Source organism: Miscanthus floridulus, chromosome 10 (assembly GCF_019320115.1).
Source record: "Miscanthus floridulus cultivar M001 chromosome 10, ASM1932011v1, whole genome shotgun sequence".
In the NCBI taxonomy this organism is placed as follows: Eukaryota; Viridiplantae; Streptophyta; class Magnoliopsida; order Poales; family Poaceae; genus Miscanthus; species Miscanthus floridulus.
In genome coordinates, this window is record NC_089589.1 from 8,911,743 (window position 1) to 9,028,717 (window position 116,975).

The following is a 116,975-nucleotide window of genomic DNA, read 5'->3' on the forward strand; positions in this document are numbered from 1 at the left end:
TGCCGCCGCCCTCTAGGAGGAACACGGCGTCTCCGATGTCACGCACGCTGCACCATGCTTCCGTCGAGAAGTCCATCTTGTACACATGGATGGCGCCAATGTTATCCGCATCAAAGCCAACAAAGATGACGCACGCGAGGTAGAGCTCGTCGTCGTGCTCCACCAGCCACGAGCAACCTGAGTTCATCCCCTCCGGGAAATCGACCATGCAGGCATCGAAGTATTGGAACTCGGGTTGGTGATCAGTCGAGGAGGAGAAGTTGATGGCGCACATGTCTTCTGCTGAGCTGATGAAGAAGATCTCCCCTTGAACCGCGGCGACGCTGGAGATGAGGTCTTTAGTAGGAGGCTCACCGCCGGGCACCTCGTAGTCACCGATGTCGTACGTGTAGCAGCACCAGCCACCACCGTGGACGCCGCCGCCGACCTTGCAGCACCACATGTTGGGTTCCTTGTACTCGAAGAGCACGACGAGGCATTCCGGATGGGTTGCGTCTCTGTGTGTGAGCAAGCACTTGGAGCCCAGTGGGATGTCATGCTCCTCCTCGAGGTCCGGCAGAGCAATCTTTTCCTTGGTACGAGGGTTCCATAGCCACGCTGTGGTTGCTGAGGAGGGGGAGGGGGAAACTACCAGCATCCAGCCCTGCGGGGTGGTCCAGCACATGTTCTTGTTTGCTACGAGGTCAGGCTCCATGTTGGTGCGCAGGGTCATCTGAGATATGCTGAACATGAGCATCTGGTCGTCGTCGCCATTATTGACGTGGTTGCGATGCTGGAAGACGAGCAAAGGCAAACAGGACGACATCCTCTAGCGTCTTCTGCTTCTTGGGGCCGGGAAGAGCCGAGATCGATCGTGTCGTCGTAGATAGAAATTGACGGATGTTCTCCGCGTTGATCCTTGGATATTTTATAGGAAGGAAGTATACAAATAGAGGAAACCAGAGACGGACAGGACAGCCGGACGTGTTCGTGTCGTGTATATACACGATATCCCATCCATGTCGGTGGTGGCGTACGTGTTCGTGTTGAACTCCCTTTCCGCGGCAAAGGAAATTAACGTAATAACCTTGCGGCTCTTTACTATTGGAGATCAATACTAAACTGGGCTTTCCTTTGATTGGAAAAGGTCCTCTTGGCCCACTAACTTTCCAGATCATCTGATTTTCCTCCCTCGTCTATCACTCAACTTGTGCTAAAAAAAAAGGAAATCTATCACTCAACTTTAAAACTGTCGTTTGCACCATGAATAATGGTTTTAATAGCGATTTTTGATGACACGGCGCCACATCTATCAAGAGAGCACGTAAAACAGACTATGTTGATAATTTAGGAGATAAATAGGACTAGATATATTTTTCGAAAAATGTCCAAATATTTTTGAAATAAACTATATAATTAAAATTCTAGAATCCGGTGTAATATTAAATAATTTTCATACAAAATTTGCTTTAGTCCAAAAATATATATAATTAGTTTCATGTTTTTTTTCTAAAATCATTCTCTATCTTATGGTGCCTGTTTACACCAAAATTTGAAAAGAAGAACGCGGGAACTCGAAGCTTCCAAGATTGTGTCGATCAAGGAATCGATTGCATGATGATCGATATCAGCTGATTCAGATGCGACACTGGAATCGGCTCTCTTTGAATGACGTCAGCAGATAACGATAATGAGCTACGCTTGGCGTCAGGAAATACATATCGGACTCTACAAAAAGGAAAAGATTAGGGTCCAAGTTATCTTAAGTTAGGAATATTTTCTTTTATACCAAAGATTGTAATGAGTCGTACTTGAGTAGGATTCATGTTTAGGCTCCGGGTATAAATATTGGACCCCGGCTATTGTCAAGGACATCCAATCAATCAAATACAAGTTATATTTTTCGGCTCCGTGACAACCCTTAGGAGTAGGAGTAGAGTAGATTTCGGCGAGTTCTTCAACAAGCAGGGCTGCATCGGTCCAGCCGACCTCTGGCTTGTCTGTAAGTCCCGTCATGGCTTATACTTCTGTTTGTACGGCTGCATCAGTTAAGTTCGACCTCCACTGCGAACTCTAGTATAAGCTAGTTATCGACTCTTATCTAGTTCAAGTACGGCTGCATCGATCTGGTCGACCTCCACTGCTCGAATTAGATTAAGGTCAAGTTATTGGCTCTACCTAAGGGTGGCGTCCTTCGAGTAGATTCACTAAGTTACCGATCTTGCTGATGTTCTTATTGTTATTAGTTTGCAGCAACATCAATCTGCCCGATCGAGATCGATTTAGATCGGCCTCATATCATTTTAGTCCGTCGTTTGCTTTGTCACAACACGATGTTTCTTACTCTAAGCGACGGGTTTTGTTTCATCGACTGTTTTTACTTCGATCTTGATCGTGCATAGTACACGGTTAAGGCATGTATGATCTTGCAGAGGTTTGTTGGCTAGTTAAATCTGGTTTATAGTTCGCTATTATGGCTGTAACGATCCGGTCGATCCCCACTGATGGCACTGTAGATTGAAGGATGCGAGTTAGTAGATTTGTTCTTGATTAGGCGTGACCTTAACTGTTTGCTATGTCTACATCGGCTAAATAGTCGATCGCCTATGCGTTAACGCCTACAGTGTGTTTATATGATTCTGTTAAACGTGAATAGATCTGTTTACTTTAAAAGTTTGATTTGTTGTCTTTATCACGGCTACATCGATCTGGTCGAACCCCACTGTTAGAGATAGCAGGTTAGGTCTGATGAGTTCATAGGTTTGTCCACGTGAAATAGTCGATTGTTCACACGCTGTAGTACCTTTTCACCTAAATCGGCTATTTTAGCCGATTCACCAGAGCCTTCATATATAGCATGTCTTTCGGAAAGCCTGTCGAAGTATAGATGGTTTTACGGATTTATCGGTTTTAGTTTGTTATTATCATCATAGCTGCCATCGATCCGGTCGATCCTCACTGTTGACGGTAACAGATTAGATTCAGAGCGTTTGGAGGATTATTTCTACTAGACAGTCGATTTGTTCGCATGCTATATCCTTTCTCATTAGATTCATTGGCTCAATACTTTATACTGATAATATCCACCTAGCTGATGATCTCACTTACATCTACGTGTATTGTACCTATTTGCATAAAATCAATCGCTACCCACGAACTTTACAGTCTGTAACAGCCGATTTCTACACGTATCGGCTATTTAGTCGATTTTCTCGTCTTACTGCTCTCGAAGCAGCACACTTAGAACTGTCTGGACAAAGGCCGGCATGTTTCACCTTAAATTACTGATAAATTTTCTCTCCTTGTCAATTGTAGGTCAAATTGACTGACATGTTTCAGAAGGAATTCGTAGGATCGGTTACCCTTGCGTTGAAGCCAAGCGGATCTTCAGCCTTGCTCCATCAAGCAGATCCTTCCGGCTTGCTGTGTGTCGACATTTTCGTGCCAACCATGCCTAAACTTGAATTAATTAAATCTTATATGGACTACTTTTTGTTCTTATATAATCAGCATGTGTTGACAACCTAGTGACGTTCATGACAACACAAGTGTCATATAATCCTATCATACTTAATATTATTCGGTGTGAACATAAGTGTTACTCAATCAAGTGTGTATCATTTAATTCTATCTATATAAACATTATGTTTCTGTGTGCTACCATCTATATTTTCTTGCCTCTCTATTCCCCTTATTTCATTTTTATTGAAATTTAATTAAATCATTAGTTTATAAAACTTAATTAAATATACTAAATGCAGGTTGCATGCATGCAGGTGTGCGACAGCGTGTATGAAGCCACACAAGCTAACACAGGCACTTTAAAAATTTATCTAGGGGACTAGTGCCCACTATAATCCTAACAACGCTTCACATGTGCTTCTATATATTCTGGACAATCAACGTCGACTAATCTTCTATCTTCTATCTTTTATAACTAAATAGGAGATCCTCACTACAGTATTTCTCTCGCTTCTCGTGCTGCCACCTCATAAAAAATCCAGCGCATGTCTTCATACCTCCTTGCCTTCACTACGTGGCCACTATTGAAAGTGGAGGGATTTGAATTGTCATTCTGTTTCAAGCAGCTCTCTGAAGCATACGAATGATAGATCATGGTGCTGCTCGTGCTCCTCTGAAGCATTATATATCGATGACCCTGGTGGTCTGACGCTGAAAAAGCTCCACATCCGAGACTTGAATGTCCTGCAAAATACATGCTGGCTTTGCATGATGTAAATCATTTCATCAATCTTAGTTTCAAATTTTAATTGTAGCCAAGATGCTTGGGCTGCCCAATCTATACCATAATTAAAATTTTCTTTTGCTTGCCCAAGCCTATTGATTTCATATGATGCTTCCTATGTACGATGAGCACACGAGTGAACAATAGCAAAGCACAAGTGTAGAATGGGGAATCACAAAGATAGAGACACAAAGATTTATCCCTGTGGTACCGAAGCAAAACCAATTAAAATCCCAAAATCTTATTTAATCTTAAAAAATCATTCAAGATTTTTTTATCATGTCATGGCTCATATGAGATGAGCTCCTCTATCAACACTAGATGAGCATTGCAACAACTTCAAGTCACCTCTCCACCATGGCTTCAAGCGTTGCTCACACTAATGTACCTGTAGACTAATCACCTGTGTATCTCAACATAAACATATATTAGTCCACTTAAGTTGTCACTCAATTACTGTAGGGTCGAGATGGTGGACTAGAGAGGGGGTGAATAGTCCTTTCTAAAAATTAATTGTGCCAGCTAATCGAAATAAATGCAGAATTAAAACTATTGGTCTAGCCAAGACTACACCCCTCTATCTAAGTTCTCAAGCACCTTATAAAGATCCTAATTAGGCAACAAAGGTGCTGGGCTAGCTAGAGCTCACCTAATCAATTCTAAAGCAAGGTCACACAAACCTATGCACTAGTACTTCAAACAACACAATCTAGTAAGCAAAATCACAAAGCCACCTAAGCTCACTAGCAATGCTCAATAACAAGGCAACGAATGCCAAATTAGAGAGCACAAAATACTTAGCTACACAAACTAAGCAATATAACTAACAAGATTACTCAAACCAAATTAGTCATGCAAGGGAGCTACTTCTATGCTACACAAGCAAGAAGGTAACTAGCAAACTACACAAGTCAACTAATTACAAGAGCAACTACACAAGCATAATATATGAAATGTAAATACAAGCTTGTGTGTAGGGGATGCAAACCAACGGGAAGACAAGAATGAAATGGTGATTTTATCGCGAGGTTCACGTGCTTGCCAATACGCTAGTCCCCGTTGTGTCGACCGCTCACTTGGTGGTTCAGCGACTAATTGGCATCATCCGCCAAGCCCGCATGTTGGGCACCGCAAGAACCTACCCCAAAAGTGATGGTAGCTCAATGACACGCGCAACTAGAGTTGCTCTTAGCGATCCCCGCGGGGTGAGCATAATCTCCCTCATAAATCCTCCTCCGAAGCACCGCACAATCTTCTCGCATGCTTCAACAGTCACAAGCCACCAAGCCATCTAGGAGGTGGCAACCTCCAAGAGTAACAAGCACCACTGGCTTGCAACCCGATCACCTAGTGCTACTCAATGCAACCTCACAATGCAATCGCACTCACACTCAATCGGATGCTCACTATCAAGCGTATGTGAGTTAGAGGGCTCCCAAGGACACCTACACAAGCCACCAAGGCTTAAGGGTGCTCAGCAACCAGTCCAAGCCTGAGCTCCACCTCTATTTATAGCCCCAAGCCAAATAGAGCCGTTGGAGCAAAGCTACTGGTTTCAACGAGGGCACCGGACATGGCAGTGCTCGCTCAACGGTCGAACTCCAACGGCTATATCAACTAGCCATTGGTCACCAGACAGGTGGCGGTGGCACCACCCTAGGGGTGGTGGTGACCACCCAGCCAGCCACCTGAAACACCAGCCCCTAGAAAAATAGGGCGGTGCACAACCGTCACCATGGCGGTGACCCCCTGCGCACCACACCGAAACAGCCGGCCTTGGGAAAAAAGTGGTGGTGGCACCGGACAACCCTTGGTGGTCCCACCGCCCTCCCCATGGCAGTGCATGCTGAACACGGTGGTGACCAAGTCACCCACGCCCGCGTGAGGTAGCCTGCAGCTGGTCACCAGACACATGGGGGCGGTGCCAATGCCAAGGCAGGGCAGTGCCACCCCCTTCATAGCTGCTCTTGGCCTCGGCCAGCCGGTCACCGTCACAGTGGTGGCTGTGACTGGACAGGTAGGGGCGATGCCCCCAAGGCAGCACTCCGAGCCCAGCTTCACCTCCTTTCTTCACCTTTTGACTTCTCCTTCACAAATAAGCTAACACCACCAAGTGAACACCACCATGTGCATGTGTGTTAGCATTTCACAAATATTTTTCCAAAGGAGTTAGCCACTCAACTTGCCACGCCACTCGATCCTAGCAATGATGCAGAGTTAGATCACTTGAGTGGCACTAGATGACCGATATGCATACAAGTTTACTCCTCTTGATAGTATGGCCATCTATCCTAAACCCGGCCATACACTTCTCTACACAACCTTTGACCGGTGAAATGAAATGCCCTAAGATTATACCTTTGCCTTACGCATCCCATTCCATCTCCTCCAATGTTGATGCAACACATGCACCAACCAATCACAAATGATATGATCCACTTCATATCATCACGTGACCATATTGGTTCATCGATCTTGTACTTCACTTGCTCTTCACCGTTGCCTCGGTCCATCGACGCCAATTCATCAATTAACTTGCCCTTCACACTTGCAACCGGTTCGTCGAGCCAAGTCTTGTCTTGGTCTTCTCCACCTTGATCACATGACTCCATGTCATGTCTCATATGCAATGAGCTCTATCATCACATGTGTAAGCCTTGCAACAAATCCAAGCCATTTCACCTCCATGGCATAGGTTGCTCACACATGATGTACTTGTGGACTAATCACCTGTGTATCTCACTCAAACACATATTAGTACACCTAAGGTTGTCACTCAATTACCAAAACCAAACAAGGACCTTTCAATCTCCCCCTTTTTGGTAATTGATGACAACTCTACAAAGATATGGAAATTAAGCTCTTTTGGATTCATGTTGCTTGCCCAAGCAATTTTACCATGTGTAAATGATTTTGGACAAGTTCCACAAACCCAAATTGGTAGCATTAGCTCCCCCTACATATGTGCTGGAGTGTTTGGTTTGAAGCTCGCACATATGTATAGATTGGAATTGTGGAAGAGTAATTACTACCAATGATGCTAAAGTGTAAAGAATTAACCTTTGAAGCGTGATACCAATCGGAGTTGCACTTTTAACACCACCCTTAGCACCATGAGTAGCTAGACAACAAATATACTAGAAACCCGTGACATCAACATTATAAGCAAGGTTCTAGTAGCAAGTGTAGAAATACAAGTCTAGCTACCATCCTATGCATGCTAGTTATCAAGTCATCATTCAAGTTCTATAACTAGCATACACCACACAACCATGCATATAAAATTTAAAAACTTATGCAATGCAAGCAAGCACATTACTATGCACATATCAAATGCAAACAAACAAGTTCATGAGCTTGCTCCCCCTACTTGTGTGCTTCTCTTGTCCAAGAATTTTGATCCTTCTCAATTCCTCAATGTTGCTCCCTCTTTGTCTATGTCTATGTCCAACTTCTACTTCTTCCTAATGTCTGTGATATCTTTGTCTAATCTCCCCCAAAGCTTTTGATCATTCTCAATTCCTCAATGTTGCTCCATCTTTGTCCATGTCCATGTCCAACTTCTACTTCTTCCCCATGTCTTTGATATCTTTGTCCAATCTCTCCTAAGGCTTTCATATCTTTGTACAATCTCTCTCCCTTTGTCATCAATTTTCATAAAAGGTGTGCTTCTTATTGATGCAAAGGCTTGCATTGGGGTAGATGGTTGAGGCTTGAATCTTGCATTTTTTATGGACACCACTACATATGCTGGAATGACACCATTTGTATAGCTCTTGAGATACCACACATAGGATTTTTGACCTTGATACCAATTGGTGGGACACCTCCTATCGACAAAAGATGCTCGACAGTCCTTCGAGGGGGTATCCCATGAAGGTAGATTGATCGACAGAGATGCGCGTAATCCAGAACAAGAAGGCAATAGAGACACAAGAGTTAGGTAGGTTCGGGCCGTCAGCGCGACGTAATACCCTACTCTTGTGGTCTGTTGGTTTGTATTGGCTATCGTATGATATTGCGTGTGTTTTGAGGGGTCCCTGCCCGCCTTATATAGTCTAGGGGTAGAGTTACAAGTTGGTTCGATCTAGGAGATAACCAGAAAGTAATAACGGATTACATGAATCATGGGGTCGTAACATATCCTAACAGATTATGTTGTATCTTTAGGATATCTTCCTGGTGTCCTATGGGGGCACGCCGAGCAGCGTCGTGCTCCACAAGGATTCATCTTGTGGGTTGGATCGACCCTGGTGGCGTAGCCCATGTAGTCCACCATGGGTATCTAGGGTCATACCCCCGTAGCTAGTCCCTGAGCGCCTTGTATCCACTGTGCAACATCATCTTGAGCTTGTTTGAGCAGGTGTAAACAAAGCCGAGCAGTCAGACTCATAGTCCGACCACTCTAATGAGTCACCGAACAATTGTGAACCGTCGCCGAGCAGAGTATCCCAAGTAAGGCTTCCACAAGGATGTAAGGAGCTCAAGTCCAAAATCAAAAAATTTCTCGCTGTGAACCAAGTGTGCCCACTTAGAGTCCGACCACGAGAAAGGGAGATAATCGTCTTCAACTTCAAGAGGCACAGAGTCTTCCAGATTAAAGAAAACACACTCACCACAAGGTGAAGTGTGCCCACTTAGTCCCCGAGCCTAACAGTAGGTGACGTGGTCATGTGGTGCCAGGGTCTAGAAAGTAGAAGAAAGGTAGAAGACCAGCCGAGCAGGCAACCAGTCCACGGGCGAAGCCCTGAAATGAAAAGCGCACATTCACCGCAAGGTGAAGTGTGCCCACTTAGTCCCCGTGCCTAACATTAGGTGATGTGGTCACGTGGTGCCAGGGTTAGAAACAACAGTAAACAAAAAAAAGTCCCCGGTATAGTGAGAGACCAAATCATGATGATGACGCAGTCCCCGAGCCACAAGTGGAAATCTTGGATAAATCAAGGAGTACCAATTACTGAATAGTGGAGAAAAAATCGGAGTAATGGTTGTACAGTAGAAATTATTGAGCCTTGATGGTATGGCGGAGAAGTTGGTGAATATTCGGTGTGCAGTACCAAGTTGCGTCGAAAAATGGGTGATATGGGTCGTAGTTGCGTGGAAGCCCAGATAACGGCCCAGCACGCCGCTTTGGGGAATTCGGAAAGGCGCAAATCTTGGAGTGGTTTCCCAAAAACCCTTGAATGCAAAAAGTAGAGAGGGTGTCTTTATAACTGCATTGCCGCACTCCATGCTCCCACCTTTGCCACTTCGCCACTTCATCTTCCTCCTCAGCCTCACGCTTCCCGATTCGCATTCACACATACTCCGCCGCTAGGGCTAAAAAGCGTGCGAAATAGGGCCAGTTCCGATCCAGATCTGAGGGATGGCACCAAAGACGGGAGGTGGTAACCCAAAGAAGGCAGCCGCTGGGACAAGCCATGACAAAGAATGGGTGACGTCACTCATGGGGGCGACTGAGCTCAACGAGATGGTGGAGGCGGGCGTTCTTCCCGACCGTGCCACTGTCGGATGGCGTCCAGCCGATGGTGAGCCGTATCCGATGCCACACACCGATGAACTCGTAGTATTTGAGGATTACTTCTAGCGCGGATTAGGACTTCCGGTACATCCTTTCTTGCGGGATCTGTTGGAGGTTTGGGGAGCGAACTTGTGTAATCTTCATCCAAACACCATTTGGCACATTTTCGTGTTTATCCATTTCTACGAGGCCTATCTTGGCATTCTTCCCCACTTCAATCTCTTTCGTCACCTTTTCTAGCACAAGAAGAAGGGAGGGGTGGTTCTAAAGTGGTTGATGGTGTGTATCTGTAGCTCCGCGATGGGATGGCGGGTGAATACATTACTATGTCGCTGAATACCTCATTGAAGGGGTGGAATGCCAGGTTGTTCTACATGAAGCAGAGTCAACCTACCATCCGATGCGACGTCGACCAGGTTTCGGAGAACCAGAGGAGCTGGTCGAAGAAACTGACCAGTGCTGATATGGAGCAGGTGAAGGAACTCCTCGGGCTAATAAAGGGCATGAAGATGAATGGAGTGGTGGTGGCGGTGAGCTTCATAGTGTGTCGCGTCTAGCCCTGCAAGGAGAGGGCTCATCCAAGCTTTGACTTCAGGGGAGACACTGACGGCACCCGAGAGAGGATGGAGAGACTAACAAAGGAGGCTGTGCTACAACGGGCCGCTGAACTATTTACTCCAAATGCGCCGTTCAGCATGCCAGGGTAGCCGAGAGCCTTCAACTGCACGAACCCTCCTCCTAAGGTAAAAATCTCGACTGTTGTTCCTGGTGCTTTTATCCCATACCGGTGCTGAGTAGTGAACTAATTCGCTTGTGCAAAGACCATTTGTAGGATCGGGCGGCGTACTTCTCGGGCGTGCCGAGGAGCAATTGGGCGAAAGCAGTGGACTCAATGCTGACCACTCAGCTAGAGGAAAGTGCTATCAGCACCTCGTCCGAGTCCAGAGGTGCAGGTGCTGGTCAGAGGGAGAGTCCCCTCCTAGTATCAGAGAAGGTTCGGGGGAAAAGGGCGGCGACAGATGAGCTGGCCCGAAAGAAGAGGAGAACAGTGGATGCTGCTCCCCGTAAGCTGGGCGGGATCTCCCTTGATTGCGATCAAACCCCTCGGATGTAGAGTGCGGCGATATCCGAGTGGTCAGATGACGACGAGGCTCCAGTAGCTCCCCCTTCGAGCACTAAAGCGCCATCACGCGACACGTGCGCGGATGTGCAATCGAAGGGAGGGGAAGGAGTCCCCGAGTAGTAGGTGGAGGAGACACCAATGGCAGGGGCCGTAAGACCTCCAGCCTAGGCCATACGGATTGACCCCCAGAACAATGCCTGGGTGCTCAGGAAGGCAGCGCCGGTTCAGAACCGTCTACCAGGAAGCTGATGTGTAAGTATCTTTGCCTTGGGATCAGTAGCTACCCGATTTTTACAATTGTTGTGACCGATGAGCTAATCTGATGCAGAACGGGGCGCATGGAGGACCTGAATCCTTCAAGTCAGACCGATGAGCAGCTGGGGGCTGTTCCTGGTGTGGAGACATTGCGGGCAGACTCTGTCCCAGAGTCCTCGGGCGCTCATTGGTCTACGGAGGAGTCAACCACCGCTGCTGATGGAGTTGGCGGTGGAGAGCGATTGGTGACAACGGCGGGTGAGTCAACGGAGACACCAGGAGCAACGACGGGAGCCGCCGAGTCTTCTAAGGTGGAAGCGGGAGCTGCCAACGTCCTGTCGAGATCGGAGGCACGGAGGCCAGCAGCGTTAGAATCGATAGCGCAGAGGCCGGCAGCATCGGAGGAGCAAGCGGCACACCCTAAGATGTCGTGGGGCGTGGTCAGATCCTCTGTGCGGCCACCGAGCCCCTAGAGAGCACCATCGACTATGGAGGAAGAGGACGAGGTCTAGGAGATTGAGCATGAAGAATCACGACCTCAAGCCGTCCGCATCCTCTGCAAGCAGGGGACAAAGTCGTAGTAGTAGAAGAGGAGAACACCACCAGGGAGGTGAAGAGGCAACGGTTCACCCTTTCCATAGCCATGAAGCAAATTGAGGTTAGTATTTGTGTCAGCGGTGTTCTCTTGGGCGTTGGAGGATATGGTCCCTTATAATCATGGTGCTTTGCAGGGCATAGCGCGAACTGCCGTGCAACAGCAACAGACGCTCAAAAGGATGGAGCCCCTCACCGAGGAGAACGAGAAGCTAAAGGAGGTGATGAAGCTGATGGAGAGGAACATCCAGAGGGCCCAGCGTGAAAGAAATCTTGCTAAATCAAACCATTTATACCAAAATTTGGAAGAAGAGTCACAGGGACTCGAAAGCTCCCAAGATCATGTCACCAAGGAATCAATTGTATGCAGATCGGAACCAGCTGATTCGAATGCAAAACTAGAATCGACTTTCTTCAGATAGCGCCAGCAGATAACGACAAAGGCTATGATCGGCACCAGGACGAGACATGTTGGACTCTACAAAAAGGGAAAGATTAGAGTCCAAGTTATCTTAAATTAGGAATGTTTTCTCTAGGGTCAAAAATTGTGATGAGTCGTGCTTAGACATGAGTCATGCACAGGTCCCGGGTATAAATATCAAACCCTGGCTATTGTAAAAAACACACAATCAATCAAATACCAGTTATTTACTTTTTTAGCTCCGACAACCCCTTAGGAGTAGGAGTAGAGTATATCTCGGCGAGTTCTTCAGCAAGTACAACTGCATCGATCCGGCCGACCTCCACTGCTTGTCTGTAAGTACCGTCATGGCTTATCCCTCTGTTCATATGGCTGCATCAATCCGGTCGACCTCCACTACGACTCTGGTATAAGTTAGTTATCGACTCATGTCTAGTTCAAGTATGGCTGCATCGATCCAGTCGACCTCCACTGCTCGAACTAGACTAAGGTTAAGTTATCGGCTCTATCTAAGGATGACGTTTCTTCAGATAGATACATTAAGTTACTGACATTACTTATTGCTTTCATTATTTATTTAATTACAGCAATATCACTTTGCCCGATTGGGATTGATCTAGATCAGCATTATATCTTTGTTAACCCATCGTTTGTTAATCTAAACTGATTTAATCTGCACTTTAAACGACGAGTTATGTTTTATCGGCTGTTTTACATCAATCTTGATCGTGCATAGCGTGCGGTCAAGGCATGTTTGATCTTGAGTAGATCTATTGGCTAGCAAAAACTGTTCCATTACCCGTTATCACGGCCTGTGTGATTCTACCTCACACCCCACTATTAGCACTGTGGAGTGGGGATTGTTATTTGGTAGATCTATTCCTGAGAGGGTATGACCTTAACTGTGCGCTATGCCTGAATCGACTGTTTTAGCCGATATCGAGCGCTTTCATGAATAGTTCACATCACGAGATCGTTGAAGTAGCGATAGGTTGAAAGATATGTTAGCCCCATTATCTTATTATTATATTATGGCCTACATGATTCTGCCTCATGCCCCACTGATATTAGTAATAAGTTAGGGTCGTCGAGTCTATTGTTGTTTCTACGGCCCGCATGATTCTGCCTTATGCCCCACTGGTCATAGCGATAGATGAGATCTAATATGTTCATTAGATTTATCTCTATTAAATAGTTGAATGATGATGAACTGTTTCTTTCATAAAAGGGGTTCGGTTACTTGCAGTCATTGACTTAGCATGAACTAATTATTGTTGATATTTTTTTGTCAGTGACCAATATTTGTCTAAACAATGATATTCATCCAGAATGATAACTGATTCTTCTTACACAACCCCATGAGCTTTAACCGATTTATTCTTACGAATATGCTGGAATCGACTATTTAGTCGATCTCCTTTCATATCGGCTCTCAGAGCTACACATTCGGGACTGTCTGGCAACACCGGCATGTTTCTCCCTTAATTACTGATAAACTTTCTCTCCTTGTCAATTACAGGGTCAAATTGACTGGCACGTCTTGAGAGGATTGCGTAGGATCGACCATCCCTACGCTGAAGCTAGGCGAATCTACAGCTCCATCGAGCAGACCCTTCCGGCTTGCTCGTGTGTCCTCGGCACGGGACGAAAATTCTATGTCGACACAAACGCGAAGGACCTAGAGTACCAAAAGGGCATCTTGTCCGAGTAGTTGAAAACCGCCTCTGAGCAGCTAGAACGCACCTCTGAGCAGCTGAGAAATGTCTCCGAGCAGCTGGGGCGAGCCTTTGAGCAGCTGAGAAGCATCTCCGAGCAGAAGAAAGGTACTGCGGATCGGTGAATTTGTCCTGCATTGCCGAACAGTCTTGATGTTGCTGACGATCGTCACATTTGTAGAGCAAGATACGGAGCTCGGCCAGTTGCGCCAAGTCATCAAAAGATAATGTAGAATGCATAGTACATGATGTAAAAATAAATATATGAACTCGGCTATGAAGGCAGCAGAGCGGAGTGGATAAACATTATGTTTGTACGAAAGTGTTCATATTTTAAATATGAGTAACTTCCTGCCAGTTGGTTTTGTATTGCATCACCAGCCCCAACTAGCCCAAACTCTATAGGGCGAAGTGGCTGGCACCCGTGTACGCGTAAGAGCACAGGCGTCACCGAAGAGCCACTGCTGACCACCCATAACGCAGAGCGCTCGTGCACGTATAGGAGTAAGATCGAGAACAGCCCTATGTCATAGCATGGGTCATTCACTTGATAATCTTGAGCTCTTGTATGAGGGATGTATTCTTCATTTGATGATCACTTAAAGTTGAGGATCACTTGTGGAATCACCGTCTTGTATGATTGATACCACATGTAGAAATGTGATACCACGGGTATGATTGAATTATCAATAAAACCAATTCTACAACATTTGCTATCTTTATGAGTACCACTTGTAGGATATCACTTGTGGGTTGATCTAGACATGACTTGTGAATTTGTTTGAGTCTAGATACCAGTTGAAACAACCAAACTAGATATCCATTTGCATTGTTGTCTTGTGCTTGTACTCTTGTCACTATCATGAGCTTTTAATGATGACTTGAACTAAATTGAGTTGCCTAAGCTTCCAAGTCTGGTTTGAACCAATGACAAGCTTTTTCACACCTCTTGCAAGGGTTATCTTGCTAATATGGTATTTGTCACTTGTTAGCAATCCAAATTAACTCAAGTACTTTGGTTCACTAGCTCATGAACAAACTCATACACTACCACTCAAGTCCTTGGGTTCGTATAAGCATGTACTATAAGCACTAACCATATACTAGTAAGGAATGAAAATGATCATGCACATTACAATGGTACCTTTGCTATCTTGGAGTAGAGGATAGTCATTAGATTCCAATTAAGCTCCGCAATAGCAATGTGAAGTCCAATTATAAGCTTGTTAAAGACCAATCATCATAGATAGAATCCATTCTTCACCCATATGAATTGAATACCACTTTTGATCAAGTGCACTATCTTTGTTGTGGTTGGCTTCCTTCTTCTTTTAATCAATGCTTGCATGAGAGAACTATGAGTGAGAATACCACTTGAATTGTCATGACTAGCTCTCTTTTGGATGTTGCTTGCTTTTCTTGATCAACCCTTTTGATTGCTTCAACTAAGCATCTTAAATGTTTCTCGGATCACCACTGCCATATTAGCCTTCCAAGTACCATACTTGGTTTACCTACACATAGGCGGCATGCCCCTACACTAGAGAGAAGTGACCTCTCTCCAAAGAACCATTCTTGATACTCAATTGAAATAGCTTGATTGATTGATCCAAGAGATGGACTTAACTTGATGAATGATCTTGAATTCTTCTTTAAGCCCTTTTCTTTCTACCAAATATTCTTCAATTGTCACTAGAACTTAAACTTTATTTTTATCTTGAGTTTGATCTTGATCTTCCAATTTGAGTACTAAATATGTGCCAAATACACTCCACAATCTAATGGCCTTGTACTCATTACATGGCATGCTTCTAGAATATCTCAAAACCAAACTTAGGTACCTCAACCACTTATAATCATGTTTCCAACTTCAAGACCTTTCAATCAAAGTGACTTTTGATCAATCTAATACTTGTCACTTTTATGGCAGATTCTGTACCCTTTAAAGAATAATCCATAACTCCCAATGTACAGATACAAATGCCTCGAAATTTGGTGGAGATGTGCTTCACTAAGTCATCAAGTATCTGTAAAAATTTAGGCTTCATTTGACTTCATATGAACTGACAACAATCAAATCTTCCACCACTGCTCCATGCTAAAAACTGTTGCACCATAGCTGACAAGATCCACTCCAAAACTGAAGCAATTCTTATCCAATTCTCATGAAATTTACATAGCATCTTATACCATAAGTCTAGAGCATGTATACCAAATTTCAAGCCAATCCAAATAGATTTGTTCACTCAAACATGGCTAAGATCACAGCTCACTCAGATTTTCAATATAGGACAGATTTCAATCACTTGAGCTATACTTCACCAAATTGAACCAAACTTGAAATCAACTTGTTTGAATACTTTCACAAGACATATATCCATTCAATCCACTTACTAGTTTAGGTCATCTCAAGTTAGGTGCAACATACTTAGGCAAAGCCTTAGTATGGGTAGCGGGATGTTTTACAATTGCAACCAATGAGGTACCATTGCCATCTTTTCTAAGCAAAGAATCATCGTTAATTGAAATGGGCTTAAAAGTGTTACCTAGTGAACATGAGTGTGCCATGTGTTCCCTTTCCCGGCATGAGTATCACTTACTCTTTGATTGAGCCTTCTCTTCCTTGCTCATGTAGTGCTTCCCATTGCCTTGCCTCTCATGAGTTGCTTGAGCCTTCATCTTAAGCTTGGTAGGACACCTCACGGTAAAATGTCCCATATCTTCACACTTGAAGCACTTGATGTGAGCATACATCTTCTTCTCATCTTGAGTCTTGCTTATCTTCTTGGCATCTTGATCAAGCATTGGATGCCTTGCTTTTCCACCCCTTCTTATTTTCTTCTTCTTCTTCATCAAGTCACCACCATCTTCAAGGTTGATCTTGATTTGCTCTTGGGGTGTCTTTTCTTGCTCAACTTATGGCTTTGGTTGAGGCACTTCTTTTTGCTTCACCAATTGCTTGGTTCGGCACATAGAGGTGAGATGACCCCATGTGCAGCATTTGAAGCACTTGACATGCTTGAGCCTCTCTTCTTCTTTCTTTAATTTGAGCTTCTCAAGGTTGGGGCAACCTTTTTCAAGATGTCTCATTTCATGGCATTTGTAGCACATGAAATGAGAGAGCTTCTTTTGTAGTAACTTCTTCATCCTTCTTTCTCTTTTTCTTTCCCCTTTGGTCATGCTCTTGTTGAATCCAATGCCACTCATATCACCATAGCTTCTTTTGTTGTTCAACATATGCTCGAAGGTGATTTTGATGTTGTAGCACCTCTCTAACTATTGCTCAATTTCTTCAGTTCAATCTTCAGCTCATTGTTCTCCTTCAAAAGTTTTGTTCCAACTTGTATAAGCGTGGATTTTGAGTCCGAGTCACATAAAAAAATACATAGGACACGACCCAATACGTAATGGAATCGGACGTCTCTTCATTATCTAGGTAGTTAGAGGAGGGCCAGACAAAAAAATAGGTGGAGAGAAATTTTGCCTCTTTAATATTAGGTATTAGGTATAGATGAGCTCAGACCCAATATGTTTTGCAATCGGACTCCGTGTCGTGTTAGGCAAGAGCTATTCTAACTCGTATATATGTATATATATATATATATATATGTATATATATATATATATATATATATATATATATATATATATTTCTAGACGGAATGAACTTTCTATTGTCCGATAGTTAGATAGAGACAAACCAAAAAAATGGATGGACCAAAAAAAAATAGCCAGAAATTTTGCTAGCAAACTTGCCCATGCGTTGCAACAGGAGACGTTGTGCGGTTAGCTGAACGATTTTGTGGTTTGAAGATTTATTCAATGATAATCACTTGTTTCAATACGTCTTGAGATTGAACTTTGTACCGTGATGCGTCTTGTAATCAGACTTTATAACGTTGCTAGAAAAAACGGACAGAGGAAGACCAGACGGGACGAATTTTATATATAAACTATATAGCTACTATTAGATGCAAAATTTGCTTGCTTCAAGCACGCACAGTGTATCTTGCACTTGCTGCAAAATATGACTAGTTTGGTGGCACAATCCAGAACGGTTTGCGGAGGAGAAGCAAGCCGTCATGATATATTGTGAACACGGGTAATCTCTTGGCACTCCGACTCCAAGTCAAAAACGCAAAGATCAGCATCATCTTCCACGAAATTCTTCATGAATTCCTTTTCAGTCCGTGAAGGCTCGCCGGGCGGCAAGACGTTGCCAACCCCGTGTCGTCCAGGAAAAACACGGTATCTACAATGTCACGGACCCTGCGCCAACGAGGAGGAGGTGGATGGCGCCAATGTTGTGAGGATCGACGCCGACGCAGGAGACGTCGACAAGGAAGAGCTGGTCGTCACAGTCGAGCAGCCAGGTCGCCCCGAAGTTCATCCCTTTGGGGGAATCAACCTTGCGTGCATCGAAATAGTGGAACGCAGGGTTATGTTTCTTACTCTGAGCGACGGGTTATGTTTCATCGGCTGTTTTTACTTCGATCTTGATCGTGCATAGTACGCGGTTAAGGCATGTAAGATCTTGAAGAGGTTTGTCGACTAGTTAAAACTTATTGGAATTGGAGGCTTATTACCTGGTACGGGCCCTCGATCAGCTATATATATACAGGAGGAATTATACGAAGGACAATAATTAAGATCGATCATAAGAATTGTTTAAACTCTTCTGCTTAATACAATGATACGCAAAGCTTTTGTGTATTCGAGAAAGAAAAAAAAAAGATCGATCATAAGAGTTTGATCAGCGGACGCGCATGATGACAGGATCAGAATCGGAACGGTGTGGTGCAGGACACCGTGTTGGTTTCCGCTTCCCAAAAGTTCCGATCGAGTCTTTACAACAAAAGTTTCAGCCTTTGGGCCTGTGCTTGAACTTTATGAGATCAAGAAGCAAGTTCAATTTAACTACAATGTAGCTACCTCAATGACTGTAATCCACATGTGTGAGTATGGCACGAATAACAATATTTCATCACAGACTGATTTGTATTGTTCTTTTTGAATAAACCGCACAAGAACAATGAAATTAAACAAACACTGCTACTTATTAAGCAATCAAAGAACACTGCTGTTCAAACGAGAGGTATGTGTCTAGCTAGATAGGTGGAAGGATCCAAAAAGGTTTGCGGCATAGATTCAGGTGCTCATGATGGTGGACTCGAGTAATCTCTTGTTGCTCTGATTCTATGTCAAAGACGCACAAATCCGCATCGTCCGCGTTGAAATTCTTCATGAAGTAAATCTGATTCCCTTTAAGCCCTAGGGGGCTCGCTTGGCAGGAGGCACCCATGTTGCCGCCGCCCTCTAGGAGGAACACGGCGTCTCCGATGTCACGCACGCTGCACCATGCTTCCGTCGAGAAGTCCATCTTGTACACATGGATGGCGCCAATGTTATCCGCATCAAAGCCAACAAAGATGACGCACGCGAGGTAGAGCTCGTCGTCGTGCTCCACCAGCCACGAGCAACCCGAGTTCATCCCCTCCGGGAAATCGACCATGCAGGCATCGAAGTATTGGAACTCGGGTTGGTGATCAGTCGAGGAGGAGAAGTTGATGGCGCACATGTCTTCTGCTGAGCTGATGAAGAAGATCTCCCCTTGAACCGCGGCGACGCTGGAGATGAGGTCTTTAGTAGGAGGCTCACCGCCGGGCACCTCGTAGTCACCGATGTCGTACGTGTAGCAGCACCAGCCACCACCGTGGACGCCGCCGCCGACCTTGCAGCACCACATGTTGGGTTCCTTGTACTCGAAGAGCACGACGAGGCATTCCGGATGGGTTGCGTCTCTGTGTGTGAGCAAGCACTTGGAGCCCAGTGGGATGTCATGCTCCTCCTCGAGGTCCGGCAGAGCAATCTTTTCCTTGGTACGAGGGTTCCATAGCCACGCTGTGGTTGCTGAGGAGGGGGAGGGGGAAACTACCAGCATCCAGCCCTGCGGGGTGGTCCAGCACATGTTCTTGTTTGCTACGAGGTCAGGCTCCATGTTGGTGCGCAGGGTCATCTGAGATATGCTGAACATGAGCATCTGGTCGTCGTCGCCATTATTGACGTGGTTGCGATGCTGGAAGACGAGCAAAGGCAAACAGGACGACATCCTCTAGCGTCTTCTGCTTCTTGGGGCCGGGAAGAGCCGAGATCGATCGTGTCGTCGTAGATAGAAATTGACGGATGTTCTCCGCGTTGATCCTTGGATATTTTATAGGAAGGAAGTATACAAATAGAGGAAACCAGAGACGGACAGGACAGCCGGACGTGTTCGTGTCGTGTATATACACGATATCCCATCCATGTCGGTGGTGGCGTACGTGTTCGTGTTGAACTCCCTTTCCGCGGCAAAGGAAATTAACGTAATAACCTTGCGGCTCTTTACTATTGGAGATCAATACTAAACTGGGCTTTCCTTTGATTGGAAAAGGTCCTCTTGGCCCACTAACTTTCCAGATCATCTGATTTTCCTCCCTCGTCTATCACTCAACTTGTGCTAAAAAAAAAGGAAATCTATCACTCAACTTTAAAACTGTCGTTTGCACCATGAATAATGGTTTTAATAGCGATTTTTGATGACACGGCGCCACATCTATCAAGAGAGCACGTAAAACAGACTATGTTGATAATTTAGGAGATAAATAGGACTAGATATATTTTTCGAAAAATGTCCAAATATTTTTGAAATAAACTATATAATTAAAATTCTAGAATCCGGTGTAATATTAAATAATTTTCATACAAAATTTGCTTTAGTCCAAAAATATATATAATTAGTTTCATGTTTTTTTTCTAAAATCATTCTCTATCTTATGGTGCCTGTTTACACCAAAATTTGAAAAGAAGAACGCGGGAACTCGAAGCTTCCAAGATTGTGTCGATCAAGGAATCGATTGCATGATGATCGATATCAGCTGATTCAGATGCGACACTGGAATCAGCTCTCTTTGAATGACGTCAGCAGATAACGATATGAGCTACGCTTGGCGTCAGGAAATACATATCGGACTCTACAAAAAGGAAAAGATTAGGGTCCAAGTTATCTTAAGTTAGGAATATTTTCTTTTATACCAAAGATTGTAATGAGTCGTACTTGAGTAGGATTCATGTTTAGGCTCCGGGTATAAATATTGGACCCCGGCTATTGTCAAGGACATCCAATCAATCAAATACAAGTTATATTTTTCGGCTCCGTGACAACCCTTAGGAGTAGGAGTAGAGTAGATTTCGGCGAGTTCTTCAACAAGCAGGGCTGTATCGGTCCAGCCGACCTCTGGCTTGTCTGTAAGTCCCGTCATGGCTTATACTTCTGTTTGTACGGCTGCATCAGTTAAGTTCGACCTCCACTGCGAACTCTAGTATAAGCTAGTTATCGACTCTTATCTAGTTCAAGTACGGCTGCATCGATCTGGTCGACCTCCACTGCTCGAATTAGATTAAGGTCAAGTTATTGGCTCTACCTAAGGGTGGCGTCCTTCGAGTAGATTCACTAAGTTACCGATCTTGCTGATGTTCTTATTGTTATTAGTTTGCAGCAACATCAATCTGCCCGATCGAGATCGATTTAGATCGGCCTCATATCATTTTAGTCCGTCGTTTGCTTTGTCACAACACGATGTTTCTTACTCTAAGCGACGGGTTTTGTTTCATCGACTGTTTTTACTTCGATCTTGATCGTGCATAGTACACGGTTAAGGCATGTATGATCTTGCAGAGGTTTGTTGGCTAGTTAAATCTGGTTTATAGTTCGCTATTATGGCTGTAACGATCCGGTCGATCCCCACTGATGGCACTGTAGATTGAAGGATGCGAGTTAGTAGATTTGTTCTTGATTAGGCGTGACCTTAACTGTTTGCTATGTCTACATCGGCTAAATAGTCGATCGCCTATGCGTTAACGCCTACAGTGTGTTTATATGATTCTGTTAAACGTGAATAGATCTGTTTACTTTAAAAGTTTGATTTGTTGTCTTTATCACGGCTACATCGATCTGGTCGAACCCCACTGTTAGAGATAGCAGGTTAGGTCTGATGAGTTCATAGGTTTGTCCACGTGAAATAGTCGATTGTTCACACGCTGTAGTACCTTTTCACCTGAATCGGCTATTTTAGCCGATTCACCAGAGCCTTCATATATAGCATGTCTTTCGGAAAGCCTGTCGAAGTATAGATGGTTTTACGGATTTATCGGTTTTAGTTTGTTATTATCATCATAGCTGCCATCGATCCGGTCGATCCTCACTGTTGACGGTAACAGATTAGATTCAGAGCGTTTGGAGGATTATTTCTACTAGACAGTCGATTTGTTCGCATGCTATATCCTTTCTCATTAGATTCATTGGCTCAATACTTTATACTGATAATATCCACCTAGCTGATGATCTCACTTACATCTACGTGTATTGTACCTATTTGCATAAAATCAATCGCTACCCACGAACTTTACAGTCTGTAACAGCCGATTTCTACACGTATCGGCTATTTAGTCGATTTTCTCGTCTTACTGCTCTCGAAGCAGCACACTTAGAACTGTCTGGACAAAGGCCGGCATGTTTCACCTTAAATTACTGATAAATTTTCTCTCCTTGTCAATTGTAGGTCAAATTGACTGACATGTTTCAGAAGGAATTCGTAGGATCGGTTACCCTTGCGTTGAAGCCAAACGGATCTTCAGCCTTGCTCCATCAAGCAGATCCTTCCGGCTTGCTGTGTGTCGACATTTTCGTGCCAACCATGCCTAAACTTGAATTAATTAAATCTTATATGGACTACTTTTTGTTCTTATATAATCAGCATGTGTTGACAACCTAGTGACGTTCATGACAACACAAGTGTCATATAATCCTATCATACTTAATATTATTCGGTGTGAACATAAGTGTTACTCAATCAAGTGTGTATCATTTAATTCTATCTATATAAACATTATGTTTCTGTGTGCTACCATCTATATTTTCTTGCCTCTCTATTCCCCTTATTTCATTTTTATTGAAATTTAATTAAATCATTAGTTTATAAAACTTAATTAAATATACTAAATGCAGGTTGCATGCATGCAGGTGTGCGACAGCGTGTATGAAGCCACACAAGCTAACACAGGCACTTTAAAAATTTATCTAGGGGACTAGTGCCCACTATAATCCTAACAACGCTTCACATGTGCTTCTATATATTCTGGACAATCAACGTCGACTAATCTTCTATCTTCTATCTTTTATAACTAAATAGGAGATCCTCACTACAGTATTTCTCTCGCTTCTCGTGCTGCCACCTCATAAAAAATCCAGCGCATGTCTTCATACCTCCTTGCCTTCACTACGTGGCCACTATTGAAAGTGGAGGGATTTGAATTGTCATTCTGTTTCAAGCAGCTCTCTGAAGCATACGAATGATAGATCATGGTGCTGCTCGTGCTCCTCTGAAGCATTATATATCGATGACCCTGGTGGTCTGACGCTGAAAAAGCTCCACATCCGAGACTTGAATGTCCTGCAAAATACATGCTGGCTTTGCATGATGTAAATCATTTCATCAATCTTAGTTTCAAATTTTAATTGTAGCCAAGATGCTTGGGCTGCCCAATCTATACCATAATTAAAATTTTCTTTTGCTTGCCCAAGCCTATTGATTTCATATGATGCTTCCTATGTACGATAGTTTTCTCCTATATTACACAGCAATATCCCGCAGCAACGGGTGGGGTATTATCTAGTTATAATAGATAACAAGAACTTCTACTAGCAAATAATATAAACACCATAATGAGTCCATCAAGATTCGAATGATTTCAAGCTAGATATCATAAGATAGAGCATGTATCTAGAAACAAAACTTCAACTAGTGTAAGGATCTCTATATAGCTAGAGGGGGTGATGGTGAATAGCCTAACTTAAAATTTCTACAAACAATAACACTAGGTAAAACCGACTAAAAACAAGGAGGCCCTAATACACTCTACCTCTAGGTAGCATGGCAAGCCTAGGGTGAAAAAACTACATAGTCTAGTAATCAAGAGTAAAGCAACTATGGCTATGTCACTAGCAAGATAAACAAGCTAAACAGGAACACTAGCAAAAAACAACTACACAAGATGAGCACACGAGTGAACAATGGCAAAGCACAAGTGTAGAATGGGGAATCACAAAGATAGAGACACAAAGATTTATCCCTGTGGTACCGAAGCAAAACCAATTAAAATCCCAAAATCTTATTTAATCTTAAAAAATCATAGAAGATTTTTTTATCATGTCATGGCTCATATGAGATGAGCTCCTCTATCAACACTAGATGAGCATTGCAACAACTTCAAGTCACCTCTCCACCATGGCTTCAAGCGTTGCTCACACTAATGTACATGTAGACTAATCACCTGTGTATCTCAACATAAACATATATTAGTCCACTTAAGTTGTCACTCAATTACTGTAGGGTCGAGATGGTGGACTAGAGAGGGGGTGAATAGTCCTTTCTAAAAATTAATCATGCCGGCTAATCGAAAAAATGCAGAATTAAAACTATCGGTCTAGCCAAGACTACACCCCTCTATCTAAGTTTTCAAGCACCTTATAAAGATCCTAATTATGCAACAAAGGTGCCGGGCTAGCTAGAGCTCACCTAATCAATTCTAGAGCAAGGTCACACAAACCTATGCACTAGTACTTCAAACAACTGGGGGAGCTCCTACACAATCTAGTAATAAAAAGCACAAAGCCACCTAAGCTCACTAGCAATGCTCAATAACAAGGCAACTAATGCCAAATTAGAGAGCGCAAAATACTTAGCTACACAAACTAAGCAATGTGACTAACAAGGTTACTCAAACCAAATTAGTCATGCAAGGGAGCTACTTCTATGCTACACAAGCAAGAAGTAGCTAGTGTGGCAGAACCGCCCGAAATAGCGTACTTACGGAGGCGCTCGTCTTCCACCAGACACTAAGCACCCCGAAAGCAACTACAGCGAGCGGTGTCCGTCGGGCACACCCCGAGGGAGAACCCGAAAGATCCAATAATGAGAACGAGTTACAACACAAGTCTATCTCATACATTAGAGTTTCTTAAAAAGTACATTATTACAATACCAAATACAGAGTGCGGAATGATAAACAGCGGAATATTAAAAGATAACATCTAGCGATAAGATAACGAGGATTCCGTCTGAGCCCACCAGATGGATCCTCCACACAAGGAACTCCTCAAGCATCACCTGCAACAGGGGTAAAATAAACCCTGAGTACACAATGTACTCGCAAGACTTATCCGGCTAGTGGGAATACTTTCCCGACTCCAAGGAATATGCTAGGCTTTCTGGTTGCTGGTTCTCTTTTAGCAAAAGCAATACTAATAGTGAGTCCTTATTGATACATTATTATCATCAGCCGTATTAAGTTTTCATCTAGTCAATCTATATGAGCACCTGTTCTACTTTCAAGCAAGAGTTGAGCAATCGATACTGTTCCTTCTCCTTTTCCACTTCCAGTTCTTACTACGGTGCTAAACCGTAGACAAGCCGTACCAGATAACTCGGCGATTCGCGAATCAATGTGCCCAGCTGGGTGCCCCGAAGACACACGCCCCGCTTGTACCCCAGGCACAAGCAGGACTAACCCACCACTCTCTTGTCCCGGGTGTCCAGGTCCCCGTCCAAACTTGGCCTCCAAACCCCCGCCTCTGAGTTTCGAACTCAGTGCGGTGCAAGGACCTCCACCACCTCCTCTTCCCATCAGTCGGTCCAGAAAGAGCCGGATCCGCGACAAGAGAGCAGCAAGCCTTCCCTGCGCCCATGCCCAAGTATGTGCTCGGGACAATAATCTATGACTTGCCTAGAGTCATATGCAACGACCGGTCCTTAACCGACACAGACAGGAAAAAAGTGTAACCGAGCTATGCCCTGTTGGCCGCAGGACACAACCCCTCACACCCACCAGTACCAAATCCGCATCCCTGCCCGGTCACCATTTTCCTTTCCATTATCTCATCCTGATATCATAGTTTAATCACCTATTTGCGAGTAACGGTAGGTTACTCACGCTACCGACATCCTGAGCATAGCAGCTACTCGACCTGTACTAGTAGGACTCATGGTGGATATATTTATGCATATAGTTTCCATAAAATGCCTATAACGTAAATGCATATCATATAAATATATTCAGTGATCCTTTAAAAATAGGGGTTATGCACTGGGGCTTGCCTTGGGTAGGTGCCGGGTCAGTAAAGTCAGTACCAACAGGCTCCTGGGCTCCCTCCTATGCGAAGAGCTCCTCCTCGTACTCCTCGATCACCTCGTCGTACTCCGGCTCGTAGACGGGTACGAAGTCTACCTGTTCGTGATCTACATGAAATGATGATGCAATGCTTAATAAGATGACAACAACAACTCTTCGCTTAAAAGTACATCTATTAAACTACTAAGTGAGGTCTACCCACTAAGGCTAAGATACGTACCAGCACCACTAACAAGTACGAACGTGACATAGATTCTTACGGCGACTACGGATATTCCTACTCCTAATGCCAATTTCCGATACATACAATAAAGCAAGGATAATAACAATGCTAGTGTCTGTGTAATGGCAAGGGGTGTGTGTGAGGTTTGGGTCTATGTATGACTCTTTTTTCTTCTATTAATACAATGATACGCAGTTCTCCTGCGTGTTTGAGAAAAAAAATAACTACACTATTAAGCAACTCGATCTACGGCTACCAATTTACAGCAAGCATATAAGGGCCTAAGGAACCTGCTGTAACAATTTTAAAGCTAAAGCTATTGTCGGTTTGCCACAACAATTTCTACAAACATTAATCTACATAATGCTAAGTCTTCTAATTAGAATTTATGAGCCTATAATCATAACAGCTAGCTATGAACTAACTACACTAACCGATAGATGGTATTTTTGCGAACCTAACAAAAGTAGTTTCACCATTTTTGGACAACCACGCAATTTACTACGATTTATCGAAGTTGGATTCATAACAGAAAATAAATAAACATTTCTATCCTCAGGAAAATAAGAAAACCAAATCCTCTTACGTCGGCCCACAATGCGCGGCTCGGCCCAGCACGCCATCCCGCCCGCGCGCGACAGCAGGCCGTCGTGCGGCCCACGCGGAGGCGCGGCCCAGCCGGCCACCGGCCCGCGATGGGGAAAGGCCAGCGCGCGATGGCAAATATGCACGAACACCCCCGACGTACTCGGTATTTGCTACGAGCTCTATGGTACTATTTTGCTAGTCTACAGTTTTACGGTTACGTCCTCCACTTCCTTCTTCTTTACGACGGCAAAGTCCCTCAGCACCAGTGCGCGCACCGGCACGACGGCGCGGGCACTGAGCGGCCACGCCAGCCTCACCCGAACCTCTACTGCCTACCTAAGGGGTCGATAGGTACCTTGACGACAAGTAGAAGCTACTAGAGGCGACACGGCGAGCAGAGGCGCAATCATGAACTCCCTCCCCGGCGGTGGCCCTTGACCTGCAAAGGCGGGCGCGTTCCCGTAAGCAACAACGGAGGCAAAGCCAGCACATGAGCCAGCGAGCACCAGGGAGTGCCCACGGATACCTTCGCGTTGATGGTGCAGTCGGAGGTGGTCTGAGCAGAGCTGGCCACGTGCGCGCGCGGCAGTGCGGCGGTGCCCGACGGTGGCACGACTGCGCCAGAGACTGCTACACGGCGGCATGGCTTAAACTAAGGTGAGCACGGTGACACCTGACTGGAGGAGAGGCTAGAAGCACGAGGGATTGGACTGAGATGCTTTGGTGGTGGTGGTAGCCGACGGCGTAGGCGCTCCTGGTCTTAAGGAGCCGAGGTCGCGGCTTTTCAAAATTTTGGCCTATGGCGGAGCTACAGTCGGCGATGCGGGGTCGGTAGGGCAGCAGGCTATCTGGCGGAGTTGATCACGTGGTCAATTTGATTATGGTACTGCGGTTGCGGCGAATTGGGGGAAATCGTCATGGCGGGCATGGGACAGCGGAGGCAGGGGAGGTCATGGCGCGGCCTGGCTCAGGCCTGCGGTGGTTGTCAATGCAATTACTGGCGTGCACAACCATGGGGGAGCAGCAGGGCGTGGCTCCAGGCGCTAGTCAGCATGGCGTGGCCGCAAGCCGACGAGGCAACGGCACGGCGATGCAGCGGGCAGCGTCCGACAAGGGACACAGCGTGATTATGACGCCGAGGTGACAGCGGGCAGACTGTCATCCAACGCACGAGCAGCCAAAGCGATGTCAACAGGCACAGAACCGGCGTGGCGATAGGCGGCGAGTAGCGCGGGCCCGGCGCACTCCCGACCAAGGCGGCGTAGAGCAGGACGTGTGCGCGTCGTGTCCCGGTGGCAAGGAGACGTGTCCTGCGCCTCGGCGCGTAGGGTGAGCCAGCCATGGCGGTAGGTGAGCAGCAGCGGGGCCGTGGCCGCAGGCGAGCAGCAGCGAGGGTAGACGGCCAGGACGCGCAGGCCGTGCGCGTGCACGGCGTAGTGGGGCGCAGCCGGGCACGGTAGTGGGTGCTGGCAAGCCAGCAGCGGGTGGTGACCGCGCCCAGGGCTAAGCAAGGTGAACTGATTCGCTTGTGCAAAGATCCATTTGCAGGATCGGGCGGCGTACTTCTCGGGCGTGCCGAGGAGTGATTGGCCAAAAGTAGTGGATGCAATGTCGACCACTCAGCTAGAGGAAAGTGCCGTCAGCACCTCGTCCGAGTCCGGAGGCACAGGTGCAGGTCGGAGGGAGAGTCCCCTCCCGGTATCGGAGAAGGTTTGGGGGAAAAGGGCGGTGACAGATGAGCTGGCCTGAAAGAAGAGGAGAACAGCGGATGCAGCTCCCCGCAAGCCTAGCGAGATCTCCCTTGTTGGGGGTCAAACCCCTCGGATGCAGAGTGCGGAGATATCCGAGTCGACGATGAGGCTCCAATAGCTCCCCCTCCGAGCAATAAAGCGTCATTGTGCGACACGCGCGCAGAGGTGCAATCGAAGGGAGGGGAAGGAGTCCCCGAGCAACAGGCGGAGGAGACGCCAATGGCAGGGGCCGCAAGACCTCCAGCCTAGGCCACACGGATTGACCCCAGAATAGTGCCTAGGTGCTCGGGAAGGCAGCGCCGGTTCAGAACCATCTACTGGGAAGCTGATGTGTAAGTATCTTTGCCTTGGGATTGGTAGCCACCTGATTTTTACAGTTGTTGTGACCGATGAGCTAATCTGATGTAGAATGGGGCGCGCGGAGGACCTGAATCCTTCAGGTCAGACCGGCGAGCAGCCGGGGGCTGTTCCCGGCATGGAGACATTGCGAGCAGACTCCGTCCCAGAGTCCCCAGGCACTCGTCGGTCTTCAAAGGAGTCGACCACCGCTGCTGATGGAGTTAGCGGCAGAGAGCGGTTGGCGACAACGGTGGGCAAGTCGACGGAGACGCCAGGAGCAACGGCAGGAGCTACCGAGTCTTTGGAGGCAGAAGCGGGAGTTGCCGACGTCATGCCAGAATCAGAGGCGCAGAGGCCGACAGCGTCAGAATCGGTGGCGTAGAGGCCGACAACATCGGAGGAGCAAGCGACGCGCCCTAAGATGTCGCGGGGCGTGGTCGGACGCTCTGTGCGGCCACCGAGCCCCTAGGGAGCATCATCAGCTGTGGAGGAAGAGGACGAGGTTGAGGAGATTGAGCGTGAAGAATCATGACCTCAAGATGTCCACATCCTCCGCAAGCGGGGGGACAAAGTCGTAGTCGTGGACGAGGAGGACACCACCAGGGAGGTGAAGAGGCTACGGTCCACCCTTTCCACAGCCATGAAGCAAATTGAGGTTAGTATTTGTGTCAGCGGTGTTCTCTTGGGCATTGGAGAATATGGTCCCTTATAATCATGGTGCTTTGCAAGGCATAGCGCGAACTGTCGTGCAACGGCAATAGGTGCTCAAAAGGATGGAACCCCTCGCCGAGGAGAATGAGAAGCTGAAGGAGGCGATGAAGCTGATGGAGAGGAACGTCCAGAGGGCCCAGCGCAAAAGAGATCTTACTAAATCAAACACAAAGGACCTATAGTACCAGAAGGGCATCTTGTCCGAGCAGTTGAAACCGCCTCCGAGTAGCTGGAACGCACCTCCGAGCAGCTGAGAAACATCTCCGAGCAGCTGGGCCGCGCCTCCGAGCAGCTGAGAAGCATCTCCGAGCAGAACAAAGGTACTGCGGATCGGTGAATTTGTCCTGCATTGCCGAACAGTCTTGATGTTGCTGACGAACATCACGTTTGTAGAGCAAGATGCAGAGCTCGGCCAGTTGCGCCAAGTCGTCAAAAGATAATGTAGAATGTGTAGTACATGATGTAAAAATAAATATACAAACTCGGCGATGAAGGCAGCAGAGCGGAGTGGATAAACATTATGTTTGTACGAAGTGTTCATATTTTAAATATGAGTAACTTCCTGTCAGTTGGTTCTATATCGCATCACCAGCCCCAACTAGCCTAAACTCTATAGCGCAGAGTGGCTGGCACCCGTGTACGCGTAAGAGCACAAGCGTCACCGAGGAGCCACTGCCGACCACCCATAACGCAGAGGGCTAGCGCTCATGCATGTGTAGGAGTGAGATTGAGAACAGCCCTATGTCATAGCATGGGTCATTCACTTGATAATCTTGAGCTCTTGTATGAGGGATGTATTCTTCATTTGATGATCACTTAAAGTTGAGGATCACTTGTGGAATCACCGTCTTATATGATTGATACCACGTGTATGATTGAATTGTCAATAAAATCAATTCTTCAGCATTTGCTATCTTTATGAGTACCACTTGTAGAATATCACTTGTAGGTTGATCTAGACATGACTTGTGAATTTGTTTGAGTCTAGATACCACTTGAAACAACCAAACTAGATATCCATTTGCATTATTGTCTTGTGCTTGTACTCTTGTCACTATCATGAGCTTTTAATGATGACTTGAACTAAATTGAGTTGCCTAAGCTTCCAAGTCTGGTTTAAACCAATGACAAGCTTTTTTACACCTCTTGCAAGGGTTATCTTGCCAATGTTATATTTGTCACTTGTTAGCAATCCAAATTAACTCAAGTACTTGGGTTCACTAGCTCATGAATAAACTCATACACTACCACTAGATCAATCAACCATTCAAGCAATAGTGGTAGGCTATGAATTTTAAAATTTTATTTGTCATGCATGATCCTATAAGCATGTATTATATGCACTAACCGTATACTAGTAAGGGATGAAAATGATCATGCATATTATAATGATACCTTTGCTGTCTTGGAGTAGAGGATAGTCATTAGATTCCAATTAAGCTCCGTAATAGCAATGTGAAGTCTAATTATAAGCTTGGTAAAGACCAATCATCATAGATAGAATCCATTCTTCACCCATATGAATTGAATACCACTTTTGATCAAGTGCACTATCTTTGTTGTGGTTGGCTTGCTTCTTCTTTTGATCAATGCTTGCATGAGAGAACTATGAGTGAGAATACCACTGGAATTGTCATGACTAGCTCTCTTTTGGGTGTTGCTTGCTTTTCTTGATCAACCCTTTTGATTGCTTCAACAAAGCATCTTAAATATTCCTCGGATCACCACTTCCATATTAGCCTTTCAAGTACCATACTTGGTTTACCTACATATAGACGGCAAGCCCCTACACTAGAGAGAAGTGACCTCTCTCCAAAGAACCATTCTTGATACTCAATTGAAATAGCTTGATTGATTGATCCAAGAGATGGACTTAACTTGATGAATGATCTTGAATTCTTCTTTAAGCCCTTTTCTTTCTACTTGTTTAAGTCATTTTCTTTCTACCAAATGATCTTCAATTGTCACTAGAACTTAAACTTCATTTTCATCTTGAGTTTGATCTTGATCTTCCAATTTGAGTACTAAATGTGTGCCAAGTACACTCCACAATCTAATAACCTTGTATCATTACTTGTCATGCTTCTAGAACATATCAAGACCAAACTTAGGTACCTCAACCACTTATAATCATGTTTCCAACTTTAAGACCTTTCAATCAAAAAGTGACTTTTGATCAATCCAATACTTGACACTTTTATGGCAGATTCAGTACCCTTCAAAGAATAATCTATAACTCCCAATGTATAGATCCAAATGCCACGAAATTTGGTGGAGATGTGCTTCACTAAGTCATCAAGCATCTGTAAAAATTTGGGCTTCATTTGACTTCATATGAAATGCCAGCAATCAAATCTTCCACCACTGCTCCATGCTGAAAACTATTGCACCATAGCTGATAAGAACCACTCCAAAACTGAAGCAATTCTTATCCAATTCTCATGAAATTTGCACAGCATCTTATACCATAAGTCTAGAGCATGTATACTAAATTTTAAGCCAATCCAAATATATTTGGTCACTCAAACATGGCTAAGATCATAGCTCACTTAGATTTTCAATATATGACAGATTTCAATCACTTGAGCTATACTTCACCAAATTGAACCAAACTTGAAATCAACTTGTTTGAATACTTTCACAAGACATATATCTATTCAATCCACTTACTAAAAGTCATCTTATAAATTTATCCAACTCAAATCAATCCAAATTTGATTACTAATCAATTAATCCATTCAATCATCTCATAGTAAGCAACATATCCATATATATCTAATTCAATCATCTCATATGCACCCAAATGAATTAGATCAACTAGAGATATACATTGGTTAGCTCATGATCATCCAACTAGCAAGATTCAACTCATATCTTTGCAAGCCATCAAATATATCAATAAATCATCACAACTTGAATTATAACACTTGTATGTTGTAGTACTTGGACTTCACTCAATTTTCACTTGGCATTGGGTTTAGATATGCATTAAGCATCATAACTTGACTCAACATATGATGAACAATATGAACCCCATTGAATCAAGCCTCCAATGCCATGGTACCTACAATCAATCATTCACTTTTTGATGATACCCAAACTAGTTTTGGTCCTCTCAAGTTAGGTGCAACATACTTAGGCAAAGCCTTAGTATGAGTAGCAGGATGTTTTGCAATTACAACCAATGAGGTACTATTGCCATCATTTCTAAGCAAAGAATCATCATCAATTGAAATGGGCTTAAAAATGTTACCTAGGGAACATGAGTGTGCCATATGTCCTCTTTCCCGGCATGAGTATTACTTTCTCTTTGATTGAGCCTTCTCTTCCTTGCTCATGTAGTGCTTCCCATTGCCTTGACTCTCATGAGTTGCTTGAGCCTTCTTCTCAAGCTTGGTAGGACACCTCGCGGCAAAGTGTCATATATCTTCACACTTAAAGCACTTGATGTGAGCACACATCTTCTTCTCATCTTAAGTCTTGCTCATCTTCTTGGCATCTTGATCAAGCATTGGATGCCTTGCTTTTCCACCCCTTCTTGTTTTCTTCTTCTTCATCATCTTCTTCTTCATCAAGTCACCATCTTCAAGGTTGATCTTGATTTGCTCTTGGGGTGTCTTTTCTTGCTCAACTTATGGCTTTGGTTGTATCAAGTTAGATAATAAAGAACACGTGTATCAAGTTGTAAGCACATGTTAGATAATAAAGAACACGTGTATCAAGTTGTAAGCAATCATCTTGTGCTTAGGTTAGGTTGTCCTTATCCAAAGAATCACGAGAAAAAAACAAAAATGATGATCCATCATGCCTTGGAACCCAACTCACAGAAATAATCAAGCATATGACGTTTTCACCATGCATAGTGTGTGCCATCAAAAATGTGTGTCACACTCAACATCTAGCCCAAAGTTTGCCATCCTCTCGGGTCGGTGAAGACCACAAATGAGAGACCTAGCTCCGATACCACTTGTAGGGTCAAAATGGTGGACTAGAGGGGGGTGAATAGTCCTTTCTAAAAATTAATCGTGCTAGCTAACTGAAACAAATGCGGAATTAAAAATATCGATCTAACCAAGACTACACCCCTCTTTCTAAGTTCTCAAGCACCTTATAAATATCCTAATTAGACAATAAAGGTGCCGGTCTAGCTAGAGCTCACCTAATCAATTCTAGAGCAAAGTCACACAAACCTATGCACTAGTACTTCAAACAACCGGGGGAGCTCCTACACAATCTAGTAAGCAAAAGCACAAAGCCACCTAAGCTCACTAGCAATGCTCAATAACAAGGCAACTAATGCCAAATTAGAGAGCGCAAAATACTTAGCTACACAAATTAAGTAATGTGACTAACAAGGTTACTCAAACCAAATTAGCATGCAAGGGAGCTACTTCTATGCTACACAAGCAAGAGGGTAACTAGCAAACCACACAAGTCAACTAATTACAAGAGCAACTACACAAGCACAATATATGAAATGTAAATACAAACTTGTGTGTAGGGGATGCAAACCAACGGGAAGACAAGAATGACACGGTGATTTTATCCTGAGGTTCACGTGCTTGCCAACACGCTAGTCCCCATTGTGTCGACTGCTCACTTGGTGGTTCGGCGGCTAATTGACATCATCCGCCAAGCCCGCACGTCGGGCACCGCAAGAACCTATCCCAAAAGTGAGGATAGCTCAATGACACGCTCAACTAGAGTTGCTCTTAGCGATCCCCGCGGGGTGAGCACAATCTCCCTCATAAATCCTCCTCCGGAGCACCACACAATCTTCTCGCGTGCTTCAACAGAGTCACAAGCCACCAAGCCATCTAGGAGGTGGCAACCTCCATGAGTAACAAGCACCACCGGCTTGCAACCCGATCATCTAGTGCCACTCAATGCAACCTCACGATGTAATCGCACTAGAATCGCACTCACTCAATCGGATGCTCACTATCAAGCGTATGTGAGTTAGAGGGCTCCCAAGCACATCTACACAAGCCACCAAGGCTTAAGGGTGCTCAGCAACCAGCTTAAGCCCGAGCTCCACCTCTATTTATTGCCACCAAGCCAAATAGAGCCGTTGGAGCAAAGCTGCTGGTTTCTGTGAGGGCACCGGACACGGCAGTGCCTGGCACCGGACATGGTGGTGTCCGCTCAACGGTCGAATTCCAATGGCTATATCAACTAGCTGTTGTTCACTGGATAGGTGGCGGTGGCACCGCCCTAGGGGTGGCAGTGACCACCCAACCAGCCACCCGAAACACCAGCCTCTGGAAAAATAGGGCGATGCACCGCCGTCACATGGCGATGACCATGGCGGTGGCCCCCCTGCGCACCACACCAAAATAGCCGGCCTCGGGAAAAAAGCAACGGTGGCACTGGACAACCCTTGGCGGTCCCACCGCCCTCCCCACGGTGGTGCACGCCGGATACGGTGGTGACCAAGTCACCCACGCCCGCGTGAGGCAGCCTGTAGCTGGTCACCGGACGCAAGGGCCTGGTGCCACCACCAAGGCAGGGCAGTGCCACCGCCTTCACAGCTGCTCTCAGCGTCGGCCAGCCGATCGCCGCCACAGGGGTGGCGGTGCACCAGAGAGGTAGGGGCGGTGCCCCTAGGGCAGCACTCCGAGCCCAACTTCGCCTCCTTTCTTCACCTTTCAACTTCTCCTTTGCAAATGTGCTAACACCACCAAGTGAACACCACCATGTGCATGTGTGTTAGCTTTTCACAAACATTTTTTCAAAGGAGTTAGCCACTCAACTTGCCACGCCACTCGATCCTAGCAACGATGCAAAGTTAGATCACTCGAGTGGCACTAGATGATCGATATGCAAACAAGTTTGCTCCTCTTGATAGTACGGCCATCTATCCTAAACCCGGTCATGCACTTCTCTACACAACCTTTGACTGGTGAAATAAAATGCCCTAAGGTTATACATTTGCCTTGCACATTCCATTCCATCTCCTCCAATGTTGATACAACATATGCACCAACCAATCACAAATGATATGATCCACTTCATATCATCACATGATAGTATTGGTTAATCGATCTTGACTTCACTTGCTCTTCACCGTTGCTTTAGTCCATCAGCGCCAAGTCATCACTCAACTTGCCCTTCACACTTGCAATCGATCCGTCGAGCCAAGTCTTGTCTTAATCTTCTCCACCTTGATCACGTCACTCCATGTCATGTCTCATATGCAATGAGCTCCATCATCACATGTGTAAGCCTTGCAACAAATCCAAACCATTTCACCTCCATGGCATAGGTTGCTCACACATGATGTACTTGTGGACTAATCAGTTGTGTATCTCACTCAAACACATATTAGTCCATCTAAGGTTGTCACTCAATTACCAAAACCAAACAAGGACCTTTCAATTACCAAAACCAAATTACGGCCTTTCATACACCCCGTTCGGGTTGGGTCTTACATTTGACTGTCTCGGTCCAACCCGCCTATAGTGGGACCTTCTATATGCAATGAGGTACCCTTGGTCCATATATCCGACAACCCCTCAACTTTTAGAACCACTTGTTTTTGCACCTTGGGTGGTTTTGGTGATATGGCGTTACTCAAAGGGAGGTTAATCTACCTAAGTTCAAAGTTCATGGAGGTAAATCAAACTACAAATATTTAAACTCTAAAAATTCATAAAAATAATTTTTCAAAAAATATCGTGACACTTTTACATGGAAAAAATAATGAATCTAGTTTAATCTTAGAAAATTTGTTTACCACAGAAATTATGAAACTAGTTTCAACTTTTTTTCTAATTCATGCTCTATTGTATGGTGCCTAGCTTGAAATTGTTAAAATATTTATGAACTTGTTTTTGTGCTTATTTTCTAGTAGCTCTTGTTATCTATTAAATTAGTCGATGTTGATCGTCCGGACTATGTAGAAGCTCCAGTGGAACGTCATTAGGACCGTAGTGGGCGTTGGTTCCTAGCATGGATAATTTTTCAATGTTGTTTTTGTTTTACATTGTTGCATGCACCCTACCGCACATATGCATGCTCTTATTGTTTATCATATTTGGTCTACGTTAATGACCAAATGACTTTGATGACAACACATATGAATTTTGTGGTCACTTGAGAAGGTGAAATAGACTCCAACCTTTGTGATTGTGGTCTAGACGTCGCCCAGGAGCTTCCAACTTGTGGTTGACCATCGAGAGGTTTGTATTATCTATTCAATTCTAGTGATATTCTTGAGTTGAACTTTGTGGTCACTTGAGAAGGTGAAATAGACTCCAACCTTTGTGGTCAACTTAACAACGAGTACGTAGCCATTCCTTAGTGATTTGGTTGAACCTCGTGATTAATCTCGTGTCTCTTATGCTCATCATTCTATTTGATTTCATATTACATGTGACTTGCTTGTCTCCATCTCTCTTGAGCTCATTTCTAGGGTCAGAACTTCCGGTAGTTTGTGTCGAAAGTTCCGACCTAAACTCGGAACTTCCGGCATTAGACTAATCTGTTGTTTTAAGTTTGTGTAAATATTTTCAGATAGCCTATTCAACCCCCACCTCTCATCTAGGCATTGTTGATTCTGTCACTAACACAACTATTTTAAAAATCTTATCCAGGGTAGGGGACCAGCGCCCAATATGGTCCTGATGTTGCTCCACTAGCGCTTCGACATAGTCCGAACAATCAACATCAATTAATTATAATAGATAATGAGAGCTTCTACTAGCTAATAAGCAACAAAATGAGTTCATAAAGATTCAAACAATTTCAAGTTAGGCACCATAAGATAGAGCATGATTTTAGAAGAAGAAAAAATCTAAAACTTTCATAATTTTCTGAGGTAAAACAAATTTTCTATGAATTTTCTAAGATTAAAACCAGGTTTTAGGATTTTTTTTTTTAATTGCATCACATCAGCAAAACCACCCAAGATATAAAAACAAATGGTTTTAAAAATTGAGGCGGTCAAAAACTGGTTTTGTAGTCTACGGAACAAAATCAGACGCCCGATAATTGAGTGAGATAATTTTTTTTTTTAGAAACATTGAGTGAGATAAATTGGAATTTTTCCTTAAATTGAACATGCTTCTCAAGTTCAAGCCCAAAGGCTGAAACGGGCCAACTTGCTGGCCAAGAAAGCAAGGCAGCAAATTAGACACACAGGCAGAAGCAGGATATGCGGCCGCCCACCCGCTACAAATACACAAATACGCCAGGCAGGCAGCCCAGTTACGCTTCTCGTCTCCTCGTCTCCCACCCTCATACCTCATCTCGCTCACGGCTCACCTGCTTCACCGCGCCCGAGCAAGCCGCTGCGCCCGCCGCCGGGTTCCCGTCCGATCGTACCGGAAGGTGACCACATTTCTAATCCAAACCCGCCCCCTTAAATTCGTCTTACTTTGGCGGTTGATTTCGAATTTGGGAGGGCGTTTTAAACCCGCTTAAAAGCAATTTGGGAGGGATTTGAACCCGATTAAATCAATGTCGTAGGAGGGTTTGGATGAACACGGATAAAATTGGTGCCACATTTCTGCTCATCGTATCGCGTTTTGGGCTCGGATTTAGCTACGGCTGGCTTCGATCTGGGGGAATCGTTTTGGGCTCGGATTTAGCTGCGGCTGGATTCGATCTGGGGGAATAATAAACACACCAATTCGGGTTTTGATTTACCTTTCTATTCATCAAATCTAAGAGCTCACGCCGGCCTTTGATTTGCCGTTCTACCTGATGCGATCCTGAAACATGACGATCCCGAAACATGACGCTTAGATCTAGGCACCAATCTGAACAGTACGTCACCGCTACCAGGGTTAGGTTTTAATGATGAACAATTTCCAACAGGACATCACCTCTGCCAGGGTTGTTTTAATGATGAATGAACGATTTCCAACATATGTATATGTAACAGAGCATTAATTAATTGTACAAATTCATGATACTCAGATGTGCTGTTCCATCTATCATGCATATAGTTAATATTGCTATGACATATTAATATTACTGTTGGTCTTTTCCATCTACCAGATCAAATAGTATTCCATTTATAGCAAATCAAATGCCTGATCCTGTTCATTCAATCAGGTCGTGTTTTGCTATTCCATATTGCTTGTCGTTTTTAAGAGCAAATAAGTTTCTTCAATCTAATGATCCTGCAACTTATCACCCATGGAAATAATGTGCCCCTAATATTTCAGTATCATTAGCAGCTAATATTGTTTACCACATCCAATGCTTTGATTACACCATGACCATAATGCAGTCTGACACTAATACTGATTGGCAAGTTTATTCAATCTAATGATCCTACACCTTATCGCCACAGCATTAATAACCTCAAGCATTATTAAAATAATGTACACCTAATATTTCAGTATCATTAGCAGCTAATATTGTTTACCACATCCAATGCTTTGATTACAACATGACCATAATGCAGTCTGACACTACTACTGATTGGCACATGCTTATACTAATTATAACAGGATGGCCCTCCGGTACACCGAAGTCCCACCTGAACTCAAAGGGAGCAAACAGTGGGTGCGCTGCTGGGTCTGTGGGACCCACAAGCAGGTCTCCCTCGAGGCGATGAACAACCATAGCCTCTGGTGCGGCCTTGCCAAGGAGAAGGCCAAGGCAGCCACCGTCAAAAAAGAGAAGCATGCCAGGGTTCGCCCTACCCGTCGCTGAACACAAAGGTGAAAACCAATGCATTATACAGAAACTATAAATATGTTGTTTCATGCAAATAGATGTTAACAAAATATATGCTCATCTTATGATACTCAATTGCGTTGCAGGTAAGGTCTGTACTGAAAGTTGAAGTTCCAAGAATGGGTGGGAGGGCTTTACCTGAGAAAAGCTTTTCAATTCTAGTACTATCTAGTAATGTTTGTGGTACCTACATAGTAGTGACTTCTCATGATCAGTAATGTGATCAAGTTAGTGCAAGTAACTGTGTTGAGTTTTGATGATGAGGAACAGAGATGCAGTAATCTGTATAAATGTCCTGTGTCTGAATGCTGAGATGCTACCAACATAATTTGGAGTACTGAGGCAAAAGTCATGTTCGCTTTGTTCATAATGCTATTTTTCTAGGTTATTCCTAACAGATCCTTCTTTCAGTATTTGAATTGTGCAAAAAGCTAGATTGTTTTTTCTAGATTCCTCCTAACAGATCCTTCTTTCAGTATTTGCATTGTGTAAAAAGTTGGTGAGATTGATTCGGTATCGGTAACTGAGTGAGATGCAGCTTTAAGTTATCTTTTCCTATGTAGTAATCTTGTATGCTGGAATGATCTGAGTTTGTGTTGCCACACGCAACAAAGTTTAGTTATATTATTAGTCTATCATCTGGTCACCATATATCAGTCAGTTCTTATTACTAACAACAGATGTTTAAACCCAAGTAAAAATCATAAAAATGATAATATAGTAACCACCAAGCAAAACAGATTTCACATAAAATAAGCACTTGAGCTTTCAGATTAGCATATTCCTGTGGTACAGGAAACTACCTGATGCTAGTGGTCAACTAAATTAGCAACTAGACACTTTTTTAATGAGATGCTAGCATTTTGTGACATTTAAAATTGCTTGCACCAGTAAAAGGCAATGTGAAAATTTAATTATGTTATAAGAGATATATCTCTTCTGTATCCTAAGTAAACAACCAAATAATATGATATAATTGGGTATCATCACCTTCTATAATTCCAAGTAAACAGTTAAATGTTATTATATACCCCCTCCATTCTAGATCATAAGTCATTTTAGCCTTTCTAGATACAATGGTTTTTACTATGTACCTAGACATAGCATATATCTAGGTGCATAGTAAAAGCTATGTATATAGCTACAAAAGCCAAAATGACTTAAAATTTGGAATAGAGGGAGTAAATATAAACATATCCATGGCATGAAGATTCCAATTGCAGTAGAGCTATTCATATGTAGTTATGTTCTGTTGCCATATGGCAAAATTATCCATCTGTAGTGATCAGAATCTATAGAGAACAGTATTGTCCCAAGTAGCTTACTTATGATGAAGAGAGGACATATAGATTGTAAGACTATCAGACCAGGTAAAATCAGTTGTTGCTGTAAATTATTTTTTTAATCTTATACAAAGAACCTGGGCTCATGGAAAGTTATGGCCTTGGAGATCCAATTTTTATCGCCCTTATTAGAATTGATCATTTGTGCTAAAAGGGGGATCACCATGTGTACATTGATTTACCTTTAAATTCTTCTTGTTCACTCTTCTTGGAGATAGCAAATTCCTTTTTCTGGAAAAGTTCAAATGAATAGGTAACATTTGATACTTGAGAAAAGTTGGATAAAAGTGTTCACTATTGCACCAAAGGGCTCCAAAGCATGTGGTCATAATTGTTTTGCTCATGGTCACTGGTTGTGGTTAAGGTTTGTTGGTGAATCCTTACTGTAACTTCTTTGCCCCTATAGGGGTTGCACGAGTTGTCTAGAATCCTTTCTTTCTTAATATAATGACGCACAGGTTTGCAACAACAACAACAACAACAAAGCCTTTAAGTCCCAAACAAGTTGGGGTAGGCTAGAGTTGAAACCCAGCAGAAGCAATCAAGGTTCAGGCACGTGAATAGCTGTCTTCCAAGCACTCCTATCTAAGGCTAAGTCTTTGGGTATATTCCATCCTTTCAAGTCTCCTTTTATTGCCTCTACCCAAGTCAACTTTGGTCTTCCTCTGCCTCTCTTCACGTTACTATCCTGGCTTAGGATTCCACTACGCACAGGTTTGCATGTTTGATAAAAAAGTGTTCACTATTGTGCAACTACTCTCAACATCAATACAGAAATGAAGGCAATATCAAGGTCTAAACAGTAATAAATAGAGTAACAACAATAGTAAAAGAAAAAATAGAGGCATTATGCATCCATGTAAAAGGCAGATTAGTATAAATGCATTAAAAAAAAAGGGGCGTACCCAGTGCAAAGAGCTCCCGCTCTGTGCGGGGTCTGGGGAAGGGTATTAGTGGCAAGCCTTACCCTTGCCTGTTCAATGCGAGGAGACCGCGACTCGAACCCGGGACCTTCCGGTCACAGGCGGTAAGACTCTACCGCTTGCACCAGGCCCGCCCTTCAGATTAGTATAAATGCATTGGTCATGCTAATTGCTGACCCTTATACATCCGAATGGATACAGTACAACCATTCAAATACTACTGTTCATCAGTACGACTGTACTTTGAAATGAGGGGGGAAGGATGATTAGCTAGCAAGTAATTGTCCCGGTTTGTATGGATGGGGCATCATTTCATATTAGGATATAGCATAAAAACTGATAAGAGTTCAACATTTATTTTCCATTGGAATCAACCATGGTAGCTGCAGTTCTTTTAAAAGAGAACACAAAGGAAAGGGGGACAGAGAAAAGAACCTGAAGGAACCAGTGTGCACATCTAAAAACTTTGCAACACTCAGCACGAACACACAATGAGCTGTGAGCGGTTAAATAACCTGCAAAAGGCATAGAAAGCTTCAGTATAAACAATTAAACTGGGGCATATATTTCTTGTTTGCATTTTGCATCACGCATAACCAGGGCAACAATGAAACTGCTTCCAAGTATAACAAAACGTCATGCAGATTTTGTTGACTATGTTGTCGAAGTTGAAGTATAGACAAGTAGCTATAGCACAAATAGCACAGCAAATGAAAGTTAGATACGCACAAGATCGTAAATAATCCAGGCAAAACCAATAGTTAAAAGGCATCTAGGACCAAAATTAAAAAAAAAATGAAAATACTATATCTTGCCTAAATTGTTGCAGTAAACAGGTTATGACTGGAAATTCAATTATGGAAAATAATTTATTGACAATAAGAGGTTGTCAAGTCAAATAAATCTTGTTTCGAAGAAAGGGATAGCTGCCCATAGTCAAAGAACGTGTGATCACATACTCCAAGTTCATACCAAATCGCACAATCAAATGGATACAAAACATTATCAATAATGACAAGGTAGCAAATAGATGGTATTTAGAGCCCCTGGGAGCACAGTGCATGTCAATGACACCATGTCAAAAAAAAAATCTAAACAAACATAGCTTTTTTCATGAGCAGATTGCCACATAACAGATATTTACCTTAAATCCTAAGATTCACATATTGCTTTATATTATTTTATAAAATTTGTTGAGGTCTCATGAGCAGATGGCCACATTAACAGATATTAGCCTTATATTCTAAGATGCACAAACTGCTCTATGCATATCCATTCCAAACAAAACTACCCTTGATCATCCTAGCTTATAGTTGTGTGTAGGTCATTCTACCCATTTTGTAATTCAAGGGTAGGCTGAACAATGGAATTTTAGAACAGCAATAGCATGGCTACAAACACAATTAGCAGAGCACTTATATGTCACCTCTCAGGTGCAACCAATTTGAACCTGGACCACTATGAAATCTAACGTTACCATCTATTAGAAAAACTGAGACAAGAAACTCAGGAAGCTATATGAGAGGAAAAAAAATAGCAAGGAGTAACAAAAAAACTCAACTAAACCTTCTATTATCAATACAAGCAAAAGCAAACCAGTTTGATTTGCAAGCTGGTATTATTTGAAACTCATGAAAGCGGCTAAGAGCCTGATTGGTTGATAGCCAAATTTTAGCTGCCAAAACTTGGGCAAGCCAAGGATTTGGCCTCTATTAGTCTATTTGGTTTGTTGCCAAAATTTGCCAATGCCTCCGATTTAACTTTGACAAATCAGTGGCAAATATTTTTGCCCAACTTTTGGCAAATTTTGGTAGCCAAATCTTTGGCTTGGCAAATTTTGGAAGCCAACCAAGTAGGCCCTAAGTAATAGCAGTATAGATCGACCGGTTAAAGCATCCGGGAAATAGACAGACTCATGAAGACATGAACACGAGCTCTTGCAAAAATTGATAGACAGAATGGCTTACTCAGGAAATATTTGCACAAACGAGAACTGGGTTTAGTCACAAATTGAAGATAGCCCAGGCTTTGAAAACACATGAGTTACACAAGAATGTATCATTTTTTATTATGAGAACACTGATTTAGAGATAAGACAAAGTAACAGTTAAATTTTGTTCCAGACCAAACAAAATTATCTTACTCCAGCTCTCTACTTCACTTAAATTTAGAATGTTCCCTGGTACTGCTCCATGCTATAAGTGATCTGGAATGCTCGTTGTTATACCCATTGATTAAAATTGAGAAAAATAAACTACGCAGACATGTGTTGCATTCCATGCCTGAAAGGTAAGTTAAGAAAAGAATCATTGGCATTCTGTAGTATGATTCAACAGCGAGTAAACTATGAGCCGCTTCAAGCAAGCAGATCCCTAAAGTGCTGCTGGCAATCAGAGGCAAAAAAGAAGCAGCAGATGGCTCACATTGTTTGTTACAGAAAGCTGATAAATCGAGAGCATGGAAAGGGAAGATATTTGTTGAACTGGCAATTCGAAGGTTGTAACCCACCACCTGACACTGTGTGAGCTGCCGTCATCCACATCATACTGCACCACGGAGAAAGGGATAAGGGCAGAAGAGGAAACGGGTTAGGCAGTGTGGGCATGGCGGCAGTGTACACATACGGAGATCAGTGGAGCGCAGAGGAGGATCAGGGCCAGCAGACTCAAAGGATGGCGAGCCTCTGCCGGCGACTGATATAATTACTGATTGCCGGAGCATCACATGCCGCCTACCCCAGCCCAAACCAGCGCTGCCTCTGCCAGTTCTGGCTTCGATGGCGCCACCGACCTCCACGGGAGCTGCACAACGTCAAGAGCCGCCCCTGCTCTTGTACTCCTGACGACGGAGCCGGCGCCCCTGCTGCCGCCACCTGAGTGGGCTGTGCGTGGAGAAGACGGCACTGGTGGCGGCATCCGGGGCAGCGGACTAGATGCAGAGATTAAGACAACATGAGAATTAACAATGGCATGATGTATATATGTAACTGAAACACCAAACACGTAAGAACACGAGCCAACAGGAAAAGGGTGGGAAATTCACCTGTTACGGGGTCTCTTCGATTCAGATCCGATGAGAACTGCCAATAAACAGCAGGGGTATGCCATGGATCTGAACAGATGTTGTTTTGAACCTCCTCACGGACCTGGGGCAAGTATCAATGGGGCTGATCATGTCGTCCGAGGGCGTTCATGACATAGGGTAGGAACCGAGAGAGAAAAACTGGAAACTCACCGCATCGCGGCGAAAGGTGCCGCCTTTCGGTCCCAGGACGCCCGAGGAGGCCGTAGACATGAAGATTCGTGAACCTGGTGGGAGAAATTTACAGGCACGGGACAGATCTATGAGAATTCCTCCGACGGTACCACAGAACGAGAAAGAAGGGAGGGAGACAAAGAGCGAGAGGTCAGGGGGGGCATACCATCGTGAGATCCGAGGTGCAGGCATGGCGCGCCCGGGCTCCGGCCCGGCGAGGGATGAGAAACCGCCGCCGCCGTCGCCTTTGCTCGGGTCAGAGGGGAACGCGAGGGGAAGTTCTATCTTGGCCACCTTCCTATCTTGCCTCCTTTCGTATTCCCCTTTCTACGATGACGTAGTAAGACCGAGGACTGAGACGTGGGTCCCACATCATGGACCCACATCTCGTTAAGACGACGTACACCCTACGTAAAGTAGGTGCCTTCGTCAGCGTCTGCCGTACCGTCATTGGCTCCGTAATCCCCTTTAATAACAGGAGTAATAAAATAAAAAAATATAAACAAAAACATAATCCATTAGTCATATACGGAGTACTTGTAACATGCTAGTAGTATATTGCTATATAACAATAATATGTATACTACCACAATAATAATAAAAAATATTATTCCAAGACAATCCCTCTCCTTGACTTTTGCTTTTATTATTTATTATCATCACATATAAATTGAAGTTATATTAGTTTAAAAAGATTTCTTACCTTGCTCGACATGATTTTTGGTGGGGATTTAAAAGACCATACAGTGAAATCGAACTTGCTACAGCGTATAAATAGTAATAGATTGTTTTAATTTATTTACATGACTAGATGAGTGCACGTGCGTTGCAACGGGTGCAACCTAAATTGAATGATATGTTTGTTAGCCAAGTCAAAATCATGAATATATCAATTTAATTTTTCACGTGTATTATACCATGATAATGTCTAGAAATACATTCATTATTGTAATGAATCTGAAATAAAAGCAGGAGCTTGTTGTCTGAAAGTTACGACAAACATCAGTTGCCTCAAAGCCTGAAAATTTATTGCTAGGCATCGAATTGAATTTATCAATGCTCTGCCTTGCCAAAACATGTATACTTGGACTTACAATATCCTAGCCCGCATGAGGCATGACAATAATTCATTTTTTGGGGAAAAAAGTATTTGTTGTCAATACGCAACGCGCATGACGACGAAAGAGATTTGGATCACGATCATGATCATTGCATGGTGATATTCCAATAAATTCATTTCTCTTCCCATAATTCTTTTCCTATTTTATTCTATTTTATTTATTTGCCTTCCAGTGTCTTCATGCGGCGATTATTTGCCTACCGGATATAGATCGCATGAGATGCGGTGATTATTTGTCTGCCGGATATGGATCGCATAAGTGTTTTGGTCCTGCTGGGTAGATATTGACGATCCGTATGTTTTAGTCCTAGAGACAGAGATAGAGATTCAATGGAGGAGTTCAAGAAAATTAATTGAAATATTGGAATCCGATCGAGGGAAAAAGGCAACAAAAACAAATGCACGTACCTTGGATCAGGTCTCACCAGTCGCCATGCCAAACGTAGGAGTGGGACTATACCTTGGATCAGTTGGAATCTCTTTGTCTTACCTTTGACCCGTAGGCATCTCTCTCTATCTAGAGAACAAAACGAAGGCACTGAGACGGGGGCAAAATAGAGACGGACTTAAGGCAAAAGATGAAACATGTGTGCATATATGATGAGAGTTGAGACTTGAGAGACACGACGAACTCAAAGATAATACTTTTTGTCGATGAAATATGGTCGGCAGTCTACCCAGGAGTTTGTTCAAGGTAGTAGATTGTCGGTAGACAGATGTGCAAGCCACGAACAAGACGGTGACGCAAGACAGACATGAGGTTTTATCCAGGTTCGGCCGCCAAGAAGGCGTAATACCTACGTCCTGCGTCTAATTGTATTGCTGTATGTCAATGAGAAATGTTTTTTAGATGGGTCCCATGCCCGCCTTATATAGTCCGGGGGGCAGGGTTACAGATCTGGAAACTAATCCTAGCCAGTTACAATTGCCATAGGTGGCCGGATAAGGATTCCTATTCTAACCGACCAGGATCTTGCTTGATCGTCAAATCTGTCTTGACTCCTTGCGCGGGACTCTGAACAGGTTGACCGAGCCGCGCGTCGTCTTTTGGTGGACCGGACCCTCTGATCTGGGCCGGCTCAAGCCTAGCCGTAAGGGTACAGGGGTTAATACCCCCACAACTAGTCCCTGAGCACCATGTATTATGCTGCGACACGTCATTTTAACCTTCTCCGAACAGTGAGGCTTGAGTTCTTGACATCTCTGACCACCGTTGTCACCGGAGAAGTAGGTTGTCCGAAAAATGTATGGTACTCTTAAGAAAAAAGAAAAAGATTTCCGTCCTGGAAAGTGTGCCCACTTGTATTTCTGAAAAGAAATGTAAGTGCGTCTTGAAGCGTAGCGTCCTTGATCACCAGAGGCGTAGGGGTCGAAAAACAAACACATTCACCGCAAGGTGAAGTGTGCCCACTTAGTCCCCGAGCCTGGTAGTAGGTGACGCAGGCACGTGGTGCCAGGGTCTAAAAAGAATTCCCAGTCAAGTCGAAAATCCAATCATAATATAAGCCATACGAGATGCACCGACAGGTGCATCGTACCGATGTAGTCCCCGAGCTTGCTGGAAGGCAAAGTATAAGCCTTGTAGCAAGGTCTAAATAAATGTCTCTCAACTGTATGTGAGTACAAATCATATGTAGCCGAGGAGAGCGGTCTCCGAGCAGTGGTCGGGACAGTTCCCGAGCACGATAGTAATCCTGACAATCAGTCAAAGCATAGGGGTCGATTAAATAAACGCATTCACCGCAAGGTGAAGTGTGCCCACTTAGTCCCCGAGCCTAGTAGTAGGTGACGCAGGCACGTGGTGCCAGGGTCTAAAAAGAATTTCTACTGGAGTTAAGAATCCAATCGTCGTACAATCAATACGAGATGCACCGGCAGGTGCATCGTACCGATGTAGTCCCCGAGCTTGCTGAAAGGCAAAGTATAAGCCTTGTAGCAAGGTCTAAATAAATGTCTCTTAACTGTATGCGAGTACAAATCACATATAGCTGAGGAGAGCAATCGCCGAGCATTCTTCAGAACAGTCCCCGAGCACAGTAGCGGTCGGGGCAGTCCCCGAGCACGGTAGTAGTCGGAGCAGTCCCCGAGCACGGTAGTGGTCTGGACCATCCCTAAGCACAAGACATGCAGCGAAGAAACGAATGCCGCTTGTACTATTATTTTGTGTATTTATTTATCTTCTTACTCTGTCAAGTCCAATCTGACACGTCTGGTCAAAAAAGCAGACGGGTATAGCACGTCATACTGCATTCTTGTCCTTTCAAGTAAACAGTCGCTTGGCACCTGTAAAGAGGTGCGTCAGTGTGGGCCCTCGCACACTAGCAACGAAGAGGCGCGTACACTGGTAACGAAGGGGCGTGTATATTGGCATAGATCTTGAGGTTGTGAAAACAATCGTCTGCGGCGCGTGCGCACGTCTCCCAAGAATCTCGGGCGGACGAAACGGTGGAACTCTTGGTTATTTATAATATAGAACTGGTAAGTTACTTTTTACCGATCCCCATTACCATTCGCCACCACAGCCTTCTTCTTCCTCTTGCCAACCCTAATACCTCTGAAATCATCACCAATCACCCATCCACCATATCCACCTCCATCAACAAGGGCGGATTCATGGCGAAGAGTGACGCCCAGAAGAAAGCCGGAGTCATGGCGAAGGAGTGGTGGAAGTCAAGAAGCAACGAGCAGACCATCGAAGACCTCGTCATTATGGGAGTACTCCACAACAAGGCACTCGCAGGATGGCGCACGCCGGAAGGAAAAGGGTACCCCTATCCACAACCAGGTGAGATTGTGTTTTTCGAAGATTTCTTCAAGCGGGGTTTTGGGGTTCCAGTGCACCCTTTCCTTCAGGGCCTCTGTTTGTATTACGAGATTGGGATTTGCAATCTGCATCCCAACTCGATTCTTCTTGTCTCCACCTTCATTCATCTTTGCGAAGCATATGGTGGCTTCTAGCCCCATTTCGACTTCTTTCGCCATCTTTTCTGTCTGCGGAAGAAAGGAAGCGATGGCTCGAAGATAGCCAGAGGTGTGTACCTCAATCTGCGTGATGGGATGAAGGCCCAGTACTTGCACTGCCCTTGGAACACATCATTGGACGACTGGTACAAGAAGTGATTCTACATCCGCGAAGAGCCGAACATGATCATATTGTGCGACGTGGGGTTCATTCCGGAGAAGAAGAACAGCTGGTCGGAGAAGCCCGAGCACTTGGAACAGATCTCAGAACTTCTTGAGATGATCCAATAGAAGAAACTGGATGGTCCGAGCGTGGTCGGGAACTTCATCAGCCGAAGGATCCAGCCTTGCCAGAGGAGGGTACATCCCGGCTATGAGTACCAAGGTAGCGCAGACCCAACTAGGACCAGGCAAGAGGCGCTTGACAAGATAGAAGTCAAAGTCAGGATTGGAGAGCTATTCAACTTAGCTGATCCAAATTATGTCAGGTTAAGCGACATCGAGCACGCTTTCAAGCTAGCCCGACCTCCCCCAAAGGTAAATTATGCTGCCTTGTACCCGTAGAGTTATGTTGTAACAGAAACTTAGTGTGTTGTCGCCTTTATGTTTTCTAGAGTAATGGTCGTGACAGAGCAGCAGTGTTCGTGTCTCCACCCCCTGGTGTGGATTGGCCGTAAGGTGCCGGCCCAACCGCCCAGACCAACGCCAGGATCGAAGACGTCGACTAGGCCATACTCGGGGTTGGGGAGGAGGCAATGGCCAGGGCTGCTGGCAAGCGGCCGACGGCCAGCAAGCGTCGTCAGGCCATCTTTACACTATCAGATGATGAAACAGAGGATGCAGACATCTTCTGACTCGTCCCTAGAAAGAGGAGGAGACAACTGGAGTCAACGGAGCAGGGTGGCTCCTCCGTGCCAGTGGGACTCGCATCACCGACCACTGCAATGCAGAGGACAAGCGGCAAAGGGGTCGAGCATCAAGCCCCGACGCCGATACTGGTCATGGAAAGAGACCTGGTGGCACCCGCAGAGCACGTGGAGCAAGCACGGACGAAGAGACGCGCCTTCGCCACATCATTCCGTGCTTCCAAGCTGTAAGTATTTGTAACCTTAACGTAAGCTTACAATTTATATTGAATACTATTGTCTTCTGAACTTATCTCTGATATATTAGGTCGGTGTCCACCAAAAATCCTGACCAACTAGCTAGGTGCGGCATGGCTCCGCCAGCAATGGCGGAGAAAACTACCTAGCAGCCGGCTATGGAGGAACCTGTAGCAGAAAGTCCGTCGGAGCCTCAACAGACGAGCGGCCAGATGACAGTCCCCGAGCAGTTGGTCGAGGGGAGAGTCGAGCCAAGTACAAGTGCTCCGAGCAATAACCCTACTGAGGGGGATACTTCAGCGCCAAGGGTATCAGACCAAACCGAGGAGCAGCAGCCGGAGGTGGCACAGAGCATGTTTGCCGATGCTACGGCCCATGGGAAAGCCATAGTGATCGCAGAGACTGCAAACTCCAGACCAGCGCCGCTACCCCGAACAAGAGGCCAAAGAGGACGAAGTAGAAGAGGTCATGGGCCATCCCTAGGACAAGCGACAACATGTATATGTGTCGCGCTGGCGGAACAACCAATGGGTTATGCATGAGGAAATCCCAGAGGTCGAAGAGACCATGAAAGTTGAACGAGCGGTAAAACGTCTAGTGACGGAAGTCCAGGTATGTTTGGCTTGACCACTTGATCCTGCTATCCAGTCAAACTATTTGAATTAGCTTTTTTTACATGCAGGACTTGATGAAGACCGCAAGGTACCGAAAGAAGTGCTTCGACCAGATTGAGGGGATCACAGCAAGCAATAGAGAACTGGCGGCCGAGGTGGAACGCTTGTGCCACCAACTTGAAGCCGCCAACCAGGAGAGGACGGAGCAAGAGGCACAGAACCAGAACCTGGTCGTCCAGCTCAGTAACAGAGAGCAGGAAAAAATAAGTAAGTTGTCACTTTATCACAGCAAGTGCATGACACGTGTTGTTGCATTGTTGGTAGTAACAGCTGTAGTGCAGGCTTAGAAGCCGAAGTAGTCCGTCTCCAAGAGGAGAATAGCCGTGTGGCCGTAGAGTGTGGTCGCCTGAAGGAGGACAACAAGAAACTGGCGCACGACCAGTCGCAACTCCGGGACCGCACAACCAAGATGAAGGAGGAACTGAAAAGTAAGTGTTCCAGACCACCTTGCTCATTCTGTTGCCTGCGTTATCTTGTCGTGGCGTGACATTTTAATATCTTGTGCGGTTTGCAGTTTTGAAAGTCAATGTCAAGAAGCATCTGGAAACCGTGATAAAAGATCGTGATGGCTGAAAGGTGCGATGCCTAGAGATCAGCGAGGATCAGGACACATGGAAGAACCGGTGCCAGGAAGTGGCAACTAGCATTTTGCCCGTCCTCAACCTTATCGACCCAGCGCTTACAGAGCAAGCGCCAAGGACGCCGCAGCTTGGACTGGTCGAGAGATGCCGAAAGACATGGGAATGGTTCCAAGATTTCATGAAGGAGGCGGGTGAGTACACAGGCGCACATGTGCTAAGCATAGTGTGTGCCCACTACCCCCCTGATCGATCTCAAGTGCCTAGAGGCTGGGTACCCGAAGGAGGTAAATCCAGACAAGGCTGAGGAGCTTCGGATGACCCAGCTAGACCTGTCTTCAAAGATAATTGGCGACATTAACCTATGTGGAGGTGGGACAGCACCTGTACAGGGTACGCCATCAACAAGCCAGCTGGAAACGCCATCAGTTGTGAGCCAACCGGTGAAGCCTACGGTCTCGACCAGCCAGGCATTGGCGGGGGCCATCCTCTTTAGCTCGACCAATACAAGAGTCCTCAAGACTCGAGCGGGATGTTGGAAGTAGCGAGCAGCAGGTGCCGCGTGCCCTGACCAGCCAATAGGATAGGCTAGAGCTGTAGAAGAAGGATGTAGTTGTGTTATTGTAAACTTGTACCTCTTTAGGCAAGCTTGTAATAACATAACTGTATATCATTATAAGCTTATTTGTTTTGTATAAAACGTATTTAAGCTTGAAACTCGTGTTGGCGTAACTAAGTGAGAACATGTTAGCGTTCTGTTTAGTTGTACCAGTTTACTCGACACGTCATCCTGAAAAGTTTGTACGGCCCTAATTTGGCATGTGGTCGGAGTGTGAGGTGTGTGACCTGTGCACACGTAGACGCGAACAAGTCAAACCAGGGGGGACCTACCGATCACCCGTAGCGTAGAGAGCGGATCCCATGCACGCGTTGAGAGGAACCGGAGACAGGGCCTGCTCTGAAAACCCGTGAAGGAATGGTGGTCGGCTTTGACTGGCTAAGTTAGAATAACCGTAAAATTTGAAGTGACACAATCATAGTGGTCGGAGAAATCATAATAGCTTTATTGAATTAAATCGAAAGTACAAGAGGAGTACATATCTCAGTAGTTAAGCATAGAAACGCCTAAGCTTGTCGATGTGCCATGAATTTGGTACGTCCGTACCGTCTAGGTGAGCTAACCTGTAAGACGTTGGTCGTGTGACTTCCTTGATCATGAAGGGCCCCTCCCATGGAGTTGTGAGTTTATGGACACCAGCCTGATTCGTCTTTCACTTCAGGACCAGGTCCTCGACCACGAAGAACCGCTCTTTAACGTTCTTGTTGTAGTACCTATGCAAAACAGCAAGGTATTTAGCTGTACGTACACAAGAATCGAGCGCTTCTCTTTTGCACTATTCACTTCTAGCTCCCGTACTTCGTTGACCTTGCCTTCGTCGAAGTTCTCTACATGTGCTGATCTGAAAGCTATATCTGCTGGGAGGATTGCCTCAGCGCCGTAAACCATAAAGTATGGTGAGACGCCGGTGTTACGACTGGACTGAGTTCTGAGGCCCCAGACCACGGCTGGTAACTCTTTGAGCCATCTTCCGGGAGCTTTGTCATTTTCTCTATACATCCTCTTCTTCAATGCGTCCAAAATCATACCGTTTGCCCACTTGACCTGTCCATTAGCTCTAGGGTGCGCTACCGAGATGTATTTTACTACTATGCTCCTTTCATCGCAGAAGTCCCAAAAAGCGTTCCCGGTGAACTGAGTACCCAGATCAGTGATGATGCTGTTGGGTATGCCGAAGTGGTGGATGACCTGGTCGAGGAATGTAACAGCCTTTTCTGAGGATGCCTGTACCAAAGGCATGTACTCTATCCATTTAGAAAATTTGTCGATCAGCACAAAGACACATGTAAATTTCCTAGGAGCCGGTTTGAAGGGCCCGATCATATCCAGTCCCCAGCATGCGAAGGGCCAAGAGGCTGGTATTGTCTGGATCTCATGTGCTGGTATGTGGATTCTCTTGGCGAAGAACTGACAACCCTCACAGTGCCGGACTAGCTTCTCTGCATCAGCTACCGCTGACGGCCAATAGAACCCTGCTCGGAAAGCCTTGCCGACCAGCGTTCTCGAGGCTGCGTGGTTGCCGTAGGAGCCGGAGTGGATTTGGTCCAGGAGATGTTCGCCATCCTCTCGGGTTATACACTTCATCAAGATTTCCTCCTTTGTGTTCTTACGCCATAACTTGCCATCGACGAGCAGATACTGCTTACTACGACGCATCAGGCGCTCGTTTTCTATCTGATCAGTGTAACCGTTGCCATCTGTCAGGTACTTGATGAAAGGTTCTCTCCAGTCGGGCTCATGCGTGGTCGGAGGTGGCTCAGTGGTGCTCGACGCCGAAACCGTAGCCACCAATTGCTTGTCTAGAGGCTTGTCGACCATGGGATCTTCCTCCTCGATGGAAGGCGTGAGCAGGTCTTGGACGAATATGCCATGTGGGACTTTGGCTCGGGATGATCCTAACTTTGACAGCGCATCTGCTACTTGATTTTTGTCCCAGACCACGTGTGTGTACTTGATGCCATAAAACCTGCCTTCCAGCTTTCTGATCGATTTGCAGTATGCATCCATCCTTTCACTGGCCGTGTCCTAGTCCTTGTTGAGTTGGTTGATGACCAGAGCCGAGTCTCCGTAGACATAGAGACGTTTAACACCGAGCTTAACCGCAATGCGCAAACCATGTAGGCATGCTTCGTATTCGGTGGCATTATTAGATGCTGGGAAATAAATCCTGAGGACATACCGGAGCTGCTCCTTAGATGGTGACACGAAAAGGCTCCTGCTCCTACGCCATCGATGTTGAGAGAACTGTCGAAGTACATCTTCCAATACTCGTCGGGCCCCTGAGAGGTAGGCGTGCTTAAGTCTATCCACTCGACGATGAAATCGATGAGCGCCTGAGACTTGATTGTAGTACGGCTTGTGAATTCCAAGGAGAAGGGGCATAGCTCCATTGCCCACTTGACGATGCGCCCATTCGCATCCTTGTTGCTAATGATGTCTCGTAGAGGGTACTCAGTCATGACCACCACACGATATCCGTCGAAGTAATGTTTCAACTTTTGGGATGTTATCAGTATGGCGTAGATCAATTTCTGAATCTGTGGGTACCTGGTCTTAGATTCATTGAGCACCTCACTGATGAAATAGATTGGTCAATGTACCTTGTAGATGTGGCTGGGCTCGTCATGCTCGACCACCATGGCAGTGGAGACCACTCGATTAATCGTCGCAATGTAAAGCAGGAGTGTTTCATCTTCTCTGGGAGCAGTAAGGACCAGAGGTGACGTAAGGTATTGTTTCAGCTATGTGAAGGCAGCGTTTGCTTCCTCCGACCACTCAAACTTCTCGGATGCTTTGAGCAGTTTAAAGAACGGTAATCCCTTTTCGCCTAATCTTAATATGAAATGGCTGAGAGTGACCATGCATCCGGTAAGCTTCTGAACATCCTTTACCTTTTTGGGCGGCTTCATGTCCAAGACAGCTTTGACTTTCTCCGGGTTAGGGCATATGCCGTCGTGACTGACGACGTTGCCAAGTAGTATGCCAGAAGGAACACCAAAGATACACTTCTTTGGGTTTAATTTCCATTGGAATGTGTTAAGGGCTGCAAAGGTGCGTTCCAGGTTGTCAACAAGGGTATGTGCTTCCTTGGTTTTGACAACTACATCATCAACATAAGCCTCGATGAGGTCGTCTTTTATCTCGTCTTTGAGGCAGGCCTGTATAGCGCGTTGGTAGGTAGCCCCGACGTTCTTGAGCCTGAACGACATGGTCGTGTAGCAGTAGGCGCCGAAAGGCGTGATAAAAGATGTCTTGATCTGGTCATCCTTTTTTAGAGCGATCTGGTGATAACCAGAGTAGCAATCGAGAAAGGAAAGCAGCTCGCAACCGGCGGTTGAATCTATGACCTCGTCTATGTGAGGTAAGCCAAAGGGGTCCTTAGGGCAGTGTTTGTTGAGATCAGTGTAATCAACGCACATTCTCCATTTATTATTCTTTTTGCGTACAAGAACTGGGTTAGCTAACCACTCCGGATGATACACTTCTTTGATAAATCCGGCTGCCAAAAGCCGTGTAACTTCTACCCTAATCACCTCCTTTTTATCGCGAGCGAACCATCGTAGCTTCTGCTTGATAGGTTTGGCCTTGCCATTGACATTCAAGGAGTGCTCGATCAAGTTCCGAGGTACACCGAGCATGTCAGCAGGTTTCCATGCAAACACATCCACGTTGCTCCTCAAGAACCTGACGAGCGCGTCTTCCTATTTGGGATCTAGGTTGGCCCTGATAAGGGCCGTTTTGCTGGGATCGCCGTCGACCAGCAAGATCACCTTGTGCTCCATGGACTTGACGTTCTTGCGTGGAGCCTCGAGCTCTGGGATCTCTAGGTGGTCGGCCGAGGTCTTCTTGGCGTCGAGGATGGTCTCGGCCATGCGAATAGAGAGGTCGTGAGCCTCTGCTATTTTAAAGCTGTCGTCTTCACAGGTATAAGCTGCGTACACGTTACTCCTGAGGGTTAGAACTCCTTTCTCGGTAGGCATCTTGAGCACCAGATACCTGTAATGAGGTATGGCCATGAACTTGGTGAGCGATGGTCGACCAAGGATAGCATGGTAGGTGCCGTCGAAGTCATCGACCACGAAGTTGACGTAGTCGGTGCGGAAGTGGTTTGGGGTCCCAAACTGCACAGGTAACGTGATCTGCCTGAGAGGTGTAGAGCTCTGTCCGAGGAGAACACCCCAGAACTGTGCCTCGTATGGCTTGAGATTCGCCTGGGTTATCTTTAGGGCCAGCAGACTGTTCTTGAAAAGTATATCGATGGAGCTGCCGCCGTCAATCAGCACTCTGTCGAATTGAACTTTGTTGATACAAGGATCGAGGACTAGGGGAAAACGTCCTGGTTCAGGTATTGCGGCCCATTGGTCTTTTCTGCTGAAGGAGATTTCGCGGTGAGACCAAGGAGGGAGCCGTGGATCGTCGATGAGGTTGTCGGTGTTGGCCACGTTCAAGCAAGCACGGGCGAGCAGCTTGCATTCTCGTTTGGTCTCGATGGACACTTTGCTGCCAATGATGGTGTGCACGCGATCGGTTGGCTTGACATACTTGTGACGGGGATCTGCGTCTTCATCGTCGTTGTCCTCGTTGCGCTGTTCCCCTACGTCGTTAGGCTTGTCGGACGTATCCAAAGCCTGTTGACGCGTGTAGATAGACTTGAGAACGCAGCAATTCTCCATGGTGTGGTTTGACTTGGGATGGAGCTAGCAGGGCCCTTTCGATGCTTTGGTGTAGTCTTCTTCGTAGTTACGACGTCCACCACCTTTTTTGACGGTGTTGACCTCGCCGCCGTCTTCTCGAGCACGCTTGCCCCTGTAATCGTCACGGCGGTTACACCGCTGATTACGTTGGTCGCGGTGGTCGTGGGAGTCATTGCGCTGGTTGCGGCAATCAAAATTGTCACTCCGACCACGGTTGCCGCGGTAGTCGTCGCGGTGTGGGGGTGGTCAGAGCGCAGAACCCTTGCTGCTTCTTTGACAATTATCTTTTTAGCATCGTCGGCGTCCGCATATTTCTTAGCAGTGGCCAGGAGCGCTATAACTGATTCAGGTCTCTTGCGGAGGAGCTTATCCCTTAGGGCGTCGTGGAAGCGTAGGCCAATGATGAAAGCCTCGATTGCCTCGTTGTCGGAGATTGATGGGACCTTGATGCGCATCTCCGAGAAACGCCGGACGTACTCTCGTAGTGGCTCATCCTTCCAATCTCGGATCTGCTGCAGATCATATTTGTTGCCGGGTTGCTCGCAAGTAGCAATGAAGTTGTCGATGAAGGCTTGCTTGAGCTCTTGCCAAGAATCAAAATAGTTTGCCGGCAAGCTGACCAGCCATTGGTGACCTGCGTGGCCAACAGCGACTGGAAAGTAGTTAGACATGACGTGCTCGTCAGCCATGGCTGATCTGCACGTAGTTTCGTAGAGCATGACCCATAATTCAGGGTTCTCCTTGCCGTCGTACTTCTGAAGTTTTTCGAGCTTGAAGTTCTTGGGCCATATGACTTGGCGAAGGTGCGGAGTAAACTGCTTCAAACCCGGCGGGCCATGGGCAGTATCATATTCCATACGGCGATAGCTTTCATGGGATGCATGATCATTGGCTCTCTAGTTGATGCGATCGCGCAGATCACGTCCTCCGAGGTAATGGCGGAGATCGTTATTGCCATCGCGGTGATCTCGGTTGCCATCTAGATTAGCCATGCAACTATGGTTATCGCGGCGATTATCGTGGTTGTCTCGGCGGTTGTCGTCCCAGACGTTGCGGCGGTTGTCCTCCCGACGGCGGTTGTCATCTCGACCACCATCATGGCCACCGTTTCCACCTTGACGGTTGTCTGATGGGTCGTTGTTGCGTGAGCCACGTTGGTTGGGTGGCTGTGAGCGACTTGAGTACTAGCGGCTGTGGCTTGACTCGACTGAGACGGATGGAGCCCAGGCTTGATTTACAATCTCTGCGGTCTGGGCCATAGCAGCCGTCAGATAGGCTTGTATTTCATCGTGAACTGCTTGAGTTTTCGGGGTATTGGGTAGCCGTTGCATTGTCGCCATAGCAACGACTACGTTGGCGCTTGGAGTCCTAAAGACCTGTTTGTCCCCTACCCTGTTGAAGGCATTGTTGAGGTCGCGTGGCTAGACCCTTATGCGTCGCGCCTCCTCTTCTGCTTTGGCTTCGATTTGTCAGCGATTAAATCGGTCGATATTTCGTGCTTCGCGTGCAATCCTTTCTTGTTCTGTTTCACCGACTGTTGGTGGTTTGTCATTACTGACAACATTGATCAAATCCCCTCGCCTTGATGGAAAAGACAGAAATTGTGGGAACCCCGGGGCGTGGTCTGGGATATCCAGATCGTATTCGACGCCTTCATCGTAGTGATGCTGGAGCTCAGTGTGGACGGAGACATTAGATGCGATGCCAGACGAGGAGCTGGAGTCACCCTCTTGGACTGTGTGGACAGATCCTTCTTGATAGTCCTCAATCCGGATCATGTTGATGAAGTTGCGTGGCTTCGGCCGAGGTCGGTGTATAAAACACAGATCCGAGCGGCGTTGTATATTATACGTGTAGTTGGAGGCAGCGTTTCGCAGGCCGTAGGGCTAGGCCTGGTAGTTCTCCATCGAGGCTTCGTACTCGGAGAGCCGGAGACCCATCGTGGAGGCTGGTCGGCGACGAGCGGAGCGCCCTTCAGGAGTAGATATGACCACGAGATCTGTACCAAGTCGTGCAGGACGACTGGCCCGAGCTGGTCGGGTAGATCTGTTGTGGGGAGCGGTTACCTGCTCATTAGGTTGACTTTGAATCGAACTTACCAGAGCTAGGGTTTCAGCGAGTTTAGTGCCGACCCGATCAATGGAGTTGAGCAGGTCGGTGTTGTCGATCTGCTTCCCTTTGTAGCAGGGAAGCAGACGACGGGTGGTCGGCGTGGCTGAAGATGACGCGGGCGTGGTCGGAGCCAGATATACCGTGGTCGGAGCCGTATCCACCGTGGTCGGAGCCATATCCACCGTGGTCGGAGCCGTATCCACCGTGGTTGGAGCCATATCCACCGTGGTCGAAGACGTAGCCGATGCAGGTGAAGCAGTGGTCGACGCAGATTGAATCCGCGCCTCCTCCGTGGTTATGGCGATGAAGTCGTCGGAGCCGGTGAGGCTGTTCGGTGTAGCCATGGAGCCAGGGATGATGACCGTCTTGTTCACTTGGAGAGCAGTACGCACACCCCCTACCTAGCGCGCTACTGTCGACGAAATATGGTCGGCAGTTTACCCAGGGGTATGCCCAAGGTAGTAGATTATCGACAGACAGATGCGCAAGCCACGAACAAGACGGTGACGCAAGATAGACACGAGGTTTTATCCAGGTTCGGCCGCCAAGAAGGCGTAATACCTACGTCCTGCGTCTGATTATATTGCTGTATGTCAATGAGAGATGTTTTTTAGAGGGGTCCCCTGCCCGCCTTATATAGTCCGGGGTGCAGGGTTACAGATCTAGAAACTAATCCTAGCCAGTTACAATTACCATAGGTGGTCGGATAAGGATTCCTATTCTAACCGACCAGGATCTTGCTTGATCGCCAAATCTGTCTTGACTCCTTGCGCGGGACTCCGAACAGGTTGACCGGGCCGCGCGTCGTCTTTTGGTGGACCGGACCCTCTGATCTGGGCCGGCCCAAGCCTAGCCGTAAGGGTATAGGAGTTAATACCCCCACATTTTTCAGCGAACAAACAATATTTTTCTCTCACAATAAATCAGTGTAAGCATCAGCATAAGCCAAATTTTAGCGAAACGAACAGGGCCAGAGTAGAGGGACGGCATATCAATGATTATTGAAACAAGGGATATTATTAGATTTTTTTGTGTTGCTTATTATTGTGATTTTAGATCATTTGTTACAATACTAACCGATTTTTCAGAAAAAAACAAGATTACAAGCTACGCTAAACTTATTAAAAACTTTCACTTAAACTGTTAGTCCGCTGTCAACAACAAATAATTGACATTAGGATAAAGAAAAGTAACTTAAAACTAGTACTACGTTTCCAAGAAACTTCTTTTTTTATAGATAATAGATAATATAAAACTCTAGTACGTTCTTTTAGGTCATTGTGTTTCTTGACGCTTATATACATTGAAAAGCAACTTAAAACTTTTAGGCTGGTTGGGAAAAAAAACAGTATATATAATGTATGATGAATAGTAACTCAGACCCACAATTACTCATGCGTACACACTTGCGCATCAAGAAGTCATAGTACATACAGGGCGAAGCTAGAAATAAATGGACTCTAGTGCACAACTAAAAGAGTGCATATATTTTTTTTATATAAAGATGTATGATAAATCTTAGACTTTTGAGTGGTAAAAACAAAATTTACCCTGGTGCATTGGAACCAGGAAAGCCGAACAAGAGCATAGGTAGTGCATCAAAGAGCATCAAGCACCAGACAAGTACCACTCAATATGGCCGGGCCCGTAGATTAGCAGGAGCAAGCTGTGCAACTGTTCAGGGCCTCCAAATTTTAAAGGCCTCCAAAGTACTAATTAACAATGGTTGATCAATTATTAGATAGAAGAAATAAAATGCAACATTACAACATAGGTCTTAGATTATCGATTAGCTAATTGGACCAGAAGGACGTAAGCTCGGTGTCCAATGCTGGCCGACCTGCTTGGCTTGGCTTCTTAGATTTTACAGCCCTATCTTATGTTTCACACAGGGGGCCTCCAATTTGTAGGTACGGCCCTGATATTGCATAGGTAGTGCCTCCGCTAGACCTTGATTTTAGCGCATCAAGTTTTCTCTAGTGTTTTTCCCTGTGCCTCCACCACGTATCGATCCATGGAACTCTATATGACTATATGTTGTAATGGTTGCGCAACACTTTTAATTTGTGTGAGTCCTCCACTATTACCTACTAGGTCTCTACCTAGCTTGGTTCCATTTAGACGCACGTGAATCTTTTTTCCTTGATAGCACTTGCAAGTGCAAATACACTTTTTTTTACTACATCATCGTCAAAAAGCAGGTCCAACGTAATAAGATAAACGCAGTAGTAATAGTAGTCTCGTAGCACAATATACCGAGCGATTACAGCGCTGAGGGAAGGAATTGGCCAAGGAGATGCCAGCGGAATAATTAACTTTTTATCAGACTTACGGGGTAAGTGGTATATAAAATACTATGTCAGTGACTCATATATCAGTAACACATGTTATAGTGTCATCCATAATAATGATAAAAAATTAAATGCCCCCAACGGCTTTGTCAGTGTCATCAGAGAAGGAGATATTACTACCAGCCAAGCCTGCCTTGCTCAGTCGGTAGAGCGCAATGCTCTTAACCTTGTGGTAGTGGGTTCGAGCCCCACGGTGGGCGCTGTCTTTTATTTTTCCAGAAAACTCATGTTTGCAACATGAGACATACTATAATCTTTTGCCTTTTATTTTTTGTTTCCAGGAAACTCCTCTTTGCACATATTATACATACTATAATCTTTTGCCTTTTCTTCTATACATCATCGCCAAAGTTATTTTGATTTAACGTTTCCACAAAAATCCTATTTGCACATATAAGAAAAATAAGACATTACAATCTTTTGCCTTTTCTGTAAGCACTCGTGCTGAAATTTTCTTTACACCATCGCCAAGTAAAGCCCAAATCCAGTGTCCCTAACAAACATAATAAAATGCTTGCAACCTTTTTTTTTTTGAAAATTTAAATTTTTATTGTATCACAAACAAAGTACACATTAGGGCTAAGATTGCCCCCATTCGAAATGTTCCAAAACTTGAGGGAAGAGAGAAGACAACAGTTTGGATTCTAGCACTCCTTGCTTTTTTGGCAAGTGTGTCAGTTGTTTTGTTTGACTCTCTTCCGATCTTGATGAATGAGAGATTTCTGACTTGGCTGATCTCATGTAATTCAGAAAGTAGAGGCCGTAGTGTCCAATGACCTAGATGAGTTTGATGTGAACCAGCGCGCTCTGTTCGCTTGAGCTTATCAGCCAGAATCAGCCAGCCAGAAAACAATATTTTTCTCTCACAACAAATCAGCTATTCAAATCAACCGGAGCCAAAATAAGTCGTGCCGAACAGAGCTAGCACCTGATTGTCAGTACAGAGAGTTGCTTCCTGCAAGTTGAGTGCCATAGCCAGCTTGGCACCGAGAAAGGAGGGCGAGAGTTACAGCCTCCAAGGGCTCCAAAATCTGGGGAATTGCTACCTGGAAAAAAGATGCATGGGAAACACTTCTTGCAGGGGTTTTGAGAATGAAAATCCCAATGCCTGTTTGGTTTGGCGTGGTGGCACCTTGTATGCCTATAGAGTCATCACAGAAAATTCTAGGACCAACTGAACTTTGTAAGCATGTGGGCCTAGGTTGTGGAGGAATATGCATAACAGGGTCCTCCTCAATAGCCATGCAATAAGCTTTAGCCCTGTTCACTTGGCTTATAATCCATACTTTTTCAGCGAACAAACAATATTTTTCCCTCACAACAAATTAGCCACCAGTTTTTTCAGTCATGGCTTATCAACCAAGCGAACAGGAGCGAGGTCAATTGCATTTGCCTCTTGTAGAACTCTAGAAACTGACCAATTTATGTTGTTAAATTTATGACCATTGCGTGCTTTCCAAAGACACCACATGATAGACAAAATCATACCTAAGGTAGCATGTGAGGATCCTTGTTGCATAATAGTAGCAATTTGAGTGTGTAGTCCATGGTCCGATGAAGGCAAGGCATCAACTCTAAGTCCGATAGGTGAGACAAATCAAACCGCCCTGGCAACCATATCTTTAAGAACTTGCTAGTGCACGGACATCCGATTCGGGGCGCTAGCATCGGATGGTGCCCCGCGTGCAAAGAGAAGGAGCCCACACATCGAGTAAGCGAGCGCCCCAGCAGTGTCAGACTTGCGACCGAGCACCCTAGCAGCAGGCCCGCGCCGCCTTGGACGTCGTCCGCACTGCCCCGGACGTTGCCCGCGCCGCCAGTCGCTTTCCACATGAATCCATGTGCAACACCCCGATCTACTTTTGACACATCCGGATGCAACAATTACAACAACAAAAGAAGATAGATGAAACACTTGAAATATGCGTATGAAATACTTGCAAAAACACCTGAAAAACACTTGAAAACCATTGCAAAATATATGCAACATCCAGATGAAACACCTGTAACAGATGTATGAAACACCTGAAACACTTGAAACATATGCTTGCAATATGCATGTATATGTAACATCTAGATCTACTTTTGCAATATCCAGATAAAAACACTTGCAACATACGTATGATACAAATGAAATATTTGGAGCATATACTTGAAACATATGTGTATAGCCATTGCAACATGTGCAACATCTCGATCTACTTTTACAACATCCCGATCTACTTTTGCATCATCGATATAAAACGCCTACAACATACCTCGGAAAACACTTGAAACATATGTTTCCAACATGCTCTTTCAGCGCAAACATCTTCTTCCTGCTTCAGCAAATGGAGGCTCGTCGGCACGTGGAGGTCATTGGTGTGCTCGCCGGCAACGTGGAGCTAGGCGGCGGCGGCGCACAAAGGACGGGTGTGGGGGGCGGCACGGGGCGGCGGTGGCGCTGAGGGGTGGGTGGGTGGGTGGCGCATGCAGGTCGCCGATGTGCAACGGCAACGGCGCACGAGAGGGCAGGGTGGGGGCGGCACGGGCGGCGGTGCGTAGAGGGCGGGTGGCGCGCGATAGCGGTGGCGCACAGGGTGGGCGGACAGCCACATGTGAGGCGAAGATACAAACTTTTTTTTTCAGAAGGTGGCGTCTGGAGGAACGGAGGCCCGCACCGTAGCATTTCCGTATCTTTTACCAATACGAGTTGAACACAATTTAGTATGTTTATTGATTATTTATTATAGCATAATAGGTAATCATAAAATACGGATATATAATGCTATATTAAATAACAAGACATAACAAGAATATTTTTCTGGTTTTCTGGTTCTCATACACGGGACACCACTAGATCGACCAGACTAGTAAATCCAATGTTTCATTTCCTTGTGTACTCCAGTTAAGGTTTCTTTTGTGTTGTACTCCCTCCATCCCAAATTGTAAGTCATTCCAAGAATTTTGGAGAGTCAAAGTTTTTCAAGTTTGACCAAATTTATATAACAAAATAATAATATTTATCATACCAAGTAAGTATCATTAGATTCTTCATTAGTTATATTTTCATATTATACCTATTTGATGTCATCAATTTTTGTGTTTCTCTCTATAATTTTAGTCAAATTTGAAAAAGTTTGACTCTCCAAGATTCTTGGAACGACTTACAATTTGGGATGGAGGGAGTAGCATAGTTTCGCATAATCGATCAAGAAATTAAAGAAATGATAATGACCTGTCACACTCATGATAGTGTGCATCTAGATCTCAGTTCTCTGAGATTCATCAGACACGGCCTCCGGTGGCGGAGGCGATGAACGACAGCAGCGGGTTACCAGCGCCACCAGCACCCTGGTCAACAACCCCATCGAGGAACAGGTCCTCAGGCACACGGAACGTACCGTGCGCGCACACGACCGCCGCGCCCAGCGCTAGCGCGGAGAAGATGAGCGAGCCCACGGACGTGAGGAAGACGACGAACGCGGACGCGGCGACGAGCCCGCCGAGCACCTCGCGGTCGGAGAAGGTGCGGCCGAACGCGGCGACGGGCGGCGCGTCAGCGGGGCGGAGCACGTAGAGGAGGCACCAGGCGGCCAGCAGCGCCAGCAGCGCGGCCAGCGAGAACGGGTGCGCGAGGAGGGACGCGGCCAGGCACAGCGCGGTGACCGCGGCGTAGTTGACGCGGAAGTAGGCGAGGTTCTTGCGGAGACGGGAGGTGGCCTCGGCGAGGGAGTCTGGGCGGGAGAGCGCAGAGCGATCCGCCAGCTCGGACCAGGGCCGCGCGCCGGAGAGCGCGCGACGGGTGGTGTCGACGAGGCGGGAGAGGAACGCCCGGATCGCCGCTGGGTTGGTATCGGTGGCGTCCGCGGAGGAGAGGGCCGTGGGTATGGGCGCGGGGGTGGGGGTGGGGGATGGTGCGGCGGCCGGGACCACCGTGGTGGGGAGGAGCGGAGGCGAGGCCGCGGCCATGGCGTATGTCGAGGTGGCGATCGGCGATCTCTGTGCCTCGCGGGTTTGGCGGATCTGAGGAGGGAGAGGAGATGGGCGCGAATACAAATGGTGGCCTGACCGACCGACACCGTCCGCCGTGGTTGCCAAACACCACGCTGCATGTTTTCTTCTTGTGAAAAATGGCCTAAAAATCAGCCTTTTATTTATTTATTTTTGTCGAGAAATAATTTGTTGTTTTCCTTGTCTCCAGTCCATCAAGAGTTCCTTATTTTACACTCAAAGTTGTGAGTGGCTGACAATTGCTCCATCAAGAGTCCATCAAGAGATTTTTCCTTGGCTCCATCAAAAGTTCATTTTTATCACATTGAAAATTCATACGAGCAATGTCGCATGGGCAGTCAGTCCAGGCTCGAGTTGCCAAGAAAAGCAGCAAAGTCAGTGCTTATGCAGCTAACATTGATGGTTAGGTAAGGTAACGACGCAATGTGCTTGAAATTGTGATGCACAAGAAACAATGCTCGGGCAGCAGAAGTTGTTTCTCTTTCCAGGTTAGGCAGCAACAAAGAGTAGGTCCAGCACCAACAGCAACAAGTCTGCAATGCATCTTCCTTCTCCTTTTTCAATACCAATCAACCACCATGTACTTTGCTTGGATCTAGAAGAAGAAACAGCCGGCACACCAGCAAAGCTCTTCCTACTATACCAGGACAGTAAATCACAACTGAAAAAAGGCTAGTCTGAAAAGCAACACTAGCTTTGGCAGATTTTCGCTAGGTTAACAAACAACAAACCATTTCAAGCTACGGTTAGCATACCCAAAGAACCAACCAAGATAATATAGACGGATCTCAAGGCAATAATTTAAGATAGCACAAGCATGCTAGGAGGCACTCAACACGTCTGCATCCAACTTCCAGTTCCACACAACAGGTATCAATCCCCGGTTCAGCACCAATTGACACACATCTTATGACATTGTCCTTAATAGGCAATAGCTTCTGGGTACCTCCAAATGCCATAGGCACCGAACCCTTGAGAACAACCATCACGTACTGTGGGAGGACAACCATTCCAGTTAGTTCCTCAAGATGATAGTACTAAAGAGAAATGGCTTCATCCAAATATAAGTCAAGAACAAAGAAACAATAAAAGCTAAAGTTCAGTAATTTGAGCCTAGCACCACATGTCAACAACCACGAACCAAATAATGTTAGTATATGAGAATGAGATTAGCATGGTCAGGTTATGAACACAATGTATTCACTATTCAGAGAGGTCATTTTTGTCCTTGATAGTAGCAAAGCAGCTGCCTGACTAACACTAAATGGACTAAACGGCTAACAGAAGATGAAAAGCTGTGACCTCTAGTACGGGCATAAAAAATTGGATACTAAACTACATAGCAAAGTAGCTGCATGAGTAACACTAACACGAAGTGACCGATCGACATGAACTTTCAAATTTCATCTATGTAAAATTGATGGCTGTAGTACTAGGGTAACATAAAGGAAAAGCACACGCAGCCCATGGTCCACATATTTAACAACACTTGAGATTAGTGCTGAAGAATGGTATACACTAGGGGGTTGCTGGTTGATAGAAATCTGGTCCAGAAAAACTGTGAGCACAGACTTTCATCAGTTAGTTTGCTGTAAATACATTTGTTAAATTGGAAGACGAATGGTTTGGCATTTCTTGTACTGAGTGACCACAATGGTCAGTATATCAGTCCCACATAGACACTGGGTGTGCAATCTGATACTTCGAGTTATCTAGTTATTTCCTCAATGCTGAAACTACTAAAATGAAAAAAATACAGTTTAATTATATATGAACTCAATTTAAGAATGTCCACGATATGCAGGAGATTCCAGTCCCAGGGATTCTAGGCTGTGTCATGTGAATGTTAACGAAGTGTTCGAGTGAGAATCAACATCGGGGTGTTAATGCACCTAGAGGATATTCCCCCAAAATAAAAGCCAGGAGGAAAAAAAATCCCTGTTGCAGACTTGCAGTATTCACCAAAGAGAAACATTGGGAGATTTACTGATTCACACAAATTCTCTTTAAACTAACATCAATAAACACAATTGATTGATTGATTGACAGCGTACAGAAAGGTGTCATGCAGCTATGCACATCCTGCTCAAAACCCTAACAGATTGCCAAGTGCCAGAACCCTTGAGAACAACCATCACTACTGTGGCAGGACAACCATTCCAGTTAGTTACTCATGATGATAGTACTCAAGAGAAATGGCTTCATCCAAATAAGTCAAGAACAGAGAAACAATAAAAGCTAAAGTTCAGTAATTTGAGCCTAGCACCACATATTACCCAACCAGGAATCCAAATGGTATTAGTATGAGAATGAGATTAGCGTGGTCAGGTTATGAATACAATGTATTCAGAGAGGTCATTTTTGTCCCTGAAAGTAGCAAAGCAGCTGCCTGACTAATACTAAGTGGACTACACGGTTAACATAAGATGCAAAGCTGTGACCTCTAGTACAGGGCATAAAAGTTTGGGTACTGAACTACATGGCAAAGCACCTGCCTGAGTAACAGTGTAACACTAACACGAAGTCACTGATAAACATGAACGTTCATATTTGATCTATGTAAATCTGATGGCCGTAGTACTAGGGTAACATAAAGGAAGAGCACATGCAGCTCATGGTCTTTATATTTAACAAGACTTGAGATTAGTGCTGAAGAATGGTATACTAGGGGTTGCTGGTTGATAGAAATCTGGTCCAGAAAAACTGTGGGCATAGAATTTCATCAGTTAGTTTGCTGTAAATACATCTGTTAAATTGGTAGATGAATGATTTGGGATTTCATGTACCAAGTGATCACAATGGTCAGTATATCAGTCCCACATAGACACTGGGTGTGCAGTCTGATACTTTTGAGTTATTGTCTTCCTCAATGTTGAAACTATTAAAATAAAAAAATACAGTATAATAATTATATATGAACTCAATTAAAGAATGTCCACGATATGCAGGAGATTGCAGTCCCATCCTAGGGAATATTAACAAAGTGTTAAAGTGAGTTCAGTGAGAATCGACATCGGGGGCGTCCATAGTGCGCCTGGAGGACATTCCCCCCAAATAAAAGCCTATAGGTCAAAAATCCCCATTTCAGTATTTACCAAAGAGGCAAAGAGTAGAAATATTGGAAGATTTACTGATTCACACGAATTTTCTTTATACTAACATCAACAAACACGATCAATTGATTGATAACGTACAGAAAGGTGTCATGCAGCGATGCACATCTTGCTCTAAACCCTAACAGGTTGCCAAGTGTCAAGTGCCAATTAAAAAAAGAAGCATAATCTCCACCAACCAAATAGACCCACAATCTACAAGAGCCTACACAAGCAACAAGATAGCAGAGAACATGAGGGGAACCAGAGGGGAAGGGGAAGGGGAAGGGGAAGGCGGAGGCTTACGGCCTCTGGCTTGCCGATGATGTTGGCAACGGACTTGGAGGCTTCGGCGAGGATGGCGGAGGTGTCCACCCCCTCCAGGTTCACGTTGGTCGACACGTTCAGGCACGGCATCCTCGCTCGCTTCCTCTTCCTCTTCCTCTTCCTCCTCTCCGCAACTGCCTCCGGCTGGCCGCCTTCTCCTCCTCTGCTCTGCTCCGCTCACTGCTCTGTGCTGCTGCTCCTCTCCCTCTCTATCCTGCTACTGCTACACACAAAAGGAATCTCATCTGCTCTGCCTGAGCTAATAATAGGCTGTTTGGGCCTGTTAGTTTCCCCTTCGCTATGGGCTCTAGCCCATTGTCTGTCTAGCCTCCTCTCGTGGCCCAGACAGAGCCCGTGGTGCAGGAAGCCATCACCATCACATACTTTTGTCTGCAGCTGGGGGGTCATCCAAATCTTAGCAAATTTGCAATGTCCGATGATGATGCATATTGGAACAACCAACTCAGATTATTCTATTTCAGATAATCACTGAGTTACATATATTGCCAAAAAATGATTACCAGATTTACTGATCCCAGGATGTCGGATAAAGCTTCATTTACGGGGAGGATTTCCACAACGAAATTTACAGGAAGGGATTTTCTATTTGAATACATATTTCTTTCCTTTTTTTTTTGGTTATAACTAAACACAGCTTTCTTGTACAGTATATGGTATGCAACACACAGTTGAAAGCTGTGAGCTCCTAGTAGTCTCCTAAATACAACAGCCACAAGACAGCCCAGCTAGCAGACACCAAATACAAATGTACAACTTCCACAGAGGGGGCTATATATGACCTGCAGCTGAATGCATATTTCTTGCTACCGTTACCCTTTACATGCTGGCTGTGGGAGATCAGTTGAAACAATCAAATCTACATGATCATATCTGTGCTTACTCACTATCTGACCAGATAACCTCCCAAGGTCCACATTTGCTCCCTAACCTGAAAACAAGAATAAACTGATTGTAAATTTAAGACTTCCATGCTGCTTCTATTCAAGACACTCCAGTACATGAATATTCCCTTTTCCTCAAGTTTGAAACTTGGCTCCTTAAAAATATGAAAAAAAAAATCAGAGAAGAACAAAGGATCATCTATTGCTACCTCCAGAACCCAGCAACTGCACGCAATCTCATAAATAGAGTAAGAACGGCCCATATGCCACCGAGACCAAACTTAGGAGCAGCTACTAGTAGGAATATTGATGAGACAGCTCCCGCAAAAAACTGAAACAACAAAGATTCGACACGATTAGGATGGCAAAGTTGTGTTGAAGAGATAACTGATGACATGATAACGTGTGATAATATCGGAGACATAATAATGCGACAGAGTAGGATTATGGGCCCTGTTCGCTTGAACTTATCAGCCGTACCGTTTCAGCGAAATAACAGTATTTTTCTCTCACAACAAATCAGCATCAGCCGTTTTTCCAGCCAGCCGAACAGGGCCATGAATCGCAACCGTGGAATATGCAGCATAGGCAAAGTCAGAAACACCATAGTAGAGCCCATCAGCCACAAATGCAATAGCATTCACCGGCTGACAAATAGTGACAAACTGCAAAAATCCAACAACTGTGAACCTAAACTGCTGTACATTTCTTCACAAATTAAGTGTAAACTTCTCATTTCTCATGCATGTTCTTACCCAGACTCTAGAACGCGCAACGTCTAAAACTGCTGGATCATCTGTAAACAGCAAAGACAAAGATCCAAACCCAACAAACAAGAAAGCAGCAAGGGCAAAACCAGTCACACCTCCAACCTACAAGGAAAAAAAGGAACAGTGTCAGCTCCTTAAGGAGAAGGATAAAGGCATTTCCAAACTATTTCCAAGAAATGACTTCTAAACCTGCAGGACTTTGTATAAAACTGCGCGGGCTTGCTTGTAGTTCCCTTTTGCATATTCTCTAGCAAGTAGAAACTGTGCAAATTAGGGATACTTCACAAGTAAGTACACAGGTAACGAGCTCGATGAAAGTTCCATTCCAGTAATTTTGCAGACCTGGCCAGCAAGGGCTAGAGCATCATTGAGTAGAGAAATTGTTAACCACACTTGCAAGCAGTGGTGGAGCGTGAACCAGAGTGCGAATCGTGATGAGAAACTCGCCATAGGGGCAACAGGCAAGCTCTCGGTGGTGCCAGCTAGTATCGTAGTAGTGCCAATGGCTGAGTTCTCACGTTAAAATAGGACTACCTAGCAAAGCTTACTCAATTTAGGAATTAACAAAGGGAATTGCTATTAAACAGGCGCCTGATTTCTTCCAAAAGTTCAGGCGACGTGTGATGGCCAACAGTAACAGGCTTTCTTCTTCCTTTCGTCAGCTTAGCAGCAAAGTAGTAGATCGTGTCCTCAACTCGTCGCCTGAGAGCTCAGGCAACTGAACTCTAGGAGATGTGATTAATAAAAGATGAAAGTAGGGCATCTCAATGTACTCCAGCCGTGGTGCATTGTACTACGTACTAGGACTACTTTCATGTCGATGGGAAAGTAAAATCATAAATGTGAATGGACAAAAACACTAGCTGCCGTCTTCTGCAGTTTGAGCTACTAGGTGCCTAGCACTCCTCTGACTGCGAGCATTGCAACTGGCTAGAGACCAGCAGCTGGCAAACATGGTGTTCAGAAACTTTTCAGACCAAGGGGGGGCCGACGCCCCGTATAGCCTCCACGAGGCTCCGCCAGTGCTTGCAAGCATATCTCATAGCCCGCCATTGGAACAGGCCCTTCCCTTGCAGCCAGGGATGTAGATAGTGTCAGTGTCAAGAATACTGCAATTGTCCTGCCATTTAGTAGACCACCTGAAAATTGTTCAAATTTCAAGTGGCTATCATAAAGGTCAATTACACTAAGATGTTTTTTTGACCCGAAAATATATTACACTAAGATGTATAAGTTAGGGTGCTTAATGCGATAACTATCAAAACAAGTTGAATTCATGAAAAGTTGTCTGTCTGTTTTGAATCAATACTTTCTTATGATCAGGCAAAAACCATCAGATGAAAAAATCCTTGGATGAGCATGAGGGATATTGACCAACCAGATTTCAGGTAGCGGATGACTCCTCCATCCTCAATTATATTCCATGAGAACAGATCTACTTCATTATTCAGCTTCCAAAGGAGGATGAATGCTGTCAAGTACCTGAATACATGTAGACAAAAAATACAAATACTTTAGACAATTATAAGTTAGATAATGATAATAGAGGCAAAGATACTCCAAATAAGAAAATCTCATTTTATTTATAAGAACATCATGATGGCATCAACATACTCCGAGGTCACAGTGGCCAGTGCAGCACCGCTTACTCCTAGACCAAGTGGAAAAATAAGTAATGCATCAAGTACTGCATTTAATAGGTTGCCAGCACCTGTAAGCATCATACCATCAGTTCCTTGCTTGATCATTTTTAATCAATTACATAGAGTAGCTAGAATAAGAAATAAAAAATAGTTACAACAAAAGAATATGCATTTAAATAGCAAGGTTGAACCAATTCCAGATGGACAAAAAACTAGTGTTATGTGGGAATATCACTTATTGCCATTATGAGAGGGTGGGTGGCAAATGATTTGCCGCTTTGTGAGAGTAGTGAATGTGAGAGGGATTAAGCACGACCCCCCTCATAATGGCAAAGTTAAATGACTCTGTTATGTGTTACATTATTTTATCAAAATGAACTGGCAAAGACTTACCCACAGCATACAATGGTGTCTTCGTGTCCAGGAATCCACGAAATGCACCCTGAGCTGCAAGTGCCACTATGATTGGTGGAGCACCAAGTGCCCTCAGTGTAAGAAACTGTTCTGCTGGTGCTCGCATTGGTGAATCCTGTGTTGACCGTAAAGCGAAAAACTTATGGACAGCCGATGGAGTTTACTCCACACGTTCGGCATACTTGATTCAATTCAGAGGATCCCATCGAAAATTCAAGCACGAACTCATCTGGAAGGCGCAAGCAGAAAACAAATGCAAACTGCACGCTTGGATCCTAATGCACAACAAGGTCCTAACGGTGGACAACTTGCAAAAGAGGGGATGGCCTCATCAAGAACATTGTGTTTTGTGTAATGGACCTTTGGAGATAGGGCTTCATCTCTCTTTGTTTTGCCCCTTTGCACAGGCCATTTGGGGCCACGTGTTATCTTGGGAAAATCTCATGGTGTAGCTGCCGCAGCAGGACCCCGCCTACATTGCCGAACGGTGGGAAGATGCAGCAAGCAAGATCTCAAAACAGGAATGCAGGCGTTTCAATGGAATACTAATATATATTGTGTGGAACTTGTGGAAGGAAAAGAATAGGAGGATTTTATAGAACAAGTTCAAGACGGCACAACAGGTTGCCTCCATGACCAAAGAGGACATTGTGCAAAGGCGCAGGGCTTTTTCCTTTGCGGGGTGAAAAAACTGACCGTGGTAGGGGTGTATCTACTTTGGTCCTAGGACTGGTGTGATTGGCCCAATAGGTGCCATGTGTACATAAAACACTCTCTTTTCTATATTTAATTGAGCGGCAGAGCTCCTGCCTTTTCTTTCAAAAAAAAAAGAGTGTCTTGAAAGAAAACTGCAAGAGTATAGGGAATTAGTCACAGAAGGTGTCATTAAGTATAATTTATAACAGTCGCAACATTATGGAACCTTGAAGTCAGAAAATTTTGAGTTGGCAGACCATGGAAACCTGGTTTCATAGACTGAACTCAAGAAGCCCACCCACCACAAAATGGGAAAAGGTAAATAGTCTAGAAGTGCTATATTTTTGCAGCGCCAAATGTGTGACATGATAGGAAAATGTTTGTGGACAAGTTTCCCATTAGATTCATATAATAAGGTGAAAGCACTTTCAGAGATTTCATTAGGAATAGTGACTTAGGCACAATGATTTTTGTAGAGATTTCATTAGGAACTTAGCCACATAGACATTGGATGGTTCAGACCAACAGCCAACCAAACATACATGAAACACCTAAGAATATTAACACCCAGTGCTGATATCAAATTCAAGGGAAGAAATAGATCCTAGAAATCTGAGCATGCGAATAAATTGGTCTTACGTACGATGGGTATACCAATGATGGTTATCAAGGTCCCAGATCCAACAATCAGAGCTACCATTTCGAGCTAGAGCCAAGGAAGTTGACACCGCCGGAAGAACCTTCTTTTGTCGCCTTGCCTTCTCTATTGGCGTCAACAATTCATCTCCTAGGTGAGACTAAACAGTAATCAGTGTAATGCGAACAACAGAGCTTTCACAAAACAAATGGAAATCTTCATTTGCTTACTTTCCCCTGCGGTGTTAGAATTGCCATCCACTGCCTGCTGCTCGGCAACAAAGGATGTGGTGACATTAAGTAGCGGCACATTAAACAGATTGGATACCAAATTGAATATGGAAGTCGATGCACCAACAGCCGCAAGCTGAGCCGAACCTGACAAGTGACAAGAGACTCTAAATCATCAAATGGATGAAAAGGTTGACCTTGACCCCCTCAAGGCATTTTTTTTAACTGAAAGCGGCCTCTTGCCAGTTTTGGTATGGCACGATTCTATGTTTGAAACGAAGAAATGCACTGGATTACAAAGCATCTCAGCATGGATGAGATGGATTACCGATATTTCCGACGAAGGCGGTGTCGACGAGCGCCGTGATGGGGTCCGCGGAAAGCGCGAGCACGGCGGGCGCGGCGATGGCGAGGATGTCAGCCGCAACCCCGTCAAGCCTGAGCCACCAAGGCGCCCCGCGCCCAGCGACGGCCTCCTTCTCTTCGCCACCCTTAATCTCAGTCTCTGTCCCCTCATCGGGTGTCACCTCGTCGACGACGTCTGTGATGACCGGCTTCCCACCACCGCGACTGCATCGTGGGAGACTCCTCCACCGAGGCGGAGTAGAGCGGCGGTGGTGGCAGCGGCAGGAGGTTAAGGAGATACGGTTGGGCCCCGTGGACGGGGCTCGGGCGTGCGCGGCGGCTGCAGGCCTCGCCGGCGTGGCGGCGTCGGTGTCGGCGTCGGCGAGGTCGCCGCCTTGGGCGCGCGAGCGAGTGGTCACAAACTCACAATGGTCGGAGTGTGATTGGTTGGATTGAATTCGATGCGGGCCTGCCTTTTGGGCTCGGTGGACAGTGGGCCCTGGGAGATCTATGGGCTTTTGGCCTCTCCAGCCAAGTGGGCCCTTTCCTAATCCGCCACTGGGCCAATTTCACAAGTTATAGGGTTAAGGGGTGTTTGGTTGCCCCTCCTAAATTTTTGAATGTTTGAACACATGCATAGAGTATTAAATATAGACTAATTACGAAACTAATTGCATAGTTTGCGACTAATTTACGAGATGAATCTTTTAAGCCTAATTAGTCCATGATTTGACAATGTTTGCTACAGTAAACATGTGCTAATGATGGATTAGTTATGCTTAAAAAATTCGTCTCGTGGAGTACTGACGGATTATGTAATTTATTTTTTTATTAGTATCCGAACACCTCATGCAACATCCTCCCAACACACCTCCTAAATTTTAGTAACTGGATCCAAACACCCCCTTAGTCCTCTCAAAAAAGAAAAAAATATCAATCAAAATTCAACTGAGGCTATCATGTTCAGACTTCAAATTCCACTAAAAAAATGTTCAGACTTCAAATCTCGAAAGATACCCTGTTTTTCGCTCTCATAAAAGAAAACATACCCCATTTTTCCAAGTACTCTGCATTACCAATTGAGACGATTGGCAGGTCTCACATTTACTTTATGACTATGTTACAACAAAAACCTTTTGCCTAAAACTTACTTGAAGATAGAGTATAAGCAGAGCACATCCACGAGCCTCAGACCAATTAGTCTCTTCCACATTTACAGCAAAAGTTGGCTTGCCCAATTTTTTTTTTTTAGATAAGGTGCAAGCGGAAGGTCCCGGGTTCGAGTCGCGGTCTCCTCGCATTGCACAAGCGAGGGTAAGGCTTGCCACTAACATCCTTCCCCAGACCCCGCACAGAGCGTGAGCTCTCTACACTGGGTACGCCCTTTTTAATGGAATAAAGTTCCAGCCTCTACCTTCCGTGGAGGCTTGCCCAAATATGACCACTCTTCCTCACCACCACACTATCTGCATTTCACCTAGTCGTAGTTCACAATTTATATGATTTGTAAGATCAGGACCTAGACAGATAATACTCTTCTACTTAATACGCAACTTCTACTGGTTATTTACATGTATTTGCCGTTAGCGGTCAACAATCTCTGTTACCATCTTCCCGTCGAATCACCTAGACATGGTCATTTCTTGTCACTTATCAGTTCAGTATCAGACCAGATGTGCTTCCATGGTCCACCTTTGCTCCCTAACCTGCACACAACAGCAAAATACTACGAGTCACCAAGGTTTACGCTATCCATATTTCAAGAAAAGGGGTAGCTGGAACCTCAGGTAGTACCTCCAAAATCCAGCAGCTGCCCTCAAGCTCATAAAAAGAACTAGACCAGACCAAACACCACCAAGACCAAGCTTAGGAGCAGCGGCAAGAAGGAATGCGGATGAAACAGCCCCAACAAAGAACTGAGCAACACAGATGCCAAAAATTGTAAGCACGCCATAATCCCGCTACGTTTAGTTATGACAACCTAATGGGGGATACAATAGAAAACGACATCCATACCATAGAGTATGCAGCATAGGCAAAGTCAGACACGCCATAGTACAGCCCGTCGATCACGAACGCAATAGCATTTATCGGCTGAGAAACAGTGACAAACTGCAAGAGTTCATATTGTCAAAATGAGCATAAACAATATCATGCTTTACTTCTGTAAGACAGGTGCTTTATTCCAATTATTCTTCATTACCCAGACTCCAGATTTGGCAATGTCTAAAACTGCCGGATCATTTGTGAACAGCACAGAGAAAGATCCAAACCCAAAGAACAGAGCCACAGCCAGTGCAATTCCAGTTACACCTCCAATCTACATTTATAACAAAACGTATCAGCAAGCAGCTCGTGACTGGAGACCAGCAGCATTTCTGAACTTCAAAGTGCATTATTAACCTGCAAAACTCTGTATAAAACCAAACGAGCCTGCTTGTAATTCCCTTTTGCATATTCACTCGCAAGTAGAGCCTGCACTGAACTATGGACACTTTTAAACAGAACACATACAGATTTGTAATGTAAGACCCTAAACGAGAAATGTCACGTAACGTAAAATGTACAGACCTGCCCAGCAAGAGCTAGCGCATCATTGAGCAGAGAAATTGTCAGCCACACTTGCAAGCACAACTGATGGCCGGCCATTGGAACAGGCCCTTCTCTTGCAGCCAGCGATGTCGACAGTGTCATGGTCAGGAGTACTGCAATAGTCCTGCCAATCAGAAGTCCACCTACAGAATAGTTTCCAGTTAAAGTGGCTATCATGGCCTCATGGAGCTCTGCTATGAACTAGTAACCTATAATTTGGAGCATGTTAAAGATTAATAAAGTTGCAACAAAAAGGTTTAACAACAAAAGAAGCCTATTCTGTATCAATACTTGTTAGTAAATATTTGGAGCATCCACCAACCTGATTTTAGATAACGTATGATTCCACCACCAATTACATTTCGGGAAAAGATTACTACTTTACTATTCAGCTTCCAGAGGAGGATGCAAGCAATCACATACCTGACAACAGGCAGATAGTTGTACCAAGGATTTAGTTCTCATGGGTACAATTATGGAGATGAAAAAGGAGGAATTAAGACAATCCAACAAAGGAAACACATGAAATTCTTAAAATGAATTCAACATACTCTGATGTCACTGTTGCCAAGGCAGCACCTCTAACTCCTAAACCAAGTGGAAAAACAAGTATTGCGTCAAGTATGACGTTTACCAGGTTGCCAACACCTGCATCCAGAGTGCTTAAATATTTACTTTTGTCGTTTGCAGGAACATAAAGCATCATAACTAAGACAATCATACAGCAAACTTCTCAGAACTTTTTCGTGAACGTGCCCTCATGGCATGTGTTTCACTAAGAGGAAGCAGAAGCAGTCACAGTACAACAAACTCTGGTAAGCCAACAAACTTCTCAGAACTTGCATTTGTTGTAGCTATCACTTCCTAAATCTTATTGTCGCTCATTAATGGGGAACTTTAAATCGAAAATTGATAACATTGACAGGTCCATTATTGTTAAATTTCTAGATGACCACTGAACTAGGTGTACAGACCACTGCAGTGGCAACATGCACAAGACATTTCATCCTGGAACTTGCTTATAAGAAATACATAAATTGCAACACTTCACATGGTCCAGTTTGTTCATTTCAGCAGCTAAAAGAGTTTCTATAATCTTACCCACAGCATATAAAGGTGTCTTCGTATCCATGAGCCCACGAAATGCACCCTGCGCAGCAAGTGCTATCACGATCGGTGGAGCACCATATGCCCTAAATGTAAGAAATTGCTCAGCTGGTATTCGCATTGGGGAATCCTGCATAGATAATATGCAACACATTAGGTTTGACAGTTTGAGTACATGTACTGTAAGAAATACAGATAATAAACAAACTTGGGCTCAAATGTCAAAACTAAAATTGAGTGTTAGTATTACAGTTAGTCAACGTCCCCAATTCAACAAGTAATACCATGTATTATATGACAGGTACATGATACTTTTATTTAAAGAAACATAGCTATAGTATGACAATATTTGGGTAGTGTAACTGATGCGATATCATATAACTTCACACATTTCCTCATGAGAAGATAAAAACATCCTGGCTAAGCGGATAACTAACTGGGTGCCAAGTCATTGATACTAAAGTTTCTGAGAACGGAAAGAAATGAAACTATTGTTACTTACAATAGGTACGCCAATCATGTCCATTAGTGTTCCTGATCCAAAAATCAGTGCCACAGTTTCCATCAGCCCAATACCAGCAGCTAAAGCCAACGATGTTGATACTGCTGGAAGAAACTTCCTTTTCGGGGTCAACTCTTCAGGAGACCTTGGAAAGTCGTATCCTAAGTGAGAACTAAATAATGGATTAGTGTAACACAAATAGTGGGGTCATTTCTAACAAATGTTCGAAATCTTCAGCAGCTTACCTTCTCTTGTCCCAGTATAACCATCATCCGTTGCTTGCTGCTCAGCAACAAAGGATGTGGTCACGTTAAGCAAGGGCACATTAAACAGCTTTGACACCAAATTGAACACTGAAATTGATACACCAACAGCAGCAAGTTCGGCCGAACCTGATGACAGAAAAATTATGGGTATTTTAATTTAAATATCAGTAAATGCTCATTGACTAGGAAAAACAGGAAAGATCAATGAAATGTTTCCATCTGAAGTACAGTATGAGACTTGGTGTCAGCATTCAGCGGTTCACAAACTGACCCCAGAAAGGCAGAAAAGAGGAAAGCTTTGCTTCACCTAAGTGACCGACGAAGGCGGTGTCGACGAGGGCCGCGATGGGGTCGGCGGCGAGCGCGAGCGCGGCGGGCAGAGCGATGCTGAGAATGTCCAGCCCGATCGTATCCAGAGAAAACCAGCCCTTCGCCCCGCGCCCCTCGTCCCCTTCCCCGTTCTTGGCCTCCCGCGAAGAAGCTGCTTCCTCCTCAACCACGGCTTGCTTCCCGCTACATCGACGGGGCCAACGGCGGCGGCGGCGCTGTGCGAGGCAGGCGCGAAAGGAGGCGCGGCTGAGCCGTGATGACGGGGTCAGGGTGAGAGCGCAGGCGACCGCCCTCACCGTCACCGGCGGCGAGGTCACCATGCGCGCGAGCGAGAGGAAGAATATCTCGCTTCTATTCAACCAAATGGTTCAGAGTGAAGACAGACAGGACATATGGCCACAAATGCAAGAATTTCACATAATACAAAAAAGGAGAAATTTTTGTAGAAAACACTATATATATGTATAATTCATATATATATTTCAACTAGGATTTAAATCGGTGGATTAAGAAAAACGACTCTCTTTTTTTCTTCCCTGCAAAGCGCAAACTGCAATCGTGCAGAATTACCAAAGGTGGTTTGCTGTCCACCAATTGGTATCTGAAACTGAAAGCATCATATCCATTTGGGCAAGTGGTCTTGGCGATGCTGATACTGACTGCTTAAAATGTAGATACGTTAGCAAGCTGACAATTTTGGAATATATATTTTGTGTGAACCATGGCCGTGCAATTGGATTCTAATGGCCCCATGAGAAGAAGGTTTTCAGATGAATCAAATCAAATGTTATGTGTGGTTCTTGGAGCCAGTCTGCCCCAACAGATCTTTCGAGGTTGCTACTCGCCTTCAACGATCATTTCAAATATTTGGAGAGGAACTTATCAGTCGGTTTATCATAATATCTTTCTCTCATAACAAAACAGCTTTAGCTGGCTTATCAGATGACTTTAATACCAGCCGAACATACCCGGTTCGCTTCGCTGAAAAAAGCATGTTCTGACTGATTTGTTGTGAGAGAAAAATACTATTCCGACTGAAAAAACAAACTAAAAAAGACGGATTATAAGATACGAACAGGGCCATTTAGTCACAGTGCCTCTTGCTATCTTACTTTCAAGTTCCACTCCAATAAAGAAGCGTATACTCCCTCTAGTCATCACTACACTAGTTTAACGATTAATTAATAAAATAATAGTATAAACATACTAAGAATTGATCGCTAAAAACGTATTAAGGATTTTAACTATACCATTTTCAACACATTAAAAATTGTAATATTCAAAAAATATGGACAAAATCTATCGTGCCAATTCTTTATGAGAAGTCCATTCAAAAAATTCAAAGAGTACGGAAATGTTCTCCTCACTGTCTGTCCAGACGCGCCCTTCCGCGGCCCGCGGAGCCCAATATGCCTATTCCCCTCCACTAAAAATAAACCGAATATTGATTCCCCATTCCTTCTCGCCTGTCGCGGCCTTCTTCATCGTGCGCATGCGACTGCCGCGGCCGACTCCACTGTGTCGCTCACCCGCCGCTCACCTTCTCGAGCGCAGGGGACGCTCGCCGCAGGTAGCGCAGCCGCCCGCCGCTATTGCCTCCATCGCGGGGACCGCACCCTCCCACGCTGTCGTCGGGAGCCGCGCAGCCGCCCGCTAGCATCCCCCTCCCCCCGCCACTCCGCGTCGACGAGCCTCCATTCGTCCGAGCATTAAATAGATGGATGTTGCGCTTGAAAGCGCATGTTGTAAGCGTATGTTTTAAGTGTTTCAGATATTTTAGAGGTATGTTGTAAGTGTTTTATATGAATGTTGCAAAAGTAGATCGGGATGTTACATATGTTGCAATGGTTGTACACGTATGCTGCAAGTTTATGTTCTAAATGTTTCATCTGTTTTTCATATGCTTGTTGCAAGTGTGTTTATCTGGATGTTGCATATCTTTCACACATATATTGTAAGTGTTTTATCTGGATGTTGCATATGTTTTGCAATGACTTTTCAAATGTTTTTAGGTGCTTTGCAAGTGTTTCAGATGTATGCTGCATGTGTTTCAGCTGTTTTTCAGATGTATATTGCAAGTGTGTTTATCTGGATGTTGCATATGTTTCATATATATGTTGCAGGTGTTTTATCTAGATGTTGCATATGTTGTAGCGCATATACATATATATGTTGCAAACATATGTTTCAAATATTTAATCTGTTTAACGTATGTTATAGCAAGTACTTCATGTTGCAAGTGTTTTCATTAACCTGGGAAGCGAGCCCAAGTAGAGGCGGTCTCTGTGAGCGCGGGAGGCGAAGCGGGCGCGGGGCAGTCTCCACGTGCATACACAGCAGCAGGCGGGCAGGCGCGCGTAGGTGTAGCAGCAACAGACGGGCAGCATGTGTAGCAACAAGCCAACAACAGACGGGCATACGTAGCAGCAGACGGGCTCGCAGCGGGGCAGGCGCCACGGTAGGCGGGCAGGCTCGGGTGTCCGAACGGGGCTATCGTCCCGACGTCCGGATAACACTGCAAAACAAAACATGTCGATATATGTACACATACATGTTGTGGTGGGCTTTCCTAGTGGGCCAATGTGGAATTACTTCAACGAGCCCACCACAGACCACACTGCCGGCGCCGGCGCCGGCGCCACGTGCCACTGCCCCCACTCGTCTTCTCCAGAAACCCGCCGCCGCCGCCGCCGCCGCTTTGGTCTCCGAGTCTCCGTCGTCCCCGTCCCCGACTCCGGCTACCACTAGCTTCCGACCCGTAAGTACCAACGCCCCTTCGCCCCTACCTCACTACAAGCACACTAGTCCTCGATGCGAGATTCATCCATTCCGTCCATGGGATTGGCCTTTGATTCGTGCCGCGTTGTGCGTCGTTCGCAGCTTGCAGTTTTTTAGGAGCAAACTCCACCTGACCGAGGGACGAATTCAGAGGGTGCATGCATATGAGGTTTGCGGGCTGGTACATGAAGATCGCGGCGGTCGGGGCCTCCATTGGCGCGGGCATGGAGCTCTTCATGATCCACACGGGCTTCTGTACGCTTCTCCCTCCCTGCTCTGCTCAGCATCCAACCCCACCTCAGGCCTTGTATATTTGGGACTCCAATCTTTAAGCTTCGTAGTTTTAGGACTCCAAACATTAACTTCGTAAAAATAGGCCTCTAAATGTTGGACTCTTTACATAACATTATGTGTATTTTCTCCCTTTTGTAGTATTCCTCCATGTATTTGATACATCAACTGACATGTTTGCCCTTCTTTTCATTTGCACGTTCCATGTATTTGCCGTCGCTCTCATTCGTTTGCACGTTATTATGTACTGTTGCTGGACATGTAACGTGGCTGTACCGGGCAAGCAGGCAGGCATGCTGGGTGCCACCGCCTGGGCCTTGAACTCCCGTCAGTGAACGACTCCTTCACCTTGGCCTTGAACTCATCGTCGGGGAACCCTTCAACGCACGTCTCCATGTTCGCGATCACTGCGCTAAGCCAGATGCGCAGCTGGTAGCTCTGCTTGGCGATGCCGTCCTTGTCGTCTACGCCCTTGAGCGTGCTATTGAGGTCGTCCTTGGCGTCCGCGAACACCTCCTTGCAGTCGGCGACGGCGGCCTTCACACGCGGGTCGTTGCTCAGGATCAGGTCCGCGCGGTCGAACGCCTGGCTGATTGCGTCGCCGATAACCTCCACGGCACTGCGGACGATGTCCTTGGGCGACGACGAGCTGGCGTTCGCGGCCTTGCCAAAGCTCTTCTCGCACGCGTCCGTGTAGTCTGTCTGCGAACACATCGCCTTGATGCTACCAGGCTTTCTATTTTTTCACTGCCGCAAAGGAAGGTCTCTTACATATATGTACCTTTTTTCCCCATAGTTATATGCTACAGATGATAAGGTTGTTGTCTTGGAGTCAGAAAAACGAGCTTGGGAAAGCAGTCCAGAGGCCCAAGCTATGAGGGAAGCCCTGAACCCATGGCGCAAGCATGATGAACAACAGAAGAAATAGTCATGAGTTATGCATCCTGTCAAGTGATTGTATCCTCCATTTGTAAGCCCTTGAACGAGGTAATATGAATGTGAGTCTTTTGCATTTGGTGAATAATTTGTACTACTTCTCGGAAATTGCTGGATGCCTGGATGGATCTTTTTTCGAGGGAACAAACTATACACTTTCAGACTGGATTTCACTTGTTATTGTGTTATTTTAACAGTATAACAGCGAAATTGTAGGTATAGAAAGAGCTGAAAGTTGTATGTCTGTTTGTACAATAATTGAATGCTCTGTGGATCCCTCGATGAAGTGTAGTTCCTTTTCAAATATTGCTCAATGAAGTTTAGTTCCCTTTCAACACCTTAGTAGTCCATCCTGACCATTCTTGCAAAAGTAAAACTTTCTGTGTCATATTGTCCTATTTGAACAACTCATTGATCCCCTGTTTGCTGTATCAGTATTTCCTTAATAAAGATTGAAAGAGAAGTTATTTGACTTCATTTTAGGCAGAAAGCTGAAATGCCAATCAGATCCAATCTCCGAAGTCCTGCATACTTTAAGCCATTAAGTATAACATAAAAACAGTAAACATGGAGCATTTTGCACACAATTCTATTTGACTGGCAACAACAGTCTAAACTGACTCATGCTATCTTGGGCAAACTTGTTAGTATTCATGCTCTGTGGACTGTGAATGGTGTGTTGGTTTTGTACTTTAACATATCAGCTATTAAGCTGTTACTTTCCGATCATCTTGGTTTTGTTCAAGTATTTGCATTCACATCCTCCAGTTGTAACCCCTCAAATGAAGTAATACAAATGTGATTCTTTTTGCATTCCAGTGAATACTCTCTCCTACTTCTCTGAAATTGCTGGATGGTAGCTTCCAGGAATGTTTAAAGGTTCATAGGCATGTATCCACACTGGATTCGCTTTCTACCGTGCTATTTAACAAAATTATAGGTTCAGAAAGGTGACAAAGGTCCATTTCTTTGCCTGAATCGAATGCTCCATGGGCTCCATACTGAATTATATTTCTTTTCTGATTACAGCTCACTGGAGTGGTCCATCTAGGCCATCCTTCCAAAATTTAGAACTTTCATGTCATTTTCTGCTATTTAGAGAACTCGCTGCCCTCCTTATTTAATGTAAACGTTATTGCCCTGACAAAGATTGAAAGATAAGTATTTGGTCTGAACTCTACCATGTGATACGTCGTTAAGTAGCACTAGCTCCAAGTCAGAATATTCTTGTCAATCAAACTTTTTTAACTTTGATCATAAATGTATAAGAATTATTAGGTTGATTATTTAAGGTATAGATGTTACTAGATTTACCGTGAGAAGTACTTAAAAAAATATTTCTTTCCTTTGAAATGCCATGTTTTCATTGGTCGAAATTTCAACGTACATAACAACAGTAAATACAGAGGATTTTGCACATGTCTCAGTCAACCAGTAATAAACATTCCAAACTGACTTCATCCAACCTTGGGCCTACTTGTTAGTATTAATCCCAGTAAAGGCAATACTGGTTGTACTTTACATACCAGATGATAAGCTGATAATTTTCTATCCTCTTGATGCCTCTTGTCATGGTATTCATTTCGTGTATTGTATCTAGCCCATTTCACCTAGAACTAAGTCAATTTTTTGTACAAGCTAACTGTGGTTTCAAATCAGTAAGGAACTGATAAAGGAGTTTCTCTGTTAACTGGAAACTTGGTGAAAGTGCTTACAACTTGACCGGCTAGCAGCAGCAGCATAAGCTGGTTTTGTTCGTATGAATAGAACTATGCTTGATGCTAACCCCAGAAATGTGATGCAAGCCCACAGGAAGAAGGTGGTTGAGTAGCACTTCATTCCCATGCACACAATCATGGTGTCAACAATGCCAGTGCTGTTATCCATTACTGTCATCTTTTGGCCATTTCCATCGTATACCATGGCAGCAATCTGGCCATAGAGGAGTGAGCCCAGCGGGATATTGGTGATTAGGATGTTGTGATTCACCCCAACGCTATTTGGTCCAAAGAGCTCGGAGGTCACTGACACTGCTGCAGCAAAGATGAACCCTGAGCTTAGGCCAACTAGTGCTGTTCCTGCTACCAGGGTGCTTGCATCTTGTTGGTTCCACATAAGGAAAAAGGCCATTGGCATGGGGACCAATGCAGCAGCAAGCCACCCTGTGCGAGCAAGTGACACCTTCCTGTATACAAATTTTAGTTAGGAAGCATGTGATATGATGAGATATATGTTTGTGTATAAAACAAAACAGATACCTGTGATGGATGTCAGGTAGTGCAGAAAGAAGACGACCGAAGAAGGAGCAGGATGAGTAGACAGCAAGTAGCATGGTGAGCTGTGACTGCTGTTGCAATGACTGCGCAATCTGCCCCAAGTTGTTGCTGTATACCAGGCCAACAGTGGCTCCACAGAAGTAGGCTGTGTAGTAGAGCCAGAAGTCCACACACCGAATGAGCTTCTTTGCACTATGTTCTTCACCGAGGGCCGCCAGGTGGCCCTTGCCCACTATTGTTCCACAACAATTGCCCTGCGTCTGGTGCTCCATTGGTTTTTGCACCATCGCATTGGACTCCATCTGATAATTGTTACTGATTAGGAGTGGCTTATGTGGATCATCATGGTTTAGTGGCGATGCAGGGTCAGGGCCATCTGTATCCACATATGAGCAATCGGAGCAGGCAGGGATGATGAGAGGGAGGGCGAGGAGGACCATGGCACCTGTGAGGATGACCCATGCAGTAGAGCCGGTTGCGGTGAAAGATCCAAAGACCACCAGATATATGCCGGTGATGAATGCGAGGATGTAGAGACCGAGGAAGACACGCCTGTCATGCCTGGGCGTACTTTGGAGGTGGCTGTCATTTGTGTGGCAGAGGAGGATTGCTGGGAGTGCAAGAATAGAGACACCAAAAGGCAAAAGGGAGGATTGCATTGAGGAGGAGGTATACAGCTGGGGAGGAAGGGGATAGGGCATTCGCAAAGAGAGTGTAGAAGGCAGCACTGAGCCCGTTGAAGCTTATTGATAGGGAGAGGGCCAGGGAGCGGTTGTCTGCAGAGAAGCTGCGTATGCAGAGAACAAAGCATACTGTGTTGAACCAGCAGATGCTGCACCCTGCTATCAAGCAGACCAAGAACACCTGCAAGGGCCAACATATGAATCAGAATTTGATGATATAATTAAGTTCAATATAAATTGCATTTGCATATTATGGCTTTAATTGATAATTTAACCTCTGTCGTCTCTACATCTTGGCTTGAATACATTCGAGTGAACTGTTTGCAATCAGTTTGTCAAGAAAACCGGTGTGCTAAACTGCTAATATAGACTATGTACTGAAAACTGCAGGGTTGATTTCTATGCTGGGAGGCCTATCTATAGGGCCTGGAATGCATTTTACTACTGGAAGAATGTACACATTTTTTTTCCTTTGAAGATGTAGAGATAAATGCTTTTAAAATGTGCTTGGAATGGGACATGTAATCTCATTTTCCTCAACAATTCCCAGTAGCCTGATATGTGGTAGGCATTGAGTAGCTGAGAAGGGAAGTGAGGTTATGTATCAAATACTGTGTAGTATTTTGTAACGGTGCTGTGGCAATGTGACCTTAAAACTTTGTGATTCCGTTTATGTGTTGTGACATGCCACATATTTCTCCTGAATGTATTGAAGGAAGGTGTGGAGTAGGTGGATGATGCAGCCGTGACTTGTGAGAATGGGCATGATGGGATTGCGATGTGTGTTTGTTGGTGTGATGGTAGACTTATTTCGCAGTGGCTGAGAACTTATCTACCTTTGTGTACTACTACTAGGCCTTCAAGATTTTTTAGTGTGGATAAAGATAGTGTCCTGCTGGTGCTGTGGGGGAAATGAATTTGAGTGGTTTGCTTGTTAATAGAAGCAAGAACATTTCACGCTTCCCCAGGATTTTGATTCCTTGATTGATGCTAGTTGCTGGAATATGTTTTCACTGTTTGACAGTTGAAAAAAAGGGTTTTCGGATTGGGCACACCTATCAATGAACAAGATATTTACCAGAAAAAAGAAACGTATACAGTTTGGAGTATGTGTTTGTTTTATCAGGTTATTAGACAAAGAAACAGGAGAAGTTAGAACTTTTGTGAGAGCGCGCGTGTTGTGCAGGTGGCTCATCTAGCAGTCAAAAGCAGAGCAGAGGCAGACTGGTAGGAGGAAAGCAGAGTTGAGTTAGTTGCAGATAACATTCAATTCAGACCTCAGACTGAATTTGAAATGTACTGGTTGGTTGGTTGATTTTTTTTTTAATTTTTACGGTTGGTTGTTGACGAAGTAACTTAACTATTGCTGGATACTCCGCTGGTTGATGATGGATGTCTAATCCCCATCTCATGTCATGTCACTTTTGCTCGGCCATTTGTTTGGATTTTGTAAGGAAAATGCATGAGAACGTGATTGAAAAATAAGAATGCCAAACACTTGCATTTTAGAATGAAATTCTAGAAACTAACTATTTATTTATCCAATATTTATCCGAACACTACCATTTGGAGAGATTTTTTCTGTACAAAGACAATAATCACTATGTGAGAGTGAAATATATAAAAAAAACCTCATTATTTTTAAAATTTTATGACTATATATAGTTTATGGCAAGAACATCGATCAGCACCATACGTCGGAAAGCTTTGAAATACGAATCCAGTGATGCTAAACTTGTGTTCTGTAATAAACACGCGCAGTAAAATAACAAGAAGAAGAAGAAAAGGGCAAGGAAAGGGGAAACAAAGAAGAGGGAAGGTGAGAATGGTTTCGTTCGGATAATAAACGTAAGGACCCTGGAGATCCGTTCCGACGGGTGCAGCTGAGCAAATACGATCTTTGTCTTTTCAAGAAAAGGAAAGGAGATGCCACATGGAGCTACCTCCCAGCCACAACAGCCCACAGTGGAGGAGCGTGCTTGCTTGGTGCTGGACTGCTGGTCACCGTCCGTCACCCTCCGATTATATAGAAGCACAGCAAGATAATACGGCGTCCGGGTAGGAGCCGGCCGGCACGGCATGGTCGTCGCGACCGACGACGGAAGGACGAGCGGCACAAGCACTACCCGGGCCGGCGTCCTTTTCTGCTCCGCCGGCCATTGGCCATTATATTGCTGCTCGCTGCCTCCGTCCCTGATTCCCCATCATCAGACTCTACAATCTCCATCGTCGTCTACGTCCATTCCTATCTTCTTTTTTGTTATTTCTTTCTTTCTTTCTTTCTTTCTTTCTTTCTCATAGACTAAACGAAACGATCGAGACGGCCGGTAATTGATCGATGAGGGTGACTGACATATACTCGTATATGCACTGCCTGCCAACCACGGCTCAACCTCAACGATCGAACATCAGCTCGACACGCCGCCAAGCAATGACAATGACGACGACACGCACACACGTACCAGAGGGTAGGGGACGGCGACGGACGCGACCAGGCAGTAATACTGCACGGCGTAGGCGGCGAGCCCCATGGCGGCGGAGACCATGAGCACGGCGTGGAGCGGCATGTGGAGCAGCGCCAGGCCCGACGACCACCCCAGCGCCTTGCCCAGGTCCGACGCCGTTGCCAGGTAGTTGAGCGCCTCCTGGGAGACCCCCAGCGACGACTTGAGCGCCGACGAGTAGGCCGAGAAGTCGAAGTTGGTCCCCGTCAGCGCCTGGATCCACACCGTCGCCACCAGCACCGCCCACCGCCGCCACGCCTCGTCGTCGTTCCTCCGCTGCTGATGCTGCCGATGCCGGCCCCCGCCTTCCACCTCCTCCTCCCCACCTCGGCCGCCCGGTTGCTGCGCCATGCTTGATTGATGATTGGTTCTGGAATGATGGATTGCAAGGCGCGCTCGCTCCCCGGCCGCCGCGCGGACAAGCGCGCGCGGTGCCTGTCCGTCCGTGCCAACCGCTCCCCCTCCCTCTTTCTTCTCTGCTTAGCTACCTGCTCGATCGTTCGCGCTGCCTATATTTATATTTATACACATGAGCTTTCCTGTTTAGTAATAGTATAAGTCCATTTCTGTTCCATTCGTTTTAAAATATATACTATGGGTGATTTCAGTTTTATTTTATAACACTCAACCTTTTTTAAAAAAAAAATCTGACCAAGTTTATATACACAAATATATATCAACATATATGGTGCGTACAATACTGGTGGGAACCAGTATTATCTTGTATATAATTGGCTCTATGGAGTTCTCGATTAAAGAGATCAAAGAGCCAATTGTCAGTGAGAACCAGGCTCATCAATCCACTATGCAAAACGTGGAGCAAAATTGACTCTGCAGGTAGAAATGAAGTCGAGAGTAGTAAGCTAGAGTCCAAGTACTTCGAACCAAGGTGGCGCCCTTCAGACTGACCAAGATGCAACGACGCAAACTTCAGCGCGCTCGTTGTAAGAAAAATCGAGCAAGAAGCCTAGAGTTTCTTGAAAGACAGCCCTATACAATATCGCCCTTAAAACAAAACAACTCATAGCTTGACATCGTTACTTTGTTGCTATATGTTTTAAAACTCGCATATGCCTCGCTTTAAAAACAAGGAGCCATATGTTGACAGCAAAAAGGGCTAGATGAGGTTATATTTACTTGGGAGGTTGAGATGTCAGAAGTTTCGAGTTGCATGAGACTCCCAGGTCTCGGGAGTTGGCTTAGGCATCGGAAGTTCCGACGTTCCCTATCCGACTCTAGCTATTTCCAATTCTGATCCAAAGTCCTCCGATCTCATGGAAAACTTGCAGATTGCATCATTGGAAGGTTTCCATTGAGATAAGTCCACACCCTCTCTATATATTAGAGGGTCATGCTCGGTTGAGGTATTCAATACACAATGGACAAAATCAATCTACCTTACCTTTTTTATCTTTTATCTCAAGCTCTTCCAACCCTCTTGCTGGTCCATCACTTCTCTCGACGAGATTTGCCAGCGTTTTAAGTGACCTTACCAATCCTAGAACACCCCCACCGTGCGTCTCCCCGCTAGGCCTTCCCGGGAGGTGTTTGTAGGTTTCGCGGCTGAAGAACGAGCATCTAATTAGCCTCGTCGACCTACTGGTCGACATCGACGTTGAAATCTTCCTTCACTACGTGTGTGACCTCGAGCGATGCAGCCTCTATCGGTATGACCATAATCAGGGTCAATACCTACTAGTGTATGGTCATCTAATATTATTTGTCATGACGAATATAAACGTCATTTTTCATATTGACACAATAGTGTACGTCCAAGCACTTGTATTGTAGTACATTAATCCCTTAATTCATCTGTAGAGAGTTAATTCATCATCAATTGGCTGCGGGTTAAAGAATGGAACATCCGAACATGCATAGGCCTTGAGGTCCATATTTGGTATAAGATCACCCAGGAGTGCAAACGTGAATGTTTTTCTAATAAAAGGTTTATAAAAAAGAAAAAAGTTGAACACAACCACAGCCCAGTCATCTCACCCAGCAAAACGTGAATAGTTTTCTAAAAGGTTTAAAAAAGAAAAAAGCCGGACACAACCACAACCCAGTCATCTCTACGGGGTTCGGACTTTCAGACTACTTCTGCCTGCCTCCATCAGTCCATTCCCTCAGGAAGCCTAGTCATTGGGAATGGGAAGCGCTTATTGTTCCTGATCTCCGTCTCAACTTGTTTGGTAGGATAGGATTCAGTTTAAATTTGAACTTTGTTTTAATTCAGAATGCCCCTGTGTTAAGGTGGGCAGGGTTTCGGGGGTTTTATCGGCCTATGTGAGAAAGTTTTCTCTATCACAGCGAGGATGGCTTACCCCGCAGGTCAAGTTTTTTTAATTCAAAAAACAAGAAGGAGAACGAGACAGACAAGAATAAAGGGGCCTATGGGCCATGTCAGAATCAGCCCATCAGCCCATAGCCAGCTCGGACTCACTTGAGAAACCAGTGCTAGGTTTGAACGATGCTGTTAAAAAGCAAAAAAAAAAAATCCAGAGGAAACTTTGCCAGTATCCACACAAAATTATCCTAAGTTTCGTACGTGATCCTGAATTGACGATTGTATGTCTTGAATCTGTACCGACAGAAACAAGTTGCACCATCTTACAAACTCGCAAGCAAAGATAGAAATACAGTACTAGCTATGCTAACCAACACATAGTAATAGTATAATGCTTTGTACTGAATATTTTAGAAAATACACGGTCAAACAGTGATGGAATACGTAAGGCACACATGCTTAAAGCAGAAAACTAAAATAAGGGGGAAATGCATGTAAGAGCAGAGACGACGTAGCCGCTGTCAGTAACAACTCAGTACAAACTTTTTTTGTAATAATCCATTTTCAGTTACTCCTGCTCCAGTAACAATAAGCAGAATAGCAACTGCAGATGCTAACAAAGCCTGAAAACCATCAACTACATTCAGAAGCGCACAGGTACCAGGGTTCAAATGACAAATGACAAATGCAAAATGCAATTCTGATGTTCAGTTCTTCACCAGATTACAGGCAGGCTTGCCCAATACACATCAAAAGTATTTGAACACATAACGCTGGTCCAACTCAAGAAACTGTTCAGTCACAGCGACATTGCTAACTGAAATTGAGAAAACAGCAATCTCCAGGGCCTGTGCAAGGCTAGCAAAAACCCTGAAGGCCAACGCGATCACTGGCTGGTGCCATAAACCAGACTGGGGAACAGCCAGAGGCTACCGATTTGCCTGTAGTCTGGTGGGAATGTAAGACCATACATTATGGTGTCAAATACGCGGTGCTGGGGCACTGACTGACCGACCTCCAGCGCAGTCCGAGTCTCTTCAGGATCAGCATCATCGAATAGCCTGGCAACGTAAATACAGTTACTCTTCCCTCCCCATCTCTCGGGGTTCACACAAGAAATTGCAGGGTTCCTCTTATCCAGGCTAAGAAACAGCGCTTGATTTTTCAACTTCTCCATCTGTACCCACTTGGCTAGCTTCACTGAGAAGTCAAGGCGAAAGACCTCAAAAAATCTAATGTGGCTGTTGGACTCGGCAAAGCTAAGCGAGCTGCTAAGTGAGGGAAGAGAACTACGAGCAATTGCGAGGTCAGCCATGAGAAGCATGTCACCACAGACCACCAACCATGGGGTAAGAGGCATGGTCCGCAGGGAGTTCCAAGAAACTGATATTTGTTTTATGCTGAACTAAATAGGCGCTTTGTGCGGAGAATCCAAGAATCTGAGGTCAGAGAGGCGTTGAAAAGGATGAAAGGAGGTAAGGCGATGGGACCGGATGGTATCCCAATCGAGGTGTGGAGATGCCTCGGGGACATAGCTGTAGTATGGTTGACCAAGTTGTTCAACCATATTTTTCGATCGAACAAGATGCCTGATGAGTGGAGAAGTATATTGGTACCGATCTACAAGAATAAAGGGGATATTCAAAGTTGTACAAATTACCGGGGAATTAAGTTGATGAGCCATACTATGAAGCTATGGGAGAGAGTTATCGAGCATCGCTTGAGAGCAATAACGCGGGTCTCTATGAACCAATTTGGTTTCATGCCCGGAAGGTCAACCATGGAAGCCATTTTCTTAATAAGACAAGTTATGGAGCGGTATAGGGAGAAGAAGAAGGACCTACACATGGTTTTTATTGACTTGGAGAAGGCTTATGATAAAATACCAAGGAATGTTATGTGGTGGGCTTTGGACAAACATAAAGTCCCAACGAAGTACGTCGGGCTCATTAAGGACATGTACAACAATGTTGTGACTAGAGTTCGAACAAGTGATGGAGACACGGATGACTTCCCGATTAAGATAGGACTACATCAAGGGTCAGCTTTGAGCCCTTATTTGTTTGCTTTAGTGATGGATGAGGTCACAAGGGACATACAAGGGGACATCCCTTGGTGTATGCTTTTCGCGGACGATGTACTGCTACTTGATGAAAGCCGGACATGAGTGAATCAGAAACTGAAGTTATGGCGGGAGACTTTGGAGTCCAAAGGTTTTAGACTTAGTAGAACTAAAACTGAGTATATAAGATGTGACTTCGGCACTACTACTCGGGAGGAGGAAGATGTTAGTTTGGAAGGTCAACTAGTGCCTAGGATGGATACCTTTCGATATTTAGGATCAATGCTACAGAGGGACGGGGATATTGATGAAGATGTTAGCCATAGAATCAAAGCAGGGTGGATGAAGTGGCGGCAAGCGTCTGGTGTCCTATGTGACAAAAGGGTACCACAGAAGCTAAAAGGCAAGTTTTATAGGACGGCGATTAGACCTGCTATGTTGTATGGTGCAGAATGTTGGCCTACGAAAAGACGACATATTCAACAGCTAAGTGTCGCGGAAATGCGTATGTTGCGTTGGATTTGCGGGCATACAAGAAGGGATCGAGTTCGGAACGATGATATACGTGAGAGATTAGGGGTAGCGCCAATTGAAGAAAAGCTTGTCCAACACCGGTTGAGATGGTTTGAACATGTGCAACGGAGACCTCTAGATGCACCGGTGCGTAGTGGAATCCTAAGTCAGGATAGTAACGTGAAGAGAGGCAGAGGAAGACCGAAGTTGACTTGGGTAGAGGCAATAAAAGGAGACTTGAAAGGATGGAATATACCCAAAGACTTAGCCTTAGATAGGAGTGCTTGGAAGACAGCTATTTACGTGCCTGAACCTTGATTGTTTCTGTTGGGTTTCAACTCTAGCCTACCCCAACTTGTTTGGGACTTAAAGGCTTTGTTGTTGTTGTTGTTGTTGTTGCTGAACTGAGGTGTCAATTGGATAGTGTGAAGCCTCAGAAGAGCATCTACGACAAGGATATGACCTTTGAAGGACACAACCTGACAGATGCATTCATGGCCAACATGAAGAGGATGCTCTGACCAGGAGTTTGTTCCAACCTGCCACTCAAACATGGAGGCTCTTGAGAAAAGGAGGAGGCGCGAGTTGGGTGAACTGAATGGAGCCGTAAGGATGCCAATGCCAGAAGAGTAACCAAGATTGTTGTTGCATGGGAGTTCGGGGGCCTTCACCTTGCCACCAGTGTATGCATCGACAAGAAGGCAACGTTCCTCACATGTAAAGATAAGATACCCATGTGAGCAGCCTAGATAGTGCATTTCATTTGGAGTGCTTTGAGGCGCTGAACATTGAAGGGATAGGTTTTTGTTGGTAAGGTCACTGAGCTGCCATTTGCAATTAGATAAACAAAGGGGCTTGATACCTCTGCTATGTGGACGGACATAAGGACCATCTGGTTCGAGGTGGAGAGGTGGGAAGCTGAAAGAATACACAGAGGGGAAGGAAGAGACTGCTGCACGCCAAGAGTGGCCGGTGCCAGTAAAAGGAAGGAAGTCCTGGAATGAGTTGATGAGAACAATGATTTCATGAAGCAGGTTGTCCAGGAGATCTGCACAAACATAAGGCCCAGATGAAGTAGAGCCTGACTTCTCCACAGTGGTAACTTCTCTGCCACACAGAAATTCATAACAATGGATCAGAAAAAAGAACTGAAACATAATAGAGTCATAGTGTTGGAGTTAATACACTGTAGGAAATGCAGCAGGATCTAACTGAACAACAAGCATGGTGGTCTATCTTGACATACTAAACTTTAATCAGGACAAGCTATATCAGAGCCACCAACAGCTTGTTTTTGTTCCACAATAGCATAACTAGAATTCTTTTGGTGTGCCAGCGGTACATATAACTGTATATTTTCAAATCATGGTGGAGGGGGTGATTTGTATAATATCCTGAAAATAAATACCAATTGACATAAAAGCGCAGCGATATGCTCCTCTTCTTACCCAAACAACTTTCACGTGGCTTTCTATGTTTCTATAATAATTTATTAGGTCACTAAACAGAAGTGAGCATTGCTCCTGGCAGCCCCATAACCATGAGGATGACCAAATACACATCAGACTATGTGGTGAAATGACTAAATGAGAGGCACTCTTTTCTGATTCTACTGTGGATCGTGCACATCTAGCCAACAAACTGACTCACATCATGTGATGAATATACATTTCATAATATTAAATGAGCGATCATCCCTTCACAGGATTATGTGGATAGCTTTGATTCTTTTTAATAGCTCATTCCATGCCAGTAATCAGGGTAACCACAAAAGTATCCATCAAAATCAAATTCGACATTGTGTTTCACCTCATCGATAAACCAAAAAGTTCAAGGCAGCGGCATGATCAGGACTACTCAAAATAGATATAGACATCTACCAAGTAATCGAGGAATTCTCAAACTATTTTTCTTCTCAAAGAATTGCAAAAAAAGGATGGGAAATGGGTTATGTAGAACTGATCTGGAGCGATCATGTTTGATATTGATGAAAATGAACTAAATCAGAATAATCTCAAACAGACACTGCTTATCAACAGGGGATGGAGACCCAAAATTAAAGGAGGCCAGTGCACTAACTGCCACTACTAATTCACCAAAAATACCCTAAATATATCACTGCAAGTTCATCAAAATGTCACACTAATTCATCAACAAAATACACTGAATTTCCCTACCAGTCCAACAAAAGAGCCGATACTTCTTTTTTTTGACACAAAAACTCACATTTCAGATTTTCAGCAGTACAAAAAAATACACTAAATTTCCCTACCAGTCCACCAAAAGAGTCGATACTTCTTCTTTTTGATACAAAAACTCCACATTTCAGATTTTCAGTAGTATATTGATTGATGAGCCCGTTTATTAACTACTGATTGACTCAAGCAAGACTACTGATTGATTGATGGATTTGAAGAGCTCGTGGATTCTCATTCTCCAGTTTCTGCCTTGGATCCGCCCCCATGCGATCAGGAAATAAATACGCCCTAAAAAGGACGAAGCGGTGGAAAAAGGAAGAGACATGAGCGGTTAGGGTTGCGGTCAGGCTGCAGACCTGTTGCTGAGAGTGGCGTCCACCAGCGACGAGGTCCGGCTCTCTGCTGGAACGATCGCGCTCCGCGGCGGCGGCGGCGGCGCTGGCGGCTTCCGGCCATGGAGGTCGCGTGGAGGCGTTGGTGGCTCGAGCTCGTGTGCTCTCCTTTGAAGAGGACTAGGAGACGTCCCAAGGTAGACAGGCCCACTCGGGCCCAGCTCTTAAAAAGAAAACAAGGTCTGGTCGGCCCATTCATTTTGTTGCACAATAGAGTATTTTGGAGATATATAAAAAAAAGAAATGCTTCAAAAATAAAAAATAATACTCCCTCCGTCCGGGAAAGAATGCAATTATGGGATTCGTGCCAGTCAAACTAGTTCAAGTTTGACCAAGTTTACAATAAATAGTATTAATGTTTATGTATCCAAACAAATTTATTATGAAAATATATCCTCATAACGAATTCAATGATACTTATTTTTGTACCATGAATGTTAGTATTTTTTATATAAATTTAGTCAAAGTTTAAACTATTTGACTTCTAGAAACACGAGAATTGCATTCTTTTGTGGATGGAGGGAGTAGTTACTCTGTCCGGAAAAGATTGATATTCTAACATAATATTATGTCAAATTGTTTCAAGTTTGTCTATATAAAAAAGTTATTAATATAATATTTATAATGCCAATTAAGTATCTTTAGACTTATCGTAGAATAATTTTCATGATATGCCTATTTGATGTCATCAAATATCGATATTCTTTTCTATCGATATTGATTTCAAAATACACGTCATTCCTGCATAGCCAAATAGGTAAAAAAAAAAAGCACTCAATCGCTCCCACACAACCATGAGATTATGTTTTCCCATCTTACTTGTTGCAGCTAGTTATGAGGATATTCACTATATTATTTGGCAGTCTCCTTATTATTACAGAAATACTAACATTTATCGTCATTCCTCCTCCAAACAAGACTAACTACGAACTAAGCACAAAGCCTATTAAAAGACAGTCACCCATTTTAGCAAAAATCTCCATTGTTGTTGTCTCCATCATTCGACATGTCTATTTCAATTGGGTGGATCAACCTCCTTCTAAAGTATGGGCCAAAACTGCGTCCAATAGGTCATCCTAAAAATAACCTGCAAATAAGAGCTTTTTTATGAAAAACTGCGTCATTTCTGGTCAACCACATAGACCAAAAGATTGCACCTGCTCCCACTCAGAATTTGAGATTGCAATTTTGGGTCCAATTGTTGTAACCATGTTTGGAAAAAAAAAGTGTCATATTTGTTGGCGGCTGCAAGCCAAAAGGTCATGAACAATCCTCCAAACAAATCATGCTAATGACACTCAGAAGACAAATATTTGATGGTTTGATTGTTGTCATAAAACAACACTTTTTATCATCCCTCCAATTTCATTTTAAGACTAAAAGTCCCTTGCCTGAAAAGGCTTCAATTATTATTATCATTCTCCTCAGTAAACCATAGCAACTTTGACAATTAACTCGTTCCATTTATGTAATTTGTCCCTCACCAAAGATCTACAAAAAGATAAAATCTATATTAGATATGAGTCGTGAGAGGCATATTTAACTTATTGTCATCCTATTGAATTGAATGATGCACATTTAAATGCCACTCTACCGAATGTTCCTACAAAAATATCACTAGAAAAAGTAAACTTCTAACAGTGCACAGGGACTTGGGAAACCAGTGCTAGCCTGCTTGGTTTGATGAACCGCTGCTGTAATCTCAAAATGAAATAAAATAAAATCCAGAGCAAACTTTGGCTGTATCCTCAGCCCTCACAAAACTATCCTAAGTTTTGTGCGCCATCATGAATTGGCGATTGTATGTCTTCAATATGTACCGAAAAAAAACAAGTTGCACAAACTAGCACGCGAAGATAGAGACACAGTACTACTCCAGCTGCCATTTTTTCCCCAGCCGTTCATGCTGTGCACAAAAACTCGAGCTGATTACTATGATGACAAACACATAGTATAACAGTTCACCTTGTACTCAATATTTTAGAAAAATACACGGTCAAACAGTGGAGGGATACATATGGCACACATGCTTAAAGAAGAAAACTGAAACAATGGGAAAATGCATGGAAGCGAAGAGATGACAAAGCCACCGTCAGTAACAACTGGGTACAAAGCTTTTGTAATTCGTTTCTCCAATTTCTCCTGCTCCAGTAACAATAACCAGAATAGCAACAGCAAATGGTAACAAAACCTGAAAAACCATCAGCTCGATTAAGAAGTGCACAGGTACCAGGGTTCAAATGGCGAATGCAAAATGCAATCCTGATGTTCAGTTCTTCACCAGATTACAAGCAGGCTTGCCCAATTCAACATCAAAAGTATTTCCAACACATAACGCTGGTCCAACTCAGGAAACTGTTCGAGTCACAACGACCTTGCTAACTAAAATTTAGGACAAGAGCAATTGCCATTGCCTCTGCAAAACTAGCCAAAACCCTGTAGGCCAACAAGATCACTGGCTGGCGCCATAAACCAGACTGGGGAACAGCCAGAGGCTACTGATTTGCCTGTATTCTGGTGGGAATATATGACCATACATCATGATGTCAAATACACAGTGGTGGGGCACTGACTGACCAACCTCCAGCGCAGTCCAAGTCTCTTCAGGATCAGCCTCATCGAATAGCCTGGCAACATAAACGCAGTTACTCTTTCCTCCCCATCTCTCGGGGTTCAAGCAAGAAATTACAGGGTTCCTTCTATCCAGGCTAATAAAAAGCGCATGGTTTTCCAACTTCTCCATCTGTACCCACCTAGCTGGCTTCACTGAGAAGTCAAGGCAAAAGGCCTCGAAAAATCTAATGGAGCCATTGGACTCACCAAAGCTAATTGCGAGGTCAACCAAGAGAAGCATGTCACCACAGACCACCAACCATGGGGTAAGAGGCAGGGTTCGCAGGGAGCTCCACGTAACTGCTATTCTTTTCATGCTGAACTGAGGTGTCAATTGGATAGTGTGAAGCCTCATAAGAGTATCTGTGACAAGGATATGACCTTTGAAGAAGACAACCTGATAGATGCGTTCATTGTCGAGATAAAGAGGATGCTCTGACCAGGAGTTTGTTCCAACCTGCCACTCGAACATGGAGGCCATTGAGAAGAGGAGGCACGAGTTGGGTGAACTGAATGGAGCCGTAAGGACGCCAATTTAAGGACAGTAGTCAAGATTGTTGTTGCATGGGAGTTTGGGGGGCATCACCTTGGCACCAGTGTATGCATCGACAAGGAGGCAGTGTTCCTTATATGTAAAGATAAGATGCATGTGAGCAGCCCAGGTAGTCCATTTCATTTGGAGTGTTTTGAGGCACTGAACATTGAAGGGATAAATTTTTCTTGGTAATGTCACAGCGATTCCATTTGCAATTAGACAAACGGAGGGGCTTCATACCTCTGCTATGTGGAGGGACATAAGGACCATCTGGTTTGAGGTGGAGAGGTGGGAAGCTGAAAGCATACACAGAGGGGAAAGAAGAGACTGCTGCACGCCAGGAGTGGCGGGTGCCAGTAAAAGCAAGGAAATCCTGGAATGAGTTGATGAGAACAATGATTTCATGAAGCAGGCTGTCCAGGAGATCTGCACAAACATAAGGTCCAGAAGAAGTAGAGCCTGACTTCTCCACAATGGTAACTTCTCTGCCACATAGAAATTCAATAACAATGGATCAGAATAAAGAACTGAAACATAATAGAGTTATACTGTTGGAGCTAATACACTGTAGGACAACAAGCATGGTGGTCTATCTTGACATACCAAGCTTCAATCGGGACAAGCTATGTCAGAGCCACCAACAGCTTGTTTTTGTTCCACAATAGCATAACTAGAATTCTTTTGGTGTGCCAATGGTACATATAATTGTATATTTTCAAATCATAAAATTGTATATTTTCAAATCATAGCAGATGGGGTGATTTGTATAATAGCCTCAAAATAAATATCAATTGACATAAAAGCGCAGTGATATGCTCCTCTCATATCCAAACAACTTTCATGTGGCTTTCTATAATAATTTACGAGGTCAGTAAACAGAAGTGAGCACTAAACCCTACGTGGTGAAGTGAGCACTAAACAGAAGTGAGCACTGAACCCTGCAGCTCCATAACTATGAGGATGACCAAATACACATGAGACTACGTGGTGAAATGAGAGGCGCTCTTTTTCTGATTCTACTGTGGATACAACACATCCAGTAAATCAACCGAGTTACACCATGTGATCAATATACATTTCCATAATATTAAATGGGCGGTCATCCTTTCCCCGGATTATGTGGATAGCTTTGATTCTTTTTAATAGCTTATTCCATGACAGTACTCAGGGCCACCACAAAATTATCCACCAAAATCAAATTCGACATTGAGTTTCACCTCATCGCTAAACCAAGAGACCAAAGTTCAAGGCAGCGGCGTGACCAAGACTACTCAAAATAGATATAGACGTCTAAAGGAATTCTCAAACTATTTGTCTTTCTCAGAGAATTGGTTTAAAAAGAGGGGGACCTGGGGGGATGTAGAACTGATCTGGAGCGATAAATAAGAATAATCTCAAACGGGCATGGCTTATAAAAGTCTTGTTTGGATCCACTCCAATCCATCATAATCCACATGGGTTCGGAGGAATTGGAGACCCGTGTGGATTGGGCTGGATTGAAGTGCATCCAAACAGGGGTGGAGACCCAAATTAAAGGAGGCCAGTGCACCAACTGCCCCACTACTAATAATCGACCAAAAATACCCTAAAAATATCACAGCCAATTCGTCAAAATGACACAATAATTCGTCAACAAAATACACTAAATTTCCCACCCAGTCCAAAAGATTCGACACTTCTTTTTTTTGGACACCAAGACTTGACATTTCAGTAATACACTGATCGATGAGCTCGTTTATTAACTACTGGTTGACTAAAGAAAGACTACTGACTGATTGAAGATTGATGGATCCGCCCCCATCCGCTCAGGAAATAAATAGAATACGCCCTAATTAAGGAGCAGACGGGGGAAAGAAAGAGAGATGAATGGTTAGGGTTGGGGTCAGGCTGCAGACCAAAAGCTCAGCGTGGGTCATCCTAATTTTTAGAATGAGAGTGTGAGACACGGAGGAGAGGATTCAGCGTGCGCTGCGCAGGCGCCTTTGCCGTGCCGTGCCAACACGTGGCAGGAACCGTCGCGCAGCCGCGCGGGCGTCTTCGTCGCACGCAGGTCGGTGCATTGGCACTTGGCAGTTCCCCGGTGGTGGTAGGTGGCCCTATTTTATGGGCGGCCCACTTACGGGTGGCATGGCTTATAAATCACGATTTATCAGCCAACAAACGGTATTTTTCTTTCACACCAAACCAATCAATAGTATTTTTAACCATGGCTTATAAGCCGGCCTAAACGACCCGGACGAATGGCGGTGGCCGCGCGAGCGCATGCCTGGCGCAGGCGCGCAGCAGCGGCCGCCCGGGTGTGACGAGCAGCGTTATTTGGAGTCAAAAAGAGCACCTCTAGCAACAGCATGTGTTCGTACGGAAAGAGGCCCCAACAGCGAGTTCGATGCTAACGACCGAACTCACGGAGTTCAAGCGCAACAATATCCGGCGGCACGAACCCACGGAGTCCTCGCATGATCAGAGGCGTCGCGGACGGGAGACAAAGCTGGAACAAGGAGATAAGGGCAGCAAAAGTACTATTCTACCCTTTAAATTTATTCTAGAAATAATTCCTAACTCATATATTTTAAGTTTCTGGCCCACATATTTTTGGTTTCGGCCCACAACTTAAGTTCCTCCATATTGGTTCTTCTTATTTCATAGCCATTCGATATATCTAAATGAATGGCTCTAATTTGTTCAAAGCACAGTAAAATTTCACTTATCTGGCAATGGAAATCTTTTCTTGAGCATATGTTGCTGCCATCATATCACTGGAAAAAAAAACATGCATGTAGGGAGGTAACGTCCATGCTCACAATGGCAGGACCCCTATGGCTATGGGTGACCGTAAGATTACAAGTGGCCCACTATTAAATTAATATGCACAGTTAAATCTAAAGATACCAAGAGTTCACATATAAAATGGGTAAAATATTTTAGGTAAGAGACATTTTCAATTCTTTAGCTCTTTATTTATAGTATAATATAATAAAATAGATATAGATAGATAACGTTACAAGTGGGTTTTAACTTTTAAGATGGTTTTATCCCTTTATAGCTCAAGAAAACTAGTAAAGACCTTAACATCCACAAAAGCTTCCGATTTTTCTATAAAAAAATTAGAGATGTATTGGGACATGAGGGAACCTAAAATAATCTAGAGCTCTTGAAAATATCTGTGGATGCTTAAAAATAGATTTGTACCTAGAAAAATGAGAAAATATTCACAAAAGATCTAGAAATTTCAAAAACATGATAGTATAGATGTGTATATATGTTTCAAAATCTTTCCACAATAAAAACATGAGATGCAACATATATACTAATATGAATGCATTCATGCTGGTTGCATGTCGTGATCTTTTTAAAGAGTTTTTCAACACATTTTAAACATCAACTAGCATGTTTTGTTTTGTTTTTCAAAAATTTATGTATGTTTTTATTATTTTCCTAGATCTGAATATATCTTTTCAAGCTTGTAAATATATTTTTCATGAACTCCAGATATTTCATTTGGGTTTCTCGTCTCTCAATGTATCTCTTGGATTTTTATCAAATTTTGCGAAAACATGGAAGCATTTTTCTTGGTTCAACAATTTTTTTTTAAAACTAGCATTAGATGAATGAAATCGCCTTAACAATCATTTATAACTAGGGAGGTTATTTAAATGGTTTTCACCGGTTGAAGGGGGTGTTAGTAATTTAAAAATTGCCTTGAATGCCTAGCATAGGATGAATGAATCTCTACCAATATAAAAAGCACCCGTTGCAAACTTTTCTACACCTACCCCAACCAATGACTCCTGCAGTCATGACCTCTACTGAATACACCCAAACAAACTGCACCCAGAAATACCACACCATTAAAACGAATGCATCAGATCCACTCTTGCCTCTCCTTCATTTTACTCACTCGAATCCAACGGTGCATGTTCTTTGGATCAGACATCATCACTCATCCCGCCCACCCTGCGCGCGTCTCTCCCTCTCCCAGGATGCCGCGACTCCTCCTCGATCTCTCCCACGCGCCGCGACCCCTCCTCGATCTCTCCCCCACGGACGCCGCGACTCCTCCTAGATCCCTCCCTCACGGCGCCCCCTCCTCCCTGCTGCTGGAGGAGCAAGCGCAGGGGAGCCGTCGAGGCCGCGCGGGCTGCCGACTGGGCAAAGGCGAGGCCGCGGCAGAGGCGTCGCAGGGCGGGGACACCGCAAGGCTGGTGAGGCCGCGCGGCCGGGGGCACGGGCCGCCGCCCACCGGGCGAGGACGCGCGGGCAGGTGGCTGCGCTGGACACGGCGGTGGAGGGCATGGCCCTGGCGGCAGATGAGATCGTGGAGAACGCGAGGGCCAAGCAGGTGGCAGTGCTAGCCGCTGAGCTTGGGCAGCTCAGGGTGAAGATCTCCACGTTAGGTGCGTGCTCGCTTACCTGATTCCAGCTCCGCTTCGTGCTGTTCTACTGCGTCGTCGGTGGGGTTTAGCTGACTCACTAGGGTTCAGGTGGAAATTCAATATTGTGTTGTGACGAAACGGGGTAATGCGAGATAAAGCGAGTTCGGTTTGGGGAGGGATTTGGTGAGTACCCGATGGTTTGGCTGTTGTTTCACTGCACTACCGGAATCGCAAGCTTTGCCGAGTGCTAAGAACTTTGCCGAGTTTTTTATCTCGGGTACTCGGCAAAGGCTGTCTTTGCCGAGTGCCCAAACTCGAACACTCGACAACGACACGACCCTCAAAGCTGGTCTTTGCCGAGTGCTCAGTTTCAGCACTCGGCAAAGACGTCCTCTTTGCCGAGTGCTCAGACATACCACTCGGCAAAGACCTTCTTTACCGAGTGTCAACGTCTCACACTCGGCAAATTTTGGCCCGCCGTTAAACCAGCCTGCCGCCGTCAGCTCTTTGCCGAGTGTACAAATGCAACACTCGGCAAAGAGGCTCTTTACCGAGTGTCAAAAGCAGACACTCGGCAAAGTATAATTTTTTTTGACTCCTGCACTTCAAAAATTTTCACCTCTCCACATACCACATTTGGTACTCCATGCTTAAGTTTGGTGTATTTTTGAATTTATTTGCTATATTTAACTAATTAATTGCATTTGAAGCAATTTTTTAATTAAGTTAAATTTGAACTGCAAGTGATTCAAATATTTGGAAAAAATGAGTATAAAATTGATATTCATGTTATTCAACCCAGTTTGAGGCATTACCTATAAGATTATAAGGGTTTTCGAACATCTTATTTCGGAAACACGACCCCGAGCGTGTGGTTGAATGGTTTTTAAATTCTATAAAAAGCAAAGGAAGTACGAAAATCATGAAATTTGATAAGATGTCATGATATCATATGTGGAGGCTATGGTAAAAAATTGAGAAGGTGTCGCATAAGTTGTCACGTACATTGCTTACAAATCGAAACATCTCCGAAGAAGTTTCATGATTGTTGAGAATGATCTGGTAATATTTGGAGTGAAAGTGACGGTCGAGTTGTGGTTTCACTCCGAAACTTTTTGTATAGCCAATAGACATCAAAGATCGTGTCATGTTAAATTTTAGTGATTTTTTGGATCCATTTGATAATTATTAATTTGTAATTGCAATTATATAAATGGAATTTGAGCTATAACTACATGAAATCATGGTCTATTTTTCGCTGAAGCATCAAATTTGCATTGTTGAGTGAATTTGACAAGGTATTTTCAAAGTGTATTGGAACAAATTTGGAAAAAACGGTTAAGGAAAAGGGAAAGGAAATAGAAAAGTTTTTTAAAAAAATACCTTTGCCGAGTGTCCTAGGGTTCGCACTCGGCAAAGTATAGTCTTTGCCGAGTGCCTTATCGGTTTGACTCTCGGCAAATATTTTTTATGTTTTTTTTAAAAAATCCCGGCTTTGCCGAGTGTCGGATCGCGGACACTCGGCAAAGGCCTGACCCAGGACTTAACTGCCACGGCCGAGACTCACTCACGCACGCACGCTCATCGCCCCTGCTAGAGTGCCAGCGCCACCCCCTCGCTCCCTCACCGTGTCCTCAGCAACCTCCCCTCCCCTCCCCTCGCTCCCTCACCGCCCCTGCCAGCGCCGCCCCCCCGCCCTGCCCGTCATCCTCGCGCCACCGCGCCTTCTCCCGCGCTGCCCTGCTCGTGCCCGCCCGCCGTGCTCGCGCCCGGCGCGCTCGCCCACCGGCCGTGGCCCCGAAGCCGCCTCCACCGGCAAAGTTTGGCCCGCCGGCCGCCCCCGTCACCGCCCCGCACGCCACCCCGCCCGCAACGCCGCGCCTGCGCGCCGCCTGCGCGCGCCTGCCCACCCACACCGGCCGCTCCCGCCGGCGGCCCGCCGCCTGGACTCGTCTCACCCGCGGCCGATCTCCTCCATCCGCTCGCCGCGCCACAACCCGGAGAGGAGACTAAGCTCGTTCGAGCACCACCTGGGGCCCAGCGTCCTCGCGACCATCTCCGGCACGGCGTCCGGCCTCTGCAGCCCCGGTAATTCATAGGCACCTAATGGAATGGTAACAATACATCAGTTCCCTTTTATCATTAAAAATAATTTCATCTTTACCTCAAACTACAACTTTGGATCTCAAAATCCATTCGATATATATGCCCATGTCTGATGGTGCGGCCCATGTCTTGTCTTGAGGATACCGGGGGCCGTACCCCCACAGCTAGTCCCCGAGCCTGACAGTAGGTGACGTAGTCGCGTGGTGTCAGGGTCAGAAAGTAGAAGTCTAGCCGAGCAGGCAGCCAGTCCCCGGGCATAGTCTCGAGATGAGAACAAGCACATTCACCGCAAGGTGAAGTGTGCCCACTTAGTCCCCGAGCCTGCTGGAAGATGAAGAATGAATCTTGTAGCAGGGTCAAAGAAAAAGAAGTTTGAAAGCTTGTCCACGTCGTCTGACATGCGCGTATCAAGACCCCAGACGTGCTGCCCAAGATCAGCACCCTGATCCAAACAACATGGAGCAGCTTGATAGCACACCGACGAGACATAGCAAGATCCGACCACCAAGGAAGCACCGAGGAGCCCCCGACGTCGTTGGCGATGACCGAGCACCGAGGAGCGAGGAGTCCCCGGCGTCGCTAGCGATGACCGAGCACCGAGGAGCGAGGAGTCCCCGGCGTAGGCGGCGATGACCGAGCACCGAGGAGCGAGAAGTCAACTGCGTCGCTGGTGATGACCGAGCACCGAGGAGCGAGACATCCCCGGCGTAGCTAGCGAGGTCCGAGCACCGAGGAGCGAGGATTCCCCAGCGTTGCTGACGATGACCGAGCACCGAGGAGCGAGGAGTCCCTGGCGTCGTTGGCGATGACCGAGCACCGAGGAGCGTGGAGTCCCCAGCGTCGCTAGCGATGACCGAGCACCGAGGAGTCCCTGGCGTCGCTGGCGAAGTCCGAGCATCGAGGAGCGAGGAGTCCCCAGCATCGCTGGCGATGACCGAGCACCGAGGAGCGAGGAGTCCCCGGCGTAGGCGGCGATGACCGAGCAATGAGGAGCAAGAAGTCAACGGCGTCGCTGGCGATGACCGAGCACCGAGGAACGAGGAGTCCCCGGCGTCGCTGGCGATGTCTGAGCACCGAGAAGCGAGGAGTCCCCGACGTCGCTGGCGATGTCCGAGCACCGAGGAACGAGGAGTCCCCGGCGTCGCTGGTGATGTCCGAGCACCGAGGAGTCCTCGGCGTAGGCGGCGAGGTCCAAGCACCGAGGAGTCCCCGGCGTAGGCGGCGAGGTTCGAGCACCGACGTAGCTGACAATGTCCGTGCGGTAAAGTGTGCCCACTTAGTCCTCAAGTACGAAGTATCCGTGCGCCGAGGAGTAACCGGCGTAGCTGGCGATCAGTTCGGTCAACTGGTCGGCGGCGGAGTCCATGAGCCAAGTGGTCCGACCAGTTGATCGGTGGAGAAGTCCGAGCACCAGGTGGACGATGATCCTGCAATACAAACATGTAGAACGGGTAGTACATGATGTAAAAATAAATGAACTCTGGAGAAAAATCAGTAATGGTGATGAAACGGCGTATGCAGTTCGGCAATCAGTTGGCGTGAAAATATATTTATGTTTAATATAAACCGCCCGAACAGTTAGTGTGTAGCTGAGTCTCCAGCCCTAGCTAGCCCATAGTCCATAACGTCGAGCGTGGAGCCCGTGCACGTGTAGGAGGAACATGCGTGACCAAGGAGCCGTTGCCGACCACCCATAACGTAGAGGGCAGACGCTCGTGCACATGTAGGGAGGAGCCGAAGACAGGGCAGTCTCTGGAGGCATCCGAGCATCAACGTGACTGTTCGAGGGTTCGCCTTAGACTTAGCTGTATGTCATCTTTAAGACGGTATACATGAAAGAAAAACATTTGGAGAGCAAACATAGAGAAAACAGCTCGGAGAAATATTATGGTGATATACGAAGATAGGAGAATATTTAGAAAAATATTAAAGCGTCACTTAGCTTTAGATAGAACGTCTGGTCGGCGGCGTATGGCGTTATCTGGCGGGCAGTGAATTGTTGGTGAAGGCGACCTCGGAGGTGGTTTCGAGATCGGATCTGCTGTCGCAGGGGCTGGTGTAGCAGCGATGAATCGTCGTCATGGACCGGCATGGATCTCCATGAGATTGACGACGAGAACGCGTTGTTGATTTGAGCCTGGTAATTCTCCATCAAGGCTTCGCACTCAGAGAGCCGGAGACCCATTGCGGGGGCTGGTCGGAGACGAACGGAGCGCCCTTGAGGAGTAGACGTGACCACAAGATCCATACCGAGTCATGCAGGACGACTGGCCTGAGCTGGTCGGGTAGATCTGTTGCAGGTAGTGGTTACCTGCTCGGTAGGTTGATTTTGAATCGAATCTACCAGAGCTAGGGTTTCAGCAAGCTTGGTGCCGACCTGATCGATGGAGTCGAGCAGGTCGGTGTTGTCGATCTGCCTCCCTTTGTAGCGAGGAAGCGAACGACGGGTTGTCGGCGTGGCTGAAGACGATGCTGGTGTGGCCGGAGCCAGATCCAATGTGGTCGGAGCCGTAGCTGATGCTGGTGAAGTAGTGGTCGACGCAGATTGGATCTGCGCCTCCTCTGTGGTCATGGCGATGAAGTTGTCGGAGCCAGTGGTCCAGGTGATCTGGCCGATGGTGAACGTGAGGCCGTTCGGCGTAGCCATGGAACCAGAGATGATGACCATCTTGTTCGTCTGGGGAGCAGTACGCACACCCCCTACCTGGCGCGCCACTGTCGATGAAATATGGTCGGCAGTCTACCTAGGGGTATGCCCAAGGTAGTAGATTATCGGCAGACAGGTGCGCAAGCTACGAACGAGATGGTGACGCAAGACAGACACGAGGTTTTATCCAGGTTCGGCCGCCATGAAGGCGTAATACCTACGTCCTGCGTCTGATTGTATTGCTGTGTGTAAATGAGATCTATGTATCAAGATCGATCCTCCCCGCTAGGGGACTCCTGCCTCTCCTTATATACTCTGGAAGGGCAGGGTTACAAGAAAAGTAGCATATTTGGTACTATACAATATCTTGCGGTGTACGCCGAGCAGCGCCATGCACGCCTTGATCTTTGTGGGCTGGGCCACCTCTGATGGTGCGGCCCATGTCTTGTCTTGAGGATACCGGGGGCCGTACCCCCATAGCGCCTACCTGTTGTTTGTCTTCCGCATGCGCCAGAAGATGATGGGGCCCCGCTGCTAACTGGACTGTGTGTGTCATGACGAGAATACGCGTTTGTTGATCACTGATCATTACCCCCATGATATGTGAATATGCATATGTGGTTGTCGGTCATCGTACCGTTGTTTTGTTGTAGGTTTTGGATACGCTGCCGAAATTTCGAACTGACACTAATATGTTGCTTTTTTCAAGTTTTTAGAACCTACCTTAAATCTTGTCTCACACATGCAATCACTTCTCTTTTGTGCAGGGGCAATCGGCGGCGTCGAATGATGTTCATGGCACACCTCCAGCTCAGGGCACACCTCCGTCGCAGTGGGACCGGTGGAGTGGCCGTCAACAATAGAGGTAGATGGACTTGTGCTTGTGATGCTTATTTGTGAATGGTGGCACTTGTGGCGGCACTTGGATGATATTTGTGGACTATGTGATACTTGTGGACAACTTGTGATGATATTTGTCATGGTTATGGATTATATGTGATGGTTGTGTGATATATGTGATTGTTGTGTGATATGTGATATATATATATATATATGTGATGGTTGTGTGATATATGTATGTGTGGATGCAATAAACAAAAAAAAGCAAAAAAAAAAGCAAATTTCCTAGCTATGCCGAGTGCAATCATCAAGACACTCGGCAAAGCTGGGAGGCTTTGCCGAGTGCTATGGCCATTGCACTCGGCAAAGGCAGGGAGGCTTTGCCGAGTGCCAGAAGTAAAGCACTCGGCAAAGCCTCCCTGCCTTTGCCGAGTGCCACAAGTAAGGCACTCGGCAAAGCCTCCCTGCCTTTGCCGATTGTAACACTCGGCAAAGAGGGCGGGCTTTGTCGAGTGCCCCCCGTGAGGCGCTCGGCAAAGCGACCGTCACCGTCAATTGGCGCCGTCAGACAACTTTTCTTTGCCGAGTGGTTTACGAGCACTCGGCAAAGAAGCCTTTGCCGTCACCGGCTTTACCGAGTGATCTTTGCCGAGGGTTACACTCGGCAAAGGCTTTGCCGAGTGTATATGGGGATTTGCCGAGTGTCACAGGCACTCGGCAAAGAGCCTGAGTCTGGTAGTGCTGGGTGTACGTTTCAACTTGAGGCGATTTCAAACGCTTTGACGAAGGTCAAGGTTTATCTGAGAAATGTTTCTGTTCGAACCATGCAGCAAAAGCCTTCTCATTGTGCCTACATCCCCCTTGCAAGTTAGAGATCTATCGTGTTTTGTAAGCTACAGTTTCAGCTAGAGATCGTGTTTTCCTTCTTAAAATTTGAATGGTGAGAAATTGGCATGATTGTTTTCATTCTGCAGAGTCACGCATTGTAGACCAGAAGAACCTGGAGTTGAAGGCCAAGAATGATGCAATTGAATCACTGGATATGATTGTCAAGGCCAATGCACGGGCTATTGAGCTCGAGAAACAGGTAGTGGTTTCTGATCTAACTTCTTCCAGACTGAGAACTCAAGAAGGATAATATAGAAAAAAAAAACAGCTCTGGGGGCTAGGGTTGGCGATGCTGATAAGAAGGTGCAAAAGCTGAATACGAAGCTGGAGAAAGTAAGAGTTGATTGTTCGTTTTTCTTACAAATTTTATCTTGTCTTATTTATATTTTACCATAGCGTTAGCACGAGAAGGAGGGCGGTAAGGACCTGACAACCTTGTTTCACTGAAAGATGAAGCATGTTTTTCAATTGCCTGAGTACGCAAAGTTCTTACAAAATTTCTGACCAGGAAGAGGATGGCACCTATGATTTTTTTTTCTCAGCTTTGTACGTTAGCTGTTTAGGAATTAACTTGATGATGATGTTTTAATTAATTTGGATTTGGAAAAACCTACTGCTTTTGTTGCCAAATCCATTGCAGGCTTTTGGATTGTAGGATTTGATTTGGCATTGGAGAGAGTATTGAATAACATCGCAGTTTGCTGAATGCCGTAACCCTCTTAAACTAATTGGCTATTTTTATTCGGATCTGATCTAATTACATGGGTGTACATGTATTATGCCTGCTAACTTCGATCTCTTTCAAAGATTATCGTGCCTACATGTGCACACCCATGTCCTTTACTGGATCTGTGCCTGCAGAGATATGTGCTTTGCACTGAATGTTCCTAGCCCTTCTGCTCTTCATCCTCCCCACCTTGGTGGTTATCTTTCTTTTTAATATTTCTTTCATATGCATTCTGTTGCAGGTTAAGCAAACAACAGCTACTGTTGGGGCTTCAGTTACTGTTAGCCAAGTTGGAAGCCGTCCACCAAGCACAACAGCACCAGTTACCATACTCCACCAGCATCAAGAATGTGCTGGATCGGCTCCTTGCATGAGTGCTTGTGTCTGCCCAGTGTGGAGGAGACTTGCGGCAGGGTTCTGAATTTGCAGCTACGCCCAGCTGGTTGCTGGCTTGGCAGGTAAACAAAGCAAATTTAAACCTTCCCCATGGTAAAAACTGTTGGAGTCATACCAATCTCACTGGTTACTCGCCGCATCTCTGATCCTGGTGTGTTCATTTAGATATTGGCATATCTTTCTATAGATTATCTGCTCACCAAGTTGAGGTTCATCAAGATTTCATTACTGTGGCAAACATGAAGTATTAGGGCCTTGTTAATCACCAAAAATCACAGAAGCAAAACTTCCAATATTTATGTGAGAGTTCATCAGAAAGTATCAATGCTTGATCTGTTCGTTGCTTCTTTACAGTTAATAGTGACAAGCAACAATTCCACTCTTTTTTATTCCAACCCAACCATTTTTCCATTTCAATTAGAAATATAAATTGAGCTTCCAAGTGATCTGCATAGAAAAGGATACAACCCAAAATAGAGTTTCTGCTTGGCATCTATGCTAGCACAGTTAGAGTCCAGGCCATGCAGATATGTTACCACAGTTCATATTGGCAAAGTTCAGTTCACGCAGAATCAAAATCTTACATTAGAACTTGGTTTGTGGTTTATGTCAGTTCATGTGCTTCTTTCTTTGGTAAACTTGCACTTGGAACCACCACATAATTTCAGACACCATGCTATATTTTCTAAAGATCGAGCTTTTTTCTTTCCTCTGTTTCTTGGTTCAAACTACTTGTATACAACTGAGAAGCCATGTTACAAATTATTAACATAGCCCACGTCTGAGAAATCTATACCAGATTAATGAAATAAATAAGAAAGTAATAAATCATATAAACAAAGTCAACCAGAAGGGACAATTAAAAAGAAGAAGCTTGATCTCAGAGATAAGAGATTCAGAGATCTCTTGGTTTCTGTTAATAGCATATTTTTTTCATAATGATCTCAGCACTTGTTTTAGTTTGGTTCATGTGGTAAATAATGGTTGTGAGTAACTAATGCTGAAAATTCAGGTCTTTTACTTTGTAAAATCATAGCGGTTGGAAATTCAGCAGGTTTGATCTTGACGCCGACAACATGCTGGATGTCTTTAATCCAAGTTGGTGTTACCACTATCACCCTTCCTTCTGAAAATTTAGAGCTTCTACTACTTGCAAGTTCATGTGGACAGTCACCATGGATGAGTCTGTCACCACCTAAACAAGCAGATACCATTATCTGGTGCAACTCGTAGTGCTGCTAGACAATATTGGGAGGATCAGCGAGGCTTTGTTATTAATCGAAGTCAGGCTTCTAGCCCCTCCAACACAAGCTGGAATAAGAATTATTTTATGTTCAAGGGTCTACGCAATGCAATTTTTTATTACCAGATTCATCGCGCACAAGGTCAAAGTAGTTTTCATTTGTTCTTTGAGTATTCACTACTCAATATAAATCAGAAGTGGTCAAGGTCAATCCTGAATTTCAGTGGAGCCATCATATCCATCTCTAATTGCAATATTCTGTAGGCATACAAAAATACCCATTTATGATGATCACTGATAACCCAGAATCTTGACAATTTTTCATCCTGAATCTTGATCCTGGTAGATGGAGAGAAATCCTGAAATTAGTTTTTGCTTCTATTAGAAGGCTTTGTCTGTAGTTTGAAAAAGTTCTCGAAATTACTAAGAAGCTATGTCTGAATCTCAATCGTTGCTTCCTGTTCTTTTGTATCAAGTAATATAATTCTTGGCTAAACCTTATTTAATTCATTTGCACTTTGCAGCCCCCAGTGGTTTCCTCGGCCTCGCACAAGCATTTTGCTTGGTGGTCGAAGCAAGTTAAGTTGAGCACTAAACCAATTTGGTTTTTCTTGAGCCGATTAGAGAATCTCTTTGTGATCACCACTGCGTTGGTTTGATGCATCCATATCTGTTCCATATTAAAAGTAGCTACATAGAAATCTCGAGCTTTTGTAACCTAATCACATAATCTAATAACCTATCATTTTGACAATTTTGTTTGATCCTCTTATATGACAACATCCTCATATAAGAATTCCTGTAGTATGAAGTTAACAGATGAGCAACGTGAAGCTAAGCGTGCTAGGGAAAGAGCGCATGCAACGCAAGTGTGATACCTGAGTAAAGGGAGGTGAGACAAATGAACATCGAAGGATGCAAGAGATTAGGTCTAAGCAAGCACAGGCAAAGAGAGAGCTAACAAAAGGATGGAAAGGGATTGTCGGTGCAACTATGGAAAGAGATTTGTTTCTGCCGTAGCGTTAGCACGGATATTATACTAATGAATTGAGCATTAGGTGGATAGGTGCACGTACGCTGCATCTCATCTCTTTTGCGACCAAAGACACCCGTGCGACGGTTCCTACTGTACGCCGTACCTCGCATCGCCCGTCGCCGAGTCCCCAAACGGGCCGACTCTACGCACACGGTCACTGCCCGTTGGGCCAGGCAGAGCCAAGGGGGCCATTGGTCAGCTCCTGTAGCTGGCCTACCGCCATGCGGAGCCGGGGGCACCATAGCGCGCCGCGCGACAAGGGACGAGGTCGCCCAGCCGCCTCCAAGTCCAAGCCCCTCCTCCGTGACTCCATCGCTGCCTCTGCCACTGCCAGTGGGGTCCAGCAGGAGCAGAACCACATGTCGTGAGTGATTACGTCACTCTCCTACAGGGCCGCTATAACAGGAAGTCGCAAACACCTGGAGCGCGCCACACTCGCTGGACTGCGCGACACTTGCTGCCCGGTGGTCGGTGGGGCCGTGGGAGTTCGTGGGTGATACCGCAACTGATCCCCTAGCTAGCGAATCCATCTACTGGGACAGCAGAGCAGCCGGTTGCTCCATTTTTTAATTGCTGCTTGGCGCACTAGGCCTACAGGAGTCAAATGATTTGTTTTTTTTGTTTGACTGGTTGACGAACTCTCGGCGTTACACCGTAAATCAATTGCTAAAACACATCATGAGCGTCATGTTATTATGATAATACATGTGATGGAATAAATGGATGAAGCTTTGCAATTCAAATGAATAATAAATATGTTAAATGAAAAGCTCCGTGAAAGTTTATGTGATTATCAAATAAGGTTGTAAACCAATTTTTATTGAACAAAAATATTATAGAACATACATGTGACACTTAAATAAAGTTTGAAATATGAACTTTGTAGATGACAATGGAATGCTTGCTGTTGAAAATGATATTGCTAACTAATATTTCTACTAGCCTAGAAATGCAATTTGAAATGGAGTTTAACTCAAAAACTTAGAAAATTTCCAAGTTGTTGACAGCTAGACATCGCTATGTTTAGCAATTTATTTTGAGGGATTGGGTTAGGGAGTGGTGTGGTGTTATTGCTCGAATTAGTAGTCCCATGTACCCTCTTGAGTGTAGCAAAGACAGTTTAGGTTCGGAAGCAAATGTTTAGTTGTGATCAAAGCTTTAAAATCCGTGCAAAGCACGCCCCCGGCTTATTTCCCCGAGTGGGCGCGGTCACCGCGTCTATGCGCCTCGTGCGCGCCCACGCGTTGTCCGCGCCTGGTTGGCCGTGTCTGCCGTCCGAGCCATCGATGGCGCTGCGGTGTAGGGCCGCTGCTGCCGCTTGCGCAGCCGTGTGGCGCTGCCCCTGCCTCCACGCGCTGCAGCGCTGTCAACCGCTGCGCGCCGCGACGCAGACTCTACCGCTGCCGTCGTATCACCCTCGCGCTCGCGTCTGCCGTTGCACCGTGCTGCGCCTCTGGCCCAGTCCGATGCCACGCGCACATGGCCGTGCTCACCGTCGCCACGCCATTGATAGCACCGCGGGCCAGCCCGATCGCAACAAACATGTCCCGCCAAGGTGTGCACAAGCCGAGCCACCGGCCGCACCCCACCACTCCCTCTGCATCTCTTTTCTCTGCCGTCGCCATTGAGTCACGCCCACGTGTGAGCCAGAGGGCGGTCACCTCTCATCAATTGCTGGCGCCTACACCTTCGCCCTCCCGTCTTCTCGTCGCCCGACCCCATACAGCCATGATGACGGCCCGGCCAAGCGCCAATTTGGCGTCTTTCCACCGGCATGCCATTAAGGTCACGCCTCGCCCATGTCCGAGGGCAGACCTCCATTCCTCCACCCCAGCCCAATTGCTTGCGCTACTACATTCTCCTTGCTTCCCTCTTCGCTCTGCGCACCCCTGTCCAGCTGCTACCGCCTCTACTCCGCCGCTGACACGATCGTGCCACCGTGGTGCGCCGCCGCACGGTTCGACCGCACGTGGACGGACTCCCTCCGTCGCTCTCCGCTCCAGCCATCACTGCGGGTTGGCTTATGGTAGTTCCTCTATGCTCTCACGGAAGCTGGTTAGGATCGTAGTAGCTCTAATTTATCGAGGCGGCTACGCCACCGTCGTGGTTAGCCGCGCGTCGCCATGGCTGCCTCCAGCGCATCCCGCAGACCCATGTCGCTGCTAGGTGTAGGTAGTTGAACCCTAGATGGAGGTCGACCTGACCGGCGAGCCAGTGCTGCCCCCAGATGGCCGACATTGCTTCTCCATGTCGTCGCTCGCCGCGCCGCCGCACGCCGGGTTGCCGGGGGCGTGCGCGGGAGAATTTTCGGAACCCCAAGGGGTTAAGTGAGAGGAGCTGTGAGTGATAGGAATAGTAATAGGATGCCGATGCAGTTTGGTTGAAAGCCGGGGTTCTGGGCGCAAAAGTGCCACGCGTGCGGGCTCTCTCCATCGCGGGATGGTCTGCGTTGCGTGGGCCGCGCCAGTGGGCCGTGCATGCGCACGCGCACTGCGCGCGTGTGGGCCGCGCGGATGGGCCGCGCTAGAATTGGTTTTTTCTTTTTCCAGGGAATTAGCAAATGCTTTTCTAATTTAGTTTTGAGCTGATATTTGGTAAATTATAACAAATTAAGTAGGTGTCCAAAAATTAGGAAATAAATTTTGTTAGACTCCTGAAATTATGCTCAATCAGTTGGCATATTTAGTTCATCCTTATATATGTTGACATTAGGAGCCATTAAATCAATTGAGAATGTTTAATATTATTAGGTTAAATATTGTGGGAATTTTTATGGTAAATTGGTAATAGCTTTAGCCCTGAAATTTTTATGGTAGCTTCATGATATTATTATGTGATCACTATAATTTTTGTATCCTTAGAATAAACCAAGTATTAGAATAAATTTTGGACCTCGTGACAGGAGTGGAATGAGCTAGTCTTGTTTGTGCCTAGGGTACAAACGGGGCATGTGTTTCGGGATATCTAGCTGTGATACATTGGTTCGTGGATTGTCGTTTCTGTGAGACAATACAACTTGGCTACGGTTTAGCACCATAGTAAGAACTGAAAGTTGAAAGATGGTGAAAATGTTCTGATTGCTCAACTCTTACTTAAAAGTAGAACATATGATTACCTAGAATGATTAGCTAATGAACTAATCATGACTGCTAATAAAACATGATCATAAGGACATACTAATAATAGTGCTTTTCGCAAACAAAGGAAAATAACAAACCATATAGCCTATCATATCCTTTTGGAGTCGGGAAACTATTCCCACTAGTCGGATAAGTCTTGCGAGTACATTATGTACTCAGGGTTTATTTTACCCTTGTTGCAAGTGCATCTTAAGGAGTAGCCCTTGTGTGGAGGATTCATCTGGTGGGCATAGACGGATCCTTGTATCGTTTCCGCTAGATATTATTTCGATTCCGCTGTTTAATTTCCGCACTCTGAATTCTGGTATTGTAATAAATAATTTCTAAGACTTTATGATTGTATGAAATGGACTCAGTGTTGTAAACTCGTACTCATTATTGGATTCTGGATGAAAGACGTGGATTGTTTCCAGTTCTCCCTTGAGGTGTGCTCGACGGAACAGTCCGATATGGCCCACTTTCGAGGTGCTTAGTATCTAGTAGAAGACAAGCATCTCCAGAAATGTGTTATTTCGAGCGGTTCTGCCACACGAACCTCTCGAGCGGCCCCCCTG

General features: G+C 45.2%; 1 protein-coding gene, 1 non-coding gene and 4 pseudogenes across 23 annotated transcripts; 1 reads left to right on the forward strand and 5 right to left on the reverse strand.

Annotated features, from left to right (window-relative positions):
* Positions 1-24,897: 24,897 nt before the first annotated feature.
* On the reverse strand, positions 24,898-45,203 carry LOC136486177 (uncharacterized). 22 transcript variants are annotated; one of them, XR_010766723.1, is made up of 9 exons: positions 45,069-45,203; positions 44,882-44,955; positions 44,690-44,792; positions 44,272-44,575; positions 42,083-42,162; positions 32,945-33,329; positions 31,087-32,755; positions 26,046-26,186; positions 24,898-25,058 (listed from the first exon to the last, which is right to left on the reverse strand). XR_010766723.1 is itself a non-coding variant. In XM_066483025.1 (8 exons), exons 4-7 carry the CDS (start codon positions 44,366-44,368, stop codon positions 39,546-39,548), a joined length of 249 nt encoding a protein of 82 aa, XP_066339122.1. In that variant the 5' UTR covers positions 44,369-44,575; positions 44,690-44,792; positions 44,882-44,955; positions 45,069-45,203; the 3' UTR covers positions 38,925-39,353; positions 39,520-39,545. The 22 variants fall into 22 exon arrangements, 4 of the variants coding, with proteins under 4 accessions (XP_066339122.1, XP_066339119.1, XP_066339121.1 ...); XR_010766716.1 differs by having other exon boundaries at positions 24,903-25,058; positions 42,083-44,575; XR_010766717.1 differs by having other exon boundaries at positions 24,907-25,058; positions 31,087-31,994; positions 42,083-44,575.
* A 16,038-nt stretch (positions 45,204-61,241) lies between these two features.
* On the forward strand, positions 61,242-61,314 carry TRNAK-CUU (transfer RNA lysine (anticodon CUU)). Its single transcript has one exon. It is a non-coding gene; the product is annotated as a tRNA-Lys (tRNA).
* A 1,901-nt stretch (positions 61,315-63,215) lies between these two features.
* LOC136487958 (uncharacterized) lies at positions 63,216-75,419 on the reverse strand (annotated as a pseudogene).
* A 132-nt stretch (positions 75,420-75,551) lies between these two features.
* Positions 75,552-88,895, reverse strand: LOC136487959 (uncharacterized; annotated as a pseudogene).
* Positions 88,896-91,275: 2,380 nt separating this feature from the next.
* On the reverse strand, positions 91,276-95,941 carry LOC136487616 (uncharacterized; annotated as a pseudogene).
* A 1,995-nt stretch (positions 95,942-97,936) lies between these two features.
* Positions 97,937-103,318, reverse strand: LOC136487960 (uncharacterized; annotated as a pseudogene).
* Positions 103,319-116,975: the final 13,657 nt, after the last annotated feature.

What these genes read in the sequence shown, in the direction of transcription:
- LOC136486177 (XM_066483022.1), bottom strand. Translation starts at nt 44,368, where the DNA reads ATGCTCCGGCAATCAGTAATTATATCAGTCGCCGGCAGAGGCTCGCCA. An exon ending in TCTGCGCTCCACTGATCTCC is followed by an intron (nt 42,163 to 44,271) that starts GTATGTGTACAC and finishes TGCCTTTTGCAG; the next exon opens with GTTATTTAACCGCTCACAGC. An exon ending in TGAACAAGAAGAATTTAAAG is followed by an intron (nt 39,354 to 40,906) that starts GTAAATCAATGT and finishes CTTTGTGTTCAG; the next exon opens with CGACGGGTAGGGCGAACCCT.